The 121,896-nt window shown below is 44.5% G+C and overlaps 3 protein-coding genes across 3 annotated transcripts; 1 reads left to right on the forward strand and 2 right to left on the reverse strand.

Annotated features, from left to right (window-relative positions):
• Positions 1-54,940: 54,940 nt before the first annotated feature.
• DLX2 (distal-less homeobox 2) lies at positions 54,941-56,281 on the forward strand. The gene is made up of 3 exons (XM_075029305.1): positions 54,941-55,265; positions 55,499-55,686; positions 55,961-56,281. The coding sequence occupies exons 1-3, from the start codon at positions 54,941-54,943 to the stop codon at positions 56,279-56,281; spliced, it is 834 nt and encodes a 277-aa protein (XP_074885406.1).
• Positions 56,282-64,694: 8,413 nt separating this feature from the next.
• DLX1 (distal-less homeobox 1) lies at positions 64,695-66,827 on the reverse strand. Its single transcript, XM_075029306.1, has 3 exons — positions 66,184-66,827; positions 65,455-65,654; positions 64,695-65,104 (listed from the first exon to the last, which is right to left on the reverse strand). Exons 1-3 carry the CDS (start codon positions 66,494-66,496, stop codon positions 64,850-64,852), a joined length of 768 nt encoding a protein of 255 aa, XP_074885407.1. The 5' UTR covers positions 66,497-66,827; the 3' UTR covers positions 64,695-64,849.
• A 2,839-nt stretch (positions 66,828-69,666) lies between these two features.
• METAP1D (methionyl aminopeptidase type 1D, mitochondrial) lies at positions 69,667-120,778 on the reverse strand. Its single transcript, XM_075028446.1, has 10 exons — positions 120,579-120,778; positions 92,300-92,466; positions 89,636-89,785; positions 86,020-86,168; positions 85,313-85,355; positions 81,344-81,507; positions 72,548-72,645; positions 71,860-71,907; positions 70,848-70,926; positions 69,667-70,714 (listed from the first exon to the last, which is right to left on the reverse strand). Exons 1-10 carry the CDS (start codon positions 120,625-120,627, stop codon positions 70,636-70,638), a joined length of 1,026 nt encoding a protein of 341 aa, XP_074884547.1. The 5' UTR covers positions 120,628-120,778; the 3' UTR covers positions 69,667-70,635.
• Between the last annotated feature and the right edge of the window lie 1,118 nt (positions 120,779-121,896).

The following is a 121,896-nucleotide window of genomic DNA, read 5'->3' on the forward strand; positions in this document are numbered from 1 at the left end:
AAGGATTAAAAAAACACCAAACAAGCCAAAAACACACCATAAACACTGAAACAATGAGTGACATCACATTTATACCACAGAAGTGTAAGAGAGCTCTTCAGTTGCACACTTTTCTTTCCCAGATTATGAATGTCAGTCACGATTGATGGGGAAATCCCTTAAAAGACACGCAAAAGTTGCCTGTAAAGCAGTTCTTGGAAATCATCTCTAAAGATCAAATTATGATTGAGGGATCTTGCTAGTGAAAAACATGAAGCTATTAGACGAAGAAAAGTGGTTTTGGATAACAACTGAGCATAAAATGGAGACTTCATTCATCCCTTCCTTTCCTGCCCTTAGAACAAGAACCACTAAGGAAGACAAGTGAAATAGTAGACTGGCATGGAAGGAAAACATTTAACTATGAATCCATTTTTATGCATTAAAAAGGTACACAAATTCATACAAGTACACTCTGAAGCAGAAGAGAACATTTAACTGAGTAAAAATTAGAAAAAAAAATATTCATAAAAACAGTGTATTCATAAAAACATTGTGTAGCCGACATCCAAGTGTATAAACTCACGAACAAGTTCAGATGACTAGACACTGCCAAAAAGAGTGGCTGGAAAATGCTGCACTGCACCATTTAGAGTCCCACTTGTGCATCAGCACAGACCCAGGGTTGATCAGGCACTTCATAGCTTTAGGTACCTATTTTCTGCTCAGAGTGACATGCTCTGAGGTTATGACAGCTGCACTCCAGCTTGTTAGTCTTCTTAACTGCTGCATGCCCTGATTGTTATGTTGTAGCATTTCATTTGAGATAGGGATGTGCCAGGCACCCCACATTCAAAATGTATGCAACTGTGGAACAAGTGAATATACAGACTGAAGCTCTGCATTTGGTGAATCTAGTCCACACCTACTTTGACAGAATTTATACAGTTAATTTTCCACATATTATTGGCAAAAAATTGCACTATTTGTCACCTTCAAGTAACACTTCAACACCGCCAGTGATCAGTCCATGGTCTGGAAGCCATCTACAGTCCCAGGGACAACTAAGTTCAGGGCTTGTTCCTCCTTCTCCCCCATCACTTCTGTCCACATTGAGTTTCTTTTGCAAAGGGATATTTGCATATTTGCTAAATACACCTTTGGTAACTTGTGCAACAAAAGTTCTTTTGTTATCTTCCAATGCTATGGAAGTAATCTCTGAAGTGTTTTTATCTTAGAGCGGAAGCGTGGCTTCCCAGATACTGCTACTGAGGAGGGGAACAGGTTAAGAGTGGGAATGAAATCTACTGAGAAAGGAAATTGCATTACTGGACTTTGCTCTCAAGCACCTCTATTAGCCTCCACAAGAAAGCAGCTGAGGGTAGTCAGAAGTAGTCATGGCAAGTAACATTCTGACACAATTTGGCTGCTATTTAAATTGTAACTAAACAAAGAAAAAAAGGCAGTTATAGCTAGAAGGACCTGGGAATCTCACACCACTTCAGTTACTATAGGAGAAAACAGACCAAGCAGTGCAGAAGGAAGCATGCAGTCCTGAAACTTTCTTCAAATGTGTGTGGGAAAGAAATGGTAAGAGGCACAAAGAGGAGCTGTCAGAGTGTGGATTGTGCTGGCTATGCCAGACAGACTCTGGGAATTAAGGAGTCTGTTTTCCGTCTCTTGCCTTACTTATTTCCTGACCATGGACAAGTCATTTCACTTCTCTTTCTCTTCTCTTTTCATTCTGTAAAACTAGTATTATACAATCTCTTGTGTATTTCAAAGGCACAGCAGAGTGAAAGCTGGAAGGAAGCAAGCCAAGGAAAGAAAGAAGTAAGACTGGCCCACTCAGCAGATTTGTAAGATGGGGGAAGGTAAAGCTATTTATTCCTATGCCAGACTGGTGTGATCCTGTGGCTGGCTGGAGTGGGAGGCAGCTAGCTCACAGGCACTAACACGCTGGATGCCTCACCAAACCCATCTGAAACAACAACATTACCATGATTAATGAACATCTCCAAACACCATACAAAATAGCTAGGGAGAGTAATAATAAAAAACGTTAAGGAAAACCCCCACTCTCAAACTGTCACAAAACCAATCTACTACAAAATATACATCTTGGATGAGAAGAGGGGTCATTTTTCTCTCTTTGGGGATTAAAGTCTTTAGTCAAAACAATACAAGATTTCTCCTGGAGCAAACTCTCTCCCTGGACAGAGTAAGATGACAGCATTGTGGGTCATATTTAGAAAACCTCGAAGATGTCTGGCTCAAAACCAGACCATCCACTCTTTTCCCTGGCTAATGCCAGTAGCATGACACCTCAGCAGCCCTTGGTGCTCAGCATGCTGTAGGTAGCTGCCATAAATCAAGCAGTTCAGCTTTCACCAGTGCCATTTCACCTTTGCCCACCAATCCTTTCCTTCTTGCAAAAGCTACTGACTTCTACAGTTTCTGTAAGGAAACTTCTGAGTAAACAGTGAGTTCCTTCTTAGCCCCAAGGTGTCTCTTGAGCCTCTCTCTTGAGTTGTAACATTTGGCACTTCATCCTTCAAGTGTCTATTCTATACCTGCTGGTCTGGTCTTGACTATAGGAACACATCATTAAGCCAGACTCATTTGAGCTGTTATGAAAACATCTAACCATGTGTACATCCAAACTTTCAGAGGGCAATGCTTCTCAAAAAAACAACAGATCAGTTATTGAGATTTAGAGTGCATCGCTTCGCTAAGTAATCCTCACTAAAATACAGGACAGCAATGGGTTTGCACCACAGCAAGTCACAAGGAAGTTTCTACATTGTCTCAATATACCAGTACATTTAAACTGCAACTCAAATCTCTGTTGAGAATAGAATTATTTAATTATATAAATGAACCTACATCAGATTATAGCAGCGGTAGCCATAACAGTAACACCATGATAAACAGTAATTAACCTTAACACTTCCACAGTCCCCTTCAGCTGTCAGCCTCAAAGCATTCTGCAGATGAGGGTAATGATCGCCGCCTTTGCAGGGAGGAAAACTGAGGTGCTGCAGTGTAACACCATTTGTTCAACAAGGAGCAATTGTAGGTCTTGGACACTTCACTGTTATTCCCTAACTTTCTTATTTTCTCTAATGGGCCATTATACACTCTACAAACAATTTGGAAGTTTGATGGTGCTTCCAGCTTTAGTAGCTTCAAAAGCTTCTAAAGTCTGTCATGTACCAAAGAGGCACTCAATATCTCAGACCTCAGGACTGGCTGAAGCATAACTCCTGCTGATGCAAGGACTTTAAAGAGGTGTGTAATAAGTCAGCCATGTATCAAAGAACAGGCTGTATTCTTTGGTCCTCAGCTGTTGAGCAGTAAATAAAAATTAACGTATAATGGCGAAACACGTTGCTTGGGTATGCTTCCAACTCCTGCTCCAAAGAGCCTGGAAAACTGCTAAGAGCAGCTCAAGTGAAGAGAGCTATGTATCAGGAGTACTCCAGCAAAGTGACCCAGCCCATGTGCTTGCCTTTGATCACTCTCACTTCTATTGTTCTGCAAATATGATTGCATCAACTTGCCTTTTATCTTCTTCTATTTAATCTGCACTAATGTATCTGCAACACAGCTGAAGCAAAATCATAGCCTAAATGTGGATTCTAGATCACCTTGAAATACCGCTCCAAAAGCATTAGCACTGATTTCCAAAAGCAGATCTTGATAATACAGGCAGGCAGCAACAAACACAGGAGACATTTTCCAAGCATCTAATAAATTTTGCAGCTCAGTTTCAGTGCAGGGATTTACCAGAGGGCAGAAGGCCCGCTAGTCTCCATCCTTTCTCCCATCTCCCACTCAGGTCCAAGCACTGGTACTACTCATGTTCTTAACACTGCATTTAAGTTACTTTCTGGTAAGAGAGAGCTGTCTATGGCAGTGCAAAAGAGGAGCAGGAGGAAATGAACAGTGCAGGGGGTAAGAAGAAACACTAAAACTTTTCCTGCAGTTGTAGCAGACACAACTAGCAACTCTTCTTTCAGAGCATCTGTACTTCAGGCAGCACGCTTCATTTCCACCATGTGACTCACATGGGGAAGGGATGGGGCAATGAGGACATATGCTAGTGCAAATAAATAAATCCATGAAATTTGTATCAATCTGGAGGGAAGCAGAGCTGCAGTTAGACATGCAAAGAAAGTTTTACATTGTTGAGATTTTTTTTCTTTGGGGTTGTAGATCATCGCCAAAATAACCTCAGATTGGGCCACTACCTACTACTACCTGGCATTGCTCCAGAGCTCAGGAACTCTGCAGACAGTTTTGCTCTTCTGGCAAAAGCAACACAGTGCAATAGGCTGAGCTGGACAGAAGACAAAGTTATGTTAAGAATCAGCTGGATTGTGAAATGTCACAAACCACACTGTTTCTTAGATCTTGACGACCCAGCACAAGTGGACAGCAACATGTGCAAGCCTGTAAATACACAGTTAAAAAAATACCATACAAAACATTTCACTACATGCACTTCTATCCCTGCAAAAGAACAGTGAAAGAGCACACGGCAGGTATTAGCCGTATCGCTTCATTTACTGCTGCAGGATGATCAGACACAGCAGTGATGACTCTTACATACAGTAAGAGTCTATACAATAGAAGAGACAACTTGAGCAAGTTGGTGTATTTTATAGCACTCAGAACAACATCCTTTTACAGAGACAGCAATGCTCAACTTTTCCAACAGCTGATCTGCCACTTTAAGAGTATTAGGATACACATTTTCTTAAGAGTCAAAATGCATATTTTTCCCATTCATTCCCACCCAGAGTTGTGGTCTGAAAATACCAACTTTTTAAGCAACACAATGAGCTTTTTTTTTTAAATACACAGAACAAGCAAAAGAGGACAAGATTGAAATTATATTTCCTGCACATTTATCATATGATTACATTCACCTTGTAGAAATTCAGCCTTAGCATTCAATAGAGGTGCTTAGTGTCAAGGAAAGGCTTATAAAGTCATGTCTGAGCATGTATCACACCCTTGTTCCTTCTAACGAGTCACAGCATCTTTCTGACATCCTTTCTGAAGGACATCTCAATTCCCTTTGGTAATTTCCTACCTTACATTCAAAACGTACATTTCCCCCAAGGACAACCTGATGCCGAGTTTGGAGGGCATAATGAAATCATCATGATTACGATATTAGTACCTACACTTGCATCAGAAATTCACTTCCTTTTAGATGCATATAATGTAAGTTAAAAATCCACTTCTGTATATGAAAGGTGTAGATGAAACGTGTACTGATGCTGAAGAACAAAGCACCTCATTAGCTCTCTGAGCACAGTGCACTGCAGTTTTTCATTATCCAATGCATTCCTTGCAAGCCACTGCGTGGGGGATATGACAGTCCCTGAGGCTGCATTGCAGAGAATTATTATTGACATCCAAGGAATACCAGAAACAGGGTATTGCCCAAAATTATTTGTCAGTGGCATCTCCTTTAATATTAGAGATGGAGGGCAAATGGAACAAACAAGCAAAAAAGCATTGGTGAAGTGTAGGAATATTACTTTTGAGTTAAATTTTTTTATAAAAGCCACTTATGAGACACCTCTCTGCCTCACCTAGGGCCACAACCCAATAGACAGTGTATGCTAGGATGAGTCATGCACCAACGTGTTGCAATGTGAATTTCTCATTGTTAATAGGGAGTTCAACAAAACAGTAATAGCAAGAGAAAAAGTAAGTTACTGTTGTAGTTTATAAAGCATTTTAATATGACTTTTGTTCAACTGTGACTGTTCTAAAAATCGAAAAATTTTACCTGCTGTACAAGAGAGGTTTCTGAAATGAGGCTCACAGAGTCTTTGTGTATAGCTGCAAAGTGATGTCAATAACTGCAGCACCAATCAGGACAATCCTCAGTGCTGCAGTAGCAACAAGATTTCTTGCAGATGAGCTGAGAGTGGATTCAGGAAATGGGCATTCAGGGACTGAAGCTATTAACCTGACTCCAGAGAGTCTTAAGGCTGTGCATTGCAGACTAATTCCTCCTCTAGTCCTACCTGCTACTGTAAACTGGAATAAACACCCTCTGCAGGGGTCATTCTGAATGTGCCATGTCACCCTCCAACATCTGGAAATCTGCAAAGCTATTCTGCTATATATCAATTGTCTTGGAGTCGGCATATAGAGGAATCCACCAGCATGGCAATAGGGGATTAATTCCAGTGCTTTTGCCACAGGAATTCAACAGTTGGACTTCCTGGGTAACCCTGAATATGCTACATTCTCCTGTTCCTCAGCTGTCATGCAGGATAGCACATCCTTCACTTGCAGGCATGCTGAGAGGCCTTAGTGCTCCCTATACTGAGATACTGACAGTCCCATGTGGCCAAGCACAAATATCATGGGTGAACCACAGAATACCTTAGTCCTGTGCATACAACACAGTACTTACTTGTAAACCACCCTTCCTTCAAATACTGCTATAATTACCAATCCAGTCTCATTTTTGTCTATTTATTCTGCCACTTTCTGCTGTGCTCCAGAGGTTTCTGTATATAATCAAGCCACAAACATGTTTTGCTTTGTTTTAAATTTTGTTTAATAACTGTTTCCTGACTAGCTTTAAACAAAACTAATCTCACATACACACAGACATGTATACACAAAGAAAGCACTGTTAACTCTAATTTTAATTTTTTTTAAAGGACTGTTCAGTTATTAAATGTTGTAAAATCATTACAAAAGAAACCCAAGCATCACAAGGCAAAGAAACACAGATATCCTGCCTCTCTGGCACAGAAAACGCCCACCTTTGAACTAAATTTCCTACCAACAGGAGAGTTCAAATAACTTATTTTTCCCCTCACACAGCCAATTTGTGAAATCCTCAGGCATCTGGAAGTTCTGGAGGTTGAGTGGGAAGGACGAGCTAGAGTAAAAGAAGTGACCCACAAATCTATAATGTGTTATACGGCGAGTCAGGCAGGCACAGATAACAACTAAGTCCTGCTTCCTGAGAGCCTTGCCCACATACTGTGCTTCAAAGCTGGCAAGGAGGGCCCGCAGCCCAGTGTGGCAACTATGTGAGGCTGAGGACGAGCTGCCTTAGGGCTGGATGTTACTGGTGTCACAGACTGACATGCAAGCTTGTCAGGACACAATTCATTATCCTAAAGCTTGAACCATTCACAACACAAAAGAAAAAGGATCGTTTCAGGACACTTTTTTTTCAAGCATCGCACTGTCATAACAGTTCTTCCCTCTCTGTCTGTTTTTGGGCTAACAGAAGGTCAGTCCCTCTCTTGAGCATTGTAACTCACTCACTCATTGCTGGTTGAAGTTAATACCATTTCCATAGACATCTGTGACCCCAGGATTTCTCCCCTTGCTCTTTCGTGACACTTGGGGCACAGGAAGAGGATTTCCTAACAATGAGCCAGAAAACCAGTTACAAACTGAAGCCAAACAGCAAATCAAACTCTGATCTCCCTTCCCCTCCCCATCTTTTACCTTTTAATTCTTCTTTAATTAGTAAGCACAGCCAAAATAGACCTTTTCCTTGTTTTAATTTGCTTATTTCTTTGTTTCTGACAGAAGAAATACATCCTTCCTACAGGAGAACCAACTACACTCTTCTATAAATAAAATCCACTTGTGTAGATGGAAGTTCTTTTGAGAGGTTTCCTAACACAACTAATTTAAAAAATGGAAGACTGAAAGAGCCAGAAGCAAAACTTTTTTGTCTCACAGAGATATTGAGGAGCAAGGACATTTATTTGGATAAGTTTTCAAAGGAATATTTAAGGAATGTGAAGCCACTACTTATTTTATGTGAAGCACAGCAGTCAACAAGCATAGGGTTAAACCTATCGGTAATCTACAAAGCAGAGTAAAGATAAATTTGCTGAAGTGCACAGTGGGACACTGTTAACCAAACATTGTTCTTTCCTAAATAAATGCTCACAAACAAAAATATATCACCTGTTGCTGTGCTATATAAGCAGGTTTCAATACTTAACAGCCCAGTGATTTACAGATGCCTGGGTTATAGAAGAGAAAGAGCACAGACGGTGGCTCTTGTCAGCACTTCTAGAAGGGTTTGGCAGAAGACCTGAGAAGACAGGGAAGCTGCTAAGGATAAGCTAAACATACTGTTGGCCCCTCCATACCATATCTGAATTGTGAACTACAACTGTGAATTAGTCCAAGTCCACGTAAGTTCTTGAATTTCACAGAAATGTTTAGTATCTTACCATTTTACCTGTACAGTCTTGATTTTAAAATCTGATTTTGTATTTCACGGGAAAAAAAAAAAGAGAATTGTTAATTTCCAATAACAATTGTGCACAAAAAAACCCAACCCCAAACCATATACACATCTCTTTCTGCTTTGTATGAAGGATTTGATGTGTGAAATGTGACCATCCCAAACTCTGCTAAGAAATAGCACACACTAGACAATTGCAATTGTACATTACAGAAAGTGAAAAAAAATCAGTGTCAGGCACACGGAATAGGTATTCACAGTGAAACAAAAAGAAAATGAATGTCCCTCAGTCTATAGACTGATGATAGGTTTGCCATGATTGTTTTTCCCCCCCGGGAGATTATGTCTCTCAGGAGGTGACATCCACTTAAGGGACAATGAACCACTATTTATATAAATGTCCATCAAGGAAACTCTTTAAACAATTGCAAATATTGACCGACATGCAGCAGATTAATTTGGCTTCACTGTCATCAGGATATATTGTAGACAGCTATTGTGGAATGGCAGATCTTTTACATTCATACTTGACATATCACAATTGAACATGGAATTTCCATCAACAACAAAAGAAGCATTTAATAGTCACTTTGCTTCTCTAACAGAGACATATGCCTTCCTAATAATGCAAAGACAAGCAAGATTTTTTCTAACAAATACTAGCAGATTTTTTTGTCATAATACTAGACATTACCTATGTAAACAGTACAATCCCATGCTAACAAAAGGTTCCTGCTTTCTCTCCACAAGGAGTATGTCCAGTAGATCCCAAAACACAAACCTGTGTTCTGCTACAATCATTTAAATGTGAGGGGACATCAAGGTCTATAACACGCAGAAGCATCTTCCTCAGTTGCAAGAGCTATTTCAGTGTGGGGTTGGTTTGTTTCTATTAATGCAGCAAGTCCTTGAATTCAAATGCAAAGCAATTACAAGTCTCAAACCTAAGAAACTGTCTGATGACAACACTTGAAACAGGGCAAGACAGCACTGAGCATATTGCATCCTGCTGCTGCCTCTGAGCTAAAGATCACAAACTCTGTATCTCCTCACCCTTGCAGCTTTCCTTATGGAACTGTACCTTTACAATCCTGGGACAAATGGACATTTGTCAGACTCACTGCAAGACATTCATTGCCATGACACAGGCAAGACAGCAGCATTTAGAATAGGATGCTGCAGAATAACTAACATCTGATTTTCAGAAACATCAAGTAGGTACAGTTTCTTTGACCCCTGTACAGTTTTGGATGCTCAACACCTGAAAACCAGACCACAAGAGGAACTCAGAAAACAAAATCAGATGACCACTTTGTCTTGCTCCCACTTAGTCACACCCTTTTTGGGTCTAGTAGTTCTAGCATTATACTCTTAATTGGCATCATACTCATATTCCCATCCGAGATTTAAAGGAAGAGTGTGTGTGCGTGTGTGTTTACACTAGTGTTAAACAGGAGGATGTAGCAGCAGCAAACTGATAATCAAAACATTTTTCTTTTGTAATGCATTTTAGTTTGTCATCAGGACTTGATTTTGAACAAGTTTCAGAGTTGTAAATCTTTGCTTTATTCTACTTACTTCAGCCTTTCAAGCACTCCAGCAGGAGTGAAGGAAAGTTGTTGTGAAGCAGGATAATTAGGGACCTATACTGTAATTGTTAAGAGCACTGAGCACAAAGGCAATACTAAGACAAGCTGCCTGAAGCTTTTTTGGCCGTGGGAAGTGGCGTTACCAAGGTAACCACTTTCAAACTGTCCAGCAAGACTGCTGGGGAACTCTGTACTAAGAGGGATGTGTAAGGCAAAGCGTACTTCCTGAAAAAGAGAACATGGGTATTCACTGATGATTTGTAGGACTTCCATGTTTTGTCTTAAATACATATTTCTAGCTTGCCGAAAGTTGGAAAGCTGAGCTCATTGTGAACATTTAAGATGCTTCCCTATCACATGCTGAATCTTGCAGCTGATTTGAAAATCAAACGGGGGTAAAGGAAAGTCATCACTGAGATGCTAACTAAATTAGCTAGAGACAGGTTGGGTATGGCCTACATATAAACGCTCAGAGGTGAAAGTGCAAGGAACCACACTTTTCCCACACTGCAGATAAATAAATTGGCAGTACTTGTGCTTTCCTGCATCGGCCCCTTGTAGCAGCCTCTTAGGTGCCAGTGCTATTGCTGTGTGCCCTGCAGGAATACGGCCCATCACTCAGCTGCACTGCCCCTTCATGTGACTAGGATGTGAGCCTGACAGCTACTGCACTTAACTCTTGAGATCTGCACAGAGGCTGTGCTTTTAATTCTGGAGATCCACAGTGAAGCGTCCAGCCTTCACTAAGATAGCAGTTGTTATCCTAATCTGAGGCCTCACTGGGCTAACTGCTGCATGCACAAGTCACAGTAGAGCCAACTCCTGCCTCATACTATCTAGCTGCTACATTATCCTGCTGCGGAAAGTGGACAAAACCACACACATTGTTTGCGGATGGAAGGAGGTGACATGAAAGGAAGTGTGACGGCAGTAACAAAAGGGCAGATGCAGGTTTCCTGACCAGCAGCAAAAGAAGAGGGGCGCAGTATTGCAGCAGTGGTCCTGTGCTTTTCACATGATGGCATGGCACGACCCTTGCCTGCTGGGGGACATGCATCTGAACATTGCAAGGGGGACACCAGAGCCTACAAACGACTCTGCTGCTCCAGCATCCTGACTACGCAGCTTCCCTGGAAGGAGCAGGAAGGGTTTTCAGCACACAGTGTTGATGTGCCTCCTCTTTGCTGTGTTTTGCACTTTCAGATAACTATCACACTCATTATCCCAAGGTATGAAAACAAACAAAACAAAAAACCCACAGGGAGGAGATGCAGTCTCATTTTAGATGAAGTTTAGATGTGTCCATTTTATGTGAATCAAGCCATGTCACAAAATTATCTAGAAGCCACTTAAAAAGTTTTCAGTTTGTTAACAAAAAAAGTTGTCAGAGATCCCATTTGCACAGTGCCTACGGATACAGTTACATAAAGGTGGAAGGATATCCAACATTTTTCCTCCTAATGCCCTGTATTCAAAGCTAGAAGTAACTGTCTTTATGCACATTATTTTAACTGTATTTCTTTGCTCAGGCTGTACAGCACATTTGTCACAGTATGTATTTTCTCAAGCCTGTGTATCCTAGCCTCAAGTTATCAATCAACCCTTTATCTTAACACTAGAAAGTATCTAGTAAACACCTCAGAATTTTCTCATTGTAACCAAATGTGAACCCCCATGAAAGGAGGGAAGCACATTTTACAGCTAAGATGACTTTGTTAAGGACAGAAAAGTTGCCATGGCCTGTCTCTTCCTAAATTTATACAGCTGTGAATTGAGCACCTCAAATTATCTCAGCTGCCACTATATCCAGTTCTGCATCAAAGGATACTCCCGCATTTCCAGCATTTTTTTTCCACTTCAGTTCTTTAGAAGTTTACATTTAAAAAAAAAAACTCACTAGAATGTGATCAAGTCTTAAAGGTATTTAAAAGATTCTTGAATGTCTTCTCTTCCCACCTTTAAAATTCTTTGGGGTTTTGGGGGGGTTGGGTTGTTGGGGTTTTGGTGGTTGGGGGGGGGGATTTTTTAGTAGGAATGAGTGTTGAATACAGTTCTTTTTCATACTTAAAGGGTCCAACTCTATCAGATTTCAAGCACAGCAGAGACAAGACAGACTGTAAAATTGTAAGCAGTCTTCATTCCTTATTGACATCTTTCTCGAAAAATGGTAATCCTTTAACCTTGCAACATCATTTCTCAGGGGGCTGATTAAATGAAAAGACTGTTTTGGTCAATGGTAATTATAGCTGCAGACCTCAAGGCAACCTTTAGTGTGTACATTCTGCCCTGCACACAATGCCAATTAAATGGTTGACTGTCATTCCTTAGGTTCACCTAAAATTACATTCTCTTGGAAGATAAAATATTGCTGACACAATTTACAGTACGTTTCTTCAAACTGCAATACCAAACTAAGATCTATTTCTTCCATGTCAAGAAGGGTGGAAAGAAAAGAAAAAATCTATCTAAAAATTAATTTGTAAAATACCTTTAAAATAGAGGAAACACAGGTTTAAGACATAGGGTGTTTGGGGTTTTTTTCCTTCCCTTCACAGAGGGGTTATTTGGGTTAGAGTGGGGTTCTTTTTTGTTTGTAGGGCTGAGTGGTCTGGTTTGTTTTAGTTTCCTGACATTTATCTCTCTTTCTGTGTAGCTAGCTCTTCTTCTGTTGCTCTTGTGTAAAACTAAATCTCTCTGAGGTTGAGAAAAGCACTGATCTTTCAAATACACAGGATAAACAGTGTCTTAGGCCATATAATGTCCCTCTATCTTGCCATCAGTGTTGTTAAATATATTAAAAACATTTTAGGAAAAACTAATTTGCAAATTTGTGCCACAGACAAATCAAAGAACTTACTTATGCAAGGAAGCTGCTGAAGAGTAACCCAGGGCATCAGCTCACAGAGCATCAGTTTACTGACCTCTGCCTTCCCACACAGGAAAGCCTAGAAAGTTTGCATCTGCTTTGTTCTTCTCTATTAGTTTTACATCAGTGAAGTAGTGGAGGTTGGTAATGCATTTCTTCCAGCTGTTTCTAATAGGAAATCAAAGTGAGGCCCACAGTTTCCCTAACAGTTTCACTTGACAGGGATTTGAGTACCAATTTCAAATTTCACATTGAAGGTGTTTGTTCTTTACTATTTAGTAACATAACTCTTCAAAGATAAAGTAGATTTTAAATAGTTTGTAGTTAATTTTGTTAGGCTCTGCTCAACTGTTAAAGATTTTAATACCATTATAGTTCTACTCCGTTCCGCACTATGCACAAAAAAATATAGTACTTTAAAAAAGACAAACTTGTAAGTCAAGACAGGAGTTAGAGCAAAGCGAGCATCATTTCAGAGCACAGCCCTTCTTTCAGTATATCATCACAAACATCAAACACATTTGCCAGTCTCATATGGATCTTCTGTTGCTTTCAGTTAAATTTGCTCCTGCTGGCCTAACACAAAAAATCCTTTCCACATCCCTCTCCAGTAATGTCCTTTGCCTAGCTGTTTTTCTGTTACTGTTTCCAATTAGGATAATTACATAGCATGACTTTCGTCAGCCTACATCAGCTTCCACCCAGAATAACTTTATTCACATTCTTTTACCCTCCATTCATTACTATAACCTTATGTTTTAAGAATTTAAAAATGTATTAAGTAGCACAATATCACATAACCCTGCTTTGTGGGATCATGGCTTAGTGAATGAGAAATTCGTTAATGAAATTTATGGTGGTGATCAAAAACAACAGTAAAAAATCAAAAAGATTTGAAAAGCAAATCAAGATCTAACCGAATGAGATTAACAGGTATTTGACTGTACAACGCTGTTAGCGAAATGTGAGTATGATTATGAACACAAAGTCATCTTTTCTATTGTTGAAAAAAGAGCTACATTGTCTTAAACTCAAGGTTATGGTTTCTTCTTAACCCCCGCTCCCCAAAACCCATCTTCAATGCCTCAGCACCCTTATTTATCATTAAAACAGAAAACAGTACTATCAAGTGCATCTCCAAAACTTCCTGAAGTGCAGAGATGACCACACACTACACATACTGTTTGTCTCTTGTTCATTTGTCTTAGGGAAAGATCAGACACTCACTCATGGTGCATATAAGTATAGAGTAGTTCATCACCAAATAATGGGAAGGCATTTTCTGTTCACTTTTACTCTACTACAGTCCATCGATTTTTATTGATTTCATCTCTTTGCTCAATGAATTTGAAAATTACAATGTAAAGATTCTGCTAAACAAACAATTTTCTGGTTTGCTACATGCTGGGTTTTTTCCAATAAAATAATGGGTAAACATAGGCAACTATAGCACTTGTGAATTCAGACTCTTGTTTTCCATCATATGGCATTTTGCAAACACTCTCCAAGCTCGACTGTGAAAGATACAGCGATATTTATAGAAGTGCTATAGGTGTCAAAGACACAGTCTTTCCACTGTAAAAATATTTGATCCCCATCATTAACCGGTGTATCCTACTGGTGCCAACATTCTGCAGAAATGGATATTTTTAATTTTACAATCCTTTGTAGTTTGAAAAACATCACTGCATGGCACATGCCTGAGAGCAAACCACCTCTCACCTAGGTGAAGTATGTTAATCATCAGTATGTTTAGTCCTGTTCACACATAGGTGATTAAAATAAAGCATGCCTTCCAACATAAGACAAATTATCATAAAATCAACTGCATTTATATTTCATGTAATACTTAAACTTATGTATATTTCAATGGAACTATCATGAATAAATCTGCAAGCCAGAGTAGTCTCCTGATCATAACCACACTAGTTTTAAAGGTATTCAAGGGAACAATTTGCCATGTATTTACACAGATATTCCCAAGTGCTTGTTAACAGTCTCCTAACACTGCTGAGAAAAGCTGACATCAATGGCATCACTTCCCAGATCACATCACCACCTGTATGACCATGGCAATAAGGATCAGCATCAGGCCTGATTGTTATGAAACCCCAGGCGAGAGCACACTAACGAGCACTGTCCCCATAGCAGGGGTCTGGGATGGGGGCGAGGAGTCCCCACAGCCTCTGCAGTGACTACCAGGTTCGCTCCCACTCTCCAGCACAACTCTGTCCAGCACAGGACAGATTCCCAGATCAACCTATGCAACAGGGACTGGAAGATGCACTGTGCCAATTTTAGAAACTTGCATTTTAGCACAAACATGGGAACATCACAGAGTGAAGATGCACATTGTAGAGCAGGCAATGTGCCCCTGAACCAGAGCAGCAGTGACAGAGAAGCCATCACTTTGGAAGTCCTCACAGATTTTGTTTCCCTCCCAGTTCTTCAAAGAATTTGTAGATTTATTAGGGGGTTGCCCCTACCCCATTCTCTCGATTAAAATTATCTTACCATCACCAATATATTATTCTATTAAGACAGGTTTACCTGGGTAAACTGAATAAAGAATAAGAAAGTGCCTTGCTGCCACAAAGAGTGGCTACACAGAAAAGTTGCACCAGCAACTAAAATAGAAAGTACATTTCTTCAAAAACATGCTGGCCAAATTTCTTACTCCTTCATTCAAGTAAAAATGAATTAGCATACATTAAGAGTTAGAAAAATGAGATCTTAATGGTAGAACCCAATAAAAACATTTGAAGAAAATACACTCCCAATCAAAAAAAGAAGTGCTAATGGCAATATTTACTGCATTTTTCTCCATTTCTCCACCTTTCCTCTGGCAGCAACTCCAAAGAGATGGAGCAAATCTGGAAATATTTCATATCACTTCATGTCTAGATAAGTATAATATTCTTTTATGAAAAGTGAAATGCACATGCATCACGCATAAATTGGCTGACATGACTGCAACTACAACACAGTGACCGCTCCTCCTCCTTCAAACCAGAGCAGGAGATCCAGCGTTATCTTCAGAGCCTCTCCCATCATGTGGGACTTGACCACAAGGTTCTCGAGATTACACATCTAGAAGCTGTTATAGACCACCCAACCAGCCTGAAGAGGCAGATGAAACATTCTACAAGTAGCTGGCAGCAGTCTCACAATCATGTGCCCTTGTTCTCGTGGGGGACTTCAACTTTCCAGATGTCTGCTGGAAATAAAATACAGCAGAGAGCAAACAGTCTAGGAGGTTCCTGGAGTATGTGGAAGATAACTTCCTGACACAGCTGGCAGGTGAGCCTACCAGGGAGGAGCCTCGCTAGACCTACTGTTTACAAACAGAAGGACTGGTGGGAGATGTGGTGGTCAGAGGCCATCTTGGGCTTAGCAACCATGAAATGACAGAATTCTCGATTCTTGGTGAGGTAAGGAAGGGCTTCAGCAAAACCACTACTATGGACTTCTGAGGGCAAACTTTGGCCTGTTCAGGACACTGGTTGAGAGAGTCCCTTGGGAGACAGTCCTGAAGGGCAAAGAGGTCCAGAAAGGCTGGACATTCTTCAAGAAGCAAGTTTAAAAGGCTCAGGAGCAGGCTATTTCCATATGCCGCAAGACGAACCGTCAGGGAATACGACCAGTGTGACTGAACAGGGAGCTTTTGCTGGGACTCAGGAAAAAAAGGAGAGTTTACCATCTTTGGAAGAAAGGGCAGGCAACTCAAGAAGAGTACAGGGATCTTGTTAGGTCACGCAGAGAGAAAATTAGAAAGGCAAAAGCTCAGCTAAAACTCCATCTGGCTGCTGTTGTAACAAACAACGAAAAATGTTGTTACAAATACGTTAACAACAAAAAGAGAGCCAAGGAGGCTATCCATCCTTTATTGGATGCAGAGGGGAACATTGCCACCAAAGATGAGGAAAAGGCTGAGGTACTTAATGCCTTCTTTGCCTCAGTCTTTAATAGTGAGACTAGTTATCCTCAGAGTACTCAGCCCCCTGAGCTGGAAGACAGAGGTAGAAAGCAGAATATACCCCCCATAATCCAGGAGGAAGTAGTTAACGACATGCTACATCACCTGGACACTCACAAGTCTATGGAACCAGATGGGATCCATCCAAGAGTACTGAGGGAGCTGGTAGAAGAGCTTGCCAAGCCACTCTCCATCATTTATCAGCAATCCTGGTCAACAGGGGAGGTCCCAGATGATGGGAGGCTTGCCGATGTGATCCCCACTTACAAGAAGGGTCAGAGGGAGGATCCAGGGAACTACAGGCTTGTCAGCCTGACCTCGGTACCAGGGAAGCTTATGGAGCCATTCATCTTGAGTGCACTCACACTGCATGTGCAGGACAACCAGGGGATCAGGCCCAGCCAGCCTGGGTTCATGAAAGGCAGCTCCTGCTTGACCAACCTGATCTCGTTCTATGACCAGGTGACCCGCCTAGTGGATGAGGGAAAGGCTGTGGATGTTGCCTACCTGGTCTTTAGTAAGGCCTTTGACACTGTCTTTCACAGCATGCTCCTTGAGAAGCCGGCAGCTCATGGCTTAGACAGGTGTACTCTTTGCTGGGTAAAAAACTGGCTGGATGGCCGAGCCCAGACAGTTGCAGTGAACGGAGTTAAATCTGGTTGGCGGCTGGTCACAAGTGGTGTTCCCCAGGGCTCAGTTTTGGGGCCAGTTCTCTTTAATATCTTTATCAATGATCTGGATGAGGGGATCGAGTGCACCCTCATTAAGTTTGCAGATGACACCAAGTTGGGAGGGAGGGTTGATCTGCTCGAGGGTAGGAAGGCTCTACAGAAGGATCTGGATAGGCTGGATTGATGGGTCAAGGCTAATTGTATGAGGTTCAGTGAGGCCAAGTGCTGGGTTCTGCACTTAGGTCACAACAACCCCATGCAGCACTATAGGCTTGGGGAAGAGTGGCTGGTTGACAGCCAGCTGAATATGAGCCAGCAGTGTGCCCAGGTGGCCAAGAAGGCCAACGGCATCCTGGCCTGTGTCAGAAATAGTGTGGTCAGCAGGAACACAGAAGTGATCATTCTCCTGTACTCAGCACTGGTGAGGCTGCACCTTGAGTACTGTATTCAGTTTTGGGCCCCTCACTACAGGAAAGACATGGAGGTGCTGGAGCGTGTCCAGAGAAGGGCAACCAAGTTGGTGAGGGGCCTGGAGCACAAGTCTTATGAGGAGCAGCTGAGGGAACTGGGGCTGTTTAGTCTGGAGAAGAGGAGGCTGAGGGGAGACCTTATAGCTCTCTGCAACTACCTGAAAGGAGGTTGTAATGAGGTGGGTGCTGGTCTCTTCTATCAAGTAACTAGTGATAGGACGAGAGGAAATGGCCTCAAGTTGTGCCAGGGGAGGTTTAGATTGGATATTAGAAAAAATTTCTTCACTGAAAGGGTTGTCAGGCATTGGAACAGGCTGCCCAGGGAAGTGGTGGAGTCACCATCCCTGGAGGCGTTCAAAAAACATGTAGACGTGGCACTTTAGGACATGGTTTAGTGGGCATGATGGTGTCGGGTTGACAGTTGGACTCGATCTTAAAGGTCTCTTCCAACCTAAATGATTCTATGATTCTAAGCTTTCTAAGTGCACATTAGTTGACAAGAGGTAAAATATCACATCTCAGTTACTACTAAAATGACATGTTGTTCCATGAGCTACTAGAAATGTGATGCCTGGTTTCCTACAGACATGTCCTAGATTTCTTAACCCACTTATCCCCGAGCACTTTGTTCAGCCAGACAAGGGACATATGGGCCATGACATTTTCACAGCTACATGTATGCCGTCTGACCGGCCGGTGCAGGATGCATGTGCTCATTGACCAGCTGGCTGATGCACAGCAGAGGCAACAGGGACCCAAGATGTAGCTGCCTTTTCTCAGCAGGGAGCACTAATCAGGCTGTTCTCTTTTACCCAGCTGCTGATTTTCGTTAAATTTGTAGGAACTTAAATATATTTGAGACATCTTGTTCTCTGTTAAATTTTGCAGCCAATAGGCTCAAGAGTACAGTGAATCTGGTAGACACACAGTACAAACATACAGGTTTATTTGCTGTCACAAACCTGGCTGCATATATGCCATCAGGGTTCACCACATACCTCTAGCTAATACTCACTTTTTTTTTTTCACTTGTATACTTTTTGCTTTCATTACTCTCACAAATTGTCCTGATTTCAGCTAGGATAGAGTTAATTTTCTTTCTACTAGCTGGTATAGTGTTATGTTTTGGATTTAGTATGAGAATAATGTTGATGACACACTGATGTTTTCAATTGTTGCTAAGTAGTGTTTATACCAAGTCAAGGATTTTTCAGCTTCTCATGCCCAACCAGCAAGAAGGCTGGAGGGGCACAAGAAGTTGGGAGGGGACACAGCCAGGACAGCTGAGCCAAACAGGCCAAAGGGATATTCCATACCATATGACATCATGTCTAGTATATAAACTGGGGGGAGTTGGCCAGGTGGGGCAGATTGCTGCTCGGGAACTAACTGGGTATCAGTCAGCGAGTAGTGACCAATTGCATTGTACACCACTTGTTTTGTATATTCTAATTCTTTTATTACTATTATTGTCATTTTATTATTACTATTACTATTATGTTCTTCCTTTCTGTCCTATTAAACTGTTCCTAACCCACGAGTTTTGCTTTTTTTTCCTGATTGTCTCCTCCATCCCACTGAGTGGGGGGAAGTGAGTGAGTGAGTGGCTGTGTGGTGCTCAGTTGCTGGCTGGGATTAAACCATGACACAAACGCTACCCATCCTTACTAAATCTTGCCCTACTATTTTTCCTTGTCTTGAAACCCTCCTTCCCCTGTTTAGAAGCTATTTCTGTTTCCAGTTCAACCAGGCTTAATAGGCAAGTAGCAACTAGACAGTAGAAACACATTAAAAATATACAGTTAATAGAGGTATAATAATATACTTCACTTAAATATAGAGGGATTTATATGAGATTTACATGTATGTATTTTAGATAGAGGGGGAGAGAATATCTGTTAATCATGCCATTGTTCAACCACAAATTCTGCACCTTATTATGTGTTTGTTACCCTACCATGTTAACCACTCATATGGTTACAGCTCTTTGGGACTACAGGATTACCTGCACTGAACAACAGTAACACAGGAACAACCTTGTGCATAGTTGCTGAGTGTTTCAGGGAAGAGTTGTCAGCATTTCAAGTTCTAAATCTTCCTCAACGTGACACAGAACAGCCTGAACATAGTCTGCCAGTACTGGAAGCTTCTTTCTAGCCCCCATCCATCAAGGTGCAGTTTATATACACTTTTAGAAACAAACACCCTAGGGTTTAAGGCCATCATATCAGCCTATACAAAACACAACCCCAGGTTCATGCCTACTACACAGTAGGTGTTTCCATAATGTAATATGTTTCTAATATTTCCAGCAAATGCAGTCAAGCATAAATTTCCAGGATTGTATGAATAAGAGTGATTCTCTAGAGCTGATAATAAGCAAAAAGAGGAGTCATGAAGCTCATAGGGCTCATATCCACTGACATAAAAACCAGTAACAACTTCTGTTATTCAAATGTATAGCATAACTGAATGCAGTTGCTAGACTGTCTCCAACAACCTGGACAACTGCAATAAAACTAAAGGTGCAGTTTTATAAACAAATCCATATGAAGATATATCTGAGATGTCATAACAATGGCAGATTTGCATGGTACTGTTTACAGGAATATTATGAGAAAGTCACTTTAAAAAGACTGCGGAATGTCCTGATGATTGTTTTTCAATTACTATGTCCAAACTCTCTTTGGAATAGGTAGGACTCTAGTATCCCCACTGTGTGAAAGACCAGATTTTCTCACCTCAGAGGAGGAAGAGAGTACTCCTAGCCACTACTTCTCTAAAGCATGGCCTGGGGTTATGATAGTTCCATGAAAACATCAGCTCAGTGCTTGGCCACAGCCAAAAACCCATTGAGTTATTAAGAACAGAACAGTGAGCAAAAGAGAACAATACTATGCTGCTGAATAAATCCATGCTTTTTCCAGACCCTGAGCACAGTTCAGACTAGTCTCCTTATCTCAGCAAGTGAAAGGTTCAGAGGGGACAACAGGGAAGAACAGAGGTATGGGTCAGCTGGGCAGGTTATGATCTTTCAGCAGGGGAAAGTGATGGTTTCAGGAGCAGGTGGCAAAAAAATATAAAGGAGGAAGGAGAAGGTCGAGAATGCTGTTCATAGTTTCTTCTGATATGAGAGAGAGAGTCCAGCAAATGAAGCCATCAGGAGTCAGTTCAGAACAAATACGCACAGCATTTCCTCACACAGCTGACCAAACTGTGGCGATCTGAGCCAAGCCATGCCCTGGAGACGTTAATGGCTGGGGTGGTGTGGAAGAGCAAACACATACTTGGGAGCCTGTCTTGTGCTGCTAGATAGACAAAGCACATGAAGCTCAGGAAACCATCCTGGGCTGAAAAAAGTTAGATGAGGGAAAGCTACCAGGGGAGAAGAGAGGAGTTGTGGGGAAAAGGCAGTGCCATGTACATTCAACTCTTTGCCTATGAGTTACAGTCACTGTTGGCCCAGACAGGCTGTGATAGCTGTTACTGCTTCCCTAGGTTCGTACTCACAAGCTGGCTTGCAGCACAGCAGTAAACTCACTACTGATGCTTTCTAACTCAAGTCCAGCTCTGTTGCTTTTGCTGAAGTAGTCAGAAATTGCCATGAATAGAAAATGTTGCCCTAAAACAGAGTTACCAAGGCCTGTCCTAGCAGTATTCTCAGTGCCTACAAAAAGCTGAGGCCACCGAGAAAAAAACAACTACCAAACCAGCCACTTACAGTCCTGAATAAGCCAAGCCAGATAAAGTAATAATGTTTTCTGAGGACCATGTTGGGTCAATGTGCTGTCAGCTAAAATGGGCTACCCAACCTTGAAAAAATAGTTCACCATTCCAGTTTTCAGAAAGTCATAATGATACAACCCCACACTCAGGCATCATCCACTAACTGATCAGACCAGGTCTGCCACTCTGCCGTTGCAGAGCAAAGTCAGAGCAACTCTGCTGTAGTCTTGAAAAGAGTAAAACAAAGTAGTAAAGCAGGGAAGCAATCCTGGCAACTGTAATTTTGAAGGCACAGAGAAAAAAAAAAAAAAAGCCAGGAGGTACTACAGCATTTCCATTTGTAACTGACAAAACTGAAAGAGAAATACTCACACTGCCCACGTCTGCATCTGCAGATCTCCTGCCCCAACGATTTCCAGCCAAAACCCATCACAGCACCACTCAGCCACACTCCCTTCTGATCCAGCATTATCACTGACTACACAAAGAGCCAGGCTGATGTGGAGTGGATTACCAAGATGATTCTTTAAAATACAACTCAAATTCATCAGAATAATTTTACTGGTTTACACAAGTTTTGTACTACCCTCCCTCCATGACCTGTTGCAGAAATAGAGTGCAGCTGTTTTGTCCTTCCAGCTGTAGGTTGTTTGTTTTCTACGACAAAATTGCACAGACAGTTTATTTTAAGCAAAATCATTAAGCCATATTAAGCTTGTCACTACCCTAAACCTAGTGCATAACCATTCTATATATATTTGATATACACTCCTCACACTCGTGAGGCAAAAATGTCACCAGATACAGCAGGCAGACCCAGAAAAAACATGAGCCAACAAATCTGTGTCATAAACTTATAAATTGAAATTACTTAAGTCTTGACAACCTGTAGAGATCCTTTTGGGAAAGGCAGAGAGGACCAGGTGTGGTCAGTGCTTGCATGGGAGGAGTTCCAGCTTTCTGTGCCACCATCTGGGCAAGGCCCACTTCTGCTGAACTGCATTCATTACTCACTGTGTGATGACTACCACAGCAGCTGTGATGTCTGTGCAACATGCAGGCCAAAAAAAAGGGCTATTATTGCAGTAAGTCATTAGAATGAGAATTTTATCAACTTTAAAGGATGTATGTGACTCTCAAAAATGTATCAGCTGTTACACTCAAACTCCTCCTGCAAGTTACAATGCCTGCTATGCAGCTGACATCTTTGGAACATAAAATAAAATTTCACACTGGAATATTTCATCTTCAGTGGAAGCAGATTACTGCTGTGTCTTCCAATAATAATTTCAGCTGATGTAGCATGATAGTCTTCATAGGAAATAAGATCTTGGCTTTGAAATTAGAAGCCAGTTGTGAACATTGCCTTTTGAATACAGGAGGTTATTTGACTCTTACCAAGACCAATAAGGAAGTTGTTTGTCTAAAGGGAAACACAATACAGTAGGATGTTGGATTTCAGACTCCACTGCAGATAAAGTGCAAGTTCACATTGGCTGGGGAGAAAAAGAAAAGCTTCTTGTCTTATTTTTAAGATCTCCTAAACTGACAAAAAAACATTTCTAATTCCTAAAGCATTTCTAACACCATCAGTACTGCAGAGTAGCCGTAAGATAAGCACCTGCATTTCTCCTTGCCAGCATAGTATCATCTCATCTTGCTGGGCTGCACTATGGGCGCCAGCCGTGACAAGCTCTACAGCTCGCTGTAGTCATATCCCATTTCGTAGCCCCACAAGACACTGCACTACCTCCTAAGCACACTCACAGGATGTTACAGGACAACTTGTCCATTTGGTCTTGCAATCATAGGAAGAAATGGCCCAGGTCTGCAAAATCCATTTCCCAGCAACAGGCCACAGCTGCATGGTATAAGCTGCTACATGTTAGGGAAATCAATCCTACTGTCCCTAATTACCAGAAGCAAACACTGCTGCTTTTTATGAAGCCAGTATTTCTTTTCCTTGCTTCTGCACAAGCAACTACCATGTAATGTTGACAAGCCTCAAATGCTAGTCTGAGAACAGAGATAACAGCTTGTATTCAGAGCAACTGAGAGAGGATACAGAAACAAGCTGTGCTTGTGCAACCACGCTACAAATGGGCACACAGCAACATGCACTGTGCCCAAAACTTTCAAGTAAGACAAGACATTTTCATGAGGCTGTACGAGGGGTTTACCTCACATACATTAGCAATGATCAGATAATGGCTCAGCAACCCTGTGACAACCAACAGCCCATACTGTCAGAGATCTGTTAACCATCTGTCCAGATATGGTTAAGCTTAGGGGTGGCACAGATGTCCTGGATGTTTGCAAGGCCATTAGTGCTGTGCTGTCTCCACCACCTGTCAACACTGGAAGTGATCCTAAATTAGCTGCAAGATTTGAAGGGAGAATTGCATGCTCAGTGGATGGTATTAACAGGATGTGTACAACACTCCTATCCCTGCTGTTTCAAGTAGGGCAGTAAGTTCCCTATAAGCAAGGTGAATCTCCCTGCTGCATTTCACTGTATCAGGAGGTTGCTGAAGGGAAACCATAAAAGTGGCTTAAAACAATTATTCCAGCTCCCTCCAATATTCTCCTTAGTTACATTCTCACATCAACAGAAGTGATGTGCTAGAGAGACATTTTAGCTATTGAGAACTGGGGATCTGACTTGCCTTCTTACTCCACTCGGACACATTAACTCTGTTTAAGGAGCTTCTGCTTCTGGCAGTCACAGAAGCTGATCCCACTTATTCCATGCTGTCTTTTGCTGAATCTTATTTTCTTGATGGGAGTCTGACCTTGCTTATGGGCAGTTTCTTCCATGTGAGCAGGCAAAGCTACAGATGATTGCTAATAATACTTTTTTAAAATTCATAATTAAATAACTTTATAAACAAAGATCTAAAAGTTCACATGGATATAGAACCTACAAGTTCACCAAAAGCCTGGACATTCTCACATTTCAGTTCTCCTGTAAAAAAATGCAGGCTCAGGAAAGGAAAAATGGCAGAAGCCATGAGACTGGTACCATTCCCACTCCCAGTGCACGGAGGCTCAGGCACATACCCCAGCCAGTCTGCTGCAGACAGATCCGCTGCCACAACAGCAGCCTCCTCTACCACTAAGTGCCTCCAAACTGCTGGCTGATGAAGACAATTTGCAAAGATGTAGTATTTTCTGAACTACCACTGTAGTAATAGTACCTAACTATAAATACAGTATCTGCATTTCAGATCTTTGGCACGGGTAAGACAGCTGTTTATACCATGTTCATGGTATAGAAATCATACCATGATGTTCAAGAATTCCAAGTTACTATACACTTGATAAATGTATATAAACCACTCATTCTTGCCCATTTATAAGTCAATGGAATATTTGAGGTTATACTTTAATGTAAATACAGTCTTTTAACTATGAATCAATCACTTTCATCTTTTGTTGCAGGTGTAACAGCAGGGGAGTATACAAAAAGCTACTTTCATTATGGAAGTATAAAATGAAATCCAGTACAGGACACCTTCCTGGCAATTACATATTAATATAACAACATTAAAAAGCTTCAGTATGCATTGCAACAAATAAAGAAATAGAAAATATTTCACTATATCCAAGCAATTGTTTCAGGTTTATATACTGGCAAGGACTAATCATATTGCATAGTACAAAGTGACAATGAAAGCTGTTTCTTATTCATATTTCTACAGAACGCCAAAAGTTGAACCAGAGAATAATCGTGTATGTTCACTTAGGTTTATTATGTGTAATAAAATGACTCATTGAAAAAAAGTTGATTATACTGCAGACACACCCAAAGAAAAGTCATATGTACAACCTCAGGTGACTGTCTTTGCATACTCATTAGGCTCTAAGTATCTAATTACATTATTGGACTATTGTTTTCTCCATAACACTCCTTCATTTAGTATTTGAGTATTCAGTATTTATTTTTATCCTCTACAGTAAGTATGTAGCTGATGCCTCTGTCACTCATTCCATCTAAACTACTGAACCCAAATTACACAGGAAAAGTTAATTCTGGTACTTCCTAAACATGCTTCACTTTGCATTTAACATAAGTTCTTTTAATATAATTTATTCAGATGTGATTTCCTAACTATTAAAAAAAAATTTAAAAATTCTAAATTCCATTATATGGAAACAATACAAGCCATATTCAGAAAACCCATTTCCCTAAAATGTATGCACATTAATTTTCATCCTCAGGCACAGATCAAACATAGAAGATATCAGTCCAAAAGATTAAAATTTGGTAAAGTTCTAAGCATCTGAAAAGTGATCTTTTACAGAGAAGTGCCAGACAATATTAATTTCAAGCAATACAATCAGCTCTATTATTAACACTTAAGTATATACATTGCATATAGTACTCCTGTATTTTGCACACTTTGAAGACTAACACTGCAGTTCTCATGCTTCGTGACCAAAACCAGACACCCAAAATCAAAGCACATGACATAATGAACATTAGTTAACATATGCCTGTATCATATTTGTTGTTAAGAACAAAGCACCCACAAAATTCTCCTGAGAGCTAAAAAATTTACTTGTTCTTGACCAGAAAGGTAGGTATGCTTGACTTTACTTTCAAAAAAATCATGCAGTTTTAATTTTTATTTATGTTATTTAAGATATTTCATTGTTAAGAAATCATGTCCTATGATAATCACTATGAGTTTCAAGAAGCGCATCTGCAAACAGAAAATTGTGCCTAGTCCCCATTTCACAAAAGGTCATCTGCCCATGGCTATTTTTCATAAGTAGTTTTTGTCACATATTTCCTTCTTATAATAATGACGTTATGGCAATGTGTAGCATATAGCTCAAGGCAAACAGACACAAATTCTCCTTGTGCCAATGGGGAGAGAGGAGAAATCATTCTCAATCTTCCAGACACACTGAGGTTAATGAAGTATTAATTAAAATATTTTAAGTCAAGTCAGCTTAATCTTAAGAAACCCTCCAAAATATGGGTAGCTCTTCCTAAGCTGAACTCCCATTTCATTTCCACTTCATCCTACTATATTCAAGCTGAAGCTTTAGAAAGTGTTATTTATATTGCAACACTTTTCCGCTTGCAAATCTGTCCTTTGCAGAGCCATTCTGATGCAAGGATAAAGCTACCACTGAGGCAGCTAGTAGTAACGTGTCACAACGGAAAGAATAAAACACCCTGAGGCTCTGTAAAAGCAGCCCAAGAATTTCTATTCATACAATAAGTTGAACCAATGGCATAATACTGATATTCTGAAATAAACAGTAAGACAATTTAGACATGGATTTACAGTCTTCATAATTGATGGGATGAACGCAGAAAGAGACTAGGAACGTGTGCTTGCACAGTGTATCATGCCCAAAGAACATTTCTTTCGCAGAACAGCATCCACCAGGCCTAAGAAGCTGATTCATCATGATGTACATGAGTCAGGTGCCTGTTACAAAGGCATCATGAATCACTCCTGTATTATATTCAAAATGCACACACAGCACAGGAAAAGCATTCTTACACCATGAGTAAAGAAAGCACTTTCAGCATGCAGTCACCAATACATTTTTATTAAAAAAAAAAAAAGCCAAAAATAAAAAAGAAAACCAAGGGAAAATTTCAAACAAACTCAGCAATTCTGACTCCCCCATATCAAAATAGTGCTAATAATGTGACATTTCTCATTGAAAACAAAAGCAGTTTCTCTGCAAGCTGGGTGGTTAGCCAATAAACCTAACTGCTGGCTCAGTGACCCCAGCCTTTCCTCAAATGAGACCACAGTCCCAGCCAAGCAGTGCTATGGACACTTTATCTCCAAAAGGCATACTAGAACATTTTTTTGTTTCTACAGGATTCAATTCTATGGGAGCCAATTCCTGGCTACATGAAGGTAAAAGAAATAGATATTAATATCCTATCAATACAGCATACCCTTAAAGTGAAAAACTCAAAGCCTTATATGAAGTATTCCCAAATTTTATAATGCTCACATCCATAGAAGGGACTCAGCATTTTCATATATTATATCCTAAGGTCCATACTGTCATATAGTTGTCTCATAAAATACTAAGATATTTTGGCTACACTAACGACCAAGGAAGAGCAAGGGTCTGAAGGAACTACTGCCGACTCTCCAGGTTCAGATAACACAAATGCAACAAACAAAACAATATTATCGTTAATAAAAAACAAGCTCTCATTTTGCTCCAGGGCACACTCAAGCTATCCTAAATTTCTACTGCATTCACCCAGCACAGCAGCTTCCTGTCTTGCACTGCTCTCCCAGCCCATGTGCCTGACTATGAGATGAGATGGAGCCCTGACACAGAGACCAAAGCCAAAGTGCAGAGGCTGTACTTGTAGACTTCCTGAATATGCCACAGCTAGAAACATAACGGAAAAGCACAGCTCTTACTCACGGTGTTGCAGAGCAGCAATCCAGACTAGCAAAAAAACTTATAACCCCCTAGACTGTGGTTCCCCTCTCAAACAAGGAAGTTAGTTTTGCATGGGTATCCCCAACAGTCTCCTCAGTAACTACCCCAAGGTGATCCAGGACTCGGAGGTGTTATCACAGCAGGTAGGAATCAGCTGTGTTTAGACAGGTGTGACATCAGGCTATTGCTTCACAGGCTGTAGCTGCACCTGGACCCCTTAGTGCATAGCACTGCTGCCCTACAATGTAGGGCAACAAGAGTTCATGCAGAAGAGGGGAACTGGCGGGTGTCACAACCCGACCACCCTGAGGGGTTATGCACTGGTGAAGATTCAGGCTGTCAGGCACCTCTGGATGACAACAGTGTCCCGATTCCTGCCCAGCTGCCCTACTTCCACCCAGCTGTTTAAAGGGGGTATATGTGCAATACCAGACCAATGTCCATAGGATAATGTTTGCAAATAGGAGATAAAAGTACCTGTTGAGCTCCAGTAGGGAGAAAATTAAACCAATCAAACACTGGAATTACCAATATACGTATACTTTATTAAGAATCTAAATACTCACTAATGCTTGCTATGTTGGATTTAACAGATCTAACTATTCAAATAATCATTGATAAAGACAGTTATGAATTCAATAGTGATAAGAACAATGATAATACAAATAACACTCACAACTGCGATTAAGAGAACTGGCAATATCATACAGTCAAGTGTCCCTGGCCAGGAGGATGTCACCACATTAGTGAGATCCTCAACTGGCTCTATCCTCAGGGCAGCTTTTATAGAGTTGCTTTACCTACGTCCAATTACTTGCAGCTGTGAGCTGAAAGCAAACCACAACCCACAGGCCCAGTTCTGTAAGAGTGTCAAGTTCCATAAAAGAGTGTAAATTTCCATCTTTCAGAGTTCAGCATGGCTGTGGCAAGGTGCTTGTGGTTTCGTGTTAGCAATGTTTGCAAGGGCTGGGGGAGGGGGCTGGTCACCACAGCACATACAGTAATACTGCTATTCCCAGACTAGGAAGGTTATTATTTAAAAAGAGAAAGAAGAAGTCTGACTCAGAACTAAATAAAACCACAGAGAAGTCTGACTGTGGCTGAAGTGTAAATCAGAAGAAAAAGCAGTTTAAGGAAAGGATTCCTTAAACTAATTTTGCTGCTGAAAATTTAAGTTTGGCAGAAATGCTGCAACAACTACTTTGTGATAGTATTGTTCTCCTCCCTGTAGAATTATTTTTCAAGCTACATACTAATGCCAGATTATGTTATGCCAAGTGCATCAGATTTCCTTACAGTGTGCCTGCTCCTCCTTCAAGCCATTCCCACTTGGGCTTACCATGCCAGGAGATAGCAGCTGTCTCTCTCATCTGTAGAGCTGGCCAAAAGACTTTCCCCTTCCCAGAGGCAAAGGGGCAACTGGCAGTTGCTAAGAGCCTCACAAACTAATTAAGGATGAGCTTCCTCATCTAAATTGTTAAGGTGCAAGGTACAGCTTGTAGCAAGTCAAATGTTCTGTATCCCAGCCTGCGGAGAGTGGGCATCAGCCCCCAGATGCTGCAGGGCTGAGGAAGCTTACTGAGAGTAACAAGTTGCTCAGCAAGTAACCTGCTGCTTTGTTCAAACAAATGGTATGATTGAGAGAGGTAAATTGTTCGGCTTCATATGAAACAGCCTCCAGAAGGCAAACATTCACAGGACTTCACTTCCAGCTTTTCTTTTGATAAGGCTGCAAGGGCATATTTCATACTATGCAGACAGGCTTGTGTCATTTATGAACAATGGGAAAACACTGAAGCAATTATTAAGACTTTTTCCTATAAACTTCCCAAGAACTGCTTCCATTCCTTCAGAATTCTGTCCTTCCCTTCTGAATCAAAATACAGGGCAATGAGACAAACTGCGCTTTAAGACTTTCTCTCAGAATAGGACCACCACTTCCTTCTCTGGACCACAAAGTAAGTCCAAGTGCAAATTTTACTTAACCTCAAATAACATTTTTTAAAAATCTCTTATTTAAAAAGAGTGTTCTTCTGGAACTGTTATTAGGAGCTCACTGTATCAAAGCTAAGTCATGCATTCCAATTTTCAGGGGTAAAAGCAGATATCTCTGTACCTGAAACATTTTTGTAAATATAGTCCAAAATTATGTGCAAACACCATGTTCTTGTAAGAGCGGATACCTGAAGGAATATTCTGTTTCCATGAGTTTATTGATGAAGGGGCTGTAATGGTTAGAATACAGGCATTGCAGGTCCTTTAGGGTTCTTCACTCTAATGGGTCAAACTACGATTGTCCCATGGGTCTACAACTGTGAAACAGAGATAGTAACAGCTGGCATTCTTATGGTTGAGAAAACATAAGGCATCACTAATATCCTACACACAGGATATGGTGTTACCCCTAATAATGCTTATACTCACCAATAAATAACTGCTTTATGCATACAGAGGACCTTCTGGAGTGAAGTCAAATTGTTGGTAGCTACAACAGTTACTTAGCATTACTATGTTGCACACAGAAAGCTGATTTTCTGGTAGCATACAGAGCTGAGGGCTGTCTTTCCTCAGTCACTGCCATCACTGTCTGTAGTACCAGAAGTAAAATTTGCCTCTCTTCTTCCAAAGATGACCAAGGGACGTGATGGCAGTCTGTATAAAAGAAGCTGTGTAGGAAATGACTACATGGTCTCTCATTAATGGCTTCACTCACTACTACTAATTCTCATCAGGTGGCAGAATTTAAACAAACAAAAAGGCTTTTTTCATGTAAAGAATATTTAAATTTCTAAGCTTTTAAACTTCCATGGTATCCTGTGTCAACAGTATAAATGCTTCCAAAAAGTGATTAGACATGTTCTTGGAGGGTAAGTCTATCAGTGGCTAGTAAACCTTAGCAGTTCATGTGCAATATCACACCCCCAGAGCTCTTTCAGCTGCTGATTGCTTCAGACTGGAGAACACAGAATGGGCAATCTGTAGTTCCCTTACTTTGTTTTTACATGCCTCCCCCAATTGCTGGAGAAAGCACCCATGTAAACCTTTTCATCCCATGACCATTCCCATGTTAGTGTTCAGCCTTCCTTTCAGCACATTTACTTTTCAGCATCCATAGAAACTTAACAGCTGTTCATGCCTCTATTTCTAGAGCCTACTTAGAGGTTTTCTAAACCTCATTATCCTGTATCCACCCAGGGTATATGAGAAGTACCCTTTGAGAGCAATTTTAAAAGTCTTCAGTGCCTTTAGCATGAAGAAAACAGTCATTAAATTGTTGACTGAGATAGCCAGTATTCCCTTACTAATAGCTATACCAAGAAACAGGGCCATACTAATTGTTTGCATTTAATTTGCATTTGGCCCTTCTGCAGTAACTCCTCCACCCAGGTAATAAAACAAGGCATGGCATCCTCTGGCCTTCTTCCCCATCAACAGCTAAGCACAGCACCTGCACTCTTCAACCACAAAACAATCAGAAACTGCATTGACAGCTTGTGACATGGGTTGGTTGGGAATGATGAACCAGACTCTTAACCCAGGTGGTGAGATGGAACTGGCTGCCAGTGGCCTGGGCATACTGCACCAGCTGGGGGCTCTGGACAGGGCACCATGCCACAAGTTCACAGGTGGCACCAGGCCACACGTTATAAAACATGCAACACAAAATGAACCAGGGAGAAAGGATCCAAAGATGGCATGTGCAGGAAGAGGTACTTTTAACCTCCGTAAAGCAGGGTCACACTTATAGATAGCAGACACAAGTGAAGGGACATAGAAGACAGGGCTGCCTATAGACACCAGTCTGGCACTTTTCTCAATGCTGAGCTTGCTGAATCATGGAAACTGCATTAAATATAGAAGGCGAGGAACAAAAGCTGAGCTGCCCAGGAAAAGTGAATGTTTGATAGCTCCCTGAGGCTGGTCCCCAATGCTCTCCTCCAGTCACTGTCCCTAATTCATTTTTTAGATTAAATCAGATTAAGTGGCTGGAAAAGTCCACCTTTCACATTGCGTAGGCTGCTTCTGAATGACCTTTAGTGTCCATACCAAAATGGTTTCTGATTCCCCCCATCAAGCTAAACATTCTCAATTGTACTGGCGAATATGATGATACTCCAGCTGACAGCAGACTGGAGCACTCTCAGTATGAACAGACAAATGGTCAAGCACAAGATCCACCACATTTAGCTTTTGGAGATTTGAGGCAAAGAAAATTATGATTTCAGATCATAATAAATACTTGTCTAACTCAGCTGCAAAATGGGCAATCACAATTCATCTACCCAGATCCCACCATGGCCTTAGCCACAAAATCATAGTTCTTATACAACGGAGGTTTCTTCCAGTATTCACTGTTGTTCAGTAGGATGAATCCTATGCTACCACTACTAAATGTAGCTATGTTAAATATCATGAACCTTTTAGATATTAAAAGAAAAAACAAACAAAAGCCAGAAAACAGAGAGAGATGCTTAACATCATTATAAATCAAAGGTTTTTCAGTTGCAATTCAGAGTCCAGATACTAGGAAATGCAATTATGTTAACACTGAAGGTCAGAACAATGTGCTTGTGTTAGAAACACTTTCATTTTTAAGCAAGTACAGGTAAGTAAGAATGCATTACATTAAATGGATTCTGTTAAATATCATAGTAAATAGGTTGAACCGAGTTCACCATGTAGAGATTCAGGAAGTACTTTTCTTCCTTTCCAAACTCCTCTCTCCCTCTACATCCAAAAGTAAACAGACATGAAAGCCAAGTCCTACCCAGCTGGTGGTCTATCACTACTTTTCCTACATCAGTTTCCACCTTAAGCCTGTGTAGCAGTTTTCTTTCAGTCTTAAACTCTACTTTGTCACTGGTCTGCAATAGTGTTCTTTTAATGATTAACTGAATAAATTAGCACCAGAGTCACAGCTGAGTGTTGTGGAACAAGTCACTATCACAAAGGCTTTATTTTAAACTATGAGAGCAAACAGTTACTTGCAGCTTAGGTGAACACTGGTTAAGAGATAAAAGTGCATACAGTCCTTTTTTTTAAAAAAAAAAAAAGGCAAAAAAACCCAAAACTTAAAAAGCTTTAATCAGCTTTGCTACTTAAAAATCAATCTTCCAGGGAAGAGGCAGCAAGAGATTAAAGCATACCTAAAAATCCACATAACAACTCTAAGGATAATAATCTGCTACTATACAATCCAGCGTCTTAAGGGCAGCTTATTGCTACACACATCCATTGACATAGATTCTAAATGAGACCAGCCTGCACCAAAGCAAGATCCACCAAGCAGCTTTTGAAAACAGAATAAATATAGCTGGCTATTTAACATAAAACCTCTGATAAACTATTGCAAAAGAAAAAAAAATTAAAAATGGGCAATGCAGCTTTGCAAATCTGTTAAAGTAACTGCATTCATTAACAGCTATCTACTGATGGCCTATACCTCCTTGAATCTGTCCAGCACCAAGAACAATGCGACCAGACTCTCTAACTGATTCCTAGGTGTCAGGACAATGCAATTTTTTAAAATTAAATTCTTACAAAGGGAAGCAGACTTTTCTTGTTGTGAAGATTTTATATTTATGTCTTCAGAACACACAAAGCCTTCCTGGAAATACCTGAATTTCATCTGTCAGTTGCTCATGGACAACACAGTAGTTATCTGAGCTTTGTTGTAGCTGCAGCTCCCACACTGCTGTGTTTCACACCATTCTGCTGCTTCTGTTTCTTACTTTCTAACCCAGTACAATGTCAGAGTGTGGATAAAAACTCTCAAACTCTAGACACAGCAATTTAGCCTTGTTCAACTGGCTGCTGGTCTTATATGTCTGGAGGTGGTACATTTCTGTGCCAATAGCTTGCAGGTTGTTCTGCCTGGGATAAGATGAAGACATTGCTCAGCTGAAGAGCAATTTTCCTTCCCACATTTAAGCATGCCCAACCTGCACTTCTTGTCTTTCCTTTAATCTTGGTACAGAGCTGGAAGCTAAAGTTTAAATCAGAACTCTGTCACTCATTTTAGCTCCACATGCACCGCAGGCCTTCCACATATGGGTCAGACGCTTCAACCATCCAGCAGAAGTTAACACTTGGCAGCCATCTCCTGCCTTCACATGCTGTCACAATCTGGGAGTGCACCACTGTGGGTGCTTCCCAGCTCCTCCCCAGCCTCCTGGGGATCCAGAAACATGCTGCTGGGAGTACAAAGCCTTGCAGTCACATGCAGCCCAAGTGAGACATTTTGGCAGCTAGAGACACTAAATGCTAATTTAATGCCCTTTCCTCTCCTCTTCATGAATAGCTCCAAGATAGGGCACTTTCTCTCCTCGCCAATTCTTATATTGCTGGAGCAAAGAGGTGGCAGCCTCTCTCTGGATTGATTATCATTGCTGCATACCCAGCTCTATCATTTAGTATGCTTCACACACTGTTCTCTGATCTGGCAACAGTCCTGAGTACAAGCTAATTTACACCTTCAGTATAATGGCTTTTGTGCCTTCTGCTACTCTGGAATATATTACATGCTGCTGAAACAGAAGTCCAGCAAGCCACTGTCTGCCATCATCTTGTAAAAAGAACAAAAAACAGGGAAGAGAAAGAGATCATTTGAATCTTTACATAGCTGGTTTCATTTCCAGACCTTCCTGAGTGCATGACAGTCTCCTTGCTGTTAAATACTTCTTTCCTGCACATCCCTGGAAGCAACCTGGAGAAGGGTACAAATACCAGAGATGCAAGAGATACAGTATTTCAGTTACCGAAAAATGCTTCTGAGTATTAAAATGTCTTCCCTGTTTAGAAAGAGTTTGCACTTGCCTTCCTGAAAGAAAAATCCATCCTCAGTTCTGTCGCCCCAGAGACACAAAGTGTATTAAGAGTTGGATTTAAAGAGCCTAGTGCTGAAATCTTCAAAACAACTCTTACAGCTCAAACCTGTGTTCTCAAGTCACAGGGAAAAGCAGTGGGGGAAAAAAAATCATAGAATCATTTAGGTTGGGAAAGACCTTCAAGATCATCGAGTCCAACCATCAACCATGCCCACTAAACCATGTCCTGAAGTACACCATCCACTCGCTTTTTGAATACCTCCAGGGATGGTGACTCCACCACTTCCCTGGGCAGCCCATTCCAATGTTTGACAACCCTCTCAGTAAAAAATTTTTTCCCAATACCTAACCTAAATCTCCCTTGCCTCAACTTGAGGCCATTTCCTCTCGTCCTGTCACTAGTTACCTGACAGAAGAGACCAGCACCCACCTCGCTACAACCTCCTTTCAGGTAGTTGCAGAGAGCTATAAGGTCTCCCCTCAGCCTCCTCTTCTCCAGACTAAACAGCCGCAGTTCCCTCAGCCGCTCCTCATAAGACTTGTGCTCCAGGCCCCTCACCAACTCAGCTGCCCTTCTTTGGATGTGCTCCAGCACCTCAATGTCTTTCCTGTAGTGAGGGGCCCAAAACTGAACACAGTACTCGAGGTGCAGCCTCACCAGTACCAAGTACAGGGGAACAATCACCTGCCTGCTCCTGCTGGCCACACTATTTCTGACACAGGCCAGGATGCCATTGGCATTCTTGGCCACCTGGGCACACTGCTGGCTCATATCCAGCTGGCTGTCAACCAGCACCCCCAGGTCCTTTTCTGCCAGGCAGTTTTCCAGCCACTCTTCCCCAAGCCTGTAGCGCTGCATGGGGTTGTTGTGACCCAAGTGCAGGACCCGGCACTTGGCCTTGTTGAACCTCATACAATTGGCCTCAGCCCATCGATCCAGCCTGTCCAGATCTCTCTGTAGAGCCTCCCTACCCTCGAGCAGATCGACCTGCCTCCCAACTTGGTGTCATCTGCAAACTTGCAGAGATGCACTCAATCCCCTCATCCAAATCATCGATAAAGATATTAAACAGAACAGGGCCCAACACCGAGCCCTGGGGAACACCACTTGTGACCCGCCGCCAACTGGATTTCACCCCATTCACCACAACCCTCTGGGCTTGGCCATCCAGCCAGTTTTTCACCCAGTGAAGAGTACACTTATCCAGGCCACGAGACGCCAGTTTCTCAAGGAGTAAAAGGCCAATTCTCCCTTTTTCCCTGCCTCCCCCTCAGAAATTTTGCAACATATTTCTCAAACCTAAGTCCTATGCCTCGGGCCACACAATTGCCTCACTCTGCTGCTTGGACACACCTTAAGGTTTACATAACACCGTGTGTGCCAACCACACAGGAAAATGTACTACTTAAGGGCACCTAGACTGCCATTTCACTATTAAGCCACACTACTGTATACACAGTTTACCACATGTACACTTACACCAGCACATAAAGGGGTCAGTACAGCAGAGGGGAGAGCAACCAGGGGCAGTAGGAGCACCTCTCTCAGCCACAGTGCCAGCCTCTGCCAGGTTAACGTGACCATGAACCTGAGGTGTTAGTGTGCAAGGACAGACTTGACCTGGAGAGGACTAGAAAACAGCTGGACTATCTAACATTCTCACATAATTTGACTTACTTTAGGGATTTATTAAAGCTTTCTCAATATGCCCTGGAGCCAGTAGCGCAGCCTCCAGTGTTGATAGAGGCCCAACCACCAGTCCTGGGGAGAGTTCAGCAGTGAAAATGAGACTGCAGCCAAGCTGTGAGAGACCTCAAGTGTCCCTGGGTCTTGTGCTCAGATATACAAGAAGCATGATGTGAGGTGGAAATGAGCCATACAAGGCCAGAGGAGCAGATGGGCTAATTGAAGCTGCCTGCCCCCTATGCGAGGGTGAGCAGCAGTGATGCTGGGAGGGTTATTGGTCACTACAGACAGTCCAGGCTGACCACCTGGGCCATGTCCCAAGTCCACCTGCCTTTCCCTGCTTCACCCCACCCTGCACAGGAATGCCTCTGCACTGGTTCATTACTGATTCAAACGATCAGGATTACTTTACAGTTGCTTGGGCAGGTTTCCCCTTTGTAGCACAAACACAGCACTGCTACGTCAGCGGGATCCCGGCCAGCTTTAAGATATGGGGAAGTGCCTTTGCACCGCTAAGCAGTAGAAAATTAAAAAGGAAGAGAAACACCACCTCCAGTGTCTCCATCACTCTGACTCCCCACCCACACAGCAGACTAGCTGAGCTCAGTAACTCAAGTTCCTGGGTTTTAAGAGCAAGGGGCATGCTTCTTCCTGCAAAGGGAATATTCAGCCTGCTCTTGGCTTCCAGTGTCCCACCTCACTTTCCCTGTTCTGAATAGCACAGGCAAGGCATACTGATGGCAGTTTTTACATACTGAGCTCTCACAAGGACTCTGTATACCACAACCAACTTTTAACAACATGCACGTGCAAAGCCATTCCAAACCAGTACACAGACCAGATCGATACAGTACTCAGCTCCACGGACCTCCTCTATTCCTGAACAAAACTGGCAGTCACTGCAACAGAGCAGCAGATTTCCACAAGAAGTTTGATCCCCCTGGGCTGGCTATTCACTTCCGCAAACCCACACAGACCAAACCTAGTGTAACCAAGGATAAGCACACATAGCTGCACAGCAATGCTGCAGCAAGACAAGCCAAATTCATGTGGCTGTAGGTTCCTTACTTTAATAAAGAACCTTAACTTTTTAATGCCATGTTGTCAGGCACTGTGATGTGTTGCTTAAGTGATAATGTTTAAATAACAACAACATGAAACAAATAGTTTCACTATTCAGACTGAACACAGAAAGATACAGGATGTAAAATTAAGTGCTCTGACTGACAGCAGTTAAGTTACTGATCCAGCTCTTTGAATCCAACAGGAGAGCTGCCACTAATTGAAATAAATCCTCAATTACTGGACTGTATTACATGTCTACTGCTACCAGGACTGTCAGAGACAGCTGGCTCTGGTCAGGGTATCTGCAATATTCCAGAAAGATTTTCAGTCATTTCCTGGTAAATACTGTCTGACTACTGACCATGTAGGAAGGTAGCAAGTCTTAACAGGGAGCCTAGCTGTGCTGTTATGCTCCTTTTTTAATAATGGAAAAGCACATCATTTCCAAATAGAGAAATCTTTGGCAGTGATCTCAAAGAAAACAAGAAGATTTTTCTCTTTTTTTGTTATTCTTTCAAACGGTAGCATTTTAGACACTTTCCCTTGTTACTCTCTAACTTTCCTACTGTTTTTAATGCCTACACTAGTCCTAGGATTCCTTCTAATTATAGTTCAATACACATTTTGTTTGCTAAGTATGTTGGTAGCTAGGCTAAGTGTCAGATAGCGACAAAGACAGATGATCTAATGGTTCCCTTTGGTTTTTATCCTTAAAAAAACAGAAGAAAAGAGATGCAAGGTCACTGAACTGAACTGACTGAAACGGATTTCATGACACAGTCCTTCCAGCCTCTGAGACCTTGAAAAGATTTCAGTATTTGACTCCACAGTTACATCTTTGTTTACAGCACAGACATCCTGGGACTCTCCTCTGTAACCCCATGCAAGTCCAGGCACTGGTATGTGCGACAAGACAGAGCCTGCCAGTGGTTAAGCCTGAGAGGCAAGAGTGAGCTTGAATGAGCCTGTCCTAGCGTCAGCCCCAACATGCTCTAAGACCCTGCCAGTGCAGAGCACACAGCTCCTGTTTCCATGACTCTGCTTCACCCACTACTCCTGGGCAGGCTCTCTGAGCAACATGGTGGGGAGCCCATCTAAATTAGATGAAGAGGAAGATGAAGAGGTGCTGCAACACCAACAAGATGTCTGTGCTTCAGAGTTGGTAACCACTAACTAATAACTAGCACAGCTAACTCGTAACCAAAAGCAAGTTGCTGCTGTAACAAGCAAGAAAGAAACTGCTTGTAAGCAGTTTGAAAGCTATGCTCCTGGGAACCATTAGCTTACTAGACCCATAGTCCAGATGGTCAGTGGTGGTGGAGTACAATAAAAGCAAAGCTCAGAAAAATCAGGCATTCCTTAGAAGTAGGAAGGGGACGGCATGTTAGCAAATACTTAAGAGAGCAGCCTTGGGTAATCAGGCGATACAGGTATTACCAAGTCCTTTTCTTTCACACCCTAAGGAAAGAAGTTAGAGCTGCCAGGTTGGCCCTAATCCACCAAGCAGAACAACCCCAAATACACTGTGGAAGCTGCGGTATTTCCAATCTGTACATTGTACTCCCAAATCTACAATGACGCTCCTGAATGGTCAGGGATACCCCCAAATGGCCAAGAATCTGCCCCATAAAAATCAACAGGAAAGCTAGTCATGCATGGCAATCACAAGAAACCACTAAACACACTACTACATAACTCACCCAAATACCAAGGGAAAACCAAAATGTTTCTTAAAAATTAAACAGGGGAACCCTTCTTAGGGAATACATACATCCAGCATCTCCCGTCCTGACCCAGAGGACACACTTCTCCCTGAGATACGAGCAATTTCAAGTTAGTCAAGTCTCTAACTAATCAGTTGTGCAGAACTTATCAACTCTGGCGTTTTTCCAGGCATAACATTATTGGAGTTACAGCAAAGGTGTCCAAGTTTCATTACACTTATAACACAGTTCAGGTTGCTGGCCCCGAGTTGCTGTAGTCTCATGTTGCTTCTCCTCATTCTCTCCCAAGAGCTTTGCTCTCCCAACAGTTCTGAATTGACAAACAGCCCCCTCCTCTCTGTCTAATGTGTCACAGGGGGGCTTAGATTATCCATCCCTTATCTCATTTGGAGGCACGTCTTCCCTTCTGCAAAAAAACCTCTGCTTAAACAAAAACAACCAGGTCTTACTCACTTAATAAAGGCTGGTTTGAAATGAATATACATTGTACAATGTGGATTGTTGCATTCTTGCAACATAAGCCACTTCTGAAGTCTTCTGTGCTGCATCCATATGTGGGATGTTTAGTACAATGGCCTCATTGTAATCACACAACTTTGGCCTTGTGTTGGAAAAAAACTGAAGAGAGCTTCCAGAATTGCAGAAAGACCAAAGGTTGAACCCAGGCACTAATGACCTAATAGGCAGAGGTCTAAAAGTCAGCAAACCCCCTAATGCTGGAGGACAGCTCTTAGCACACTTGCTGCTGTTTTCAGATTACTGGCTGCATCTTTGTTTCTTCTCAGCTCTCATTCCACATTTTTTTGTAGCAGATCTACAGATTCCCTTATTTCCTTGAAGTGTAAAGATTAGGATCCTAGAACTTTATTGCTTCTCACTCATTGCTTTTTTGCAGTCATGCAGTGACCTCATCTGAGGCTTGCAGGAGCCTTCTGAAAAGCAATGTGAAACAGTGGCATTTCAGCCAACAGCAGCTATGGTTGCCTGACACCACTACCAGCACCTCACTCAGCCTTGGAAGGAAGCTTATTGACCACTGAGTACTGCCTGTCAGTTTGAACACTGACTATCAGCAACAAAAAAAACCAAACACACCAAAACACAACAAAGTCTTAGCAGCTAAACAAAGAAACAAATGCCCAAAAAGTCTCTTGTAAGTTCAACTGAAGTGTTTGTAATAGCACATAACTAAATATACATGCTACCACTATTTTTAAGCTGTACAGGAAATAGCAAGCTATTATTTTCTGCTGTGTAGCTTTCCCTGTCATACTAAGATGTTACTGTTCTCTGTCTAATATAAAAGGTACTAATGCTCACTGATAATAAGAACTGTGGGGTGGAAGATAAAGTTGTCATAGACTCTGGTTGTTCTCAAGGTAGCACTAGAGTGTTTGAATGACCTCACCTGTAAGTTTCCTAAATGCCCCAGACTGTTTTGTAAAGGACTACTGATTTTCCAGACAGAAGAAAGTGGGAGAAATTACTGTTCTAAGTTTTTATAGCTGAAGTCATTAATTATTTTATTGTTGGCTTTAAGTCAAGCCACTGTTTTCCCTAGATACACAGACACATGCTGTAATGTCTTTGATTCCATTGCAATAACTAAGATGTATTTGAAGTAAACATCATTGATATGCACTAGAAAAAGGGGAAAAGTGCTATACATCTATACAATAGAGAACAAGCCATTTAATTTTATAAAAGGAACTTTTTTGAACTAAAATATTTGTAAAAACCATCACTCTCAAATCATGATCGATCACATTTTGGAGGTATAAATCCAGGTAATCTATGTGTACTAGACAGCTGGAAGCATCAGGTAAGAAGGATAAAACTTCTTTTAAGTTATTTGGCAGATGTATCCCAGATAGCTAAGGAAGAACAAGTCAGAAAGTTTCTGCTCCTTGTTGTGACTGGTGCTTAGTCAAAATTGGCAGTAGCTAAACACAGCAAGTATTAGCGAAAGTACTCAGGCTCAACAGCTAAGACAATATTACACCAAGGAACACAAGGAAGAACTTAAACATGCAGCCATCCACTCACACACAGAGCAATCTCAATCTCTTTGATGACTCAGCCAGTACTTACCACTTCATCTATGATAAGAGCGTATAATCTTGCTGCACAATGGTGTAGCCTGTTATTTCTGTAAGTCTTCTCCTCTCAGAAGTTTTACACAACCATGAAGCAGTGTTGTGGAAAGCATGCTGGCAGCAATACAAAGATCTCACTGATGTGAAAGCCAAAGCCTTTATTATAAGCTGGGTGGTCAGGCTGCCAAGTAATGCTGTTTGTTAATGCCATGCATTACTAAACACTATTCCTCTATGCATGATCTTTAAAGCTAATACTGTGTTTGATGGAGCAATATGTAATAGTAATAGATAGTATTTGAATTAAGTAATCCATAAATTGATGGCTATGCTCTGCTATCCTAAGAAGGGATTCTACTGAAATGTAATTCCCAATTTACAATATTCAATGCTAGAGATACAAAACAAGTAGAACTGTTAGCACCTATCAAATCAAAACAATTTTCAAATCAGGTGGCATCCAGATCTTTGCTTGGGAACCCATCAGCAGAGATCATACTAGAAATCTGTGACAACGCATCGCTCTTGTTTTAATTTTCCTGTACCTCAGCAGAGGTTGTAGCACTATGAGGCTACTGGAGATCAGCCACATCTCACACGATGCAGTAGATTTTGCAGAAAACCACCAAGGGGGAGGAAGATGGGTGGAGACTAGGGAAAGCCTGTACAACCATCACAAAGCATGTAGGTTTCTTCACCTCCTTTCACCCATCCCTAATGTCCCCATAGTGCACAAGTTCCGCTGGCTCTGCCCCACTTGTCCCCACAGGCCCAGTGCCCTGCCAGGGTGGACACTGGAGCAGGTGGCCCTGCTGGGGACCAGGGAGCATGATGCAGAGCCCTCCTCTGCAGCTGTTTTGGTTGGGTAGGAGGCTCTCCCATGGCATGCATGCAGGGCCAGAGGCAGCACACCAGGGAGGTGAGCCCCAGCAGGATGGGGTGCCAGTCCCTGTGGCTGTACCCAGCTCATATACCCCCTACCCTATGTCCAGAGCTGGTTTAGCACCAAAAAAATGCTTTTGCCCAAAACCTATGCTGAACATGACACAAAGACAGACCAACAAAACCATTTAACTTCACAATTTCTGTATTCAACATGTTATATAAGACCAGATACAAAAAATATGGCAGAGGATGTAAGTGTAGACCTTTACATTATGTTCAAGATGATTTTCCAAAGTTTTGTTCTCACAGAATACCTGATGCTGGAACTTTGGAAACATCCCAAGAAACTAAAAGTTCTTCAAGCTCAGGTGAAGTACTAATTTAGGAAACAAGCCAGGAAAGGAAGATTTTTAAAGTAGTATTTATAAATCTACAGTGCAGCCAAGTGGACACATTCAGAAAGCACTTATCCATTAATCAGCTTGTCACAATAGTGATGTTTGTGCAAGAGATGCTGCCATGCTCCAGTGACAGAGAGAAAAGAAAACCACACCAGGCACATTTGGTAACAAAGTGGTTTTGAAGTTTCAGTTTAACGCAGAAGAAAGGTCAGACATTGCTCTTCTTGTAAGAGCAGGGCAAATTCCTGATGCAAATAGGGAATTAGCCAGGGATGTTTCTCTTCATGAATGCTGTGTGCAGATTAAGTCCAAACACTACCTTCACACAACCTCCTGAAGGAACTGCATTAAGTCTGCAAGATGGTTGCTATTCCCTCTGCGGGTTCTGCAGAGGATTGCCTGACATTTCCTGGTATTACCCTTAAGCACAATTTAAAGCTGCTTGGCAAAACTGTTAAAACTATTTTTCACATTTTTCATCAAGACTGTTGTGGTTTACACTGACTCCAATTTCAATCATCCATTTTCAATAGTGCATAACGGGAGGGAGTAAGGATGCAAGAGTATAACCACTGTTACTGCAAAAGAGATTCTTGTGCCAGCTTTCATAAGTATACACCTGTATTTTTCACCTTCAAATACAATCACCAGGGAGAAAGCCCAAGTTTCCACCACCTCCTGTTAAAACTGCCAATGTAAACCCCACATTTGTGTATGTGGATGAACTGAGTATTGTTATACATCATTTCGCAATTAAGCAACAGATGCGATGTACATTTGTTTTTCAAATGCCATGTTCTATTTCACTGCTTCCTTAACAATTCCCATGAGAATGTGGCCCACTCTTACAGGAAAAAAAAAAAAAAAAAAAAAAAAAGAAACAAAACAGTATAAGAAAGAATGGATACAGCAATGAGAATTTAACAGAATTTCAAGATATGATGCATCACTGACTTCCTGGCTTAACAACAGACACTAGACTTGTGTTAAAAGACAGCACATCAACTCTGTCAGGTGAACTGCTGTCAAAAAAGAAAATGCATGAGAGACAATAAGAAAACAGCTAGTTGTCAGAAATGTCACTTGAAAAAATGAAGGTCCAATTTATTTACCTCCCTATAATATGCTTAAGTAACTGCTGGGCAGCACATCAGGCAAACAGGACAGAAGCTGGCACAGCAGCCTATTTACTTACCTTTGCTATCAGTTCACTGAGCAAATCATCAATGATAATACATCTGTTGAAGCTTGGTATTTCTTTGAAGAACTGCTAATTACAACACAAGGTTATTATTAAGTCTCTGCAGAGCTCTAAGAAACTTAAGTAGTTAACTAGGTCATACAAACCAGGGATCAACAAAAAACACATCTTCATCTTAAAAGACAGATACTCCTACAAACTGCTAAATTTTCTCTATCCAATCCTCCCCAGAACAGTGAGGACACTTTTAGAATTCAAAAATATTTAGTGTCTTCTTTGCACATAACAAAAAATGAAGTTCAATTACAGTAAAGCAATCTCTGGTTCAACTTAACAGTGTTTATGCTTTATGTTTTATGTAATTAAAAGCAAGTTTCTAAACTGCAAAACACATTGTTCCCCAGCCTGCTTGAGTGATGACAATGCTCTCTCCTCTCCTATTCCCCCTCCAGAGCCAGATAAGTTTCACACTCAACAGCACTCTCTTCTCCCCTCCCCAGCTCCCCAACCGTTGATATAACAACAGAAATTAACATTTACAGGTACGCTACATGAGTACCAGCTGACAGCCACAGCCAGTTACCAGTTAGAGGAATGCTTCCTGTCATACCTATTTTACCTTTCCAGAGTTTGCCAGGAAAGGTCCGGCTTCATTGCTGGACGAATGAAAGGTGAAACACAGAACTTCCTTCTCGGCCGGGGGCTGCAGTCTTCCTGCCAACACAGCTGTGCTGGCACAAACCCGGTGGAAATGTGCCATCTCCTGGAAGAAAGCTTTTTTCCTAACAATATGGCTACAAAGACACCTTCCTATCTGTCTCTGCTCCTAGGTTTTGTCAAGACTGGACCAGCCAACATAGAGGCCAATAACCTGGACAGGCAATGTTCCCCATCCTGTTTTTCCTTCCCCAAGTCAAGCTGGCTGATGACATGGCGCACATCTCTTCTGGTCAGAGACAGCAACATCCAAATCTCCATTCCCACAGCAACCTGGGAGCTGCTGTACTCCAACCACAGCACTGCTGCTTTTATGTGCCACACAGACACACAGAGCCAAAAGAGCCATGCCAGCAATGCCATACTGTAGGTAGAAGGCCTGAGACCACATTTCGTATTACTGCCTTCTCCTAACCATTTACAGGGCCAGATACACAGAATGAGACATAGTAAGTGACCTGGACCCACCCAGGCAGGAACGCCATCTCCTGCCTCATTCCCGCTAGGGAATGAGGAAAGGAAAGAATTCATAACCTCTGGGCAGCTGGCTCTCTCACTGAAAAATTGCACTAATTATTCCCCATTCTAGAAGGGTATGCATATGCAGGAATAAAAAAAGGAAGGCAGCAGCCAAGGGGACATAAAAAGTATTATGAAGCAAGCATGCAACCCATACACTGTATATATTATGTCTGTAGGGCAATTATTCCTTCAATATGTGCTGCCTCACATTGCTCAAGCGCAACTGTTCACAGTTCTTCAATTAGAGCACAAAAATCCCCTGCTTGTAAGGTGGCCTTTTCCATTACTGCAGCGCACTTAGTAATGCAGTTACTCTTCCAGCACTAAGATCCATACAACAGGATTCTCGATTAGCAGCACTGCAGGCTCCTTGCAAAACCTGACCACTCCAAGTTCAACAGCCCAGTTGCCTGTGCATCACCTTCCCAGCTCACAGGTACCTCGCACACACTGTACTGCAACTCCAGCCTTTCAGTTTCAGAAGCACTGTAAGAGTTTTATCTACTTGGCGATCAGCTTTCATCATTGGATCACTTCACATCAGCCAATGTAAGAGCTGAAAGACTAGGTCCGAGTCAAGATTTGCAGTCTCTGGATACATAAGAGTCCCATTGTTTTGAACAGTGCTAGCCCCACTAACAACTCCATCAGCGTTTTGTCTTTCATGCAAAGCTACCTCTGATATCAATAAGCCAACTGACTAAGCAGGCAGTAGTAGTAGTAGTATGAATCTCGTCTGGTGGGAATCTTGCATATACTAAAGCAGATGACAGCATATGCCTCCTTTATAAAAATCCTTTTACAATGGTCATGAAAGCCATAGATACACAAAAGCTAACTTATATTTCCACATAAAACATCCAGAAGGCATAGCTTGCTGGAAAAGAAAAAACATTTGTCTCCCCCCCAAGCCCTTTCAATAATAAAAGCATATACAATCATATAGATTTGGGTAGCATGTCCTCATGGACAAGAATTTACTTCCTTTAGCTGTTAACTCAGTGCTGCACTCCAAGCTTACTGCTAGAGTAGCTCTTCTTAAGAAAGTAAGTTCATATTCACAACTCCCAAGTAAATAACACCTCTAGGTGAAATGCCAGTCATCTGTTGTTCTGCAGCATAATTACTGTAGTTATTTAGACAAGTCTGATCTACAGAGCTATTTCAAATAGGATGGACAATCCAAGCCTGGAAGCTACCAGATAAACAAGACTGCAGAATGTTGCCAGTATTGCAGCATTCAATTCAGTAAGAAAAGGCAAGTGTGCCACTGATACAAAAACATAATTCACAGCTCCTGCACTACAGAAGGAACAACCAAAAGCAACGAGTTGCTCGGGGAAGAAGAGTTTCCTCTTCAGGCTTTCCCAGAAGGCTGAATGGCCACATGCATGTAAAAAAAGTATGAATGTAGACATATGTCTGTCTGTACCCAGCATACAAAGCCTCACTGCATGGATTTCCAGGCACAACAGGCTACTCAAGATGTTATTGTTCCTCATCTCAAATACTATCTGACTTCCAAACACAGCCTGTGATTTTCAGAGGTGCTGAAAAACCAAAGCAACTGGATATAGTTGCTGTAGCTATAAAGAATTCCTAAGGAAAGCATCACTGCCATAGCCTACATGTAACAGCATGGTCTTGGACTGGGGAGTCTGTTTCCATATGAAGTCCCAGCCCTAACATAGAGCCCATTATGCTCTATACTTTTCCCTGTATATATCGCTGTACAACATCAGCCACAGTCTGGTCCGTCACATATGGTACATACAGAGTTTTGGGACACGTGCTATTCAGAAGCCAGGGTGTACGTTTTATCATCGTAGCTATTCTCTGCACCAACTTCCTGCATGGATTCATTTATTTTGCAGAATGCCTCCCTTCTGTTTAAATTAAACCATTTCCACAGTAGGTTACCCTAACAGCCTAAAACCATTACTTTTACTTTCACACCTTAATTTATTCGATGCCACCACCTTTGTTCAGACAAGCCCTTACATAAGTACACCCTTTCACTTTCTTAGTTGACATGCAAACCAGCTGTACCAGGCTTTTAGAACTGGGCAGAAAATTACCTTTCTGAATAAATTCTCATTTTAATTTGAGTGACCAAATTGCATTCACATGGAATGAATAACCATTACTTCAAAAAAATCAAGTCTTGTCCGTTCCCAATCTCTGGAAGTTAAAAAGAGAACTCAGACCTCAAGCAAGAAGCCAAGCAAAGCATTCCCCTTCTTCCTCCATCAGACCAGATGTTAACTGGTTGCCCTGTCAAGCACTGGGAATATGAAAATGAATGCTAAACCTCCAACGTATAAAAGTATCACACTTAAGACGTGTCAAGCTTTGTACTACAGGATAAATGGCCTATCGGGATGCACCAGCATGGAACAGTGGGGACATCCTGTGGCCACTTAGATTCTTTACATGCGAATGTTCCCATTATTATTTTTAATCCATTTGTTCAACCACTTTTGCAAATTAGATGCAAAGTCACTTAATAATGTAAGAAGGCCTGAAGACAACAGAATTTGCTTAGCAAACTTCCCACCTAACACTTTACGTAATCCCTTCTCAGCAGTTGTTGTGCTCTACCTCAGTTTTTCGTTTCTTCTCTTCTGGGTTATATAGTTTCCAACTCAAAAAACCCTTTGTCCTGGTTTCAGCTGGGATAGAGTTAACTGTCTTCCTAGTAGCTGGTACAGTGCTATGTTTTGAGTTCAGTATGTGAAGAATGTTGATAACACTGATGTTTTCAGTTATTGCTCAGTAGTGTTTAGACTATAGTCAAGGATTTTTCAGCTTCTCATGCCCAGCCAGGGCACCTGACCCAGACTGGCCAACAGTGTATTCCATACCATGGGACGTCCCATCTAGTTTAGGAACTGGGAAGGGGCGGGGGGGGCAGGGATTTGCCGCTCGGGGACTGGCTGGGTGTCGGTCGGTGGGTGGTGAGCAATTGCCCTGTGCATCATTTGTACATTTCAATCCTTTTATTACTACTGTTGTCATTTTATTAGTGTTATCGTTATCATTATTTGTTTCTTCTTTTCTGTTCTATTAAACCGTTCTTATCTCAACCCAGGAGTTTTACTTCTTTTCCCGATTTTCTCCCCCATCCCACTGGATGGGGGGGGAGTGAGTGAGCGGCTGCGTGGTGCTTAGTTGCTGGCTGGGGTTAAATCACAACAACCCTAAACATTTAAGGAGCTTGAGCTGGTCTAGGTGGCAACACTAACCCCTGACAGCCATGCATACAAGTCAAAAGCAACTTTCTAATTTAATTTATTTACATTGATAGCAGTGTTCATAAAAGGCATGTAATTCTCAGATCTAGGCATTCTGCCAACAGGAAAAATACTATCAGATGAAATACGTGTGTAAAGCACCTGCCAATATTGTAAGCTAAGCAACCACAAGAAAACAAAAGGCCAGTTACTCTTGTGAATCTGAACACAGTTCTTTTCATCCCCTTTCATCCAAGGGAGGAACAACTTCAGGATAGATATGTGTGCAGACTATGAGGTTGAGAGCTCCTCACAGACAACTCATTGTGCAAAACTCCCTCTGTTTTCATACTTAACATGATGGACTTCAGCTATACAGCTCGAGGAAAAGGTCCCCCAGGCAGTTCATGGGACAGCTGTGGCTTCATAAGTTAAGATAATCTCAACTCACTTCTAATCATGTTGACTTTACTGCTTTTAAAAACAAAAAGCAAATTAACTTCAATGACAATTATTTTCTATGTTTTGTATGTGCATATTTTCTCACTACAGGAAAGAAGATTTTCTTTTAAATTTACATCTTCAAGCAATTCACTGTCTCTACTTAAGCTGCCTATGAAGGCTGGTGATAATCAGTGCCAAATCTCAGAGCAGATGTCCAAGTGTTCCAGTGAAGTGGCTCTGCAGTTTGCAAGGCCCACAATTTGAGTCCATTTAGTGTGGCATTCCAGATGGAAATGCAGCCACCTAGGACTTGCCCCAAGTGTGTTGCAGCTGTATAATCCACCTAGGAGGTCTGTTCTTGAGCATATCTTCTTTAAAGCAAAACATCCCATCCTTCTGAGCAAGACATTCATGTTTTCCAGCAGGAACAGACCTTTTTATTTGCCAATCAGAGGAGGTGTCAGCTAAAGCAACATGCTACAGGAGAAACTCCACTCCACACCTCAGGCAGTTCACTGGCCCTACAAATCAAAACTCACCCAAGCATGCTGAGGTGATAGAGCGTTTCTCATTGTCCACTAAATTCAACCCTTAAAATAATCACACTTAAACTAAATCCAAAGCAGTCTAAGTTATTCTGTGTGTTGAACAGTTTGCTTAAACTGTGCTTAGACTGCACAGGCAAAGGTTGTACAGATGTTACAATCAAGGCAAAAAAATCTGTTCTCCATTACCTGTACAAAAATGGGAGTTCACAATGACACAAATTATCAACTCAGCCTATATCTGCTCCCACAAAATACGCCTCTCAGCTTCTCTCACACTTGTCATCTACAGCAATATTAGAAATTATCACATGATTCATCTTGAAAGTATTTTTCATGCATGCTCTTACTAAATATTTTTTCCATCTAAATATTCACACACAAAATCTTTCAACAAAGATTTACATGTGGGCTGAACCTGAGTTTGCTCAAATCCACTAAAAAGTAGGCTCAGAGTACACATTTACCTGCAGCCATGGTTGCCCAGCCTGTGGCTGGTTAACATTCCCATGTAACACTATCAAAAAGATTACTTTCTAGCTGTCCTGCCAATCCCCTTCCATAGAAAAAAGGATATAGCTTTTGTCAGTGTTGTTACTTACGATACAGCTGGTAAAGGAAAAAAAAATAAATCTAGAAACACAAGAGCTGGTCAGAACAGCCTGAATGGCCCTACTTAAGCACTGGGTGGGATTTCACAGCCATAAAGGACGTAAGAGGGACTGCTTAGGTGTGCTCTGCTTTATTCCCAACACCCTTGTGCCACACATGGACGATTGCTGCTCTACTGCCTTCTCATTCTGTACACAGACCTTCCTTCCCCCCACATCTGTAGCAATAATGAGACCCAAGAACATGCTGATATTAGACACTCACCCCATGCATCAGGCCATGCACTTCCTCAATATAGTACAAGGAAACAAATGAGAAACACCTGTGCTAAATAACACCAGACTAATCCACTATTAGAAGTCCCAGTTTGTGCTTCAGTCTGCAAAGGTTTCTACTGAAGAAAGGTGCTGAGCTGCCAGTGAATCTTCACTGAGAAAGATAATCTGAGGCCAAGACAGCTTAATAAACAACTCTGAAAGGATTTTACAGAGCCCATGTCTCCTATCACACTTGTATAAGCTGTTCACAACAAGGGGCTAAGAAAGGAAACCTCAGGGAGCCACGCAAGAGGACATATTCTTCCCAGAAGAGTTTTGTGATTTTTGGAATGAAGTAATCTGATGCACAGATGGATGAGACAATAAACAGTTTTTAGAGAGGAAAACGATAATGCTGGATTTTGAAACCAAGCACAGCAGGTAGCAAGCTCCCGGATGGGTGTTGAAAAGACTCACAGAATTTCCTAAAAGCTGATATGCTTAATCCCTTGGAAAAGGAAGATTTAACTGTTACCAGTACACCAGAGTGTAATACCAGATCTTATAGGTACAATGCAAGCATAAACCCTCCTCATGGCTTCATGTGGCACATCATTTAAATGACCCTCCTATTATGAAGGCAAACGCTCAGGACTATACCATGCATTGTACCACCATAAATCCACTGGAAAGCATTTCCCACAGCCATTAAAAGAAACCCGTACTTGTTAACATGTCACTGCAGTAGAGACTACTGTCCGATTACTTTTTTGCAGTATTATCAGAAATAACAGGCCCATTTTCCAAGATTCACCACATTCCCACTGAAATAAGTGAAATGGTTCAGGCACATGTGGACCATAATGGGTAAAATAATATTAACAACTACAGCAGAGTAAAAAGTAATCCTTTTCTTAATCCTGAGTGTGGTTCTCCTCAAGTCAAACTTGAGATAAAACATCATGGAACAATTTGCTGTATTGATCTCTAGGTTAAATCTATACCATATACAAAGACTGAGGACACCCGCCTTTAAGTGCTTTCATATTTTTTCTCAGACGAAGTCTGTTTTAGGAAAAGAATCACAGAAATAATAGTTAATAAAAAATAAAACACACCAGGCAGGAGTTACTGTAGCCATTTCTATGAGTCACATACAACTAGCCTGTTAAAAAAAAATAAAAAAATTAATGAATACAAACTGATCAGCTGGAGAGATAATAATTTTGAAGACTGATGGTCATTTCTTGTGTTTGTACACACTGTGTTTAGTATACTTGATAAACAAAATATGTCCACAGTCTTAGCAGCATGAGGATGCTTCTAAAACAAAAAAAGTCAACAACAACAAAGCCAGCTCAATTGTTTTGCAGCCTCTGGCAGTAAGTGCTGTACATTTACATAAACCTCATGACCAAAACTTTTGAACACTGAACTGCTGTGCAACGAGAAGGCAAGCATCTTTCTCACATGTGCAACTGAATGACTAATACCCATAAGATATATATTTTGCAGCACCCAAACATTCCTTCTCACAGGACATAAATAACAAAAACATGATCTATTACACCAAAACCAAGCAAGACTGCCGAGCAGTGATAGCAGGTACACAAAACACTCCTTCACTCCTCTGAGTTCTACCTCATGCCCCAGTCTTCTTGGGTCCTTTCTAATTACCCATCCAGACAACATTCACAATTCCCAAAGCAGAGACAAAAAAAGTAGAACTAAAATTATTAACTCAACATGAGAACACAAAAAAACATAAACATGGGCCAGCCTAATGCCTTTTTTTTTTTTAACTCCTCTCTAATAGCAAGACTGATTCAGAGGAGTGTGTTTTAAAACATTCATGGTAGTCAAGTTGTGTCTTATCTAGTACAACCCTTCCTCCTTCCTTCAGGTTGCCTGATGTCTTCCCTCCCTGCATCCTAACCTGTTCACCTTCATGGCCCGGAGAGCCATGCCCTTATTTATACAAGTTGGTTAAAACACCCACTTTACTCACGAGCAAAATTCAAGTAAATGAGAAACAACAAAATCAGATCTACAGGATCAGCCATGTGAATATGTGCATAAATAACTCTGCAGTGGTCATTCCAGTGGAGTCTGTGCCTCCACACAGGCAAAACAAATTGCAGGAACAAAGCCATCGACTCTGGAGCAGCTACCACATGACAATTCACTCAGATCTGCAAGTCCTGCACTAATTTATGAGGAACAAATTGCATGAAAGACTATTCATACAAGCTGAAGTAAACAAAACCATGCCCTTCACTTTTTGTGTAAATCACCACGCAGGGAGCTGTATAGCACTAAAATATTTATTTTAATTAAAAAAAGTTTTGCCACATAGCAAGACAGATTTCCAAGAAAAGTCCTTTGTGTTATTAAGTCCTCAGAATGAGACAACATAAGGTGACGCGTCCTTTCTCCTTTGCATTTTTTTTTAAAGTATCTCGCATGCTTCAAAATGCGACTAATGAAAAGTAGCTAATAGCCCTGATCTCTACTGATCATCACTAAAAGCTCTCTGTCTCTCCCCTTCTCTCCCGCGCCAGTCAGGGGCTGTTCCGGGCTCCTGGGCCCCACGCAGCAATGGACTGAGACATCCCTACGAAGATGTAACCCGGGACAGCAGTAAGCTCAGACTGCGGGTTTTATAAACCGGCTTTCTTTTGCACCAAACACTAACTGTGTTTGAGAGAGGCAGCAGTACGCGAGCCCACCGGTACAGGCGCCGTGCCCCCTCCGTAACCGCCGCCGTTCTTTCCCGGGCCCTCTCCGGGTCCCCGCGGGCTCCGCTCGCCCCTGCAGGGCCGAGCGCCAGGGACCAGCGGTGTCACCCCGGGTTCTCGGCACGTCGCTCCTCTCGCGGCCTGTACCCCGGCCTTAACGCCGGCCCGGCCGAACACCCCGCCTCCCGCGGTCCCTCTCCCGGGACCACCTGCCACCGCCGGCGTCGCGGGGCCCCGCCCCGGCTCCGCTCACCTTCGCCCGGCGCCCGCCGCAGCGCCGCCGCCCCGCCGGGCACAGACGGACAGGCTCCAGCCGCGCCCCGCTTCAAAGCGACCGCAGCGGGGCCGCGGCCGGGGCGCGGCCGCCCCGCGGCGGGGGCGGGACGCCCGGCGGAGCCGCCCGGCACCGGCACCTGCGCCGTGAGGGAACGGACGCCCCCCCACGCCCCCCCGCCGGGCGGGGGCGAGCGCGAGGAGGGCTCCTGAGGGGGCACGCGCCGCTGCTCCCGAGGCGGGGCAGGCGCGGGGGCCCGCGGGGGCGCGTGGTCGGGGCGCGCGGGGCTCCCGGGGGCGCGCCGCGGGCGCCCGCATCACCCACCCCCCCCCCCGCCCCTTGCAAATAACGCCACGGCGGCCGGTCTCTGGTTTATTTTTCCCTTTTTACCCCCCTTTTTGTCCCATTCACAGCCACCCTCGCACCAGTGCCGCCTCCCTCCCTGCCCTCCCCGCGAGGGCCCACGCTGAACACCCGTGAGATGCCCCCCCCCACCCCCCACGGCGCAGGGACGCGGCCACCCCTGCGAAAGACAAGCGTTTCCTGACAAGCGGCTCCGCTCCGCGGCGGGACGGTCGAGCGAGACAAATAAAACATAAAAATCGGTTCAGAAGCCATGTCCTCTGGAGACACCATTCCGGCTGGCGACGGCACCCGTCCGCCCGGCCCTGCCGCCCACGGCCGCCACGCCGGTCGCAGCTGCCCCCGCGGCGCTTCCCCCGGGCAAAGGGCGGCCGAGGGCAGCGCCGCCGCGCCCGCCTGACACCCGCCCCCGACGGCCGGCGTCGTCCTCGGTGCAGCCGCAAGCTGGCAGGGACGGGGCAGGGAGACGGGCGGCCGCTCGGCGGTGCCCGGCACCGCCGCTCCCGCCGTCGTGGCGGGGCCGCAACAACGCGCCGTTACCGGCTGCCGCGTGGAGGGGACGTCCCGTGGGCGCCGTCGGCAACGGCTGCGTAAAAGGCACGTGCGCGTGTACCAGACGGAGCGTCGCCCCTCCGCGTGTAACGTCGCGGAGGTTTCGCTGGAAGGCGCTACCGCGCTGGCACGGACGGCGGCGGGGGGCAGCGCTCCCCCCATGTGGCCGATCGCCAGCGGACAGGACACCCGGGAAGGACCCCCGACCGCGGCCCCCTCCCCCGGCGGCGCCCGCGCGGGGATGCCGCTCACGGGGGGGGCGGACGCCGCGAGCCTTTCCCTGCGGTCGCCGGCCGGGCGAGGGCGCACACCGGGCACAGCGCGGCAGGAGCGGCCGGGCCGAGCCGCAGCCCCGAGCGCTCGCCGGCGGGGGTCGGACCGCCCCGTCGGACCGCGCCGGCGGAGAGGGGCGGCGGAATGAACCGTGCGACGGGGCCGGGGAAGGTCCCGGTCCCGGTCCCGGTCCCGGTCCCGGGGCAGTCCGTGGCCCCGCGCGGGGCGCGACCCCGCGGCCGCTCGTGCCCGCGCCCCGCGAACCCGCGGGGATACGGCGCGGCCGGGCGCCCCATTGGCTGTTGCTAGGTGACGTGCGCCGCGCCACGTGACCGGTGTTAAATGCCGTCCCGGCGGCGCGCGGCGCCGCAGAGCCCGTCCCGCTGGCGGCGGCGGGAGCGCGGCTGCCCGCCCCGGCCCGGCCCGGCCCCGCGGGCGCGGAGCGCAGCGCAGCGCGGCGAGCATGGTGGCGTGGCCCTGACCGCCTCTCCCCGGTGGGGTCGGCCGCGGGGCGGCGGCGGCCCGTGCCCCGGCGGGCTGGGGCGCGGGATGACCGGGGTGCTGGAGAGCCTGGTGCCGGACATGCACGCCAGCCAGATCTCCGCCGGCAGCTACCACCAACACGGCGGCCTCCACAAGCCGCAGGAGTCCCCCACGCTGCCCGTCTCCACGGCCACCGACAGCAGCTACTACACCAACCAGCAGCACGGGGCGGCGGGCGGGCCGCCCTACGGCCCGGTCGGCTCCTACCCCTACGGGGGTGGCGGCACCGCCCCCTACTCCGCCAAGGCCGGCTACGACCTGGGCTACGCGGGCGCCTACGGCTCCTACGGGCCCTACGGCAGCAGGGCCTCTCCGGCCAACAACGACTCCGGTACGTCCGAGCCCCGGGGGGGGGGGGGGGCGACTCGGGGAAGCCGGCGGGGAGCCGGGCGGCCCCTCCACGCCCGACGAGGAGGCGGTGGGTGCTCGGGTCGCGGCGTGGGCCGGGAGGGCGCTCGTCCCCGGCGGTCCGCCCCGACGGGGCGGGCGGCGCTGCCGCGCTAGGGGCAGGGCCCGGGGCGGCGGGGGCTCCTCTCCTCACTGGCACCGCCGTTTCTGCCGTAGCAGAGAAGGAGGACTGCGAGCCGGAGATCAGGATCGTGAACGGGAAACCGAAGAAAGTGCGGAAGCCCCGGACCATCTACTCCAGCTTCCAGCTGGCGGCTCTGCAGCGGCGCTTCCAGAAAACCCAGTACCTCGCCCTGCCCGAGAGAGCGGAGCTGGCGGCCTCCCTCGGCCTCACCCAGACCCAGGTAGGGCTCTCCCGCCGCGGCACCGTGGGCACGTCCCGCCCTGCCGGGGCCGCTCGCCCTCCGCGGGGTCGGGTGCGGGCGTGGGAGGGGGGGCCGGCCCGCGGCGCCTCGACGGCCCCGGGGTGGGAGTGCGGGGGAAGCGGCCGCGCCGCCGAGGCAGCGCCGGCACCGCTCGGGGCTGCGAAAGCTGCTTGTCCCTGCCCCGCCGCGGGCGGCCCGGGCGCCGGGGCGGCCCCGCGGAGGCTGCGGCCGCCTGACGCCCCTCTCCCCCCAGGTGAAGATCTGGTTTCAGAACCGTCGCTCCAAGTTCAAGAAGATGTGGAAGAGCGGCGAGATCCCAGCGGAGCCGCCCCCCCGCCGCAGCGCCTCGCCGCCGCCCCCCGCCTCGCCCCCCGCCTGGGACTTCGCTCCGCGCACGGCGGGCGGCGCCGGGACCGCCAGCCCCAGCCCCGCCGCCGCCTTCCTCGGTAGCTACTCGTGGTACCCGCCGGCGCCCGGCGGCTCGGCGCACCTGCCGGCAGCCGCCCCCCTCCCGCAGCCGGCGCAGCCCCCGCACCACCACGGCGGCGGCGGCGGCGGCGGCGGCATCTTCTAGATGCCGCAGAGACTTGAGCCCGCGGGGCCGCGCCCGGCGGCCGCGGGGCACCGAGGTGCAGCACTGGTGTTTTGGTGAAGCCTGGCTCCGGCCGTCCCGGCGGAGAGGAAGCGCTCCGCGCCCCGTCCCGTCACGTCGCGGCGCCGGCGGCGGACCCTCTGTGCGATCGGCCCCGCCGGACCCGCCCTCCCGCCGCCAAAATAACCGCGCTGCGGAGCAAGTACCCACTTCCACGCCCTCCGTCCCCCTTCCTCCTCCCCGGCTTTTTCATCAAACCACCGGTGCAGAACTTTGGTTAACTTTATTTTTTATTTTTTTAAAGTTGATAGGTGCCTTTGCGGATGACCTCACTTTGATGCTGGGGATTAAAAAAATAAAATGTTACAAAAAAAGATAATTTTTATATGTAGGTTTAAAACAAGAGCCTCCCGTGTCTAAGTTACCCTTCTTAGCCGTGAACGAAACCGTTCGGCGAGGGGGGGCCGGTCGCAGGCGGTGGTACCGGCGCGGCTCTGCTCCCCGCGGGGGCTCCCGCCCGCGCGGTGCCTCCGGGCGGGTTTCGTGCCCCGACGGGGCCTTCCCGGGGCGGGCGCCGAGCCCTCCCCTCTTCCCCCCCCCGCCGGCAACCCAGCCACCGGTCCTGCCCCTGCGCCGTTTGATGTCTAGAGTCGTGGAAAAAAAAAAAGGGTATTTTGGGTTATTTATTATGGAAAACTTAAACACTCTTTAATGTTTCTTTTACAATAAGCAGAGATTATTTAAATAAATTATTGTTTCCATGGTGCCCGCGCCGTTTCTTTGAGTATGGGGGAGGTTGGGGGTGTCGTTCCGGACCCCGGCGCTCGCTGGGGGGGAGAGCTGCGTCCTCTCCACCCCCTCCCCATTGCAACTGTTGCCGCAAGACGGCAACCTCCCCCCCCCCTCCCGTCTACAATAAAATCTCGTCCCTGCCAGTCTTCTCGGCGAGGCCATGAATCACTCAGCGCTGCCTGCAGCAGCCCAGAGCTGCCCCCCCTCTCTCCCGCCCCACCCCCCGCCTGCTGGCGCCAGCGACATTTCGCCCGGGACTGGCTCCTGCCGTCTCCCAGATGGGCCAGAGGGGTTTGGGGCAGGGTTGTGTCCGGGGACCGGAGTACGCCTGCAGCTGGTCCCCGGGCGCAGCCCCGCCCCGGAGAAATTTCACCCCCCCCTTCACCCCCCCGTCGGTGGCGCCCAGGCCGGTAGCCTGCCTGGGAGCTTTGCCTCGGCGGGAGCTGGTGGGTGCCCCCGAGCCCCTCTGTGGCCCTTCGAGGGCACCCCTCATAGCTGAAGCCCTCTGGGATGTACCCCACGAGGGCTGGACCCCTCCGGGCTGACACCCCCCCCCCTTCCAGGCTGCGCCCCCTCCAAGTTGCACTTCTCCGGCATGTATCCCCTCGTGGGCTGGACCTCTCCAGGATGTAGCCCTCTGCGAGGCTCCGTACCCCTCCCTGCACCCCTCCGACCTGAACACCCTTCTAGGCTGCACCCCTCCGGGCTGCCCCCCGTCGGGACGTACCCCTCCTGGTTGTGCCCCTCCAAGCTGTAACCCAGAGGGGCGTACCCCTCCGGGCTGCGCCCCTGGAGGTCCTGGCGGCTGGAAGAAGTAAAGGGAGGTGGTGGGGGGGTGTCTCTGCCCCTTGTCGCCCCGAGGCCCCCGCCAGCCTGGGAGAGTGCGGGGGGAGAGGGACGGGTGCGGAGGATCCCGCTGCAGACAAGATGATGAAGAGGCCTAGGCCAACTGGCCCGGGGCAGGGAATGTGCAGCCCGGCCGGGACTCTCCCGACAGGCCTTGGCATGAGGAGCCCGGGCGGGGCCGGGGAAGGCGGCCCCACAGGGGACACGCCGGAGTGGCGGGGGACTCGGGAGGGCGGATTGCTCCTGAGAGCTTGGGGAAAGCTTGGGGGCGAGGGGAGGGGGGACGCGGGGGCTAAGGAGGAGAGAGGGAAAGAGAGGGAGGAGGGGGGCGTTGGACGACGAGAGGGGCGCCTGCAAAGGAGGCGAGAGGAGGGAGCGGGAGACAAAGGGGGAAGCGGCAGCTGCCCGCCGGCCTCGGGGAGGGGAGCCCAGAGCCGCCCCGGGAAACAGCGGGGCCGGCCCGGTCCGGACCTCTTCCCCGCGTCACCCCCCCGCCGGCCGCGGTCTCCGCCGCCCGTTCCGGCCGGGGGGGAAGGAGTTACCCCGCTGGCGGGCGGCGAAGCGCTGGGGAGGCGGCCACAGAGCGGGACGGGACGGGACGGGACGGGGGGAGTGAGGCGGCGGGGCCGCCTCCAGAAACAGGGGCGCGCGTGGCGGAGGCACGCGTGGCGAGCAGCCCTGCGGAGCCCCCCGCCCCCGCGGTCTGGCGGGGGCGGGGGTCTCGGGGGGCTGGGACACCCCTCTGCCAGGTGACAAGTTCTGCTAAACCGCTCGTCCGGGACGCAAGAGGAAACCGTGGGCGCGGGTCATGGCCGGGACGGGCACAGCCCCCCCGCCCTCCCCGCCCCGTCGTTTTTACGGGCGTTTCTCGATGTTAAATAATGTCGTCGTCCCCGCAAACACCTGCCCCCTCCCCGCCGTCGGTCCTCGCCCCGCGGCTCCAGCCCGGTGCAGCGGTGCGGTGCGTGGCTCGGCCCCGTGGGCTCGGGCAGGATACCGACGGCGGCGTGGGGTCCCCGGGGGGGGGGGCTACCCAGGCCGGGGACGCTTGTCAGCGGTCCGGGAGCAGAGCACCCCGCTCCGGGACGGGGCAGACCGCAGGCCGCCCCTGTTGCCCTCCGCCCTTTCCTTCTCCTTTTTAGTTATTTATGAATTTATTAATGGTTTATTGAGTAGTATTTATGTGCTGCCTGCTAGCAGCAGCTCTCCCCGGGCTGCCCGCACCTGGTGTGTGCGGGGGGGGGAGTGTTCCCGCTTCCCCCTGCGGCCCCTCCGCAGCTCCCGGAGCCCCGCCAGGCTCCGCATTTCGCCCGCTGCTCGCAGGGGCTTGGGACGCGGCTCACACCGTGCTGGGGGCGGCGAAGGCACCGCGGATGCATAGGCGCGCCGCACCGCCGCGCGCACTCTAGATGCATACGTACAGATATGTGTATGTTTGTGATCTGTTTTCTCATGCTCTTCTCCTGTCCGACAGGACACGGGGCAGGCACCTCTGTGAAGCATGTGCCCCCCCGCACAAGGCGGCAGCTACGCGGGGCTCGGCCGCCCGGGGCTGGGAAGAACCGCGGGGAGCGGGGCAGCCGAGGGGCGAGAGCTGCCCCTGCCCCCCCCCCAGCACTGCGAGAAGGGGGTGGGGGTGGGGGTGGGCCGATTCCGCCCCACGTCCCAGCGCCGACGGTCCCCCCCCTCCCCGCCCCGTCGGGGCCGGCCCCGGGCGGGGGCGGCTGAGCGGGGCCGGCCCCGGGGGGGCGGCCGGGGTAAGCGACGGCTCCGCGGCCAGCCCGGTCCGGGGGGGCCGGCCCGGCAGCCGCCCGGGCGAGGGGCACCCTCTGCCTCCCCGGCGCACGGGCGGGGCCGGCCGGGCTTGTGCCGTGGGTAGGCAATTTACTCATTTGCCCCGGTGAAAAGAAAAAGCACGAGAAATTCAATTAAAGCGGCTCTGGCAAAAGGAGTTATTTGAGGCATGAATGTCTCCCCTAAAGCTGCAGCAATCATGTGGCATTAGACACTTCCGGAATCCTATAGCCAACTTGAAAAATCCCAGACCCCTTTTTTCCCTAATTTTTGCTCTGATCTGTAATTTTATCCACATTTGCACTAGTTTGAGCATTCTGGCTCTCCCATCTGAAAGCCTGCAATTACTATATAATTCTTCGCAATTTCACATGTCCTAATATGGACTGTAATTTTTGCGCAAGACAATTTCCTGCTATTTCAAGCATCAACATTGTCAAAGTTGTATGTACATAATAAATGGGAATATCAATGCATAGTTTTTAGCATAACATCTTGACTCCTCGATAATTATATCCGTTCGGAGCCTACGCAGAATTAGCCTGAATTGCATGGTAACTGCTGCTGCTTTAAAATTTTTAAAAATTACTCATAATTTTCCCAAAGATTACCAAGATCTCGAGTGCACAATGTCATCAGCGTAATGAAGAGTAAACATTTATGCTAATAATCTGCAATTTTTTTCATCAGCTATAAAGACAGAGGCTATATAGCAGAAAATTTCAGTCATATTCTGCAAGAGCAGAGCTGCAAAAAGGCTGCTGCGCTCAGAGGCATGTGCATCTCTGGGGGATCTCAATCCACATTTGCACTCTCAGGATATTATTATTGTGCTCGGGTTCTTCTCTTTTTTTTTTTTTTTTTTTTTTCCCCTTCCCTTCCCTTCCCTTTTCTTTCTCCCTCCCCGATCCTCTCCCCGTCTCTCACACTCTCTCGCTCCTGTAACTTTGGTAGCAAAAAGCCGCGTTCGGTCCTTTGGTTTGTTGTAAAGCAAAGACTTGTGCCCAGAGCCTCAGGGACTGAGGCGGAAGGTAAGGGTGGCGACACAGGCTCCTTTCTCGCGGGGGTAGGTGAGTGCACGGGGCACGACGTGGACGGATGCCCCGCACGGGGAGCGACGTGGACGGATGCCCCACGCGGGCCGCGGAGGGGGGGGGGGGGGCACCGGCAGCGGCTCCGCCGGCCCAATTTCCCCCCGCAAAACCTCCCGCCGCCGGCGCCAGGGCGAGGGCGGGGAGCGGGGCGCCGGGCCGGGCGGCGGGGACGCCGCGCACAGCCGAGCCGAGTCGCGCCGCGCCGCGCCGGGACATGCCGCCGGCCGAGCCGCGGAGCGCTGCGCGGGCAGAGCGGCGCCGGGGCGGAGCGGGGGCACTCGCCGCCCGGGGGTTCCGCGGGGACCGGGGAGCGCCCGTTTTCGGTGGTGGTTTCGCGGTGTGCGTTTGTCGGTTCCTTGCGAAGGGGAGCGTTACTGCCCGGTTCCCAGCCGGGAGCCGGGAGGCGGGAGGGGAGGGCACCGGCGCGGGGGGGGGGGGGGACGGACACGACGACGGCGGCGGGACATGGCACTTTTTCACCGGCGTGAGAGCGGCGGCGGTGGCGGGAGCGGGGCGGGCGGCGGCTGGGAGAGCCGTGCGGGCTGCGGCGGGGATTTCTGATCCCCCTCTGTCAAACGAAGGGAGCAAATTCCGAATGCAGACGGGCTTGGACTCTGATATTTGATTTTTTTCTAGTTTCAGGGGCCGCTCTGTGCTCTGCAATTAGATTGACACATGTACAACATCCCCAGCCATTCAAGGGGGTTCGCAGGGACACTCCAAAGGGATTTTTTTTTTTCTTTTTTCTTTTTGGGTGGAAGATATTAAAGAGGTATCTGTTGTTTGGCAATTTTGCTAAGTCTGTCTTCATTACTTCAACATTGTGCATTTGCTAATTTGGAAGCCCCTTCCTATTGACAGCTCTGCTCCATACACCTGCAAGCAATTTGCAGAGCTCCAATATAGGAGAATTGCAGAGATGGCAGCTCGCACCTATTTTATTTTTTTTTTTCTTCGCTTTTCTCAATGCACAGCAAATTTGGCTTTCAGTGCGTTATCTCTTTTGTTAATGCAAAAAGATTCCCTGGGCGAAAAAATTGCTCATAATTACCAGAGAGATGGGGAAACTGCATTAGAATAAATAAACCTGAAATTACTGTAATTATGTTGTGTTTGATGGGCTCGGCTTGTAATCAAGAAGAGAATACAGTGAAATGATGCTGACCCTCTTGGGTTTGCAGCTGTACGCGCACTTTGGGGTCTTTTTTTGCAGAAAAGAGTCATTTTGATCATCATTAAGCTGTGTGTAACCTATTTCAGAAGTGTTTGAAAATGAGGGGCACTTTTTTTTTTTTCCCCCCAACAAGGAAAAAATATATCCCAAAATTACATTTTGCCATTTACAGGCTCATCCATAAGGTTGTGTTTGCGGGGTGACAATTGTTAAAGGTATAATATTCAAAATCAGGACTTAATCATTGTAATGAGGTATTGTTTCAATATAAGCACCTTTGGATTATTCATAGTTTAATTAATATCCTCATTACGAAAATCTTCGAATCAGATATTTGATGAACTACTTGTCAGCAACAAGGCAGAATTAATTAGGCCTGTATTGAGATTAACATTTTCAAATGTACAATTATAGTAGACTCTAACTCAAGACCGCCTCGCTGAGAGAAAACTAATAATTTCTCTATTTGAACGGTTAGCAAGACGTTATTGAATTAGGAGTAGCTAATGTATCTTTAAAGCGCTCCGAGCAGCTTGACCACGCCGTTCCCGTCCGGTCAAAGCCGTTTGCTCTCCGGCTGCAGCCGCCACGGGAGCTGCGCGGGGTCTGGGGCGCCGCGGGGCCGCGGAGCCGCCCCGCTCCCGCTCCGCTCGGGGCTCCGGGCTCCTCGGGGCCGGGCTCGGGCCGTGGCACCGCGGGACATGCGGGGCTGGGAAGGATTTTCCGGGCTGGATCCGGCACCCCCGCGGGCCGCCCTGGGCGCGCCGCCGCGGGCCGCTGCGCCGCGTGTGCGCACCCGGGCGGATGCTGCGCGGCCGCGCATCGGCTGCGCGCCGGCCCCGCGCAGCGGGGACCGGGTGCTTATCTCGGGCGGGGTGAGCACGGCCCCCGCGGGGCTGCACGCCGGCTCCCCCGCGGAACCTGCGCGCAGAGCTGCGCACGGCCAGCCGGCCGACCCCAGCCGCTCCCGGCTCCCCTCCCCTCTGCAGCGGCTGCGGGCTGTGCCCGGCGCCGGGCCGCCCCGGGGAGCGGGCACGGCCGAGCCCGGCGCTGGAATAGCCGCGGCCGCGCCGCGACGGCTCCGCCGCCGAGGGGATGCGCGGCCCCGGCAGCCAGACCGGCTGCCGGGTCGGGGGCCGGGGCTGTCCCGGCCCGCCCGCAATCCCCCTCCCGGCCCTGGGAGCCTGTTCCCGGGTCCCCCCCGGCCCCGGGCCGTCCCTCCGCGGAGGGCCCCGCCGTTCGTTGCGACGGCCGCCGCCGCCCGGCTGGGCCCGGCCCGGGGAGCGCCGCTCCCCTTCCCCCGCCTCGCCTCCCGGTTACGGGCACCGCCGGCCCGCCGCCGAGCGCGGAGCCTGGCCCGGGCCGCGCTGCCGGCCGCGCTAGGAGACAGAGAGCACGCGTGTCTCTTTTTCCAAACCATAATTTTACTGTCTCAAAGAAACTTTATAACTTATGTACAAAGATTTGTGTGTTTTTTTGTTTTCCTTTCCTTCCCCGGATACAAAGCAATAAGTTAACATTCTCAATATAAAACTAAACTTTGACATATAGAACACTAAACACAGCCGAGCTCAGTTTATCACATCTTCCGAGTTTCACAAGTAAAATGTCAAGATCTCAGTACACAAAGCATCATGTTTTACAGCCACACGAAACAGAACGGAAATAATAATAATAATTAAAAACAAAGGCTAAATTTGTGCAACATGTTTACAGAACAATAATAATAATAATAATTAAGAATAAAATATGTACAGCGAGTAGCTCCTGCACGTCGGTTTGTGCATTTCGACTTCGGGCCGGCTTTCCGCGGGGAAGCCTCTCCGGGGCTGCGCGGAGCTGCGCGGGTGCCCCCGCCCGCCGCCCGCCCGGTGGGTCCCCCCCCGCCGCCGCCGCCGCCCTCGGGGCTCTCGTTCCGTCCTCCGCGCCTTGCTTCACCTCAGCAAAAGCGCTCGGCAGCTGCTGCGATTCCACTTCAGAGTACCAAACAATGTGCATTTATTTCCTTTGTCAAATACGCGAGAAATGCAAATCATTCGGACCAAACCTCTCCACGCCAGCGAAGTATAAAAGTTATTGTAAAAGTTAAAAATCGCATCCTTCTCTTGTGGTGATTTATTGGGGCGGGGGGGGGGGCTGGGGCCGGGGGACCGTGTGTGGTTTTGCTTAAAGTAAACTGTGCCGTGTCCGAGCAGTGCGCTCAGCAAGCCGGATTGTCCGTTTGTTTCTAGCACTCTCATAGTGGTAGTTTAAATCAATAAATAAAACCCCTGTCTTCCCTTTTTAACAACAACCAAAAATACACAGATGGATAGTGAAAGGTACAGAAAATGTCGAGGGAAAGCAGCTCTGGAAATTGTACGGCTTCCTTCCCCCTTGCAATTGAAGAGACCGTCAGATCGGGGTAGTAAATAAATGACCTACATTTCAACAGACACAGACAGACAGACAGGACAGAGGAGAGGGCTTCCCCCCCCCCAACATCTTTTTCTGATTGTCCCACAAAGCCGCGGCCGGCGCTCGCTCTGCTCCCAGGCTGTTGTGCGGTGCTCGGGGCCGCTCCGTCAGCTGTCAGCGGTGGGAACCGGCCCGCATCACATCTGTGCTCTCCTGCACCGAGCTACAGTGCAGCGTCCTAATGGCTGGATGGGCAAGAGACCTCCTGTTTGTTTGTTTGCTTGGGTTTCTTTTGTGTTTTTTCCTCTCTCTCTCTTCCCCCCCTCTTTTTTTTCCTCTCTTTTTTTTTCCCCTTTCCTTTTATTTTACTTAATTTCTTTTTTTTTTTTCCGTAATAATTTTAATTATTTTCGGGACCGATAGTGCTTGCGGTAGGGGAAAACGGGTTTATAATCACATGAGCTGCGGCTGCTGCATAGCTTCTTGGTGGGCCGAAGGATACCACGACGTGTAGCTGGGGATGTAGGTGCCCGGGGTCCCCGACGAGGCCTTACCGGAGGCGGAGGTGGTATTCCACACCGGGGGCACCGGTGGCGAGCTGCCCGAGAGAGCCCTGCCGTTGGTCAAGGCGCTGCTCTCCAGGGCGGCCCCTCCTTGCTTCATCAGCTTCTTGAATTTGGAGCGCTTGTTCTGAAACCAAATCTTCACCTGCAAACGGGAACGGGGCAGGGCTCAGCATCCCTCGGTACGGTCCAGCATCCCCACCCCCCCACCCCCCCCGGGGTCCGACGGACCCCCAGCTTTTCCCCCTTGTCCCCCCCCGTGGCTGCTCTGCCCGTTGCCATTTTGTGATGCTAAACCACCCGGGAAGATCCCCCCCCGCGTCCGCCCCGCCGCGGAGGCACAGCCGGTGCCGCGGAGGCCCCCTCGGGCTCCGTTGGAGCCGGGCCCCGTTGCCCACGGCTGTGACCCGTCTGCATCACGAGTGGGGTCTCCCACGCCGGCGGTGGGAACAGGGAGAGGACGCGGGAAAGGGGCCGGTTCAGTCAGAGCTGTACCTGGGTCTGGGTGAGTCCCAGAGATGCTGCGAGCTCGGCTCTTTCGGGGAGAGCCAGGTACTGGGTTTGCTGGAACCTCCTGTTCAAAGCCTGCAGCTGCAAACTGGAATAAATAGTCCTGGGTTTGCGGATTTTTTTCCCTTTCCCATTAAAGCGAACTTCCCCTCCTTCTACCACAGTGCTTTTCTCCGATTCGGCCCCTACAAACAACAAACGATGCAGAATAAATAATAATAATAATAGCAGCAATAGTAATAATAGCAGTAACAGCAATAGCAGCAGCAATAGTAACAATAACAGCAGCAACATCAACAATAACAATAATGAGAAGGAAGAAAAGTGAAGCTCGAGTAACGCTAACAAAGGCTCCGGGCGATTATGGCAGCCCAGGCTTCTTCCCAGAGAAAGTTTGCTATTTTTGCAGGCTGCAGTTTAGGTTTAATTACCCTTAATTGCATACATTGTTTATAGCGCTACGCAATAAATAATTACGAAGACTAATACGTGCACATCTGGGTTGATTTCTTTTCCAGCCAGGCATTGTGTGCTCTGTGTACTGCTCCCCTGTGATCCTCAGCCTCTCCTGACTAATATTTCGTAATTTAATTTAATTTCCCCCCCCCGATAGATTTTTTTTTTTTTGATACAAGCACCCTCCCTCCCTCCTTGCCTTCCCTCCCCCCTCCTCTCCCCCCCCCCCCCCGCCTCCCCAAAGCCGAGTGCACCTACCTGTCTCCTCTAACCGGGTCTGAGTCAGGCTGGAGCTGTTGGGGTAGGACTGCACTGAACTGATGTAGGGGTTGGTCGAGTGGCTGCTGACCGAGTTCACATAGGGGTAGCCCAGCGGTCGGGAGAAGGACGAAGCTGTGCTGTACGAGCTGTCAGGCTGAGAGTGGCCCGCGGAGTGTAAACAGTGCATGGAATAGTGTCCGTGGGACATGGGAGAAGGAGACATTTGCTGGCTGGGCGGCCCAAACTCCATAAAGACAGCCTTCCCTGAGACGGGGCTATTTAGACTCTCTGGCATGGTAGTCATGGTCATTTCTTGTCGCTTGGTCTGTGTGTGTGTTCTCTCTTCAGCTTGCCTTTTTGGGGTCTGTTGTGTTTCTCAGGACAGGAAAGAACCCAATTTAAGCGGAACAGGGTTTTTCACTTTCCATTCATAAGAAAATGGAGTTTGTCTCTTTGAAAAGTCTAAGCATGATGCTGTAGATCTACACAAACTCGCCTAAAAGCTTTGACTCAGCCAAGCCTATGAATATTCATGAGCTGGCGGAGCTGATTGGTCCGCCGTCTTGCATAATCGCTTTGGATTGGTCCAAGGCGCTCGGGGCTCGCCCGGACCCCAGTGAGCGCGGAGAGCCGGACTGGCAGCGCCGCGCGTCCCCGAGCGCCGGCCGCACGCCCCGACGGCACCGGCGGCACCGCTCGGCGGCCTCCGCCCCACTCCGCCGGCTCCCCGGCACCGCGCCCCGGCCGGCCCCGGGAGAGGAGCCGCCTGGGCCCCCTGCTCCCGCCGCCGGCGACGGAGGACGCCGAGCCGGAGCCCGGCTGGAGGCAGCGCGCCTCCCCCCTCCGCCCCTCGCCGCGCAGGCGGCGCGGAGGGGACGGCGGCCGCGCTCCGCCGGCCCCGGCGGGCCGCGGGGGGTGCCGGCCCGCCGCGCCGGCCCCGCTCCCCACCCCGCGCCGGCAGCCGGCGGCGGGACCCGCGGACAAAGCCGGCGACCCCCCGCCTGCTCGGCCGCGCAGGGGCTCTCCGCTCCGGCCCGCGGGTCTCAGCGCCGCCCGCACCCCAGGGGCGCGCCGCCCGGTTACTGCCATGGTCGTCCGTAAAGGGGAAGAAAAAAGCCCAGCGAAACAAAAATCGCCCCGAACGGGCCAAACGGCGCATTTGAGCTTAAAATGAAAACTTCCGCGTGCGTGAGCGGTAAATTAGGTGGGACTTGGGAGATCCTCCCCAGAAAGCCCACGATGAATCCCAAATTACTTTGTTAGATAATTAGAAAGTGTTGATAATTATTTCTTTCATAATTCAGCGGTGTGACTGTAACAGGAAAATGATCTTGTGAAAGTTCACACGTGCAGATGTATTAGTTACTGATTCATTTGATTAAATGCTAGTCTCAAGTGCTCTGATCCACAGCTGAAGGCGGCCCCATTAGCATAACACTGATGTTTAATTTTCATACGCATAATTAGCCATATATTTAACACTAATAGCAACATGCAGCCTTCCAGCATTAAACAGCCTGGGATTTGATCTGGCCTGGGCTGAACTTTCCCGGTTACACCTAGGCCGTCTAGAGCGCGCAGTTATCACGGCACCACGTCTATGTAATCAAGCACATTTTGGCAAAGGGAGAACACCAATAAAAGTGAACATTCAAAACAAATCGCGGCGCTGATGTCGTTAGAGGTATTAGTGCCGACCTGCCTTCCCCCGCCGGCGGCGGCGGGCACTGCCGGCAGCGGGGCTGGGCCACCCCCGGCAGCGCCCGCGCAGTGTTCGGGCTCCTTCGGGCAGCCACGGTCCTCGAAGCAACCGGCTCCTGGCTGTGCAAAGCTGACAAGACCGAGCCCCTCTGCTCCCTGTCTTTTTTTTTTTTTTTTTTTTTGCTTTCATTAGTGGCTCTGTCGGTTTTAATTGCCCATTTCCTAACGCCTCTTTTACTTCCTCCCCCCCTCCTTTTTTTTTTTTTTCCTCCCCTTTTTGTTTTGCTCGCGACGCGCAAAGTTCATTTTCACAAAATCGCCGCGGCTGGGCGCGGGAAGGGGCGGTAGCGGTGTGTCCCCACACGGACTCCTCCGGCAGCCGGCTCTGCTGCCCCCCTGGCCATGTAAGTGACCGCCCGAGGCGGGTCTGCGCGCTTCTCCCAGGAGGGGACGGGGCGCCCCGGCAGCTCCGGCACCTTCGCCGGCCTCCAGCCCGGCGGCTGCGGGGAGGGGAGGCTGCTCCGTGCTCGCCGGGTCTCCTCCGGTCGGCCGGGCGCAGGCAGTCCCGGGGCGAAGCGCAGTCCCGCCGGCACCGCCAAAACGCCGCGGACCGGACGGCGCGGCTCTGCTCGCAGCCCCGTCCTCCGGAGCAGGGCCGCCGCCGCCCCTCCGCGCAACTCCGGCCCCGGGCAGCGCGGCTTCGGCGGGCGCGAAGGGGCCGCGGGACGCCCCGACCCCGCGGGGGCGATCGCCCCGTCGGGGCTCTCACCGCGGTTGCCCGGCAAGACCCCCCTGCGTGAGGGGCTTCTGCGAGGCGCTGGCTGTCCCCGCGCAGCCGACGCACCTCTTGAGTCTCCTTCGCAATTAGGATCACGAACGTGCGCCGTCAGTGCCAGCGCCTGGCCGCCACCGCTCCGCAGCGGCCAGTAAAACCCGCAGTCCCATCAGAGTTACCGGGGCGACCTCAGAGCAAACGGCGACTACCAGGAGCCGCCAGCAGTCCCCTTACACCGGGCTGCGGGGCGGGGGGGGTGTCCCTGTTCCCGGCTGCCCCGTTCCCGCCTCACCCCACGCCGCGGTAAGCGCGGGACGGGCGGTAGAGGCGGCACGGCCGAGGGGCAGGGGACGGACGGGGAGAAGCTTAGCACCTGCGGTGCCAGCCGGGGGCTCCCGGCGCGGCCACCGCCCCCGGGAGGCCCCCCTGGTTTGTCCCCGGGACGCGCGGGACTCCCAGCCCCCCTCGGAGGGGGCAGCGCGGCCGGGCGGCCGGGTGTCAGGGAACAAAATGAATTCCCCCCCTCCTTCCCCGGGCAGTGCTGGGTGCCCCTCGCCTCCCGCGTCCGCAGCGCGCTGCTTAACCTCTGTGTATTGGTGAACTTGTTGGCTGCATCGTTTGTTTTTACAGGTTTTAAGGCCTTCCAAACTCCTCTCGGGGAGGACGGAGCTGAGCGGCTGCCCCGCGGCGTTAGCCGTGTTCTGGGGGGGTCCTGCTTTTCGAAAAGATGCTGTTAGAAACTATTGGAGCTGACAGCTCGCTGTACTCGAGTGAAAACAAACAGCAGAGTAAAGCTGTAAGAAAGCGGCTTACTTCTGCCCTGAACCACTGAGGGAGCCGGTGCTGAGCAGCCCCCCTCGCCTGCATGTGCAACCGGCCAGCCCTCGGCACGGCACCGCATCTGCCTACAATTAAAGGCAAGTTATTTGTACCAAAACCACACCCGCTGCTGCCGTGGGTCTGGGGCACTTCTAGATGTCACTTGCTTATCTCCAAGGCTACCCTGCATCTCACAGGACCAGATCCTGCTCTGGTAGCCCCTTAAGTACCAAGGCCAGGCCCGTCCAGCCCGATGGGGCGGTCAGCAACCGGCTAATTGCAAATCAAACCCTCCAGCCCTGGCAGGCCCGGGGCAGGACCGCAGTGAGCACGGGGCCGAGCGGGACCCGCAGCTCATGAGGACCATCAGCTCCAAACTCCGGGCAGGAGCCAGGGCTCATCCTCCAGGCCACAGACTCCTCCGTTTTTGTTAAATGCTTGAACTGTGGAGTGCCTCTCCCTTAACTAACATGGGCACTGCAGAGCCGTGATTACCCCAAACCGGCTAATTCTTCAAGCAGGGCAATTATTGATCTCCAGAGAGCCATGCTTCGCATCTAATTTTTAATCATTTTTTGTGCTGTGCAAAGAGAAATTAGACGAGGCAGGAAGGGGGGACTGCTGCTGAGAAGGCTGCGGGGGAAGAGGCTGCTGCCTCTCTCTGCCTGCCACCCTTGGGAAACTTTTTTCCATCCTAGCAGAAGTTACAGCCTGGGAAACAGCACTGTGCTAATCGCAGTGAAGACAAATTGACTCCATAGCTCAGCTATAAAGGGAAAATACTATGCTCCTCTGTCCTCTCAGCTGCAGAGAGACAGTGTCATCTGATATGTGTTTGTCCCACAGAGGATTTGGAAGAGAGGGGACCTGCTCTCTGCCCCTCACCCCAAATAACCCAAACCCTTTGCACTTGCAGGCTGTGTGTGGCTGCTTCCAGTGTCACAAACAAGCCAAGGGACTTTTATTAAATACCCACCAGGTAACACACAGAAAGGACTATGTCCAGAGCCGACCCCTCAAGCTGCTTTTTCTGTCTCCTGCAGCAACTTAGGCAGCACCCATTCCCCACAGAAATTACAGAAACCTCCTCTCTGTCCCGAGTGAATCTGGAAATCCCAGAAGTACAGCAAGTGCCTCCACTCCTTGCTCCATCTTTAGGCTTCTTCCACCAGTTTAGAGAGGATTTCTGCTCCCTCTGAGGTAATCACAACGGTATGTTCAAACTGCGCTGATCTGAAATGCACATTTAGCAGTTATTAGGGGGCAAATGTGGCCACCACGCCCATTAAACTCACCCGTTCTTTTTTTCGGCTGTCAGTGATCAGTTCCACAGCTTAGGAAAGATCAAAAAAATAATATCTGGCACCTTTTATTGTCTACAGAAATTGCAGTCCATTTATCCTTCAGAATCTTAAATTCGGGGGATCCTTCCATTATTATTGGCTCTGCAGCAAGAAAAACAAAATGCATTCTAAAGTTAGTTGCACTCCTGTGTGGACTGTGAAGCAAGCGAGAAAGGGGGGGTGTCCCAGCAGGTAGCTTCCCTTTCTCACAGGTCCTGTCCTCCCTGGGGCGGCACTCTCTTGCAACAGTAAAATGTGAACTAAAGAGGAAGACGAAATATCAAGGTAGGAAGTTGCCCATTCCTCTTTTGTAAAAGCGTGGAATTTTAATCAAGCTTTAATTAAGACCTCGTGGATAATAACCAAAGCACCAACCACACTTCTAAACAGCAGATAGTTTTAAATATTTGAATTTTTTTAGACAGGCTTAAAATGTTCATTAAATCAGCAAAACAACAATTTTCTTATTTCCCTCTAATTGCCGCGCCATTTAGCCACACAGTGAGAAAGAGGGCTTTTCCCCCATCAGCTCTCCATGATTGGTATTTAGCACGTTCAGTCTGCGGGGCCAGGCTCTGACTGGTTCCCGGCGCTGCAGTCCCCAAACCCAAACAGCAGCTCTGGCAGGCAGCAAATGACATAAGAGCCACCAGGCTGCTTGCTGGTGAACCATGGCTTCGGGGACACAATCGCATCCTTCTCATCCTCCACAGCCCAAGTATGCCGGCAGAGTCTCCGCCTTGCCAAAAATAGGCGCCAAATATGTCATTTAAGAAGATTTATAATAAGCATTTCATTTTCTAACACTTATCATTTGGAAGCTATTTCACCCACTTGGTTCCTTAATGCATTCTTTAAAAATGAAATTTTAATCGGCTTCCTAAGGGGTCAGTGTCGCCGACGTCCCCCTACCTGTGTGGATATTTCTATATCCCAATAAAGAAACGGTACGGATCTGGGCTGCCCCGTGTGTGCTTTTTTAAAGAAAAAAAAAAAAAGAAAAAAAAGAACAAACCATAGCAGAGGGTTACTAACCTATTGTGAACGCCATTCCCTCTTCCATTAACAAATCACTGTCATTGGCTACAAAAGAAAATAAAAACGTGTTTATGGCTGTTGGGGCTTTTCTTTCTTTCTTTCTTTCTTTTTTCTTTTTAAGTAGACGCAACCAGCACTTGGTTTAAACCCTTTTTGGGCTCGCAGGTACCGTGCACGCCGGTCCCCGCTATGAACCGGAGCACCCGCCGAAAGCCATCCCAGCCCGGCCGCAGCGGGACCGCCCCGACGGCGGCTCCTTCCAGCCCGGGTCCGGGGGCTTGAACGTTTCGGCGGTGATTTTTCTTTGCCCCGTGACAAACTTTGCCGGCGTGCTTCGGGCGCGGGCGGGATGCGGGGACGCGGGGACGCGGGACAGGGCGGCTGCCGCCCGGAGCGGGGCGGGGGAGGCGCTCCGCGGGGCCCAGCTGCCCCCACGACTCCGTTAAACGAGCGATTTGCCCTCAAAATTACCCGCGCGACTTTCAGAAAACGAGGCTGGGGCTGCCCGCCAGCTTCCCCGCGCGGAAAGCCCCTCCTCCCACCCCCCGGCACCCCCGCCGGGACCGGCAGCGTGGGTGAGTGTGGGGGGCTTTGCTCGTTTTACCGCCCCCCCCCTCCGCCGCAGTCGTTCGGTCGCCGGAGCGAGCGCGGGGGGGAGCGGGTCCGGCCGGCGGGGGCCGCTTACCGTGGTGCCACACCTCGGGGTGCCCGTGGAAGTACGACCCGATGCCGTGGCCGACAAAGAAGGGGCAGACCTGGAAGCCGCCCCGCTGTGCCACAGAGCTGCGGGGGCAAAGAGGACACGGTGAGGGAGCGTGCCCCAACAACCACCACCTCCGCTAGCCGGCCCCGGCCCCTGCCACTGCATTGGTACCGGCAGCGGCATCGCCCGGCTCCTGCAAGCTCTCACCCCCGCCCTAGCACCTGGTCACCACTTTGCACCCGCTCCAAAAGCCAGCAGCCAGCAGAGCTAGCACCGGTGAGCCGTTCTTAGGTTTCAGAGTTAACATGCCTGCCAGCGGAGACTGCTAGCTCCTGTGCCAGCCCCGCTGCCTAAGCAAGATGGCAGCGTGTCCTCTCCCTGTCTGATGGAGAGTAACCTTTTCCACGAGCACGCTGGGAACTCATTTTAACATGGGACAGCTAAATGGCAGCCAGGTCATGCAGCCAGCACAGCACCAAACCGTAGCCTCTGCTGAGTCCTCCCTAGGTGCAGAGCCCATGCTGAGCTGCATACCCACTGCCTGCACCGGGTTTTCTGCAGGAGAAGAGGGTCCTGCTGCCGACAGGGAGAGTTAAGAGCCCTACTGCTTCCCTTTCAGAATACTGCAAGCATTCAGTACCAGAATGTATTGAAACTCAAGCAAATCTGTTCATGCTAGTTAACAACGTATTTCTAATGAACCCACCACCACATTAGCAACACCAAATCATAATGATCATGGCGTTTCAGTTCTGCCTGGGAGATCTGTCCTGTCCTTCATGGCCTGCCTCAGGGAGGAGCGTCTCTGAGAGCTGCTGGCAGGAACACAGCTGGGCACCGATCCCCACCCATGTTGGGAAAGCAAATTTCTATCCCAGTCCCTAAAAACTGGAGGACCTGGAGATATTTGGGGTGTCCTCTGACTGCTGCACCACCCCATGTCTGCAGGCTTCACTCTCAGGCTCTGCCCTTACTCAAGCAGTGGAGGCAGCGGTGGAGGGGGTGACTTGAGGTAGCTCAGCCAGGAGGGCTGCCCACAGCTGAAACAGAAACGTATAGAGATTGGGGGGGGCCTGGAGGTGAATTAGAAGTGACAAGGAAGCTACCCCTGTCCCTGCATATCATCCCCACACTATTTCTACAATCAAACAGGAGCAAGACAGGAAGGCACTTCACCTGAAAAGATGTCACCTACAACATTAAAAGCTTAATTTGTTTGTTTTAAATCAAGGTAGGCACTTAAAAACTTCAGGATTGCCTGTATTTACACCCTAACAATTGCTTTCTCAGATTCTGACTACAGATGGAAAAGTGGAAAAGTTAAGAAACTCAAATAAATGTGTAAACGCTCACAGAAATTAAAGCATGTTAAATCCCACGGGGAGGCGCTTACTCAGGTGCAAAGTGGCCTCAGCTTGCTGTACACAGTAATCCCTTTGCACACCAGGCTTCACAGACCCTGCAGTGCTGGCTCCAGTGCCCGTGGGTCACCGTCCCAGAATTTAATGTCACTGCAGTTGAGGCTGCTCCACCACAGCGAAACGGCAATGAAAGAGAAGAGTCGGGTCAATGGTTAATAACACTGCAGTTTTCAGACCTTAAGAGCACATTTTAACAGGATTTGTGTATTAGCTTTTACCTACCCATTGCCCTGCTACAAAGACTCATCACATTTCTTTCATTAACTCTGGAGAAGAATGGAAATTTCAAATTTAGCTGCCCCCAAAGTCCTAAGCACTGTCAAAGAGGGTTACTGATAAGGCTAGAAGTTGGGCTTCATTTGGTTGTATTCAAAGTCCAGGCTTTTACCGTATACGTCCTTCATGTGGAAAAAGAACATGAAGGTTTATGCAGTGAAAAGTCCTACTAAAAATGGAAAAGACTTTCTCCCCTGCCTTTCTATCACATCACCCATGTCTGGGTCAGAGACTTGGCCCACTGGCTATGATGATGCTGAAGGCCAAGGAAGAAGCACAGGGAACGGCGAGGAGTTAGAAAGCCACATTACTCAGAAACGTACACAAAATGAAGCGGAAGATCTCCAGTGACCAAGCCCAGAGCAATGCAGATAATGATTCCCATATGGGTGAAGCGATTCTCTGAAGAGAGATGGGAGAAGCTGTCCATTCAACACCTGATAAGCTTTTCTTTCACCTTCTTCTGCAAGTCTTCTTGCAAATGCATAAAGAATCCCACTGATTATTCCGCTTTGCTGATGTCCTTACATGGCATTCCTGACCACTGAAAGAGCACGGTCATTTTTGGAGATGTTTTGTATTATTACAGGATTTTTTCCCCCAGAAAAACCCGTCTTCTGTCACAAGACAGAGAGCTTTTTTTCTGTGCAGCTATTCTTCCGAGCACCATGGCTACATACTCTCCTGCGGGCAGGGGAAGCTCTCGCCCCATCAGTCAGCTGCCGCCGAGGAGAGTGGCAGCAGCAGCAGCAGCAGCAGCTGCGTGCCGGGCACCATGAGCACCGGGGCACACAGAAGGCAGTGTTAAGACAGTATCCCGTCCTCATGTGGTGAAAGAAGTGGTTCTCGTGCATTTCAATGGTGAATTCGGCCACTTTCTTGCCAAACAGCTTGAAAACAACTCTCTTGGCATCAGGACTTCAGTGGTTACTGTCTGTGATCAAAATAGGGGACCTTGGAGCTCACAGGGCTTTGACATCTGCACTGACAGACGCCGGTGCCTCTCCTCCGTCCCGCTTAATAATGTCTACATACAGAGCTGGGGTATTCTTTACATAAAATGTAACATGGTCAATGAACCTGCAGTGACACACCTGTGAAGAAAATAAGCTGCAGGTATGAAACTCAGCCACGTTCAATCTGGTTTTAGTATTTGCATGTGCTTCAGAAGTACCTTAGAGGGAATTTCATTCCACAACTACTAGCTTTACTTTGGAGTATTTAAAAAATACTAGTGAGCTCTTCCATCCTTGTGGAGTTACAGTAAAACACCTAGCTTTCATAAAAAACCAAAGCTACTAACCCCAGCTACAACTTGCAAAGGTAATCCTGTAAATGGACACGTTGGCTGTAAATGCTGGCAGGGAGGACTTTGAAACAGCTCTGAGAAGAGTGAATTGAACTGTTGATCTTGGTCAGCCTCTCCGGCCTCCAGGATTCCCAGGCTGTGGAATCCGATTTAAAAATCAGGATGCCATGGAGTGGAGCATTTTTGCACAAGTTTGCCATTTGCTGCTGACAACAGCTCAACATTTTGGTCTTGCTGTCTCGTTGCCCAGCTCAGGATCTGTCAGCGGTGGCCTTTCTTTCCAGCTTTCCCTGGAAGGCAACCTTACAAGATTGCAGCCCCAGCTCCATGTGCTGCTCCTTGCAGATAGCCAGCGTTAAGATCAGTCAGCCGGAGGAGTTCTGATTGCAAGTGGGAAAGCAGTGAAGGTGGGAGGCAGGAGTCGGCATGGCTGAGCTGGGCTGCCTGGCATCTGCCGTGGGAAAGGAGATCTGCGCCGCTGGGTGGATGTGCCAGTCTGCCAGTTCCCCTCAGCCACGGGGACTTCCTTCCAGAGCAAAGGCTGGGGCAGCAGAGCCACACCACACCAACAGCATCAAGGAAAAAAAAAGGGTTCTTTGGAATAATCGTTGTTAAAAATATCCATTGACAACATTTGTCATCACACATTTTATTCTTTGAGCCATGTTGTGCGCTTGGGCAGAGGTGAATTGGGCAGGATTAAAAGCATAATCATTTAATGAGCCCAGTACTTGATTTTATGTTTTGCTGCCATGTGTTCCAGCCCAGTGGCTGCGGAGTCAAGAGTACCTGCAGTGCTGCTCCTCTTTTGCTGATGGCAAAGCCAGGCAAAGTGTCTGGCATTGGGATGGACCGGCAGCGGCCGAGCTGGTAAAGGAACATCACTGAGGGCCAGGCTGTCCACCTAAACCCACAGGCAGAGCCTCTGGTATGGTGGTGTCATGCTTCTGAGAGTGAACAGAGACAGGAGAGCTGGGTGTCAGTTCCCTCCTGAGCATCCTCTTCCCATGTTGCCAGACAACAGCGAATTCTCCGAAAGGAGGGATGAGTGTGGAGACATGCATTGCCATCCTGCCAGCAGCCCAACAGGGAAATTGCCACAAAGCAGCAACAGGCAGGATCAACTCTCTACAAAGCTCTCCCCGATACTCTGGAGCCTGCCTTGAAAGGAGCTCTTGGGTGATAAATCCTTCCCACTAAGAAGCTGAAAAGCGGGTTGAAAGAATTTCCTTAGGGGGCTGGCCCTGTGCAGGAGCACCTACGGGATAACAGGCATCCCAGCTCCACAGGAAAACCCATCCATTCAGACTTAGGATTGGAACTCCCATTTATGGGGACCCCCCCCACACCATTTTCTTTTCTTTTTACCAAATTTTGTCACTTTTTCCTCAAGGTAGGTCCGGTCCAGTATTCCAAGCCCTCACTGAAGAAACAAAGTGAAACAAATCCCATTTTCAGCATCGATACCAAGTGCTTCTCTGGGCTCTCTGGCGGCACAAGGGAAGAATTTGGCTGATCAGACAAGATGGCACAAACTGCTTTGCTACCCAGGCTGAACATCCTGGTGAACTGATTCCCAGCTAGGGACGCTTCTCTCGAAGTGCCACTTTCTCTCCCCAGAGATGAAACTTTATCAACAACAGTCTTGCAGAGCAGCGTGACCTGAATGGCTGAAGTTGCTAAACAAGCCTGTCTTATACTTCTGGGCAGTGAACACGCTTGGGAAACACTGAAAGAGATAACAGACCTATGATAATTGTTTTCTTACCTAGGGATCTGAATTAATTTATTTTTTTAAATTAGAAGTAATCATGTTTTTCTTAGATATATTGTAAGCAAAATGACCACTGAATGGCATATTTGCCTTTTTTTTTTTAATTCTTGAAAACAGCATCAGCCTCAACTAGATTTGCTCATGATAAAAATATCTATTTTGAATAGTACCATATTATCTAATTTCAGAAATTACAAATTTCTACAGGGAAAATATTAAAAGTATTTTTCTCTTAAATAGTAATCCTAGACTGAGGGAACGCACAACTTCAGGGATTCCCTATAATGACAATAAATGTTGAGGTATAATTAGTAATATTTTTGAAAGCCAACAATTGTTTTTTGAAGGAAAGGTACATTTTAGTTTCAAACTGTAACACAAATTACTGTATTTTTCTTACAATAGTGCTGAACTTTTATTTGAGGTTCTCTGTTTCTGAAAGCAGACATGATGGATTGAAATAAAAGATAATTTATTGCAATGCTTACTTTCAAGTGCAGAGAGAAGCAGTGTAATTGTAATTTACAGTAGCTGTCAAGGAAAATCTATCACAGATGACATTAAAATGACTTATTTTGCCTGAGCCACTTATTGTTTAAATGTGCATAATCTGATAGAAACAGATTTTTTTTTAAATCTGCTTTATATTGTTCTAAATTAATATCAAAACATATACTTATGAGTTAAACATTTTAAACCATTTATTAATACTTTCATCACTACTATTTTTTCCTAGGAGTTGGAAATTGGTTTGTTTAACAATATCACGTTTATGTTTTTTAGCTCTCTACACTCACAACACTTCCATGTCCCTAAACTCACTGCCTAAGAAGTAGATTTTGAACTATTTGTTTCTGTCTGAAAGAGAAGTGTCAGAAATGGTAGAAGAAAATGGAACATAGGGCCCAATTCTGTTTCCACTGGAACTGTCGAACAGTTTTGCTACCACCATCAATAAGAACAGGTTAGCAAAGATTCAAATTTTTCTAAGCAAAGTAACTCATGAATCCACTCAATCTTTTATTTGCAACTTGTAGGTGATGGGAGAAGGAACTGCTATCCATGAAACACTCAGTGTCAGCTATTGAGCTTCCATAACAAAGACTATGTTAGAAAACTGAATGCAAATAATAACACAAATTATTTGCATTTGTCTGCAATATAATTATTCTCAAACCTATTGTAGAAAGGAAATATTCTGATTATTTGTGCCTAAGATATATTCTGCACATCACTTGAGCATCTTTATAGAAATACTGATGAAAGAAACCTAGACACATTTCCATTCTGATGGGCCTAAATGTTTTCAGCTTGTAGGTGCTTGTTCTCAGGTATTTATGATATCCAACTCTCCTGAAACTTAAGATTGTGATGTATGTATTATATATGTCTGTCTGCATGCAAATGTAGAATGACAAATAACCAGAAACACACAGCCTCACCAAACCAAGGCAATCTTTCAGCAGAGGCAGTGTTAAAGTAGTTCTAAACAAATTAGTACACTTAAATCGTCGACACGATAAAATCTTGAGAAATAAAGTTAATGACCTGCTATTTCATATGTAGTTTTGAACAGCTACTAAGCTTTGACTAATCTTCTTTTCAAAGGGGGCGCTGACTATATATTTACACTTTGCAAGTAAACTGACCTCCGTACCAACACAGCAAAAATCCAATGTCACATTCAATTCTGTTCTTTTTCTTCTCCCCCCCCCCCTTTTTTTAATACAGCTAGAATTAATGTAGTGAATCTGTAATGAAATGCATTATCCTGCATGGAGATTTATCAGATTTTCCAATTGAATGCCATGCTTTGCTAGCACTAGTTGGAGTTCACCTGCATGTTGGTGTGGCGTGTGGCTCTTTTTTGTAAAGAGTTAAGTTGAACACAAAAAAAGGGAACAAAGGTCAGCACCCAGCCGCCACTTGAATGTGAGATTTTTCTTTTTATTCCCCTTGATGTATACTAGGCTCTGTGTTATTAGTCTTAATGATGGAAAATTGTAGTGTTGATACAAATCTTTTTTTCAAAGTAGTAGGCGGGAGCTCCATTTGTTAGTAAGTTTTTTTGTGACTAAAAGCCACGGACAGTACATTTATGTAGCAGTAAAAGGCCTAGATGCTCTTTCCATAGCAGAGCTAATTATTCCTACTGTGACCTTACTGATCTACCCTGTTCCTAGTACATCTCATCTGCACGCCTGTTCCTCTGTGTAGATGGTGTCAGAGAATATGAAAAACCCTATAATGAAACCATTTTCATGATGGAGAAAGGCTACTGGAGTTGCACTTGCTACAAAGAGGCTCAATTATATGAGTAATTGTGATAATTTTCTACATTCATAGCCTTCAATGGGGAAAAAAGAATGAGAGCCACAAAGGAAAATTACTTTAACAAGAAAGTACAGAGAGTAAAAATGGAAGAAGAGACAAAAAGGGGGAAAAAAATAACCAGAAAAAAAGTTTAAAAAATAGATCTGGAGGGAGGAATAGCAAGACAGGGAGAACAACAGAAATGCTCAAAAAGCCTATGTGCAGCTGTGTTGCACAATTAAATTGAATTTTTTTTCTGCAGTTGATGAATGTGACTACTGCAAATGTGCCTCTGTAGTTAGCTATCATTTGTTGTTCCGTGACAGGAAAAGGATAATTACCTCTCAGAGAGAATCAAAGGCTGACATGCCCTTTAGACACAGCCATGAATGCAGAGCTCGATAGAATGCTTGAATAAGAATCCAGTGTTCTGTGCCCCCTTCTACTCAAGAATAAATTTTGTTAAAATGCAAGAGCACCACCAGTAAATTTGTTGAACCCTAGGTGTTCAAAAATATGAGGTGCATCTATCGACTCATCCCATTTGCAAAAATAAAACTACATTTTGAATTCACTTCTATTATATTCATGGACAGTAAGATAGTGAGATATGCATTAAATTTCTTTTCCCAGTAGGGGTCTGATTCAACATTTCCTATGAAAGAACAGAAAGACACTATCCTTTTTCTCCAGGCTAGTTAGCCTATAATTTAAAACTGTCAAAAACACAATTTTATACAAAGTCTTCAATAAAAGCTTCTCAGATATAACCCAAAGAGGTTTTACTAAAGTTTGATTCAGACTCTGTTACAATATTTTTAAAGCTATAAATACATCTAACTGATATTTTCCCGTTCTCTTTTTTCCTTAAAGTATTTGAAGATTTACAAAGAAAAAAAAGCAGCATCCTTTCAAGGTGACTAAGCCTTGCAGCTTTTAAGTAATCAGAATGTATTCAATAGCATGTTGGGACCATTAATAGTCCAGAGAAGTATTGCTTAATGAAATGTATACGATATATGTCTATTTCTTTTTTGGAAAACATTTTAAAATAATCCATAGGTACCTTCAAAAAACTAAGCCATATTTTTATTCAAAACCACCAGCAGAAGAAGAGTCATGACTACATTTATGTGAAGGATAGAAGAGATGCAAAACAGGGAAAAACCTCTGAATGTGAGCTCTTTTTTCCCTGTGACGTTAGCATGCGCTGCTCTTTGTAAGATCAGAAGCTCTCGAGTTAAATATTTTTGTACTTTTTAAACAAAGAGACTTATTTATGTTGACTAATTCCTTTGTAACATTTGTTATTGCTATACAACGAAAACAATGTTTTCTAACCTTCTCACATTGTTAGACAGATGTGGTGTAGTTTCACACACAAATAAAAAATAAACAAAAACCCACCGCAAATTACATCTGTTAATTTAAATCTACCTTACGAATATCTTTGTCTCTTTCTACAGTTATCTTTGCTGACCCCAGTGTAATTCACTTTAAAAAAAAAAAAAAAAAAAAATCTCTCTTACCCAAGGAACAACATTATAGCTTGGCAGTTCACATACTGATATCAGACTGAAATGATGGTTTTGAATCATAAAACATGTCATCAGCTTTATACCAAACCACCAATAACCTTTGTCCCACTTGCCAGCCCTCCCTTTACTTGTCAATATAAGGCTTACCTGATTGTGTTTCCAATTACAGAGAAGGGAGCCCCTGGTCTGCAAGCTGCAATTGCTTCATCTCTACATTTCCTGGCAACCTCCACTAACTTTTGACCAGATTTATCCACATTGCCCACCAAAAAGGTTTCAGAAGTGTCACCATGGTAGCCATTGTAATACACCTAAACATATGCAGAAAGGTAAAGACATGTTCTTGTTTTGCATCCAGAAACAGATCATCTCCTTAATTAAATCCATTATTTCTAGGAATGAGCTATATATTGCAACAGATAGACCACGGGTAAGCTGTATTTGCAAGAATGAGACTGGAAAAGTGAAACATTGCAGAGAAAAAAAAAAAAAGCATGAAAGATTGCAAGGTATGTAAGGGTTGCCAATTAAAAATTCAAGAAAAGCAGAAGTTGTGCACCACTGCCCAGCAGTGCACCAGACGACGACACTGCTCAGCTACAGGCCATGAGGCTAACTGGGCAGTATGCGAGAAGACGGGCAGGGGCCGTGCATGGGTGAAGGGGGCCCTGGGGGCTGTGGGGTGCCCACCCACCCTGGCCACCTGCCCCCGGGCCAGGGACCCGCTTGCACCCCACAGGGGTAGGGTGTCGAGCCGCGGTGCTGGCCGTGGGCGCTGGGAGACCCAGCAGGGGCTGGCAGGGAGAGCCGTACCTCCGCAGACAGCATCCTCCAGTGGGGATTGAGGGGATGCTGTGCACAGCTGGGTGAGAGGTGTACCCTGCTACCAACACCCAGAGGGAGCCCCACGGAAAGCTCGGGCCAAATCCACCGCCAGCTGCCGCACGTCTTCTTCAATCTCATTTTTAAACTACAACGTGGTATTAACATTGGATTTTACTTCTGACTTCCAGAGATGAATTTTGAAAGAGAATAAACGTACTGTTCTGGCACCACAAAGTTTCATGTGCTGAAAATGTAGCACCCTGTTGAATTAATTACATACTGGGTTGGGTTTTCGGTTTTTTTTTGTTGTTTGTTTTTTTTTTTTGACATTTCATAGGTTTTAAACCTCAGCTCTCCAGAAATTCTCTGCTGGGCACAGGAAACCCTGGCTATGCGCTATGGAGCTCTGCAATGTGCCATTAAAATGGGGTTTACAGTTACGGCAGGCAGGCATGTAATTGTAAGACAAAGCCAAATTTCCCTACGGAAAGACAAATTATAATGGTGCACAGTTTTGATCTTCTAAAACATTTTTTCTCTCCTGAACAGTGGGCAACTATCCTTCTAGGACTAATAACTCACCAAGCTTGAAACACTGAACTTTTGCCACTGGTGACCTGTCTGTGAAAGACAGACTCACATTCTTTTTGGTCGATTCCAAACTAAAAAAAAAAAAAAAAAAAAAAATAAAATTGGCTACAGACAGTTTATCCCAAGGCCCGGTTTGTGTTCAGGCTGAGATGCGAAGAAAATGCAGGCAATTAGGAAGGAGGGGTGTTTTAAAGAAAGGTGAGTGCCAGCAAGGGCCCAACCGTGCTGCCACCCCTCTGGCGGACAGCAGCTGCGATCCCCTGCTCTATACCTTCCTCTGCCAGTCCAGACTGCCAGTAAATCTTTTCTTTTTTTAATTTAATGCCCATCGGGCAGGTTTTAATCTAGCTAGTTGGTATTTAAATGGAACTAGTTCATTTTTAGCTCTAGCAAGTACAACACACAAAACCTTACCATTAAACATCATCATCCTGGAAAAGCAAATACAGATTTAAAACAGGTGAGCTTAAAAATAATAATAATATTTACTGCAGCCCATCAACTGCAATTACATATTTTTGACGTTAATAAGCTACAACCACAGCAACTGTAACACACTAATTCCTTAAAAGTCAATGAAAGAACCAAGTTGTAAGAAACATTAACCTGGTAATGGTAGGCTGAAAATTGCACTATGCTGAGGATTCAGTGATGGATAATGCTATTGTTTCTACACTAAAATACATTTCAAACGCTACATGATTCAAGCCAATAAAATTTGTATTTCATCTATGAAATTCTCCCATCTTAATTGCGCAAATATGGATTTTTTTTCTTCAAATAATTTGAAGTGTTTACACTTAATAACCAGAATATTATTTAATCATTTTATAGAACCTGTACACAATTATGAACAATTTATTGTGCAATATTTACGTTGATTTTTATTCTGTCCACCTGTGAAACATCCCAGTTTTGCTCATTAAAAATAAGCTAAAAGATCAGTTAGCAACACTGAAAAGTAATATTTTTTCCTCAGCTATTTTGGAACTGAGCAATTATCAAACACAGCACAGTTCAGTTTTAAATGATAAAAAAATCTTACAAAGATAATCATCAATTCCCGTCCTTGCAGGAATCTTCACATTCACAGAAACGTCAAGATTTATTTTATTTTATGATAGTAAACTGAAAATAAATAAAAATATGTCTTCAAAAAAGACCAGTAACATTTAGTCAGACATAATTTGTAAAGCAGAGTAGACAAGGTATGCACACCACATTAATATAAAAATGTTTCATTTAGTTTATCATGGAAAGTATCTATGATATGAATCTCTACTTTTTTATAATCTAAGGCGTCATTATTATCCTGACAGATAAAACTAAAAAATAAAATGAACCTTAATGAGATACAAAGAAATCAGATGTTAAATCCTCAGCTGTTGCAAAGTGATTTAGCCTCATAAAATGAGCAAAGCTACACCAGTTCACTAAATTAAAAATGTAGGCCAAAAATATACTTTAAAAATGATAGATCGCACTGTGTAAACCTGAGAGTTGGAATTCTACAGTTAGAAAGTATGGAGATGAGGAAGAATTTAGCAAGATTAAAAAACCCAAACCAAACCTAGTTCTGGGTCACATGTGAGTATACCATGGGAAAAAGGTCACCGACCCTAATTTTAATAGAAAAAAAAATTTATAAAGCTTGAAACTCATGCTCAGAGGTAGGTCTGCTAGAGATTTCTTCGCTTCTGCCTGTAAGAAATTTGGGCCCATGGAAAATAGTATCAAGTTACCAAGAGTTTCTTTAATGATTAAAAAAAAGCTTGTTTTTATGAGATGTTACTCCCTTGTACGTGACATATTATTGCAAAAAAAACTGTTGGGATTCAAAAGACGTCTGCATTCATATTGGAAATAAACGGCATTTTGGGAAAATAAAAACATGCATAGTAAAAAGAAAAAAAGCTTCTGCAAGAGACGAATAATTTTTTTTTTTTTTTTTTCAAAAATGAAACGAGAATTAGGCTTCCAGTTTCTGTACTTTCTTGCTCCTAAGAAAATCCAGCCAGTGTTTATTTAAATAGCTATAATTGACCATTCTCTGGAAATATTAAGTCACGATTATATCACACTATTTCTGTTTCTGCGCAAAAGGTTCAGGGCTTTTATACCAGAAATGGAACACAACACTACCTTCGGGGATTTTAATAAATGTAGGGAACACTGCTAGCAAAAGAGTTGCTGTCCAAATAGACTGACATACACAGGCCAATGTAGCCTCTAATGACAGAGTAAGATAATGACAGGCCCCACTCAAAATCAGCAGGAAGAGGAAGATCAATCTTGGCAGAGTGAAGGAAAAATGCTGGCTTTCTTCATGTTAGCTCATCTCATACATATCTATCTTCAGCTGCTGCCCAGTACTGTGGTGCTCTGCATTAACTACACAGTGGATCAATAACAATTACACCTTCTCAAAAACATGACACATAGCAGGATTGGGTTGACATTTCACTTAGGCCAACATTGATCTCAGTGCATCTGATTCCAGTCCTAAATTCAAGTCAGGCCTGGGTCTAGCTGGAATAAACACACAGTTAAAAACAAAAAAGGAAACCAGCTGCTTGTGCCTTGGCTCAGAAGTAAACAGCACATCCATCTGTGCATCCCCCATCTCCAATCCACTATTCTTCCTGTTGCTACTAGTGATTCTAAAGTTGATCAAAGACTATTTTTATATGAATTACTCACCGTGACATCAATGTTGATAATATCTCCATCCTGAAGAGGTCGACTGAAACATAAACAGAGAAAAAAAAATGGTGACAGACAGTTCCCAACAAAGGGAATATAAGAATAAACACCTAATGACACATACATAAAAAATCAGGGGGTAGATATTTTGTGATGGAGGAAGGCAGAGGCAAACAGAATAATCATTTTTAATGTTCAGCTCTCACTACTTAGAGAACAAGTGTAGCTGAATATAAAATAATGAGAAACAACTACCAGAAAAACATATCAACATCTGAAAAATCTACCATTATATTTATTCTTTTTCTCTCACTAGGGTTCATATTTTACTTTGTGAGTAGCTGAATGTATTGCAAATTTAAAAAAAAAACCACATAAATTCAAATACATTTATTCCTTACCCTATATTTTGCTGGAGAAAAAAAAAAATCAGACTGTATTGGTGTTTTTTTTTCCACACACTAAACTCTAAAGGCATTATGCTATTTTTTTAAGTGTCTGGACAAACAGGATATTTTTTTTTCTATTTCACATACATTTCTATAACATCTATCAGCATTGTGTGGTAACACGATATGCATCTGCAATACGTTTACAGATGACATTTAGTTAAGCTGAAGTATGTTCAATATTAAACACAATTTATTAATTTCAGTTTAACATTTTAATTCCCGGTGGTAAAATGTATATTATTGGGGAAATACCTGTCAGGAATACCATGACATACCACGTTGTTTACAGAAGTACAAACAGATTTTGGAAAACCTCCATAGCCCAGAGGTGATGGATAGGCATTCTGTCTGATTATTTCATGATGAACAATGGAATCTATTTCTTCAGTTGTCATGCCAACCTAAAATATCAAACATAACATCCTGTTAAAAAAGCAAAGATAGTTTCTCAAATTTACTGAATGTGATTGCAGCCAACCGTTTCAATGAAATCTTGGATGTTTCAAATACGCTGCTTTGATACAAAACACTGAACTGTCTGATATACTTTATTGATATATTGGACTTTTTTTTTTTTTAAAGAGAAAAAGGTTTTAAATAAAGCATGCAGTAGAAATGAGCACTCAAAGGTTCCTAGAAAACCTAAAATACTGTCTACTTCCTTTCCCTTCTTTTTTCCACATTTGCTTTCTCAAAGACACCAATTTTCCATGGCATCTTGTTTCAGTAGCTGCTATAGAAATGTCTGGTTTCAATGCTTTCAGTCCTTTAAAACACGACATTACTTTCCCTTCTTATTTGTAAAAGAAAGGATCTTAATTCTGGTAACTTCCCTGTACATTTATCATAATATACTTGTGCATTTTATGAAATTGTTTTCCAAGTATTCTTTAATTTTATAAAAGATTTAAATATTTTGCTTCATATCTTGAGGATATTTTACCTGAAGTTGCCATAGCCTGGATGATCACAGTGAATCTACAAGCGCTTATCCATCATTTTTAGAAATCTTCATTTTTATGCTTGACGTTTTCTAGATTCATCCTTTTCTCACAATTTTACATATTAAAAAAACCCTCTCATAAATCATTCAGTCATTTTCTGAGTATCCATGGAGTGGAAAATGCACATGCTTAAAATAACATTCTCCTCGCTTTTCTTTTGGATCGACTCTGTCTCTGGAATGGTTAGAGCTGAAATTTGAAATTTGGTAGGGAAACCTCCCTCATTGAGAAGAAGTGCCTTTGAGGGTTCCTCTGCAAATTGATTTTGATTTGAATGAGTTTTGAGCCTTTGAAAATCATACTTTGTACACATACACTACAGTGGCTGTGATTTTGGAGGATTTTTTAGTAATACATGGAATATAGGTAGGCTGTGGCGCAGGAGGCATACTTATCCATATATTGAAATACTGCGTGATCACGCACAGTGAATACAGGGGAGTGCACTTGCGTACTGTGCTGAGCATAAAACCAGGTCTATTTGCTCAGCTTGCATCTTGTTCAGCATGAAAACCTGGTTGGGCAGATGAGGAGCGATGAACCCACTCAAGACCAGGGTTTGGGGTTACTACACAACCCCCCTGCTTTGCAGTAGCCATGGCAGCCTCTGCGCTGGGACGGCAGCCGCAGCCCTGCCGCACTGTCTGCATGCATTGGGTGCTGCAGCCATCGGTTCTGGGTAAATACAGGTTTGTGGCTCCTGCCTTCGCTCACCCATCTATCTTCAGCCTGTAGACAAACTGAACCGCTATGTACCAGATTGGGTGCTGTCTGCTGCTGCTCTGCTCAAGGAATTTGATGTCGCTTTTGGACACTCAGCAGACAGATCTGTGCTCTCTGCATGGCAGGCTTACACACTGCAAAAAGTTCTGCTTTTGACAGTAACTGCTTTACTTTTAAAGGAGCTTTTGCTAGCTGGTTAAGGTTGGGGAGGCACCTAATGCATACCTCATCCCTTATTTGGGACAGGACAACCTGATGGTACCCAACAAAACACTTCCATGTTATAGAATTTACTGCTTTACTTCCCAAATCTTCAACTCAAACCCAGGAAATGCTATCGTGTATAATAGCATACCGTATTTTTAAGTCCCACAGGCAGTAAATGGCAATATCAAAACCACGCTCAGCCCAAACTTTGTCTCTCTGCATCCATGCATTATAACGCACCTTTGTTATATTGGGGGTTGTTACTGCCATTAGCTAAAGCACAGGTGAGAGCTGGTGTGGAGGGCTGCGTGCAAGGTGGGCTCAGCAAGACAGCAGGAGCAGGTGGAGGGATGGGTCTCTTCAGATAAAATGGGAATGCAGAGTTTACCTTAGGAAAACAGCCTAAATGAGCTCAGTTTGTTTAGTCTGGTGCACTGAAAGCTGTAATAGCTCTGTTACTGTGTGAGGGGGACAGACTCAAGGAAAGGCAGGAAGCTCTTTAAAGAGTGGCGTTGGCACAAAACCAAATGCGTATAAACTGGCCACGTGCAGCGTCAGGCTGGAAAGCAGAAGACGCTCGCTGTCGATGAGGGAGGGTGTTGGAGCATCCTCCCAGTCAGGGGAGTCTTGGCCAAACACTTACTGGTGTAAAATGGAGCTCACCACCTGTCTGCGGCTGACCTGGGCAGCAGTCTCGGCACTGCAACTCCAAATGCCACCTCCCTCCCAGTCCACAGCTCATGGTCATGTAATTCTAACCTTATACACCTTCTTGCTCCAAAACGTTCATTACCTGTATGTAGTATTTTGCTGTTATGTATGATTTGGCACATACTATGAACTACACCATGGTAGTAGTTCTATCATACTATCAGCTACACCGTACTGCATACATATGTATTTTACACATGATAACAACCAAAGAGTATTAGTGAAAAACTGCTCTCATTCAAAACCCACATTGCACCCTGATCCTTCAGAAACATATATATGCCCCTAACTTCATGTGAGTAAGTTTTACTGTACTGGGAAATAATTGCACATAAAGAAGTTAAACGTGCACAAGCCTATGTAAGATCAAAGCTTCAGGCAGTTTTGTTATTGGCCACCCCAGCTCCAGAATTAAACCTCTGGGAAAGTGTGATGACAGCTGAAAGAAAAATGCACAGTAAACTGATAATTTTTTCCCCTTTTAAGTCAATGGCATTGACCTACAGTCCCCATCTATCTCTGCATCTCATAGCTACTCAACCCATTTTACCCTATCCAGTATGCTATTACATGAAATACCACGGCAAGGCTAAAAAAGCACTCTTTCATCTGCAAAACCTGGTAGTAAGCTCCTCCCAGGACATTTTAACTTGGGAGGTATCCCAAAAAGCATAATGTAGAAACATTTCTGGAAACCATGAAGCTTTATTATCAATGCACTCCAGAAAATTGTGTGGAATTTGGCAGCTGGTTTTTTCAACAGCAGCTCTATGAGTTGCGCTGGATGCCGCAGGACAGCGAGGGGCTGAAGGATGGATGGGAACAGAGGAGGCAGCCCAGCCCTTTAGACTTGCACACACGCAGAGCCGGAAAACACAACATACAAGGAAGATGGGCCATGAAATGAAAGGAAAAAATGTAGTGTGGGCCTTCTGAGAAACGCAGGTGATTTGGCACAATCTGAACAGAGGAAGATTACAGACAGAGAGATATTGCATCACAGCCAGCAACTCACTTTAAGTACTACATAGGTCCAAAATACAGGAATAATTAAACAGGCCTATCATGGACTGAATCAAAAGTTAATAAATCCTTCTTTTTCAGGATCTAACTTAAAGTTAGATGCACATTAAGGGAAAGTTAAAAAAAAAGTAGAAAAAAACCCCAAATAAGTGAAAGCATAAAAGACATCCAAGCTGCTATGGGACTTCTGTAATTGTTACCTTTAAGCCCTTTCCAGCCAGAAGCAGGACATGACGGGCCAACTGACAAGCTTGACGAAGCCCTTGAATCTGATCTTCATTCTTAATTTCTATGTCGTCTCCCCAGTCTGGTACAATGCCTGTCGTCACATAGTCTGGCTTCTTTATGTGCTTGGAGAAAAAGGATTGAAAATGAAGATCAGAAAACTGAGCATGACAATGGGATCATTTTCTCAGATACTGCCTCCTGCTTCATGGCAGCTTGCCCTTTCTGTCGTAGTATCGACCTTCCTAAGCCATCAGGGCAAACCCCCAAGGCTGCCTCAGTATTTCTTCCACTGCCCTTTTGAACTTAACATTGCCTGTTACTACTGACTTACACAGTCTGTTAGCCTTCCAGTGCTGAAACCCCAGATACTGCAGCTGACTTCCAGCAGACAGTCGCAAGTTTTGAAACTGTGAGAAAGAGACTTAAAAACTCTTCATTTTCTTTTGCAAAGAGGCATGCTTTCTACAAAAGGCATCTAAACACTGGAACTAATGGGACAAACATGGAGAATTAGGCTCAAAAATAAAACTGATCAAATCCTTAGCTTCTTGTTCAGAGAAAACTCCTATTAACTTCCATGAGATTGGATTTGACTAAGAACCTTAAGATTTAACTTATTTTAATTTAGAGGGTTTTACTTATTAATCTAGTTCATATGCTGTGCCCAAATTTGTCCATCTACAACATTAACCATGGGTACCCCAATTTGCTGTGTCAAGGAAAGTGTAATAAACTTCATTTTTCCCACACATAAAGTTCTCAGCCCTTGTGTAGAGGTGAAATTTCATTTCTGATTTTTTTTTAAATCCACAACAATTTAATGACACCTGTATAAACACAACAAACTAATAATAATGGTAACGTCCTGCACAGAGATGGAAATGTACTTTCTCTCAGAGGGTCCTGGGCTGTTTCACTGGCTGGGGAAGAGTCCCTTCACCACACTGGCCACAGGGCGAGTTTTGCACTGACTTCACAAAATACAGAATCAAGCTGGCAGGCAGAAAACAAAGTGGGCACTTGGGCTGTACACAACAAGACCATACAACAGCAGGGTGTAGGAGTAGAGAAGAGTGGGGCAACCAATTAGCTCTCGCAGGACTTTAAATAGGAAGACTATTGTTACTCCTACGGTTATTTCATTTCTACTCCGATAAAAAGTGAAACTATCTTTAGTGGGTTTATGTCAATGGAATTTCAGATTTACATTTCGTTCAGATTAACGGTGTATCGATGCTAACAACATCCTATTCTAGTAGTTTGGGACTTAATTTAGACTGCCCCACCATTTGCTGGATTACCAACTCCATACACAGCAGCACCCCTGCTTTCCCCTTGGAGGGCACTTTAGTTAACTGCTGAGACCTGACCCTGCTGACCTGATCTGTTAAGGGAGAAGCCCAAAGCAGCACACATACAAATATCTATGTATACAGTTTCACACCAACATCTCGAAAAACCTGTTATTTCAATGTTATTTCTGGCATACTCTGTATAAATTAATGACTTTGCCCTCAAGTTTTCAGAGTAGAAGAATTGGACTGATTTTTAGACAGTCTGAGAACTCTGACCTGTAGACAACTTTTCAGTATGAGAATATATTTCTCCCTCTTTATGCTAAAAGAAGTATCTAAATACAGAAAAAAAGTTTGTCTACAATTTTTAAACTTCTGAAAATATATAAAGCGTGTAACCCTATGTTCTCCCTGCACACAGAGCTTCCACAGCCTCTTAGGTGTAAGAGCCCTACATCTAGCATCCTTATCTGCTTTCCTGTCTAACAACTTTTTAGTATTTCTGGGCAATGGAAATACTCTATATTTTGCATAAGAAATCTATAATAAAATTAAAAGTAAAATAAAAAAAGTACTAATACACATCCTGAAAAGCACTGTTTAGAGAGTGTACTTCGATTTTCTTTTGGCTAAAGGAAAGATACTAAACAGTTAATCTGTATGCTGTAATTAAATGGGAAAAAAAAAAGAAAAAAAAAGAAAAAAGAAAAAAGGGGGAAACAGAAGTGGAACACATGTTAAAATTACATGAAAAGGTTCCTTTTGGCTCTAAAGTCAATAAAAATAAAAGTATATGTTGCAAGAAAAAAAAACCACTCAGGCACAGCAAAGACAAGTTTAGAACATGCAGTGGGGTTGCAGGGCAGCTACCAGCAGGTATTGTATGTTGTCTTCCTAAATCTGACATAACCAATTAACAAAACCTTCAGCAAAATACAAACATTTTTATAATTAGCTTGCTAGACATTTATACAGAAAAGGACTCAGATGATTATGAATGATTCCTATGGGCTTTTGGTAGGACTGCCTATAATTGTCCAAAACGAGAATCTGGACCCAGAAGTGTTAAGTGTTGACAGATGATTATAATATTCCATGTTTATACTACCATAACTGAACAAGCCCCAGGTTTAAACTCCCTAATAACTAGATATACCACTGTGTTTAACACGGTAGGCAGCTGAAAACTTCTCTCACCAGTGTTCCTATTTCAAATACCAGACCAAGCAACAGGACGGTGATCCAAACACCCCGCTGTCGGACAACGAATACACTTGATCAAGCCTGCAGTCGAACTCAATATTGACTGAAGAACAGATTAGATAATAGAAACTGCAGTACCTTAGGAACTGAGTGAGCTGGAGAAACCGTGGCTGGCCAAACTATACTATAAGCAGTATTTCTTTGTCCCTGAAAAAAGAAGCATCTTCGCTGTTGATTGCTTGACCGCCTGTGCAGGTAGATACAATTGCAGGCAGAAAAGATTACGTGGCAGCCAGTCACAGAACCTGTTAATGGACAAGTTAAAAATGGTTAACTTTTTTTTCTACCACTGCATTAAAAATCGAAAGTATGCAAAAAGAAAAGCATCATATAAAACAAACCACAGAACCCATGTAGCAGCCAAGGGTTGTTCAAATCTTGTACTGTTAAAGAAAGAGCATTAACACTGAGAAGCAATGAGAACAAAAAACTCCCCAAACAATACTTTGAAGCTTCATAAAATACTAGATCTGTTTTGGTTTGATGCATTAAAAGGTAGCATGGGTAAATTCCCCAAAGCTTACAGCCAGGAGTGACGCTCCAACTGGCCCCTGCTTGGAGCAATTTGCATGGCTAGAAGCTGCACTGTTCAAGGCTTGACAAAATGGTGAATAAGGGACAACAGCAAGAAAAGAGAAAAGAAAAAAAAGATTTAATGTTGATTTCAGACAGTATTTTCAGCTGTACTTTTCTAGAATTGGTCACAGATTTGAGCATAAAGTTAATGCTGCTCTTGTCATTTGCACCAAGACACAAGGAATGGGGTTCAATTTGTCCTGCCTAGCAGGGCAACAGAACAAACTTCAAGTGATATTTTTAATCTCGGCCAAAGGCAATTGAAGGGATTAAAATTTGTAATTGACTTGGAATATTCAAATCAGATTTCCACTTAATTCACATGGGAATTTGGGATGACAGTTCATCAGACTATGCATCGATCAAACTTAGTTGTTGGGCATGACACATTTTGCCCCCCTTAAAAAAGAAAAAAAAAAGAAAAAAAAGGGAAAAAAAAGGCCATTGAGGCAAAAAGGTTGTCAGAAACATCAAAACCAAAATAATGCATCACAAAAGACAATGCTAGCATCAAAACCAGGAAATATACTAAATTCAAAAGGATTACTGACACTGCCCAATTAAACTACAATTACATGTAGAACATATTTCCATTACTCAAACATTCTATAATCTAAACAGAGGGTTTTTTTGAAATGTAAGTTTCACATAATAGCTAATCTGCTTCTGAAAAATGTCATATGTATACAAACAGAAGAGCAATCTTTTGTGGCAAGGAACCCATATGAATGATTACCCTTCAGTAAAAAGAAAGTGGTTTTGTTTAAACAGAACACCTGTCTGTTTTTTACATCACAGAAATTAAGAAATTAATCTACTGCATATTTTGGAACTATGTAAAAAAATTTTTTTTTTTTAGAAGAAGAGTTTCTTCCATAACTTGTATGTTTTTATTTTATTGTACCTCCCTTCCTTTCCTTTGGATGCATTTAGCACGTCCAGATGCAGAAATTAACCTTCCACAGGCACAGATGGCTTCATAGACAGCCCTATTCCAGCATTCCATGATATACAGGAGACACGAGTTATGCACCTTTTTTGGAGCCCCAAACCCCAGAATGAATGAAATAGTTGCATGGGGTTTGCTTTAGAAGTGTCCCCGACTGTCTCTTTGCCCACTGATCAGTGCTACCATTAGTTGCCAGTAAGTGAAAGGTTGTAGAGACTTTTACTCAGTGCAAGCAAATTTTTACTGTTTTTTTAAATTGTTGATAAGTAACAAGGCAGAGTTGGAGAGTGAGGCTCAGATCAAGCTCTCAGTATAACCTAGGTACCCCAAGGGAAGTTGCGGGCTTCAAAAGGGAAGAGAGTGTCTCCATGGAAGTGGAGCTGCCCAGTTAACAGAGGGCCGGAATGGTTTGGTGGCGTTTTAACTATAATTTAATCAACAACCTCATCATGTACTGCTTTCTTAGGGTCTCCTTCCCATGAAAAAAAAATCATTGTCCAATTAAAAAAAAATAAATCTGGGCCACCCAACATGCACAATGTCTAAGTGCATCCAAAGAGCCCAAAGCATCCTACAAATTCCCTGGCTGGTTTGCACCCATTTCTAGAACCTGGAAGCACAGAATCTGCTGAGGCAGCAACTTTTGGGCCATCAGAAATAGCAATCAGTCCACCAGTGTAAGCTAAGGTAGCTCTTTTACAGAGTGCAGTGGAAGTACCTCACTTTTACCACAGCTGAAGGTATTATAAATATATTTAAAACCCACACTCACTGATGTGGTCAGTTAAAGCCCACGTGGACATCAATATATGAACGCGTATTTCAAATGCTCTCCTTGGCGCACGGCATGCTGCCTGGGCACCTTGTCTACTGTGTAAAAGTTTAATTAGGGAAGAAAAGGTGCAAGTGTGCTTGTCGATTATTCAACAATAAAACTCCAAATGTTGCAAATACAGACATTTAAATACATTAAACCAGATTATATTCATGGGTGCATGCCTGTTGACCATCCCACATTCAGAAGGGATACCTTTTTATTTGGAATAAAATTTTTACCTCTATTCTCCCGAAGATACACTGTAAGTGTTGTCACAAGATAACAGGATAATAAGGTACTGTAGTCTGTTGTTATTCTACTAACTATTCATTATAAACCAGACACATACAAAAATATCTACTACTTGAACAGGTGAAATGCGACAACCAAATAAATATCACCATAGTATAATACGACTCCTAAAATACATCACAAGATTATAAACACAGGACAACTAAACCTTTATTTGAAATATAAAAAATTGTAACAGAAAACATTCTCCTACAAAGTAAAAATAAAATGAAATAAAATGGCATTAAACTATAATGAAGTTACTGTTTCATAATGAAAATCTGGACTCCATCCACACACTTCCTTCCTTAAGAAGGCCTTCCTAATGCCTCCACAGCTCCTTTTATTTTTTAACCTCCCATATTCACAGCTAATTCGATATAGCAACATCATCAATCACCAGAGACAAGAACAACTGGCTGTATTCTCCAAGTCTGGCTCAAATATTCCCTCCTCCCCATGCCTTACACCTATCAAAGCTTTTCTCAGTGCCTTATTTACTTCTGCAACACTGGTGCTCATGCACATCCTTTTTGTTAAGCTTTCTATGTATATTCATTGCTGTAAGACAGTTCACAAATGCAGGATTTATGCAGCTTCCAGTGGAAACTGCAGCCACCGGAGAGAGCCCTGAGTTTGAAGCCAGGTAGCCTGGAGACACACCAGCACAGCCAGGACGCAAAGTTGACCCTTTACGCATTTCTTCTCTCCCCCAACAGCCAGGCTACGTCACCTGCCACGAGTAACAGAATATTTACTATCAGCTGCAATAAGGAGAATTATTACCAGCATTACTGAATCACATCAGCAGATGCAAGGCACTGAGCACAGAAAATTACAGACAACTGCTCCTCTGACTCGACAGTGAATCACACTGTGCAATCTGTATGCACGCATGTCCTGCCAGAGCCGCTGGATTCCTCAGCATACCTTCCAGACCTTAATTTGTATTAATAATATAAATATGCACTGTGAGCTTTTATGAATTACCAGATGAATTTATCTTGTGTGGAAATTACATTTTCTTTTTCTTTTAAATGAGTCAGCCAAAGGGGCTGAATACAGAATTCAAGTATGATGATGGGTGGGAGCATTTTAAGTGACTGATTTTGCAGCACAATGTGCCCTATATTTATTAGCCTTTTACTCTAGGTCTATTTTAATTGTTATCTGTTCATGCATGCTACACTATATAATGAAATGCTCCCATTTCACTCACAGAGTAGAGTTTTTTTATGTGTATCTCTATTAATGACCCTTAATTAAGTTGATTTTAGTCATTTAAATGTGATTCTCCTCTGGTCAAGAAGTATTTTTAAAGGGAGATGTTGGAAATGAACTCTCACATAAGCCCTTTTCTAATGCTTCTTGTTTAACAGTTATAACAATTTATCAGCTATGTTTTCAATGAATGAGGTGTGGGGTAGCCATGCAAAAAACTGCTCATCTACATGATCCATCAAATGTGATTGTTAGCAACCATTTTTTTGGTATTTATTTAGGAAAGACTTCAAACTTCCAAGCAATTAGCAAAAATGTTACCAAAGGATAAACTTCATGACAGTTCTAAGCTACAATAAATACAAGGGTACATCTTAAAAAGAGCCAAGAAATAAAAGTAACATATTTTTAAATAATTTAGTCATGGTATCAACAGAAGCACAGTACCAACATTATTTAGGATTATAAGAATTAACATTCAACCCCTTTAGGAAATAAAATCAACTTGCCCTCGATAAAGTAAATCTTACTTAATATATACGAGCAATTAACAACATTAAAAGCATTGTTCTGATAACTCTTTTCAAAATATGTGATTTAATCTTTTTTTTTAAACTGAAAAAAGAATGACTGGAGATTTTCTTAGTATACATGCATTTGAGGGTAAAACACTACAGATCTTTAATTTGGCTTGTCAGGTCATTTTAATATTATGTCATAATTTTGCTTCTTGTGCAAATATTCATTTTGCTGAAACTTCAGAGGAAGAAAGTTTAAAGTGAGGTATTAAAAATCACTGTGGGTAATAATATGTGGAATCCAGCCAATGCAATTAGGTAAGAATACATAGCTTTTTACTATTAATGATGAAAAGTTCCCGTTTTTCAATCTGGAATAATGGTTGTGGTCTGAAAGATCTTTACTTGTAATTGTAATTCTAACTGTCTAATAAAACACTGACTTTGTAATCCCTGTGTCGCAAAGGTACATGCAAGCTTCAAAAATAGTATGGGAAAGATTAAAGGTTCTCTCCAACTCTGTGTAACCTGTGTAGCAGAAGAGCAGCTCACATTTCACAAGCAATAACCTGTGCATTTGCTAAAAAAAAAAAAAAAAAAAAAAAAAAAAAAGAGGGGAGGGAGAACAACATAGGGAAATGCCTGAGGCAGAAGTTGAAACTGATTGGACAAAGTAGAAGGACAAGAGCCCTTGAAATTAAACAAAAGCAAATTCATTCTGTTGACAGATGTTGATTACATCAAAGCCACGAAAGAACTTTTTTCTGTTTCTTTTTTTTTCCTTTTTTGCAACTAATACCCCACATTTTCTGTACAATAAGGATATAACATATCTTAATCAACATAACCCAAGATGTAATACTCTTTAAATTTGGTAAAAGTATATTGTAATGAGGTCTTAACGACAGGCTTCTCCAAACAAGAGTGTATTCACATGGTCATGTCTGCATACCCGTGCTGGTCACGCCATCATCAGCCCCTTACTTCCAGGGGTTAACTGCTCTGGCAGCCAAATAAAATACAGAGAGCGCTGTGTAATTATGGAGACAGTCAAAGGGCAGACTCTATTTTGAAATCTATTTGCACAGACAAGGTCTTCCAATTTCGCTTACAGGAAACAAGCTGGTAAAGGGGGTCTCCTCCTCTCCAGATGCTTTCCACACGTTTTTCCCACATCAGGAAATCGTGGACATGGACACCATGCAGCACTGTTTCCTGGATTGCAGGACTATGTCATTACAAGGAGAAGAGCAAGTCCATGCTCGTGAGAAATATTTCCTCCTAATTGCCCACATTAGGGGAAAGCAAAACACACAAGGACTACTGAAAATGTGACTAGCAGCAATTTGTAAACAGGACGCAGCCACAGCTGTCATGATGGTACTGGAAAAGAGAAAACAGAAATGAAAGGGTAAAACCACTCTGTTTTTAATAGCATGATTGGGGAAATGAAATATTCATCAGGATAGATGTGACTTCAGTTACAACAGCAACACATTGGTGAAAACCTCTACAACAGCGTGCTTGTGACTGTACCCTGATAAACGGAAACACAGGCCAGTATCTTGTAAACATTATATTCTAATTGGCATTGTTTTATTTAATTATTGAAATTAACTGGAAATTAACAACAGAAGTTGTTTAGTTAATAAAGGCATTAGCAGAATTGCTCTTCTTGTTACTCTCCTAAGAGGCAATAAAGCAAAGCAATGGCCAAACACCATTGCAAGGGAGCAGACTACAAGGGAGCAGAGTCAGCCCCTCTGCCAACACCACTGGGACTCCTCCACAGCACTGAAAAAAGTCAAGTTTGGCCCTCAGGACCAGTTAAGCTCCCTGCTAATTACAATTTTGCCTTTACTTCACGGAGAGCGGAACCGGGCAATTTGTTTGCCGTATGCCAATACAAATGAGTTTTTTTAATTGGGTGTAAATTTATAAACTATATGAAAATACATTCTTGTTTGGCTTTACTTATTATGACTTAGTCTGGACCAGCACACTAAAATGATGAATCAGTGCCTTCTGGAATAGTGCCGTTCTTCTAATTCATTATTCAGTCAAACTTAGGGCCAACAAAATAGCTGTTCTACAAGTTGGTAAACTGGGAAACCACAGAGAATCAGAACCTCTTCTATTTACAGGAAGGATGACAGCCTAAGGGTACTTCATCTCAATAATAACAACATTCAAGTAACGGTGCCCAGGTCATGACAAGCCATGACCCTCCCCATAGCTCCTGCAGGAAGCTGGCTTGGTGCCACCTTTTATCAGCAGCAACCGACAGTGCAACTTTAACAAACACGGAGAAAAGGAAAGATTAATTTTATATCCTTAAAAACCCGTTCGACCAATTGAGCTGGTATGTGTGTATATATATATACACACACACACACACACACAGAGTCACACCAAGCCAGTATAAGAAATAAATTCACTGACTGAGTAAAATTCTGGTATCATTAAACAGCACTTTCCAATTTTATTATAGGATTTAAAAAATATAGAGTACAATCTAACTATATCTGAATTATATCCATTCATATACCAAAGGAAATTAATTGTCTATTACAGAAAATGGGACTGGGCTATACAGGCTTAACTTCGGGAACAGGGCATTGCAGTTCTCCAACAGAGCCTTCCGTCCTAGTGTTATTTCTATTACGTTTTCTCTCTCCAACAGAATAACACAAGCAGAAAATAAAAAGAAAGTGCTGCCTAAAGCAGTATCAGAGCAAAACGAAACAAGTCAGGTACAAAAGCTGGACAAAGCAATATTAAGAGTTTCACACACAGTTAATATCAGGGGAATTTAGGCTCCAGATCACAGCATCTGGCAAGTTTCAGCTTCCGTGACTAGCAGGAGAAACATTCCTCTTATGTTACTGCATTCCTATATTGAGTAAATTAATTTATCATAAAGTGAATAAATTAGAATGAGAAACATATCTGCTCAGCTTTGCATATTTAAATACATGCTTCAATCACTTTCTATCTTTAGCTTTTTTAAAAGATCAGAGAAATTACTTTTGCTTGAAAGATTGGTTATTGTGTTCATAATTCTGATTTTGTAGGGAAGTAACAACCGTTGGAACAAGTTACTCAGTTTAAAAAATAGCAGTTGTTTCAGATTAAAATAATAAGCTATTCAAATAGTCCTTACACACACGCACAATACCGAATCTTGTTGTTAATATGCACCCACCCACAGCTTTAACATTCATTGAATCCTACTGGGATAAAATCTTTTCAGGTGCTCTGTGAAACAACTGTTTTTCAACTGGCATGTTTATGTCCTATATACGTGCCTGATACGGTATTAATTGTTAAAAATAAATCCTACTTTAACCTCTTAAATTTCCAACTGAAATGGAAAAAATGTTTGAATCACCACAAAAACGCTTCCCACAGAAACCCTTTCAGCGGGTGAACAAGGCTGCTGAAATAAGAGTAATCTTTGCATAGAAAATTTAGGAGTGCTCCTGAACACTGTATCAGGATTTTCTGCGTAGCTTGAGACACAGGAAGAGAATAGGCAGTCACAAGTCTCTTCCCTGCACAAAATACTAGACCATTGTAATAATTATTTTCAATACACCTGCAGCCAAATCTCTAAGGATACAAGATGATTTCTGAATCATAAGGCAGTCTTATCTTAAAATTAAAAAAAAAAATCATACAGTGCTAGCAATTTTGGGATGAATAACTTAATAAAATAAGATTACATTACTACTCATTTGGTAAAAATGACAGCTAGCAATATTTCTTGCCTTGTATTAGATGTTGTTAATTACCTGTATTGTCCTGTTTTCACACGAAAACACAAGTTACACTAGGACAGTGAGTTGTTACTGAGAAAACACGTAGGTGTCCTTTGCTAGAGTGAAGAGTGTAAGGTTGGAGAATTACTTCCTAAAACCTGGACTTCAAAATATATGAGCAGAGAGGTATAAGAGTTTACAGCTGTTTCTGCTAAACTACTGTGGTGGTGGTGATGGTGGAAATAAGGTCTTTTCTTTTTTTTTTTCAGGAAGATGCTCTGCACAAGGAAGATGTTCCAATCAGGAGCTTGCTGCAGATAACTTGTAGCATCCTTATTAAAATATTTATTTTTAAACCTGTCAGTCATTAGTATGTGCTATTAATGTGTAACTTGGAAGCTTATTCATAAATATGTGACGTTTGGGTCACTGAATGAATTATAATATGATTATGGATCAAATTTGGAAGAGGACGGTATAATGTTTAGGAGCTGTTTTAATTTTTTTTAAAAATACCTTTCACTTATCTCCTTGCTTAACATTTACAAAGACCTCTTTCATATCATAAAAGTCCCTGTTTATCAAACAGTGATACAGGAAGAAGTTGTTTACATTTTCAGAAGTACCAACATACATCACTTATGACAAAAAAAACAAGCACTCCATAAGAAATGCTCAATCACTGTCAATCATACGCACTAAAATATACATAAACCAAAGCATGTGGTGTGAGCTATATTAGATTCAAACTGAACACAGAATTACAACTATAACAAACAAAAAACAAATAATTACAAGTGACTCATAGGCCTATTTACACATCTCACCAAACTGCTGGAAAGGTAGGTAACCATAGAAACCTGACAGCCTAAATTCAGTACTTTAAAATTTGTATTTAGTTTAAAATGCTGAAAATGATGTTTCTATTTGACGAAATCCATATTTTTAGAGGCTTCAGGTTTTGCTTTGGTACTTAAATAAATGCTTAAAATGATTTAATCTCTCGGTTAATAATAATTTGCCTTTTCGACTTTATTTTATCCAAGTAAAGATTACAATTTACCCTTAGTAATATAAAATGTTAATACATTTTAATACTGCAAATTAATATTTCTAACATTTCTTTAACGACTGAAATTAAATAATTATATAAAACAAACACTCCTGTACTTACTATTAAATGTTCTGCATATAGACTTTTCTAAGCTGCACACTGGCAAAAAAAAAAAAATTACTCAAATTAACTGTTAAAGCTGAAATGCTAATAGCCTTTTCAACTTATAGTTCTTTTTCACTGACAATTACAATTTGCATGGCTTAAAATTTAATACTATGATTAGTACTAATGTCCTATATTTTACTTCATAATCTAAATGAGTAAAATATTATTTTTGTAGTTCACTGGCTCTTATACTTAGGCTGTAATGTTCGGTGTGTATTTCATTATGCAGATGAGCAATGGATGTCGTCTAACATGATTTAAATGGGTCAACAGTATTTTCCTATTCACATTAATCATCCAGACAGCCACAAAAAAAAAAAAAAAAAAAAAAAGCCTTGAAAACTAACCTAGGAAATCTCTTTTTATCACCGACTCTTCCCACTAGTCAAACAACAGCAAACACATGCTAGAGGAGACGGGAGCCTCACAAACCGGGGAGCCAAGGCTGGGTGCTGCTCCTCTCGTGGGTGCGCAGCTCCTGCCGCAGCCGGTGCCGGCAGCGGGCAGCACTCCCCGGGCTGCCCACGGCCTCGTGCCAAGAATGATTCTCGTCCCGTGAAGTTCAGTGGGAGCTGGGCGTTGACAAACGGAGCAAATTTGAATCGGCAAAATACGTTCTTGGCACAGGGACATGCAACTGCGCTGAATGCAAAGGCGTGCTGCCCACTGACGCTGAGTTGGCAGCCGGGCTGTTCTTGCGTAAATACGCTTGTTGGAAAACTCCCACTAAAGTCAAAGGACACAGGATCAGGCCATTTATTGCCAATTGTTTATAAAACACATTAAAATTAAGGGCTCTATTCTCAAGCCATGTAGCCATCATCTACAGCCCATTTCATATATGGCATATTACAAACAAAATGATAATTTATAACTAATGGTGCTTCTGTGGAAAAGGAAGCTGTTCTAATAAATGCTAAAGGGAAAGAACATTAACTACAAAACAGGCAGAAAGCAACAGGATGATCAGGTACCAAACATTCAGATTCATTCATTAAATAAATGTATTATTAGCATTAAAAAAAAAAAAGAAGCAATCAAGATTGTCTCATATACAAAAGTACTGCCATAGCACAAAATCTCTATAAAGGCAGAGATGACACATTTGATTATATTATGGTGTAACACGGCTGGCAGAGCTTGCCTGGGAAACCCCACACTTCTCATACCACGGGGCAGACCCTGCTGGACAACATGGAGGAGGTCCGAGCTTCCCAGAGATGGGATGGACGGGCTGCGAGGCAACAGGCAGGCAGGCGGTGGGACTCCTTACCTCCTCCCTTATCGCTGCTGGACATCCAGCGATGGATGGTGAAGCTTTACCAGTGACCACTCCCCACATCCATCCTTATTTAGACACACTGGTATCAGCACAGCCATCAATATTTCAGTTTATTTTCTAGGAACAAACTTAAATCCTTGAAACTGGTTTTGTATACCGTTGAAAGTAGCTGTTATTTGCTAAATAGGTGTCAGCTCACATAACATCTCTTATCCAGAAGCTATACAGGTCACTTACTTGCCAACACAACCCCAGATTACTGATTCTGAGATCTGAAAACCAATAGTATGGCTTAGGCATTGGCCACCAGCTTTCTCTTACAGCCTTCTCCGTGCTTGCTCTTCCAATCCATGGATGTAAATGAAGGGGGGTAGGAACTGTGCATCAGCTTTTAAAGTAAACTAATCAACATATGGCAAAGTAGGAGGTTTCCAACTATTCAGACCTCACAAGACTTCATTTGCAACACTCATGCCCTGGACAAGTGTTTCACCAGTACCTAATAAACAGCTGGGTCCAGCAGGCACCTTAACTGGATGCAGTAACTGTTCAGTGCGAAGTGCTAAGGCATCCGTGGGCACTGACCTGGTGGCTGATTTACAGTAAATTAAACAATAACCACCACTATGATGACTAAGGTTCAGTCTTGGCCATGACCTTTTCTAGGTGTTGGGAACATGGAGGAGAGGTCAGCATATTTTATGGTGCGACAACCCACGTGCAGGTCAGTAGCTGGCACACTCGTTTCCCCCGTGCCCTGTCCCACGTAATGCACGTCAGGAGGAGTTAAGACAAACGACATTCAACATCTGTGAGTTTCAAAAGCATGTCTTTGGGGCTAGCTCCAGCCCTGCCCATCTGAGGAAACATCACATTTGGATGCCAAGAGCTAGCTGGGAGCCCTGAGCAGTAAGGAAGGACCTCTGGGTTTCTCCACTGCCCCAAACACTATGGTTAATAGCTACTGCTATGGGAGATTTCCTGAAGGAACTCCAAGCAGCACTCCTCTTGTTGAATCAAAGACAATAAATCACAAATTACAGCAGTTGCTTAATTCCTGGAGAGAGGATCATGCGGTCCAGTCGCACATTAGCCAGTGTCTCTCACCTCCAAAACTTGACCTTGCTCCCAGTCACTTCTCCTGACGCACACCCTACATGTATCAGTCACCCACATAACACCTCCCTGCTGCATACAGTGCTCCAAGGATGGGTACGGCAAGGCCCACGACAGCCACTCCCCACACAGACTGACTTAAAAAAAGAGAATACTTAATTTCTAAACTATCTTCACCAGGCTATTCACTCTGTACAGTTTATTGGACTACTCCACTGTCTGATTTTCTAAGATAGAGTAAGCAAAGGGTCTTTGCAAGAAATTAGGTCTCCAGCTCCTTTTTCTAGTCTCAAAAGGGTTTACACAGCTCTTTTATGCACAGATAGTAAATCTGTAAGAAGCAATAAATGTTTTGCTTTCCACAGGATGAAGATAATCTAACTTGCCAGCTAAATATAACAGGCATTTCTTCAGAGCAGGCTTAGCTACCTTGTCTGCAAAGCTGGGCAGTAATCCATGAAATCCTCCATGGGGACATCCCACTTAAACAATTACTAATTTGCAGACTCAACACAGAACTTTTAGATTGTCTTGCGTGATTTGTCAAACATTCACCTTGACTGTCTTATTTTGTTGTTGTTCTTATCTATTTGCAGTTTAAATATACAGATTTGCAATAGTACTGCACACTGGAGAGACCGACCAGTGTGGGCAGCAACCTGAGTCCACAGCTGGATCTCCCGGTTACTCTGACAGGGGCCAATTGCTTGCAAGTGAGGAAGTTTCAACCAGAACACAGCTCACTTATGTATTTATTTATTTGGTGCTTTGGTTAGATAGAAAGAGCTCCGGTGGCACAAATGACACAAGAGACAAAATTTGTAAAGATATTAATTGCATAAAAAAAAATTTTTTTGCAAAGGCTTCCCATTCAATTTAATAACAATAAAAAAAAGGGCTTTTTTACTTCTAAGTAAAATTTAACATGACTGGAAGAAAAGGCTGCATAGCTGTCTGTGTGTCACGCAAGACATGGGCACATATTGCATTCCTCATGGGGAGGACTGAAAAAACAAATAAAAAATGGGCTAGTATTAAAGCCACGCATGTGGCAAGAAGTACACATTGGCGCTATTAAGAAAGGCCAGTGATCCTGGCAGCCTTTGGTAAATATGATGATAGTGCAGACCCATCTCGACAGTGCTTTACTAAACCTGCAGATCTGCATGGGGAAACATTGATGTCTCAATTTTACTGGTGATTTCAGCTGCAAAGGCACTATTTTTCCAACTAAAAAATCAGGCCAGTGAAGTTGTTCATTAAACCTCTATCCAGATGTGATTCATGATGCACTATAACTTATTCTGAGAATTAAAAAATAGAGCTGTACAGAGAGAGTATAAAAGCCTCAACTCTGAAGCGAGCGCTGGTGCTCGCACAACCTCCTGCAGAAGCCCAGCCACAGAACCAGGCACCTTCTGCATTCGACTTCATAGCTTTGGTCTGTCTCTTGGAAGACTTTGGTCCAATGCCTGGATAAATTCTGAGTGAGAAGTTTTGGTGCTAAAATATATGAAAGATGCAATAACAGAAGTTACATGTATTGACAAAATCATAGCTGAGACATGTACAGGAGGAGGTCTCAACTCCTTTTGACTGTAAAGTCATCCCCAAATCAGTGAATTCAGTCAATTATGTGCTAAGAATCCTGCTGCATATTTTAATCATGGAAAACGTGAAGTCCATTTCAATCCACCCACATGGCCTACTGCAAAGTGATGTGACCGTGAAGTCGAATTTTATGACCCTGGCCACAACTTCATAAATGTCAGTACTCCTGATTCGCGTTCACTGAGCAAACAGCTACAGCAAAATTTATTCTGACCTGGCTGCTCCCCCTGCAACGGCACGGTCAGAAGCAGCAATGTGCCTCTGCCTCCGCCATGCCTGCTCATAGTGCAGTGGTTGGTAGTCCATCATCACCACTTGTTGCACCAGAGGGGACAGGAGAGAACTGGTGCCTTTACCCCAGCCAGCCCAGCAGATTATTTTCAGCTGGCTGAACTTCCAGCTGCCAACCTCCTGCCAACCTGTTAGTAACCTCCAGCTGGTTCCCACAGCTGGGGATACTGTTGCAGCAAAAGCTGCTGAAGTTTGTCTACCAGCTACCTTATTCTAGCCTGATTTTGTGTTACAGTTTTTACAAAAGAGTTATTTGGAGAAAACAGACACCAAACGAACAAAAGCAAGACTGTCTTTATCAGGCAGGTTTTAGAAACAGCCGCTTCTCCTGGCAACCTTTGCATTGCTTTGCAATTAGTTTTGCTAGAGAACATGTATTAGTTAAGGAGCGTACTCTACAACCCAAAACTCTTAGACAATGTAATGATATCACTCAGAAAACTGCTGGGACACTATGCCAGCAAAATAATTCTTGCTGGTACAACTCGATCTTTTTGAGGAACTGAATTAAGCATTCCCAGAAGAGAACTCTTCCATGAGCTGAGCTTCTGCTGAATTTGTAGGGTGTACCAGAGCATGAATTAATCTTTATAAGTCCAAACAAATCCCACTACTTTATTTCTTTAAAGAACACCCATTTCCTTTATGTCTCTGTCATGAGCCATAAGTAGTATGTTAACAATAATCAGTGCAGAACAACCAGAAATGGGTTGGAGAGGTGAGACCTGCCTAGTCACCTCACGGGTGTTAGTTCAGAAAGCACATGGCAATGATGTTAAGCCTCATCACGGCCTACCATTTCACCCACAATGCAAGAGTGTGACTCAGTTCTCAGACCTGCACAAACCACTATGGGCAACACTTCATCTCAGTGTCAAACCAGGACATCTTTGCAAGATGACTGTCCACTTTGTCTAGTGGAGAAGGACCTCAACTCAACAACTCTAAGTGAGTTTACAAGCACATTCAAAAGCTACAAACCCAAGTAGCATATAAGCAGATCTGCAGGGGCTGCACCCTCTATTACATAAAGCACCTCATTTTTATGACTTGTGAAACGAGGTCAGGACCTCACTGTTGCTTTTTTCCAAATCCATCTTTACCTATGTCTATCAGAAAATCTGAGACTGAACAGCTGGAATTTATGTGAGAAAAACAATTTCTTTGCCATTTTCTTTCAATGTTATGGCAAGTCTGTTGATTTTCATAATTTAAAAATATGTAAGGCAGGACCTAATTTAAGTTTATGTACAACTAAACATGAAACAGATAATCTGAGAAGTGTACATGTTCCTTTAGAGAACATCTGATATGCCATAAGTATTAATGTATAAATTTAGATCATGTTCATTACTGGAATAGTCCTTCATGGTTCAGAATGAGCTTGATTTAAAATTGAAACATAGCTTCAAACAGGTATTTTAACCATAAATACCTGAAAGGAAACATCTTTAAAATGTGAAAGGTGGAGACTTTATACAGCTGGTTAGAGTGGCTGGTTATTTATCATCTAAACTCGAAAGAGAACAGTGCGACTTTCAAAAACATTCATGAAAGTTTTCTCAGACTGCATGCTACAGAGTGCGCCTGCCAAAAGACCTCTGAGAAGCTCTGAAGAGCCCTTTATTCCCATTTTCTAAGGCTTCCATGCAGCAGGGCAGTTTGTTGAACACTTGGTTTCCAATAGTTTCCTCTTTGTTCAGAAATTAAGAAGGGAAAGACATCTACTGATTTGAGAAGGACAACAGTCATTTAATGAAATAAACAAACAAACTTTCCATACTTTGTTTCTATGTCATAAAACATTTCCAGATTGTTTTCCATGCAAATAATGTTTTTTAATATGAACTATCTGAAAGGAATTAAAAAAAAATAAAAATTCAAACTTCCCTTGTCCAGGAACGTCTGTAGCAACTACCTTTGAGGAACAGCCAGTTACACAGATAAAGCTCTTTGCCAATGAACAGTTCAGCTTGTAAATGATTTCTCCTAGATCCTTTTGAAAACATAGCAAGATAATGCAATAACCAAGACAAAATAAGAGAATTCTGACACTTTTTGTCATACTAAACATAGCCACATACTATATTTTCCTGCCTGAATTGCATCCAATAAACTACAAAACCTTACTCTGTGGTACACGAATTTTCATGCCTACTCTCACATTTTATGCCTACAATTAAAACATGCACTATTCTGGTTATGCGACAGACCTTATAAAGTGAAGGGGACTGCACTTAAGTAATTATATTTGAGTGTGAATCTATTTAAGATGGGGCATTTGTTTCTTTCACATCTCTAACCTGATGTAGTAAACAAAGACTGAGGCCAAAGCGAGCATTTTATTATCCAAGCTGGACGGACTATATGGTGCTGATACATAATAAAAAAAGATGGAGTTGTTTTCAATTTGTGATTCAAGGAAACCTGGGAATTTCATGGCTACATCCAAAGACCGTGAAAAGACTTCTTTTTAGAAATCAAGTTCGTTACCAATTTGTTTCAGCTCCCTACATGGGAGTCCACGTTGCCGCTGAAGGACGCTTAGAAAAACTCATGCTCAAAAAGCTTGAAGAGCACTGAACCAACAGGTCACAGACAGGAAGGTCTGCTCTCAAACACAGAGCAGTGTCTCCCCTTCTGTGGATGTTTTTGCCTGTCTGACAGGCAGTTCACTCTGATATTTATCGGAGAAGCATCCTGAAGAAGAGCACCGTACTGTGCAGCACTGGCCGGCAGCGAGCACCCGGGGCAGGAGACTCCTTGGGGCAGGAGCGCAGGGGAAGCCCAGGTGCAGAAAGGACCAAAGTGAGGGATGGGTAGACAAAGGGCTGAAGAAACCTGTGCAACATGGCAAGAGCTGCTGAGCAGAAGCGGCACAAAGAACGGGAGCTGTGGTGACAACTGTAGAGACAGATGGAAAGGTCAGGGAGAGAAAAGCTATAGCCGTTCAGACAGAAGTGCAAGAAGCATTTGGCAAAACAGAAGACGGTAGAAGACCTGGAAATTTGGCAAACAAAACGCAAGACACATAAAGAGAGTAAAAAATGACCAATTGAGAAGAAACCCTTATTATAATAACAACCTGATTTTGAAGTGTTGAAATGGTTCCTTTTAAAAAAACTTCTAGAGTCTGTTTTCACTCTAGATAACACTGAAGACCAGTGTGTGACCTGAACTGCTGAACACAAAATATGAGGAACTTTTCTTAAATGGAAACTAGAACTTGACTTCATACAGAGCCTTTCATACTTAGTGTGTAACGAATTGCTTCAAATACTGGCAGGCAAACAGCCATTATGCACTCAAGAGCTCATACATAATAATACTTAGCATTTTTATAGTGCTTTTCATCTTTGAAGTGCTTTACAAACAACTCATTAATCTCAACCAATGCACCTGCAAGGTAGATAAATATCTGCATTGTAGGTGGAGAAAGACACAGAAAGTTCAATGGCTTATCCAAGGCCATGCACACCACCAGCCCCCAAATCCCTAGCTCCTGGCTCCTAGCCCCATGAAGGACCTGAGCCCCACTCTGTGTTAAGATCGTGCCTTCTCTTCAGCCACGGAGCTGTAGGACAACTTGTCTTCCTGCGAGAAGGACGGCAGCAGACGAGCAGGAGAGCCTTCTGTTTTTGAAGCAGGCGAGTTCGCCTCCGAGCAGTGAGCTGCAAAAGCCTCTGTGCTGGCAAACGCCTCTGCCTCTCTCCCATATTTATTTCACAAATTGCTGCACAGTCTCCGGGGCAGGAGATTCCTACAATTCAGATGACAGAAACCTGAAGCCTGTGGCCTCCAAGTACTGCCACGATGCAAGAAAAGAACTTCAGCTTCACTCTTCAGGCATTCTCTAACTATCAGAAACTTGGAATGAGCTTCGTCTAGCAAGAACAGTAACTATCTCCCTTGCTGGTGACCGGAAAAAAAAAAATCTTAATGTCATTATACCACATGATTGTACTTTTACCTTTTTGAGGTTTAAAAAGATCTGATATGATCTTTCTTCATGCTTTAAAAAAAAAAAACAAAAACCACCTGAGAAATACCAGGAATGTCAAACCTGGAGCAGACAAGAAGCCTGGAAGATGTGAACTGTAATACAATACCTGTGCTGTGCTACAGCAGACCTTATATTCCCTTACACAGACAAAAAGAATAATGAATTTTTAGTAACGACATCTCTATTTCAGATGTTTAATAGTCACTAGATTTAAATAAGTAAATCTGAGAATCCTTATCTGTTCAGTCTTCACATTTGTGAACCCAGAGCTTTACAAGTTCTCCAGCCACTGTAGTTCCTCCCAGGGTAAACAGCTCATGTTTAGAAAAATAAATAAGTCAGACAAACTGTTGCAATAACAGAAAAACAAAAAATAGTTGAAAGCAAGTTTTTCCACACTTTTTCTTAAGATATCAAGGAAAAAAGGCTCTCTACAAGTAATGGTATAACATGTTAGTTAGGTAAACATGGGCAGTAAAAGATAAATGAACAACAGCAAAAATGTATGTAGCTAAAAGAGTAATTAACATGTCCTGCCTGCCTGTCCAGTTGACCTGGACATAAAAGCTAGAATAGGAAGAAAGAAGCAGCTTTTAATTAATCTTCCCCATCTTAATTTTTTAAACTTACAGCAGAAAAACTAACAAGGTCACACAATCCAAAATAACATGAATAAACAAATAAACAGCTCTTGGTCATTAAGCAGAATCTACATGTTCCCCACATTTAGAATAATTTTAAGATAATTATTTCATTGCTTTAAAATGGGCTTGTGTCTGACTGCCAACTCCATGCTTTAAAAAAAAAAAAAAAGAAAAAAAAAAGTCAAATTTACAACTCCTGTTGAAAATAAAGGCATATAAGAGCAAACTAAAATAAAACATATAGGAAATGCAATTAAATTTAATTACATTGAACACTAACATTCACTCTGCAATCATAATAAAATTCTAAAAACATTTTCTAAATAAAAAAATCCACCATAATAATCTTCTGCAGCTAAAATAATATACAATGTTTATATAATGCAGCTTTTCCAACAGAATGAAACAGATGAAAGAGAAACATGCAAGAACAAAATTAGAATATGCAATTGTATCCAATAAACTGAGAGCATAAAAATGACAATATAGTAAAAAAAAAAACCAACTTGGTAACACAAGTGCTGCAACATTTTTTGTTATTTTGTTTAATAACTTGTCACTTTATTTGTAACCAGTAACCAAGAGATGTCAGAGTAACTTCTGTCCCTGCCTGTGCTCTTGCTCTTCTGCTTCTTTTCAGTCTAGGTTAAAAAGAATCTTTTCTCCTAATTATCAACAAAGGTAACACCAGATTTTACTCATGGTGAGGTGCGCGACCTGTCAGTACAAGGCAACACTACGTAAAAACAACAACAACAACAAAAAGTAGGAGGTAAGGCCTGAACACAGATTTCTTTCAATTCCCTTGGGAATCGTGGTACTATAGGTCTTGGATTCCTGGGCAGAGGGGATCATGTTCATCAGTTACAGCAGCTCCTCTGGGCCTAAGTCCAGGTAGACTGCTTGTCTAAACTCGATGAAATATAGGCGCCATCAGGTAACAGCACTGGTCGGGGAGACTCCAGAAATGCGTAACTGAAAACTAAAAAATGAAATTAAAACACGGCTGTAGCCAAACAGCCTCTTTGTACAGGATGCAATAACGGTAAGGCAGAGAGCGTACAATGTACAGACCGCTCCTTGTATACGTTCTCTTGCTTTTTCACATACGTAATATGAAAGTTAGACCAGGCACATGAGTATATTTTAACAAAAACTGATTTTTAAGTAGAAATACATAGGAAAGAAACCACTGTGATAAATGCATGCAGCTTGAATAGGCACAACATCCACCCCCCTCCCCTCCAAAAAAAGCAAGCAATTGCCCTGTAACCCACTCCCCCCTCCCACTTCATTACTTCAAGATATTTTCAAATTAAATTTTAATGATAATAAATATTGCTCAATCGACAGCACTGGGATGTGGCGTCTAGAAGCACTGCAAGCTATTCAGGGTTGGCAAATTGTCATGTCAAACTGTCAAAGACAAGAAGAGGCAGCAAGTGTCTCTCGCCAGATGTGCATTTCCAAGTGCTTAGCAATGTGCTTGTTTTGGGGCAGCGGAGGAGGAAGGAAGAACAGAAAAAAAAAAGAGATAAAATTATACAGTCCTGAATTGAGAAGATCATTGTAACTAGGGGTCCTATAGGTGGTTTTAGGACAGAAAAGGCCTTTTACAGACTGCATACACAATCAAGCACTACTTTGAAATCATAGTTTGCAGTGGACCACCAGAACTGTCACTGAAGAATGCTCAAAAACTCCTAAGATTTTGCTTAAATTTCCTCATTATTCACAACTGTCACAACCAGAACATCATGTCTAGTATGTCTGAATATTGTGGAAAGGAAAACCAGCATAGATTTCATGACACAGACCTCCGCTGCAGCTTTAGCACCAGAACACGTTCAAAATGAGAAGTAACTTGTCTTCAAGGTGATGTCAGCAGAAACCCAGGTCTCTTCAGAATAAACAAAGAAAATGCCATGACACTACAGAAATATTTTTCTGGCAGCCTCAACCTTACACTCCAACTCTAGCTATATGTAGAAAACCACACAAGAAATCAGGGCAAGTGTACCAGACCCGCTCAGTTCAGTTTCCCCTGCACAGCTCGAGAACACCCACAACATAAAATTTCCAAACTTTACAGACACGTGGTACATTGTTTCTATGTACACCTTAGGTCCAGCTTCTGGTTTACATAGGGTAATTCAGTGTAAAAGCTTTAGTAAAAGGAATACATTATCTAAATCTAGAAAGCCGCTTCACATATGTCCACTGTTAAACTGTGTGTTAGCTTGGTAGCTTAGGAGCACAGGCATTAGGGCAGCCTCAGGCCCCGTTCCATCCTGCAGATGCCGTGCTGCCGTGAGACCCTCCACAAATTACTCCCTCAATGCTACAGTTTCTCCATCTGTCTGCTAGTGCTCAGGATTTCAGTCCCTTTTGTCTGCTGTAACTACCTGTGCTGCAACCTCTCAGAGGCAAAAAAAACGTTATACTATATGCTCATAGGGCATCTGATCCTGCAATTTTGGATAGTGGAGTTATCTGCTCTGAAATACAATATAATTCACAATTTGAGGTCCAGAATTTCTTTAGAGATGATTCAGTCCTTCATTCTTTCTCTTCAAATGCTACATATTACAGTAAACAAGCTTAGAGACCACCAGAGACCTGTGATATACTCTACCACTACTCCTGATGTTTTAAGTAACAGAACATGGAGGGACCAAGAAGCCAGAGACTTCACTCGCAGTTCGATCTCGTACATAGGCTTGGCAGGGTCATCTTCTGGTGTAGATTTTAAGAGCCTGGTTGGTTTTTTTTCTTTCTTTAATTTAATCCCTAGAGATTGTGAAGTGGTATCCTTTATTTCACCGATTTGCTGTATGAGTATAGAGGAGGTTAAATCAGTCATTTGGTCCTTTGCAGAGCAACACTAAGATCTGCGTGTTGGTTAACACTGCATTTGTGAGCCTGAAGAGACCTACCCTTTCAGTAAGAGACAAAGTTTGCCTTTTGTGCTGCCCAAAGCCAGCACTGAACTGCACACCTGGAATTAAAATCACAGACGTGACTTTCCATTTCAGACTTTCCACCCTATTACACAGTATCATGTTGAGCCTTTGCTTCTATACCTGAAGCCAGGTAAGGAAGCGCCAGACGAGGACTACAGCCTCTGGCAGGCGATGCAGAAGTTGTGCACGCAAACAGGGAGCGCTCCTTGCTCATGGACATCCCCACGTCTAACTCTGAAGACTGGGAGAGCACTGTAAAACCCACTTTGGAAACACAGCAACAAGCCAAGTCCCTATGATGGAGCATCCCAGATTCTTGGTAGAGGCTTTCTCAGAGCTTTCCGGTATTTTCCTTCAGGGTCAGTATCCTATGCACACAGCTGGACACCAGCCCTTGCAGCGAATCACCACACCAGGGCGGTGAGCTGCTGCAGACAGTGGAAAAGTTTCAGAGCTCTGCAATGGGAATGGAAAGAGAAAGCAGCTCCTTTCTTCTTAGGGAAAGGTCCAGGTGAGCTTTAAGGAAAACTCTACAAAATGAGAAGTGATACACATAAAATACATTTCCAGAGAAGTTCAATTTTGCCTGAAGGGTTACAGCTCGGCTTACCTCACTTCTGGTATCTAAAAATGTACCTGTCCAATATATTTATCACAGACTAAGTACTGGCAGATACAGGACACTGCCTGGGACCTGGCCACCCAAGGTAGAAGGCATGCAGAGCAGAGAAAGCATTCACAAAAGGCTGAACCTAAGTACTCTTCAGGAACTTGTAATGAATTTTGTCTCTCCATGGATTTTAATTATAACAATGGTGACACCCCAGCACCAGGTCAACGGGCACCTTCCCAGAAAGAAGAAAAGACTTTCTATGTACTGGAACGAATGGCTACATGAGTAGGCATGGGTCAGCAAAGCTGCTGATGTGGCAGAAAATGCCTAGTTTCACCAGCTAGCCAATAATTAAAAAAACTCAGGTAATGCCTAATGTCGCTTATACAGATCCCTTAAATGTAACCACACATGAAAACACTGCTGCTTTACAAACTGCCCTCCCTCCTGCATCAAACCAGCCCAGGGAGCTGCTAACCTGAACACAGCCTCCACCACGGTGGCTGGTTTTCAGGTAGATGGACAAATTGATCCAATTCACGGCACAGCTGGATATCTGCTAATGACTTTCCTTCGTTTAAAGGCTAATAATACTCATTGAGAAACCTAAGCTCATGGAGAAACCACACCCTATAAATCCACCCACAGCCAGAAGTGATAGATCTTGTCAGAACAAAGGCATTGCGTGCTGCCAACAATACATTCTCAACAACAACAATACCTCTCAACTGAAAGAAGAGAACAAGTAAACACTTTATTGAAAGGGGAATATTTTTTCTCTCATGCGTCAAACCATGAAAGTGCATGTCTCCCCCAGAGTTACTCATTGCTGCACTGTTGAAATGGGAATAATTCCTCATCTGCCTGATTATTTTCAAGACAGGGATGAAACTACCTTAGGATCATTTTAAAAATGCTAAAAGTGTACTACAGTCAAATGGTTTGAACTTCCACCGTACATCATTTGCAGCTGATAATGCTAATGTTATATTCTGGAGACGTGAGTCTGTCTACAAATTAATGGAAAATGTGAATTAATATTTTCTTCCAGCTAATTGCCCAGCTCGTACATTGCACAGTGCAGCCAAGCATCATTTGATCTTGAAAACTCTACTGCAAAAGTTTTCAATCACTTTTTCTCATCTGCCAAAAAACCTCAGAATTACAGGACGTATTTCATTATTGGTCTCGAGTATCAGGAAATGTTTAGTCAAGTTTCCCCAAAACTGTTATCTGTATATGCTATGATTAATTTTTTAAAAACCATTAGCTTAAAAGTACTGAAAGTTACCATAGGTGATTATTAATTTTTTTAAGTTGTACATTTCAAAGTCTCTTTTTAATGGTGATGAAGAAATACTTTTTAGCATTTGAATATTAATAGTACTAAGAAGATTTTTATGATTGATTCTTAACATGAGAATAATCTCATATATGTCAAAGTTTATGGTTAAATACACTTATCAAAGGGCAAGCTACAACAACTTTTTTTTAAATAAATGTAACTCCTGTTTCAAAATGCATCAACAAAAAGATGGAAACAGGTTGATTCAGTAGCATACAGCAGTTAAAAAATCTGGCATCCATGCTTTGATTTCAGCAAAAAATAAAATTACCGTATTTTGAGGCCTTCTTTCACTTCCTCTTAAAAATATTGAAAAGTCTGCATTTCATGAGACCATGAGCATTATCAAGGGCTGCAGACTAACAAAACATAAGATATGGACCATGTGTATCAGAAATACTACTTAGTAAAAGATTTAGTAAAGTTTTTACGGATAACTCAAGAGACAGGAGTCTTGTATTAGACAGTCATTAATGCTCCATCTTCTAAGCCAAATTCACTCAATTTCTTAAGCTGGGTCGAATGTTTTATGTCAAGTCCAATTTCAATGTAGGAGTGAAAAAAACAGGCTCCCATTTGGACAGAATGCACAAACTGACTAAATATCAATAATGATAAAGATTGACTCCAAATTAAGGTTAAGGTAACAGAAATTACATGTCCCTAAAATACAGCTCAGTACCTTATTTTTCACAGGGATGTCCCCTGCTTCCACTAGGACCAGCAGGCACCCTCAGCTGTGTTCATGAAACAAAGCTGACCACAGGTGTCTGATGAATTCCAGATAATGAATAAATATTACATGAATAAAAGTAAAATAAATATAAAAGGAAAGGAAACTAAGCACACTGGGGGAAAGATGTCTCAACTCAGTTGTGATACTGATTCTGCTAACTATTCAGAAAGATGCTAGATTCTCTGTAGCAGGCTGTGTGGTTGAGGAGGTGACATGCTGACAAGTCCAGGTTCCTGCCTGCAGAAGAAGTGGTTTAGCGACAGCAATAGAATATCAGGAACTGCTGCAAAAAAGATTCCCAGAGGATGAAGACAGTCCTCTCCCCTTGCAGATGGTGGAAACTGCAACGGTTTTGTATACATGTTATTCAGGAAAGTAACTGATTTGATCTTGACCATGGAAATCAAAAAGCCATGGAAATGGGGATTTGTGAGATTTACAGCTGGCACTTTATATACTTATTTAACCACCTCCCAGCTGGTGACCCCATAGCACACTTCTGTACACTAACATGCAGAGTTCAACGTAAAATGGTAATTTAAAAGTTGACTACCAGTTTTACCGTCCCAAATGGCAAAGCCATATCTGACCACAAAGAAAAACACTATGCAAAATTGTACGTATGCACTCTATCTAAAGGATGTAAACCAAATGACTTGATATTGCCTCAGTCACTTGCTACATCTTCTTGTATTAGTCCATTCTCCGCAGGGTCTGAACTAATACTTCTAACTTCTGTAATGCTTCAGAATAGTTTGATGATTTTTGTATAAATACCCTGCTGGAGAAGAGTTTATTATTCCTTTGAAATACTTAATTTTGCCTAGAAGAACTATGAAGTATAGACAATACTCAACCACGCATTACTGACAAGACCCGTGAACCAAACTTGTGATCTATACAGCCCAAATAAAAATGGTCTCTAATATTAAAAAAAAAAAAAAAGGGACTGATTTCTAATGAGACCCAGCACTTCCAGGCAGACTTGGAAATGCGAGGCTTTGAAGCTGTATTGCAACAAAATCAAACTCCAGCTATGCCTCCCTGCTTTTTTTCAAAAAGGTTTAAAAATATGTTTATGTATCTCCACTTCATTTTATAAATGGAGGTGAAAAAAAGTAACATTCTCAGAAAAATTTTGAAAACAATCATTTCTAAAAGGCTCTGGATCCGCAGAAGAAAAGTCTCTCACATCTCACATACTCTGGTGTTGGAGATAGCTACAGCTTCTACCCAAGAGCAGTTTCCAGGTTTATCAGTACCTGTTCAGGAGCCCGTGTATGAATTCCCAGTTCCACAAGGGACTTAACAAGGCAGTGTACAAGCAAAAGGACAGCCTGGGAACACGCTACATGTCTAAGAGATGTATCGCACACCATCAGTCTACAGTGACTTAACTTCAAAAGTCTGGCCAGTGACATGTCACATAGATTACTTCAGAATACTTATTCATTGCTAGAGATAGGGAAGCAAGATCAGAAATCAGTTATATCAGTATTTAACACAGTAAGTAAGTAATTTTACAAGGGATGTAATCTCATCAATTATTTTCCTGTGGCTCAAGGCCCTGAAACTTCATTACGAGAAATTAGGGGCTTCTACTCTACAGTAATTTACTTGCCTAAAATGAATAAATCAGTAAGAGAATACTATGCCTTAAATCATCTAGGCTGTATTTGTAGACATTCAGTTCTTTGATGTCTTCTACTTTATTTTATTACCTAGGAATTATCAGAGATGCAATTATTGTAATACCTGAAACTGTCATAATATGTAATTAGACCATTTACAAGCCAATGAATCACCATATAATCTGTACCCAGTATAAACCGTGACATGACTCATCAATTTGATGTGTCCGTGTTCTGGATGTTTCTTAGTTTTCTTTTACAAAATGGTAAACGCAGTTCACACTTCTATGCATCACCTGTAAAATTCTTTTCAAAGAATTTCAAGAAAGGGTGGCAGCTAAAATGCAGTTCAACCCACTGCAAGGCCACTCTGAAATGTAGTGTTTGAGCACACAGAATTTCACAAAGGTTTGTGCAAGCCACTCACACTCTTACAAAGTTGTGTACCTTCTCCTTGGGTTGACAGTGTTGCAATGCTGAGAGGAGCAAGGCAGACACTATTCAAGTAAATTCCCAATATGGCTTCTGAAAAGGCACAAACTGTGTTTTGAGCTTCCTACTATCTTTCATTCAACTTGTTTTCTTTTTCAAATATAATAAAGATTTTTTAGGTTAGCCTAAGTCCTTCCGATATGTGGAGGATCTCTGTTGTTCAAATGCACTTATCTAGAAACAGTTCCAAAATAAAGAAAACTTTCCTTTCATCATTTATAAAAACATAGCATCAAAAATATGAAAAAATGCCATAAAAGAGGCTACAAAAAAGTAATTTTCGTTCAATTTAGGTAGAACAGATTCCTTTAGGTGAACAAAAATCTAATTTAAATTACTTCTGTCTTTCAGTATTCACAAATTAAATTATACTGAACTGTCCAATTCAGGGAAAATTGGATTTAATCAGTCTTGCCTGAACTATGACAGTTTTGCTTTTTCAACTTCTGGAAATGCATAGCCACTAGAGGTGCGGAACAAGGTTTGATGCCTGCAGGGAAGGTATGAAGACTTAACAAATTTAAACGGTTTGGCTCTTTTAATTGGATGACAGACACAGCGTTTCTAGGTGTGGAGGAGGCTGGAGGCAGCGGTAGGGCATGGACACTCAACAAAACAATACCCAGAATAAAAAGGTTGCAGAACTGCCAAAGCAAACAATGAAGAATAGTATGAAGCTGCACACTAAATTTCAATTCATTTGTGATTTAAACCAAAATAATCATTGTTTGCATGGTATTATATACTAAAAAATGTGATTCCATTCATTCCACACACTTCCACACATGTGGAAGAGTGAAGGTTTTGACAGCTGTTGGACATAAAACAAACAAGAGACTCCGAAGGCCAAATGTTGCAGCTCTTCCCAGAGTTCAGCTGATGCTCAAATTCCAAGAGTCCAGTCAAACTGAAATTTCCTTACGGATATATGAGCCTTCACCACTGAAAAAAAAATAATAATGTGGCACTTCCACCCTGCAAAATTCAGGATTAACTATGAAGAAAAGGCCTTTACACTTCCCAGCGTTTTTCAAGACTGTAGGATAGAATGAAAAATAAAAGTACAGTAGAAGATCAGAGTCAATAACATGAGAAAAGGGATTGAAATTTTGTTATGCCAGCTGTAAAGCACTGCAATATTACGCTTTAGCTGAAAACACACAGCATTCAGTTTAATGTTTAAGTTAAAATCAATCTGGGGTCACTCTATCCCCTATTACTACACTAAGTATTTAACAGTCTTAAAAAAAAGTTAATCATGCCAGTCTTTCATCGAGATCATCGTGAGGTATTTCCTTCTGTTCACACATTTATGATTCTACGATGGGAGCTAAAAATAAACCTTCACACACCACTTTGGTACGGCCCAAAGAGCTTCCCGTCTTATTTAACGCGAGGCAATCAAAACACGAGGAAAAGGAATGAGGCGAATCACGTTACACCGATAAGGTAACGCATCTTTCAGCGAAGCACAACACCTTGTACAACTGTTCTCATGTATTAGTAAGTCAGTAAGACTCACAGGAGCGATCCACTTGTGACAGGTTACGTGGCAGAAAAGGTGCTTTTGGGAGGACCTCGGAGCGCGAGGGACCATCGGGCCCGAAAAGCCTTCACACGCACGGGCAGGTAACCGGTCCTGCAGTTGAACGCGGTCGGTAGAAGGAGCGCGTACACTCACGTCAGATTACTTTTTCTGTCCGACATTTAAACTGCGAGAGCAGAAACGACCACAGCGGAACTCGAGCAACACCCGCCCGCGGGCGGCCTGCCGGCGCCCTGCGGGCCTGGGCACCCTCCGACAGCCCCGAGGCAGCCCGCCCTGCCCGCACCGCTGCCCGCACCGCTGCCCGCACCGCTGCCCGCACCGCTGCCCGCACCGCTGCCCGCACCGCTGCCCGCCGGCGGGGGCGGGCGGCCCGGCCTCGCCCCCGGCAGAGCGCCGAGGCAGCGCGCATGCATAAAGGTCGAGGCTTGACAGTTGCGGGCCCCGCCGACACGCACCCCTCCTGCCCCCGGGACGCCCTCCCGCGCCCCGAGCTCTCCGCCTCGGCGGAGCGGTCTCTCGCTGCCCCCGGCGGGCGCGCCGGTTGTCCCCGCTAGAGCGGCGGCGGGACTTGTTGCTCCTCGATTTCAAAGCGAGCCGCGACTCAACAGCGGCGGCGGCGGCGGCGCCGCGGCGGCCGGCGGGAAGGGCGGGAGGAGGGCTCAAGCGCCGCGGCCGGCCGGGCCCGCGCCTGCCCGCCCCGCGGCGGTGGCGGCGGCGCGCACTCACCTCCGCTCCGCAGCACGTTGACGGCTCTGGGCGCCGCCATCTTGCCCATGTGAGGCGGGGTCACGTGGCCGCGGGCGGCAAAGCCGGGCCGGCGGGGCGGACGGGGGGGGGGGGGGGGGGACGACACAGCGCTGACTGCCTCGCGCCGGGCGCGTGGGGCCGCCTAACGCGCGCGGCGGCCGCCGCCCCCGCGGCTGTTGGGGGCAGCGGGTCGGCCGGGTCCGTTGTGCGCGCGCCGCCTGAGGCGGAGGCGGGTCCCGGCAGGTGAGTCCCGTCCCGTCCCGTCCCGTCCCGCCCCGCCCCGCCCGCGGGTCTCGGGCAGGTGCGTGGCACGCCCACCCCCCCCCCAGAGACGTCGTCCGGCGGCTGTCACCTCCGCGCAGCCCTCTGTCGCTGCCCCGTAGCCCTGGCGGGGCGCAGCTCGTCAGGCGGCGGGCGCGGGGCCCGGCTGCGGCTGTGGCGGCGGCGGCGGCGGGGCGGGAGCGCCCCCTTCCCGCCCTTCCGCGGCGGGGAGCGGTTTGCGGGTGGCGTGGGGCACGGCAGGCTCTGCCACGGGTGACGGCCTTCAGCTGTCCGTGAGGAGCCGCGCTGCCGGTAGTGGCAGCCTCGGCCTGCCCTACGGTGGGAGGCAGGGCGGCCTGCGGGTGGTTGTTGTCCTGCAGGACTGCCCAAGTGCCCTGCTCCGTCCTCTCCCTCCTGCTCAGCTTCGAAACGTGCCCAGCGGGCCTGGAGGCTGTACTCTCTCCAGCAGCGGGAGACGCGACAGTGAGGCGGCTTTTCCCGAGGTGGGACTCGGTCTCAGAAGAGTTGCAACCACACTATTCCCTGAGTGCTGGAGCTACCTCACCGTTTCTTCCCCTTTCTTTAAAAAACAAAAACAATCCACAACTTTTTGTACTTTTGTGAATAGAAAGATGATCTACTCTTTATGAACTGAGTTTCTGCTGTTGTATTTGTTGCCTATGCAGAATCTGAAGGCTAAAGCGTGAACTCTAAAAGTCAAAATTTTTTCTAGCTAAACTCATTATTCCATCCTTACAACCAAACTTCACACATTTAGAAAAGATCTAAAAGAGCACACTTTTCAGTAGAGCAGCATCTTTCCAACCTTTTTTTGGTACAGGTATCACCGTACCTTAAAAAAATATCCAACGACCATCGTACGCAGTGTTGGTGTGGTAGGTTTCATCTTCAGTCGAATAAAAATCAAACTAAACTTCTAATGTCCACTTATAATTTTTATTTTCCATCATTTTGTTTCCTTGCCTGTATGAACAATTAAACACATTTTGAAATTATGTTCCTATGGCTCATCAGA

Source organism: Buteo buteo, chromosome 5, assembly GCF_964188355.1.
Source record: "Buteo buteo chromosome 5, bButBut1.hap1.1, whole genome shotgun sequence".
Classification (NCBI taxonomy): Eukaryota; Metazoa; Chordata; class Aves; order Accipitriformes; family Accipitridae; genus Buteo; species Buteo buteo.

What these genes read in the sequence shown, in the direction of transcription:
- METAP1D (XM_075028446.1), bottom strand. Translation starts at nt 120,627, where the DNA reads ATGGGCAAGATGGCGGCGCCCAGAGCCGTCAACGTGCTGCGGAGCGGA. An exon ending in CAACGTGCTGCGGAGCGGAG is followed by an intron (nt 92,467 to 120,578) that starts GTGAGTGCGCGC and finishes GTCCATTAACAG; the next exon opens with GTTCTGTGACTGGCTGCCAC. An exon ending in GGGAATGGCGTTCACAATAG is followed by an intron (nt 70,927 to 71,859) that starts GTTAGTAACCCT and finishes TTCTTGCTGCAG; the next exon opens with AGCCAATAATAATGGAAGGA.
- DLX1 (XM_075029306.1), bottom strand. Translation starts at nt 66,496, where the DNA reads ATGACCATGACTACCATGCCAGAGAGTCTAAATAGCCCCGTCTCAGGG. An exon ending in GACCCGGTTAGAGGAGACAG is followed by an intron (nt 65,655 to 66,183) that starts GTAGGTGCACTC and finishes TGTTGTTTGTAG; the next exon opens with GGGCCGAATCGGAGAAAAGC. An exon ending in TGGGACTCACCCAGACCCAG is followed by an intron (nt 65,105 to 65,454) that starts GTACAGCTCTGA and finishes TCCCGTTTGCAG; the next exon opens with GTGAAGATTTGGTTTCAGAA.
- DLX2 (XM_075029305.1), top strand. Translation starts at nt 54,941, where the DNA reads ATGACCGGGGTGCTGGAGAGCCTGGTGCCGGACATGCACGCCAGCCAG. An exon ending in TCCGGCCAACAACGACTCCG is followed by an intron (nt 55,266 to 55,498) that starts GTACGTCCGAGC and finishes TTTCTGCCGTAG; the next exon opens with CAGAGAAGGAGGACTGCGAG. An exon ending in TCGGCCTCACCCAGACCCAG is followed by an intron (nt 55,687 to 55,960) that starts GTAGGGCTCTCC and finishes CTCTCCCCCCAG; the next exon opens with GTGAAGATCTGGTTTCAGAA.